The sequence below is a fragment of the Stegostoma tigrinum genome, chromosome 33 (assembly GCF_030684315.1).
Source record: "Stegostoma tigrinum isolate sSteTig4 chromosome 33, sSteTig4.hap1, whole genome shotgun sequence".
In the NCBI taxonomy this organism is placed as follows: domain Eukaryota; kingdom Metazoa; phylum Chordata; class Chondrichthyes; order Orectolobiformes; family Stegostomatidae; genus Stegostoma; species Stegostoma tigrinum.
This window is the reverse complement of record NC_081386.1, coordinates 20,118,180-20,262,358: the sequence shown is the minus strand read 5'-3', so window position 1 is coordinate 20,262,358 and position 144,179 is coordinate 20,118,180. Positions and strand designations below refer to the sequence as shown.

Sequence of the window (144,179 nt, the reverse complement as noted above, 5' to 3'; positions counted from 1 at the left end):
AATGGTGGAGCAGGCTTAAAGGGCCAAATGACTGAATCCTAATCTTATATTTCTATGTTTCTAAGTATTTTCCCAACAACTTGAATTATTTGGAAACGGGATGAATCATGGCAGCCTTTATACAAATTACAAGTTATCACAGGCAAAAACTAAGGTCAGGAAGATCCAAATTTTCTGCCAGTGGCAGGGGATAAACATTATCAATGCAGTGTGAAAGCAAAATTGAGCTTATTCTATACCAGGATTTCATTTTGTTCCCAGTAAGTAGCACTGTATTTGCAAGCAGTGGTGGTAGTCGTATGTCTTGGAGGACCAATAGCTCACCACCGTCTTCTCAAGGAGCATCTAGGGATAGGCAATACATGCTGGCCAACCAGACATGCACACATCCCAGTGTGAATAAAAAAAACGTAAAATATGATTTGATCTTTTAGGTTAAAATGGCTACCAGGTATTTTTAGATTTGTCATAACACAAGACAGCTCTGAGAGTTAACGCGATTTGAGTTCTTATATGATTTTCTTGTTGATATAAATGATTTTACATCTTTCTTAATTACAGTGATCAGGAGTTACGTTTCACATAATCTTCCATTAAATCCAAAATCTTTATGAGAATTTTAAACAGTACAGATTCAATCAAATTCTTTGAGTTGCTTTCATCCAGGCAGTTGGAGAACTTTCTACCACACTCACAACTTGTACCTTTTTGAGAATCTGACAGCCAGGTGCTTTATTATCTGAACAGGGATAACACCCTCAGATTCATATCAGTGCTCAGTGATTCATAGATGGCATGTGGCATGAATCACGCTCGAAGTTGATCAGCATGGTCTGGAACAGAACCAATTATGCAGCACCAGAACTTAATGACTGCACTACAGAAGAATACAGAAAGATTAAGGAGAAAAATACCAACCCGATTCTTCTTCCAAGCACTTTGATCCCATTGCATGAAAACAACTTGAAAGTTTTTGATCACCAGCAGTTGGGACTATTGACAAAAAGTGTAGTACCACAGCAACTCGTCAAAATCAAATTATTGTCAAATGCATAACGTTACAGAGCAGCTGGGGCTCAACAAAGACAATAAAGCATTTGGTGTGTAGCATTGTTGGGTATTTGATTTGTTTATTTCACAGAAAATGAAATAACATGAAAGGGGATGTATAAAGCCTGCACTAATCTGTACACGAGCTTTTGTCTCCATGAAGATAATTTTGAAAATTGAGATGATTTACTGGATCTACCTGGCCTGAACTGCTGTCATGATTTAGAGTTATAGAGGCATAGAGGTGTACAGCATAGAAACAGACCCTTCGGTCCAACTCCCTTACAGACCAGAGATCCTAAATTAATTCTAGTCCCACTTGTCAGCTTGTGGCCCATATGTCTCTGGACCCAAACTGTTCATATACCCATCCAGATGCCTTTTAAATGTTGTAATTGTACCAGGCTCCACCACTTCTTGCAGCAGCTCATTCCATACACGCACCACCCTCTACATGAAAAAGTTGCTCCTTATATCTTATATCTTTCCCTCTCACCTTATACCTATGCCCTCTCGTTTTGGTCTCACCTACCCTGAGAAAAAAGCCTTGGCTCTTCACCCTATCCATGCCCCTCATGATTTTGTAAACTTCTATAAGATCACCCCTCAGCCTCTAACGCTCCAGGGAAAATAGCCCCAACCTATTCATCATCTTCCTATAGCTCAAACCTTCCAACCTTGGCAACAATCTCTTAAATATTTTCTCAACCCGTTCAAGTTTAGCAATACCATTCCTATGGCGGAGAGACCAGAAATGGATGCAGTATCCCATAAGTGGCCTTGCCAATGCCCTATTTGATCTGCTCCTTTCTTATTATGAACTCGTTGCTTTGCTGTGACCGGGGTACTGCAAGATTATTTTTCCATTTGCAGTCTACAGCATATTTCAGTGACAGCAATGCAGCTGTGATTATAGCTACTTGCGCATTCTGAGATGAATAGTCCAGAGACAGTCCCTTCATGGTCATTTGAAAACTTGAATTCAATTATTTAAAAAATGCCTGTAAATAAAAAGCTTCTGTGAGTAAATGGGCGATCAGGATGCTGACAGATTGTTGTAAACACATTGGATTTGGTACTGGGTAATGAACCAGGGTGTTAGATTTTGAGATAGGTCAGCACTTTGGTGATAGTGACCACAATTTGGTTACATTTACTTTAGTGATGGAAAGGTATAGGTGTATCCCACAGGGCAAGAGTTATAGCTGGGGGAAAGGCAATTATGAGGCGATTAGGCAAGATTTAGGATGCACAGGTTGGGGAAGGAAACTGCAGGGGCTGGGCACAATTGAAATGTGGAGCTTGTTCAAGGAACAGCTATTGTGTGTCCTTGATAATTATGTACCTGTCAGGCAGGGAGGAAGTGGTCGAGTGTGGGGACCATGGTTTACTAGATAAGTTGAATCTCTTGTCAAGAGGAAGAAGGACGCTTATGTAATGATGAGGCATGAAGGCTCAGTTAGGGCGCTTGAGCGTTACAGGTTAGCCAGGAAGGATCTAAAGAGACAGCTAAGATGAGCCAGGAGGGGACATGAGAAGTCTTTGGCAGGTAGGATCAAGGAGAACCCTAAAGCTTTCTATAGGTGTGTCAGGAATAAAAGAATGACTAGAGTAAGTTTAGTGCCAGTCAAGGACAGTAGTGGGAAGTTGTGCACGGAGTCCGAAGAAATAGGAGAGGCACTAAATGAATACTTTTCTTCAGTATTCGCACAGGAAAAAGTCAATGTTGTCGAGGAGAATACTGAGACACAGGCTATTAGACTAGACAGGATTGAGGTTCATAAGGAGGAGGTGTTAGCAATTCTGGAAAGTGTGAAAATAGATAAGTCCCCTGGGCCGAATGGGATTTATCCTAGGATTGTCTGAGAAGCTAGGGAGGAGATTGCAGAGCCTTTAGCTTTGATCTCATTGTCTACAGAAATAGTGCCAGAAGACTGGAGGATAGCAAATGTTGTCCCCTTGTTCAAGAAGAGGAGTAGAGACAACCCTGGTAATTATAGACCAGTGAGCCTTACTTCAGTTGAGGGTAAAGTTTTGGAGAGGATTATAAGAGATAGGATTTATAATCACCTAGAAAGGAATAATTTGATTAGGGATAGTCAACACCGTTTTGTGAGCGGTAGTTTGTACCTCACAAACCTTATTGAGTTCTTGGAGAAGGTGATCAAACAGGTGGACGAGGGTAAGGCAGTTACTGTGGTGTATATGGATTTCAGTAAAGCATTTGATAAGATTCCTCATGGTAGGCTATTGCAGAAAATACGGAGGCATGGGATTGAGGGTGATTTAGCGGTTTGGATCAGAAATTGGCTAGCTGTAAGAAGACAGAGGGTGGTGGTTGATGGGAAGTGTTCATCCTGGAGTTCAGTTACTAGTGGTGTACCACAAGGGTCTGTTTTGGGACCACTGCTGTTTGTCATTTTTATAAATGACCTGGATGAGGGCGTGGAAGGATGGATTAGTAAATTTGTGGATGACACTAAAATCGGTGGAGTTGTGGATAGTGCGGAAGGATGTTGCAGGTTACAGAGGGACATAGATAAGCTGCAGAGCTGGGGTGAGAGGTGGCAAATGGAGTTTAATGCGGAAAAGTGTGAAGTGATTCACTTTGGAAGGAGTAACAGGAATACAGAGTACTGGGCTAATAGTAAGATTCTTGGTAGTGTCGATGAGCAGAGAGATCTCTGTGTCCACGTGCGTAGATCCCTGAAGGTTGCCACCCAGGTTGATAGGGTTGTTAAGAAGGCGTATGGTGTGTTAGGTATTACTGTTAGAGGGATTGAGGTTCGGAGCCATGAGGTCATGTTGCAGCTGTACAAAACTCTGGTGCAGCCGCACTTGGAGTATTACGTACAGTTCTGGTCGCCACATTTTAGGAAGGATGTGGAAGCATTGGAAAGGGTGCAGAGGAGATTTACCAGGATGTTGCCTGGTATGGGGGGAAGGTCTTATGAGGAAAGGCTGAGGGACTTGAGGCTGTTCTCGTTAGAGAGAAGAAAGTTAAGAGGTGATTTAATAGAGACATACAAGATGATCAGGGGATTATATAGGGTGGACACTGAGAACCTTTTTCCTCAGATGGCAATAGCTAAATTAAGGGGTGATAGCAATAGGACAGATGTCAGAGGTAGGTTCGTTATTCAGAGAGTGGTAAGAGCGTGGAATCCCATCTCTGCAACAGGAGTAGACTCACCAACTTTAAGGGCATTTAGATGGTCATTGGATAAACATATGGATGATAATGGAATAGTGTAGGTTAGATGGGCTTCAGATTGGTTTCACAGGTCGGCACAACATCGAGGGCCAAAGAGCCCTGTGCTGCGCTGTAATGTTCTATGTTCTGTGTTCTGATGTCCTTTACAAAAGAACAACTCACCTACTCTCTATAAGACTCCAATTCCCTACTTGTCTGTCTTCAGATGTCCCTGTGATGCAGGCAATAGCAAGACACTCAGATGTATCAAAATGCTTTCCACCAACAGCCTCTCAGGACAGATAGAGCTAAAAGGTCAATGCCAGACATGGCAGTGACACCTACATCCTCAGCATATGTTTATAAAGAACGGTGTAGGCGTGTGAAAGGGTGGATCTAATAATGACTCACACTGACTCTGCATGAACGGTGCATTAGTCACATTGTCAACCTGTGTCACTTCAACTCTTGGTCACATTGCACTGTTTGTACAATATTGTTGGAGTGACATGTTGCAAGCTAGAAGGGATCCATGATTTGGTGACAGCATCCTGTACAAAAATACATCAAGATCTATCAAATGTACAGCTTCCTGAAAAAAAAATCGTGACAGAGTTTCATTCTACAGTGAAGTTAAGTAGAGGCTTTGTAAGGAAATTTACACGTTGAATGAATAGAGACAATGTTGTACTCAACAATTTTCTCCTAAACAAGCCCTCTATTATCGCAGCTCTTGTAATGTGATTCAACCTACCTTCATAGAACTAATTATATCTTAGTCGTACATCAAACAATAAACCTTTGAACAATGTGATAAAGTTACCCAATGATTGAAATCCTTTGAAAATATCATAAAATTAGGAGGGAAAATGTACCATTTTGATATTCCCTGTGGCCTTTTGTCTGATACACAGTCAAAATAATAACAGGCACTGATGTTGCCTAGTTGTAAACAAGATTTAATGCTCGAGAGCTGTGCTTCACGTTAATGGATTTAAATGTACGCATGAAAATAAGAATTTGCCACCGTCTCTAATCTAAGATCCTTAGTATCTGCCAAATCCCCAACAGATGGTAACAGGAAAATCCAGGGACAAGGGATGGGATCACAGCCCAATCTCTGAACCTTACTTTACCCATTCCAGCAATGCAATTACAATTATGCACAATTGGCAAGGTTGTTTGGTAATGGCACACATTGGAAAATCCTGGCCCCTGATGAATTCATCAACGATGTAAAACTTAATACTCTAACATCTGGGCATCATAGCTAACAGAATTGGAAAGAAATTCAATTTATATACTTAAGAAGAAAGACTTTGATGGGGTGCTTTCTGAACAATCTGCCTGAGGCTGTGAGAAATAGTAGGCTTTAAAACTCTTATGGAATCAACAGACATAGAATTGTGAGCACCCAATAGGAATTTGATTCTCTTTCTATTCTGATAAAAAAAACCCAGCAGGCAGAGATACAGGTAACAGTGAAGAGAAGATGCTATTGGGGAAGCATTTCCAGATCAAGGTGACTGGTACAGGTGTCTTTCTGGACATTACTAAATTGATAGAACAGAATCTTAGGGCTAAATCTTACGTATTTTTGATTAAGTGTGAGTTGCCATGAGTTTTTTTGGGGGAGGAGGGGAACAGACCCAGCTTTTGTCAGGCAGAATAAGCAAGCAGCCTAATATCTTCATAAAAAAACACATTGCCTGCCCCCACCAGACTGATACCTGGACTACACCCCCACTGTCCGGTAAAGCTATCTTACCTAAAACGACTAAAATATTTTTGTCTGTCTATTTATGCACTGTATTTAACCTACTGCTTTTTATTAATTTTAAAATTACCTCAACCCACCATTTTGGGTAATCTGTGACTCCTGACCTTGCACCTCACATGGGCCACGCATACCCAGGTGGCGCTGGGGCAGTGCGGCTAGAGCATTTCCCAGTAACCAGCATGTTTATGAGACTGAGCTCCTTTGTTTCCACCCTTGGGCTTTGGGAATCGTGTTGATTCATTCACAGATGACTGCTCAGTTCAGCGTTGGGAAAGTGACAACCACACCTGGACTGAAGTCACCGTGATTATGCTGGGCGAGCGCGTACAAAAGGTGAGTCAACAGGAAGGAGTCTCGTTTCGATGTGACAGTGACAAAAATGCCAGCTGTACAGACTTGTCCTTCCAAATCTCCAAAGTGAGAAAAGCATCGGCAAGGGAACAGAAAGGTGGAAAGCAAACTAGATGGCAAGATCCTGAGGTTGAGGCTACTTGGTCCTCCTATCACTAATTAGTAATCCAGAGTCACTAATGTTCTGGAAATGCAGGTTTAAATTCCACATTGGCCTGTGGTGAAATTTGAATTCTGTAAAACATCTGCAAACAAAAGCTAGCTTTATTGACAAATATACTAATGTCGTCAATTGTCATTACAACCCATCGGTTCTTTACCATCCTTCACAGAAGGAAATCTACTGTCCTTACCCAGTCTGGCCTCCAAGTGACTCCAAGCCCAAGGCAATGTGGTTGACTGCCTTCAGAAATGGGCTAGCAAGCCTCTCAATTCAACGACAATTAGGGATGGGAAATAAATGCTGGCCCTGCCAGTGACCCCCCAAATACCATGGATGAATAATTAAAAATTGTGTAAAATAATGGATCCAATGGCTGTCTTTGCCACGTGATGCTCGTAATCCCAATGCTCTTTTCCCCAGGATTGTAAAACAATGGAAACTCTTCCCACAATTTTTAAGCTCTTGAAAGGAATTACTTTATCAAGGAAGGTAGGACAACTAGAGGGCAGAATAATCATTGCTCCAAGATTTCCTTGCCAAGTTTCACAGTATGGAAAATATAGCATAGGAAGACTTGAAAGCCTGGCAAGTCGATACATATCATCATTGCACAGGGTGGGAGAAACATTACAAAGGCTACAATGTAACAGAAAAACTGCCGAATGTACCCAATTCCAACATGACAAAAGAAGAATAACATCATCCAACAAACTCTTAATTAATAGATTTTTTTTCACTTCAACCACCCTGCCTGGCAGGTCAATCTGATGGGATCACTCAATAGAGGAAGAGGCTCTTCATTACATGCGTCTGAAATGTTTACTTTTTCTCATCATTTCCCTTGATGTCATATCTTGGCACATCTTGAAATAGGCTCCTGGATTAATCTTATCTGTGCCTCTTAATATTGTACACACCTCAATTAGATCTTCCCTCTGTCATTTTATCTCAAAACCAAAGCACTGCGCCTTCTTTCTTGCAATGCAATCCCTTTAATCTTGGGATAAAGTTCATGGTTCACTTCTTTGTGGTAGCTCCATTGCTTGAGGTTTTTTTGTCAAAACTGAACACAGCACTGCAGGTACTAGCCAAGGCACCATCCCATTTTAGCGCTCGCACCATCCTGATTTAGTAGTACACTTAGTTATTGCTTTTTATTGGTGTCCCTCTTGACTTTTACATGCTTCTCATGTTAATCCGTCCTCACATCCTGAGTTCAGACATTAGGTTTACCTGTCATACCAGGTTGTTTATATGCCCACTGCCAACTTGACCACTGATCAGGGCCTTGTGCCTCACATTTTATTACCTTGTGCCCAGTAATTGGTTTGGGACTGTCATTAGTTGCTGGCCTCAAGCCTTCTGTCTGTCTGCTGTCGAACAGTAGCAACCAGCCACAAATTTCCACAGGAAAGACTGCAAATGAGATGATTGTATTTCCCTATCTTTCCTTGCATTGCTGTCCTACACCCTCCAATCCAAACCAAATTAACAAAACATAAGAAAAGGGAGCATGTGTGGTTTATTCAGCCCTCTTGAGCCTGCTCTGTCATTTACAAAGGTCATGGCTGATCCGATTGTGGTCTCAATGTTACTTTCCTGCCGACGATTCCCCAACGCCCACCCATAACCCATGACTCCCTTGCAGATTAAAAATCCGCTCTTGGATATGTTCAAGGACCCAGCCTCCAGTGCTCTCAATGACAGAGCATTCCAAAGATTACCAACCCTCTGAGAGAGAAAAAAAAATCCCCTCTTCCAATTTTAAAAGGGAAACCGCTTATTTTTGAGAAGTGTGCCCTGGTTTACAATTCCTTCACAAGGGGAAAACCCCTCTCAGCATCTATCCTGTCGAGTTGGCGGATGTGTTACCGAAATGTGTCATTGATGGTAAAATTTGTGAGATTTATCCAGAGTCTAAATTGGGCTAAAGGAGGGATAATTCTATACACTTTAAGTGAAGAGAGGAGTTCGACCAGGTTGTGTGTTTGTGTACTTTTAAATACTCCAGAAATAAAAATATATTTTGCTATGGGTGATCTAATTCCTCAGAAGAATAAGTTCTACTCATCCCTCACATTTGGTATTATTCAACCTGTACACGAAAAAATATTCATCATATAGATTTTAAGCTTCAAAGCCAATAAAAAAAATTCTGCAAACATTTCTCAAATAAAACTTTCAGGAACAGCAATTGTTGTGATGTTGATAATCACTTGGTTACATGTCATCCTCGTGCTCCACAAGGAGCACGATCAGTTCATCCACTTCACTAACACCTTCCACCCCAACCTTAAGTTCACCCGGACCATCTCGAATACCTGTCTCTCCTTCCTGGACCTCTCTGTTTCCACCTCTGGCAATCACCTAGAAACTGATATCCATTTCAAACCTACCAACTCCCACAGCTATCTAGAATGCACCTCCTCTCACCCACGTTCCTGCAAAAATGCCATCCCCATTCGCAATTCCTTTGCCTCCACTGTATCTGCTCCCAAGAGGAGGCATTTCACTTCCAGACATCCCAGATGTCCTCATTTTTCAAGCACTGCAATTTGCCCTCCACAGTGGTTGAAAACGCCTTCGACTGTGTGTCTCGCATTTCCCGCAACTCTTCCCTCACACCCCCGTCCCGCAACAACAATCAAAACAGAATCCATCTCATCCTGACGTACCACCCTACCACCGTCCGGATCCAATGCACCATCCTCCAAATCTTCCGCCATCTGCAATCTGACCCCACCACCAAGGACATTTTTCCCTCCCCACCCTGATCTGCTTTCCGGACAGACCAACCACTCTCTCTGCGACTCCCTTGTCCGCTCCACACTCCCCACCAGCAATTTTCCCTGCAACCACAGGAAGTTCAACACTTGCCCCCACACCTCCTCCCTCACCCCCATCCCTGGCCCCAAGAAGACTTTCCACATCAAGCAGATGTTCATCTGCACATCTGCTAATGTAGTGTAATGTATCTGCTGTTCCTGATATGACCTTGTCTACATTGGGGAAACCAAGCGAAGGCTTGGAGACTGCTTTGTGGAACACCTACGCTCAGTTCGCGACAAATGACTGTACCTCGCAGTCGCAAACCATTTCAACTCCCCCTCCCACTTCTTAGACGACATGTCCATCTTGGGCCTCCTGCAGTGCCACAACAATGCCTCCTGAAGGTTGTAAGAACAGCACCTCACATTTCACTTGGTGACCCTGAAGCCCAACGGTGTCAATGTGGACTTCACAAGAATCAAAATCTCCCCTCCCCCTGACCTCATCCCAAAACCAGCCCAACTTGTCCCCGCCTCCCTAACCTGTCCTTCCTCCCACCTATCCCCTCCTCTCACTTCAAGCCCCACCCCCACCTCCTACCTACTAGCCTCATCCTGCCCCCTTGACCAGTCCATCCTCCCTGCACTGACCTATCCCCTCCCTAATTCCCCACCTACACTCACCTCTACTGGCTCCATCCCCGCCTCTTTCACCTGTCTGTCTCCTCTCCACCTATCTGCTCCTTTGTCAATCTTCCATCCGTCTCCCCCTCTCTCCCTATTTATTTCAGAATCCCCTTTCCCTCCCCCATTTCTGAAGAAGTGTCCAGACCTGAAATGTTAGCTTTCCTGCTCCTCTGATGCTGCTTGGCCTGCTGTGTTCATCCAGCTCTACACCTTGTTGTCATTGATATGGCAATGTATTCCATTGGGAGATGAATATTTTTCTACACAGTACCAATAAACAAAGGAGCCTCAAATTCTGTCAGTTTCCTCACTGGCTCAGAACTTATGAACTCAAGCTGAGATTCTGATCACTTACATCAACAGGAAGACTTAAACCTCGATCAATACTTGCATTGGTTGATCTTAATCAGAGGAGTATGAGGGATAATTTGAACAGCCTAAACATTCACAGCTTAGAGGAAAGTGAAAAATAATCAGCCAGCCACCTTTGCCGGGGTGCTATCTCATGTTTTCCTCTTGCAAAATGCAGGGTTTTCATTTAATTCATTCATGGGATATTGTGGCTATCAATGGTGAAATCAGCTTTTATAGCCCAACCTTAATTGCCCTAAATCATGATGGTGAGCTGTGTTCTTAAATCTTGGGGTCAAGGTGCACCCATTGGTGCTGTTATGTAGAAAGCAAGGAGGGTGTGGCTGTACAGTTCTTTGCCACCCACCTCGGTTGAACAGAAAGCTGATGATCCCTGCCTGTTTTGATACAACACAGGTGGAATCAACAATCCTCCATTCTATGGAGTTTGGCGCTAAGGGCAGGGCGTGTTTATCAGACAGGAGAGTAGCAACTGGGAACTGCTTCCCTGCCTATGCTCCATTGAAGTTGGGAGTGGGAAACCTGTGGTCAGCCTTCTTGCCTCACTGCCATTCTATGCCCTTAAGTAGCCCACTTCTCAAGACCTTACTCTCCATCATTGGCACTCCACCAATCACAGGCAGGGGCTGTCCTTACGCAGGGGGAATGGAAACTAACCCAGTCAGGGATGCTGATGAGCTCGTGGGGGCTGGTGGTCCCTTGTTTAAAGTGCCTGGAGTTGGCATCAGGCAGAGGGTGGGCTTCCTGAACCCTGTCTACCCTGTGCCCCACCTTCACTTTGGAATGGCTTGGATCCCTCACTGGTGCTGGGCTTCAATTTCCCCCAACGTATTAACCACTGCTTCCCTGAGAACTGAATGCAATGTGCATTTGTTGGCCTCTCACTGGCAGTAGTGGGATTCCTGTCCCGCTGTCTCTGATCATTTTGTTAGTTCCACCACTGCCCACCTCCAGCCAGTTTTCTCCAGAGGGGGTGACAAGGAGTTTCCCATCAGGTACCTAGCGGCATACAAAACCCTGTCACTGGAATCCAACCTCGAGAAGGTCCTTATGGTTGAGGGTGAGCAGTACCTGTGGAACTGAAACAACAGGAACATCCTGAAGAAGGGATCCAGAAGGTCAGAGATAAAGCACAATCTCCAATTGCAACTTTCTCTTGCACGTCTGTGAATAATTTCAATCACTCTTTGTCGTTTCGCTAACAGCCACCTTCACTTGACATCCCATCTTAAAACAATTCAAGCTTCAAGGGAACTGGTTGCAGCAATGGAAGTAAGAACAGAAAATGCTGGGAATATTCAGCAGCTTTGGCATTGTCTGTGAAAAGACAAGTCTTTGTGCCCCACCTCCACTATGTGTGTGTTTATGGTGAGTTGGAAGTGGGTGAGGGGGAGGCGCAATCAAGATCTGTTGTGTGGCTAGCCCACCCTGTTCTTGTACTCATCATGTTGTGAGATATGGAGAAAAGGGTTCACCAAGCCATTACTCGGAGAATAGTTACTGAGCATGTGCAGAAACAACTACTGTGCAACAGATCATATGGAACTGGAAGCTGAGTCTATAGTTTACAAAAGATACTCACTCTACATCCTGTGTCTATTGTTATGTTCAATATAGCCCCTTCATGTTCACTTATCTGAGAACAGACATGATCTTATTGCAGCGTGTTGGTAAGGCACCCAGCCTTAGGCCTATAGAGACACTGAAGTGGTCAATTATTGGCAGAGGAGAACCTCAGTTTAGCTCCATACTGCAAAAATGAGAAGACCTATCCTGGAACTGGTTAAAAGATGGGAAGAGTAGGTCTTCATCCTGTATGAATTGAAACATCTTCCCCACTTTTGTGCCTTCCTGTCTGGCCTCAGAAACCCACCAGCAGCTTCCTTAATCATCCTCCAAAGGCCCAGATACCTCCCGGCCCAAAAAGCCTGGGATATAGTCGAACCTGGACATCAATGAGGTTCCTCATGTGCCTCCTTGCAGCCTTAGCAGAGCCCTTTATTGAGTTCTGACTCTGCTGGTAAAGAGCCAAATTATTTGGGACTTTTTCTGACTGACCCTTTAATTTCATTCACAGTGTGCCAGGACTGTGAGGCAGAGTTGGGGTAAGATCAGTTGAGTCAGGTTTGGGACAGAATTTCCTTCTGGGTGTTGGCCAGGTAGCTAACAGCAAATCTGCGTCATAAAAATACAGCCCAGATTTAACGTTACATGTCAGACTCAATGACCTTTCAGCAAAACTGGGAAATGTTAGAAATGCAACAGGTTTTCCATGGAGTGGGGTGGAGGGGGGGTGGGGGGGAATGATGGCAAAAAGAACAATAAGTGGAAGACTTTGATAGGTTAGAACAGAGGACAGATTCAGTGAGGAAAGGAGTCATGGTGCAAGGCAAGAATGAGCGGTAAAGCTGCAAATAATGGGAGGAAAAGATAAAAGCCAAATACTGTGGATGCTGGAAATCTGAGATAAAAACAGAAAATGCTGCAGAAACTCAAGATGACTGGCAATCTCTGTGGAGAGACAGAGTTAATGTTTCAAGAAGGGTCTGGAGGAAGTCACTTTGCACTCTCCACTGATGCTGCCAGATCCACTGAGTTTCTGTTTGTGCAAGGGACAAAAAGAGGTGGCTAGAGGAGATATGAATGGTAGAATGACGTACACAAATCATGGCAGCAATTAAAAACAAATCCTAGAAAGAAAGGGGTTCAATATAGAGACAGATTATGGTCTGAAATTGTGGAATTCAGTGTTGAGGCCAGAAGCTGTAAAGTGCAAGTTGTCGGGCATATTAAGGACTTTATTTACATTTTCTTTGCTGAAACTGGGGGCCTATTGAGATGAGTTAATTTAGGAGACAGTTTGCTTTATCAAGTTGCCTACACTCAAGTGAGATTGTTAATTTTATTGGAACTTCATTTTGCATCACTGGAGGGATTCAATGGAACCCCACAGAATTCTTCATTCATCATCTCTGCAACTCGAGCTTATTCAGGGCAGAGAATGTAGCAAACAAAGTAAACAAAAATCCTGCTTCTCTAAATTAGATCCCAACAACATTGAGATAAATTGGGTTCTTTGTAGATATTGTGGAGAAATTGTTTATTTGCATGATTTATTTGTGCATTAGTATCTCATCTGATTTCTACATTTATATTTTGTGTTTATTCATGTGTTTATTTTGCTTATATGCATCAACAAAATGCAACTTTGATTAGTGTCTCTTCAGTTCCTTCAAGTTCTTTTTCATGTAATTCTATTCAACTCAAGCCCATGCATAGGCTTGATTCGTTCTGGGTCCACTCCATAGATTTGCGGCATGGTAGCTCAGTGTTCAGCACTGCTGCCCCACAGCGCCAGGAACGCGGGTTCGATTCAAGCCTCAAGCGACTGACAGTGTGGAGTTCGTACTTCTCTCTGTGTCTGTGTGGGTTTTCTCCCACAGTCCAAAAATGTGTAGGTTAGATGGATTGGCCATGCTAAATTGCCTGTGTGTAAATTAGGTGGATTATGCATAGGAAATGCAGGGTTACAGGTAAAGGGTAGGGATGGGTATCGGTGGGATGCTCTTTGGAGGGGCCGAATAACCTGTTTCCACACTGTAGAGATTCTATGATGACCCTTTCCATGAGGTGACTTTATTAATAACATGTAAATTTAACACTAACATGGTGGAAACAATGTAATTACCATCGTAAGGGTCTGAGCACAGTTCCACAATATAGCCTTTCACATGTACTCAATATGAGCAATGGTCAATTCCCAGCAACTGGTGGCAGCCATTTCCAAACAGTAAAGTCAACTGGGACCGCGACCTATGCCAGCTGCTCTGAGCTATGGAGGCGACAGCCATTCGTAACTGGAATTAACTATTCCTAATTAATATCACAGGCTGGTTGTCAACCATTTCAATAGATTGAGGAGTGCTGTCTTTAACCTCCTGGGGCAATTGGACGGTGAGGTGCTATGCCTGGAGTTTGTACTAAGCTTCATTGAAATGGGGGGACAGGGACAGAAAGGTCAGTCTGTGAGCAAAGCAGAGAACTAAAAAGACAGAAACTCAGGTTCATGTTTGCAACTGAAGGTTATTTCATGCTTCACTTTGTGCAGAAATGCTGGTTACTTCACTGTCACATGATAAATGTAATAACTACACTGGCGAATGTCTCCAAACACAAGTCGTGCAACATTAATCAGGATTGCAGAGTTGTACTTACAGAATTGCTGTGCAATGTGGAGTGCAGGCATTTTGCATTAAATCTGTTTCTTTCAATTCTGGATGTAGCTAAACTACAAATAACAAGGTTCGAATCACTAGGAAAATTCCACAGTGCTGTAATGACATAATGGCCCAAAAGGGAATAAGTGATGTAATCTCCACAACGCATCAGCGGCCGAAAGAGCAAATGGAACATATTTTAATACTGTACCATTTGCTGTGATAGTTTTCCACCCTGTGAGAGGGTGGAGGTGTATTGTTCATGTTCAACCTGCCTTGCAGACATAGCACAATAATCCCAGAGTGTGTGTGCACAGCCAACAGTGATGGAAACATATTATTAAGGAGCTCTTACGAATGGAACACAGTTTTTAACCCATGAGTTTCTGTGTCTGCTGGTGTATTTTCAATAACTGTGCAACAGGAACAAGGGCAGCTCTAGTAGATTAAGCAAGGAAGAGAGTCACCACAACGTGAATCCCTCAGTTTCACTCAAAATAGTCGAAGCCAGTTCCTTCAATTCACACATTCTTCAAAACTCAGATGACTTGGACTCTTAGAACTGAGACAATGGTTTCTGCACTGCCCAAATAATCATTGGCTAGGCCTGAAGAGGTCAGTTAGACTCTTAAAGGGTCAGTTTGTAGTGGAAGCAAATTAATATATAGGCACACTCTGGGGCCAGCGCTGATGGGCCAGGCTCTGCTGAAAGAATAACAGGATGCGAATTGTCACAGTAATTTGCAAATCGGCCAGCTACTTGTGGTGAGGCAAAGATGAATTCTGACTCGCAAATTGTCACAAATTGTCAGGCAATTTCAGCCACACTGCTGTTAGGCCCATGAAAATAACACGTCGACCTTGACCACCACCTACAAGTTCCCATCCAAGCCATTCATCATCCTAACTTGGAAACACATCGCAATTTCTTCAGTGTTGCTAGGTCAAAATCCCTAAATTCCCATCCTAATGGCATTGTGTGTCAACCTATGGCACATGGACTGCAGTGGATCGGCTTACCAGGAGTGAATAAAGAAAACCTCATGATTTTCAAAATGTTGTTGTATTTGCACATAATTCGCTTGAGCTCACCACAGAAAGTTAACTCTTTTACATAAATGTGCACATTCACTTGCATGAGACGATGATTGTTAATTATTGCTTGTGAATGTTTTTTCCAGAAAGTAATCAAATATGAGTGGCGAGTCTTACCCCTTCAAGTTATAACTGTTTTGTTGTTTTAGGAGATTTTCATTTGAAATATCTTGTTTCTCAACTTCCCTAACAGTCTCTTTTCTTTAATTTGCTCTTCTTCCTAATTTACTTTTTCTTTATCCTCATGCAAGAACAAAATGCTGCAGAGGTTGCAGAGTTGAAATAAAAGTAAACGGTGATGGGGAAACTCAGCAGGCCTGGCAGCACCAATAGAACAAGAAACAGAAGTTAATGATTCAGACACTGGTGTTTCAGCACAGCTACACATCTTCAAATCTGGCCATGTCAGGACAAAGGTTGTGCCAGATTTTAGACGCTTCAGGATTTCCAGTTGAGGGGCTCAGGTCCAGCTGGAAGTCAAGGGTCTCTTGGACTGTGGTGCACCCATGCAGTGCTTAACTAAAGTGCTGAGGTGCTTTTGAAAATAGGACTCAGTTAAAATTGTTGCAAACTTTGGCAGGTTTTTGGACCCATCTGATTTTCAGGTTGCTGGGATTGCTCTACTTTGCTTGTACTTCTGTACCTCTCCAGCCTGCTGCACTGAAAGGCTGGTTACTTGTTCAGCACTGGATGACTGAGCTGGGCATCCGCTGCTTTGATAAGTTGTTGTCACAGTCTCATCATTCATGGGGTAACCTGGCATGCTGGAACTTACAAATGAGAGGCGAAAGAATCAGTGGCACCCGTATGCTGTTTCACATTGTATCTTGACAGTCAGCTGTTCAGCAAGAATGGACGTAGGTGCAAAATCCATTTCACTCCCTCAAGTCCCTGGATACTACTTTTTATTTCATTCATCCACGGGATGTGACGTTTAACGGCTGGGCCAATGCCAACTGCGCCTAAGGTGATGATGAGCCACCTTCTTGAACCGTGACAGTGCTGTTAGGCAGGGAGTTCCAGGGCTCAGGGACAGTAAAGGAACAACAACAGCATTCCAAGTCAGGTTGCTGTGGGGCTGGGATGGTCCTGTTTATCTATTGTCCTTGTTCTTCCAGGTGGTGAAGGGTACATGTTTGGAGGTTGCCAAATGAGATGTAGCGATTCGTGGCAGTACATCATACAGGTGGTACTGCTGCTCCCCTGATTTGTTGGTGAAGGACGTGAATACTTAAAAAGGGGGTAGATGTGGTGTTGGTAACTAGAATCATAGAATCCTTACAGTACGTAAAGAGGCTGTTCAGCCCATCAATTCTGCACCAACCGTCCAAAGAACATCCCACCTAAACCCTGCTGCTGAGTTGTGAAGGATTGAGACATCATTTAAAAGAAAACATCCCACTTGTCTGTCACATTATTCATCATCTTAAATATGTATTCCCTTTACCACGAGCACACAGGGTGTAGCAACTACAAGATACACTGCAACAATTCACCAACACTACTTCGATAGCACCTCCCAAAATCTTCAATCTCTACAACACATGCAGGTGTGTAAAAACACTACCAGCTCGAAGTCTCTCACACTGCCTTAATTTTGAAATACATCGCTGTTTACTCAGTGTCTGGGTCAAAGCCATGGAATTCCCTCCCTAACATCAAGGTGGATGGATCCACATTACATGGAGTGCAGCCCTATGAGCACAATTGCTAATGAGGCATAATCACTCATACTCTCAAGGGTAGATTGGAAGATAAAGCAGCTATTTATCTCACTTGCACATGGGATCTCACCGTTTGTTACTGGCTGCTACATTTTTTTCTCGTAATCCTGCTGATCATTCGCCAAAGCCTGCACTAACTCTTATTGAGATATTACGGCCTGGGCTGTGCGAACATTTGACATGAATGAAATGCACTTATGTTGATTAGGTACCACCTTATACAAGGTTTTGGTGATGGCTTGAAGCCTTGGAAGAGATTTATTGTAATGTGAGGTTTTTTTGCCCTGATTTTGGAGTGTACCTGCAGACTGAGAACAAAACAAAGATATTCCCTCTTTAAAAAAATTTACAGAAAAGCAGTTGGGCTTGCCCTTTGATTGATTAAACAGAAAAATCCTTTGAAGCTCGGTCTCTTTTCATTGGAGAAACGGAGGAGGAGAGGGGACCTAATTGAGGTATACAAGATAATGAGAGGCATAGATAGAGTTGATAGCCAGAGACTTTTTCCCAGGACAGAAATGGCTAGCACGAGGGGTCATAGTTTTAAGCTGGTTGGGGGAAAGTATAGAGGGGATGTCAGAGGCAGGTTCTTTACGCAGAGAGTTGTGAGAGCATGGAATGCGTTGCCAGCAGCAGTTGTGGAAGCAAGGTCATTGGGGTCATTTAAGAGACTGCTGGACATGTATATGGTCACAGAAATTTGAGGGTGCATACATGAGGATCAATGGTCGGCACAACATTGTGGGCTGAAGGGCCTGTTCTGTGCTGTACTGTTCTATGTTCTATGTTCTATGTTCTATGAAGGCCAAGGGGGCTGTGTAGTTCATTCTTGTACTTGGAAGTCGAGTTTAATTTTTTTTGTATCATAAGAAAAGCTCTTCACAAGCAGAAAGTAAATTGTCCAACTCATTCAAAAGGCAATGTCATTGCCAACATCAATTTATAATTGAATACCAGTTCAACGAGCAAAGCACATTCCAGGTGGAGTCTGTCCCACTTGAAGAATTTGCCATGGAAATTCAGAACCTATTACAAGGAATGGTTGTTATGAGTCTGTCACAACTGGACAATGAAGTGAGTTCAGAATACAATTCCGATGGTGATGTACAAAGATGGCTCATACTTCAGATCATAGAGAGGAACTTGCATTTATATAGCACCTTCCATAACCGGAGACCATCTCAATGCCCTACACTCAATTAAGCACTTTTGAAGTGTAGCCACTGTTGTAATGTTGGAAACAGAGCTGCTAAACAGCAATGTGCCATAATCAGTGCTGTGCCACTGTCCAGAGACAGTAATTTGCTTCCTGGGGGTAACTCACCTATTCTTCAAAATAGCTCCATGAGATTGTTATTTGCACCTGAAAAGGAAGATGAACCCTCAGGTTAGTATCTAATCTTGACACCAGCATGAGCGTCAGTACAGCACGCCCTTAACATTGCAGTGCAACCAACTGACCCATGGCTGTCATAAGAAATGTAAAGAAACACTTTCTACACCAGTAACTAATCACAAAGCTAAATACAGGTTGAAGAAACCAGAAAAATTTTGAACTGCTCAGAAATTCCTGAATGATACCAATGTTTATGTTTCAAATTTTTTTGTAAAATTTGTAAAAGCACATCACAAAACATTTTGGCTTAAAATTATACAACTTAATTAAACTTGGCTTCGATGTGCAAGTTCCATTCTTGGGTGTTTCAGTAAGCTTCTTAATATTCACAAGATACATTCCTTGTCAGATGCACCGCCAAATGGAAAACTTCTCAGATTGAAAGTGAGAGAAAATGCAACAGAAATAAAACTTTTCTGGCTGCACTACGTTCCGCTTGGATACAAAGTCTGATTCCAGTGTTTCAGCCTCCACTCTCCTAATCAAAAGACCATTCCAGGCATTCGTCATTCCAACTTGGTGTGGCCCTTGACATTAGTTTTTAAGTTGGTTTGACATTAGTTGTTAGGAATACCTTGCTTTGTTCTGTAGTTATAATGCTGTATATTAGATTTTAATACTACTATTTGAGAGTGGAGTTACTGCTTTGCATGCAATTGGCCACCTGGACGCAAATTGCACCCAAAAATTGCTCCCGTTTTCAGAACTTTTTTTATCCCTCTGTTTCCCTCAAACTAATATCCATTTCACAAAGTGGAAAATTTGCCATGAATCCTTGCAATGAGGCTATACTTAAAAATAAACTAAAAATTGGTTTATAAAGTATTGTTTGATGTATTTAATTGTAATACCGTGAAGTTTGATTCATAGTGGTGAAAGTGATTGTATCATCACAATGAAAATGACTTTAAAATATACAATACCACATAGGACAGCACCATAGTCACTTTCCTGGTATATTTGAAACATAATTGCATTCAAATCAGAATCACACTCTTCAAAAGGTTAAATGTGAATGAATAAAAGCATGGTTTCGTTATTTAAAATGATTAAAAAAAAACTTGGACTACTAGCTGGCAAAGAAAAAGCAGAAGGGCAAAAGCCCTCTTAATAACAAAATATGGGAGGGTGTTTTTCTGAAATTGATAGCCCTGGAAGATTTTGTATTTCAAAACCACATGATCCTACAATGTCATCACTGAATCATTAATGACAAAGAATTTTCACAAGGCGTTTCTTTGTTAACAAAGACTTGCAGTCTCACACTGACATTTTGCTGGTAGAAGAATGTAATACAGTAATCCTGTATTTTTACCCCAGTTGACTGGTAGAAGGACATTCTCCATAATCAGTTATATCTTGTAAATTGACAAAGCCTTAGAAGCAGTCTCTGTATATTTAGGACCTACACTCATTCTAGCATACACCATTTAAACTTATGCCCACCCATTTGGGAATTAGTATCTCTCCGAGCCTTACCTGTGAGGGGTTGAGTGTAGCAGGATGTTTTCTAATGTATTATGATGGTGACATTCAAATTTCGATAGTATCATCAGTGACTACATTTACATTTTGTTTCCGTTCAGCTAGTAACCTCCAAACATCCTTCTGTTCAGTTTTGCATAGACAATGTTTAACCAGTCAAATTTGCGAAGAATTCTGACAATGCAGTACATGTTTATGTATATGTCTTTGCAAGGTGTACATTGAAGTTCATTGCATTGCAAAGCGGCCTTTCAGGGGCTGTCACACCTTGTAAAAGAACATACAGGAAGTCACAAAATGAAACACAAACAGCAACACATTACATTATAATCCCATGAACATTATTTCACAAACAAGTGACGAGTCACACAGCCAGTAACCCATTTTCGTTGGACTTTGAAATTTCTAGATGTAGAATTGACAATAATCAAAGACCTTTTGTAAAGGATTGGCTATGTGTGGGATAATAATGTTTTAATGATTGCACATATGCACCATTGAAGTTTATTTCTTCCTCTTTAGCTTGATCTCCTCGCAACAGCATTGACCCTTTGCCGATGCACCTTTCCACCACGATGAGTCACCCTTTTGGTTCATTGTTTATTTGTGATCCTTGGCAGCAGGAAATAACAAGTTTTCATACTACAGAGGGCAGGAATGCCAAAGCTGAACCTCACTGGACTTGCAAAACACTGGAAAGTGAATGACTTTCTCCTCCCTATGCAAGGCAAGCTCAGGATTTGGGTTGGTCAAGTAGCATTTTAAAAACTAGGCACGGGGAGCAAAGAGAGAAGGAAGATCAAAAAAAAGGAAATGTTCTCAGTTAGAGAGTGGATTTTCATTTTTTTAAAAAAATTCACTTGTGGGATGTGCGTGTCGCTGGCTGGCCAGTATTTTATTCCCTGTTCCTAGCTGACCTTGAGTAGGTGGTGGTGAGCTGACTCTTGAACTGCTACAGTCCACGCACTGTAGGTTAACACAATGACCTTTGTTCCTGGATTTTGAAAGTGATACCGAAAGAACGATGATAATATCTCTAATTCAGGATGGTGAGTGACTTGGAAGGGAACTTGGTGTTCCCATTCATTTGTTACCCATGTCCTTCGTGGGTTTGGAAGGTGCTGACTAAGGATCTTTGGTGAATTTCTGCAGTGTATCTAGTAGATAGTATACACTGCAGCTACTGAGCAGAGGTGGGGGAAGGAATGCATGCTTATGGATGTGGTGCCAATCAAACAGGCTGTTGTGTCCTGGATAGCATCAAGCTTTGACTGTTGTCTCTATCTTACTTTTGTAGCCAGTGTTTATGTGCTGAGTCTTGTTGAGTTTCTGGTCAAAAGTAACATCAAGGATGTTGATATTAAGGGATTCAGAAATGGTAAGATTGTATCTTATTGGAGATTGTCATTGATTGGAATTTGTGTGGTGCAAATGTTACTTGCCACTTTGTCAGCCCAAGCCTAGATATTGTCCAGCTCGTTGCCTTGAACATAGCTTCAGTGTCCAAGGAGTCACGAATGGTGCTGAATATTCTGCAATCAGCAAACATCCCCTCTTCTGACCTTATGTTGGAGGGAAGGTCATCGATGAAGCAGCTGAAGATGGTTGGGCTGAGGACTCTACCATGAGGAACTCCTGCAGCAATGTCCTGGTGCTGAGGTGACTGACCAACAGCCATGACCATCTTCCTATGTGTCAGGTATGACTCCAACCAGCGGAGTCCCCAATACACCTTGATTCCAGTTTGCCAGGTCTCCTTGACGCCACACTTAGACCTTGATGTCAAGGATGGTCACTCTCACTTCAATTTTAAAATTCAGCTCTTTTGCCCATGTTTGCACCAGGGCAGTAATGAGATCAGGAGGTGAATGACCCTGGGAGGAACCCAAACTGTGTGTCACCGAGCAGGCTATAGCTGAGCAGGTGCTGCTTGATAGCACTGTTGACGACACCTACTGATGATCAAGAGTAGACTGTTGGGTTGGATTTGTGTGTACAGGACACACTTGGGCAATTTTCTAAATTGCTGGGTAAATGCCAGTGTTGTAGCAGTACTGGAACAGCTTAGTTAAAGGAGTAGCAAGTTCTGGAGCACAAGCCTTTAGTACTATTGCTGGAATGTGGTCAGGGCCAGTAGCCTTTCTAGTATCTAGTACCTCCAACTGTTTATTGATGTCACGTGGAGTGAATGGAATTGGCTGAAGATGGGTACCTGTAATGCTGGGGACCACTGCAGGAGGCTGAGATGGATCATCCACTTAGTACTTCTGGCTGAAGTTTGCTGAAAATGTATCAGCCTTATCTTTTGCACTCTAACTTGGCAAAAAGACAGACAAGAGCACAAGAGGGAAAAAGTAAAACTTTGCTCCATTTTGAGTTTGGATTTTCCATGCTAACTTTGTGATCTTGTGGCTGATCACCGAAAACACTAATATTAGCTTCTTTTTAAACATTAGCGTCTTGTATGAGTATTTAGTGTCAGAATGTACAAATTGAAAATATAGAACTGACAAATTCAGACACATGACAGACTCCAGCAGCAGCAAAATAGTTAAATTAGGAATATTTGAAAGAAAAAGTCTGCATTTTTGCACTCGTGTGTTCCAATCATTTAACTGTTCAGACGCAAGACAATTCACAAGAATCAGCAGTACAACATTGAGCAATTGCTCTACTCAAACATTATCACAATAAAATGTGACCAGTCAGTAAAATTGCCTTTCTGAATCTCTTCAAAGGTTACCTTTGATCATGGGTGCCTGAGTAAATCGGTGAACTTTTCAAGCATAAGGCTGTGATTTCTTTGTATTAAGGGCTTATAATTTCACCTCTGGTAATCTGCCAAGAACTGGATATAGCTCTGTCCCTGCTCTGATTAAATTTTCTCTTCTTCAAATAGAAGATGAAGATTATTCAGTATCTGTCACTTTTTGGTGTGAAATCATTACAGCTATATAATAAACTGTTTGGACAAAGCAAACGGCACAACAACAGCTTGCATTTAAAGATCACTTAACATAGGACCAGGTGTAAACCAGGATGTACAGGAAGCAGCTTTTGATGTATTCAAGTTTGCAGGGAATAGAAAACAGGAGGCTAGTAAGGAGTGTACTGGAATAATCAATGTTGGAGACAAAACTTCAAATTTAAATTAACCGTGTTTCCTGAATCTAAGGAATTCACAGTTACCCCAATTTGCTATTTCCTTGTCTCACGCCAACCATCCACGTGATCTCGGAGGGAGACTGCCAAACAGCACTTCAATTTTCACTGTGCTGCTCATATTTCAGTCCATAACAGATTAAGTCATCATGGAACATATTAGTTCCAGTGCTGCTGGGAATCACAGAAAGACCATGAGTAAATGTCAGTATTTAATAACGGAAGTGGAGCTATGCTAACGTATAGAGTTCAGTTTATATTATATCAAGCTCATACAATTCTTACTATCATTTTTTTATGGAACTGCTCCAGATGTATGCTGTTGACAGGGTTACTGCCTTATCCTGGATAAATCATTAGCTGCGATTTTATGAAGAACATATTAGAGACCCCAATGTGGCGTTAGCTACCCTGTTTTTCGGTGAGGGGTTTAAGGTGTGGAGTGCCTTTCTCAAATGGCCTCAAATGTGCCTACTAAACATTTTAGAGGGAAACAATGGTGCCAGTATTGGCAACATAATCAACCTTGGTCACCAGGTCCCTGAAGAACTCTAAAGATCGACTTCACCAAGTACTCGCTGTCCAGAACCATGACTTTTAAAATCTTTAAATAGATGCATTTGTGAAAGACTGTATGCAGAATACATGAGCACATTCATCCTCGAGACACAACGTGCGACTCTTTTAGCAATTTGATTGGTTAATTCTAAACAGATGTTGTATGTGACAAGTGACTTTATGCCAGTGATGACAAGTATATGATTGGTTGGCAATTTGCCAACCTGGAAGAACTGTTTACGGTTTATAGAAAAAGCTATGAGGTTTCAACAATTTAACTAGTAAAATGCCCAACCTACAAAGAAAACCTACATAAATTCAATACTAAACATTAGTTTACATCCCAACATATTTTGGTCAAAGATGTACTGTTAGAGTGAAAACACCTGCTGTTTGAAAATAGATGTCTCCAACTTCAAAATAATAGGGCAAACAATGTTTGGGTTAATTAGGTCCAATATCATCTCTACTAACAATGATGCTTTGCAAATATAAAAGTTCTACATAATTTGTCCAGTACAGTAGAATGATAGCTTCCAAGTTATCATGCTCAGTAGCACACATGCCTTTAAGAAAAAGAACCAAATAATTGGAAACACAGCACAAGTGGCATAGAACCTTTTACATCATCAGACCTAACTATCTAAGCTGACTTTCTGGAACAATACAGAGCGGGTGCTGCACTGTCAGAGGTGCTGTCTTTCAGATGTGTTACAGAGGCCCATCTGCTCTCTTGGGTCAAGGTAAATGAATCTACGACACTAAGTTGTTCACATATTATCCCAACGTCTGCATGGGTTTCCTCCAGGTGCTCTGGTTTCCTCGTCCAGTCCAAAGATGTGGAAGTTAGGTGGATTGGCCATGCTAAATTACCCCAGAAAAAGTGTCCAGGGATGTATAAATTAGGTGTGTTAGCTATGGGAAATGCAGGGTTACTGGGATAGGGTATGGAGATGGGCCTGGGTGGGATGCTCTGAGGGTCAGGGTGGACTTGTTAGGCTGAAAGGCCTGTTTCCACACTGTAGGGATTCTACAGACTCTATGGAAGAGCAGACAAGTCATCCCTGGGTCTCCAAGGCAATATTAAAAATTGATTAGCCACAGCTTACCTTGTCATTATCCCAGTGCAGATTTTGGGAACTTGTTGTGTTTCCCAAATTACAACATTGGAAATAGTTCATTGGCTTTAAAGCAGATGGAAATGTCCCAAAATTGTTAAAGATAGCTATGTAAACGAATGCCTTTTTTAAAACTAATCACCTGTCCGAACAGAAGTGCAGTTGTACTTTGACACAGCTTTAACTTTGATATATCTAAAAGATTTGCAAGATTTAGTTAAGCTTGTATTGTAGAACACTACACCTGGAGACATGGAACTCAGGGATCAAATGCAAAGTTAAAAAAAATTGTAAACATTATCTGATGTTGGATGCGCATGAATTCAAATAATGCACAGATTTGCAGCTCCACCATCTATGTGCAACTTGGCAAGAGTCATGGCAAGTTGCATTACAGCCAGAAAGCACACTGTAGTGCTCTTTGAAGTCAACAAGTATTAACAAGCCTATGGCAGTTAATCTGTTATCACCATCCTTTCGGGTCTACTGGGTCAATTAGGTAAGTTACTGTGGCAACTTCAAAATTTATTTTCTACTACTGTATGATTATAGTTGGTGATATTCATTGTTCCTGTCATAACAGCTTTGTTTTTGTGTTTATAAATGGGTTTACTTTGCTGCAGTGCAGGGTTCTAGTCACAGGGCCACACGTCCTGATCTGAAGTCCATTTCTTCTCTAAGTCTAAACCATATAGTGACCTGCAAAGTCACTGCTTTGAGAAGCCACTGTAGTAACAAGGTCTCCAACTGCTGCAGTGAAGTCTCTGTGGATTGTGCTTCCCCGACAGACTCTTGCCTGCTCACTACCCCTTCAGGGGTTTCTTATAATGGCATATGAATATATAATATTCACCCACATGTTCTCTGCTGGATATCTCAACTCTAGAAATTGGCATTTTTTGCTGTGGCCTCAGTTTGAAATTCATCATTCCACACTGAACTGATTTATTTAGTTTCTACTTATTCCAATCCTGCTGCTGATTGGGAAATGGCCATTTCCCAGACATCAGACTCCCGTTGGCCATTCTTAAAGCCCAACCATCATCTGCCCAGTTTCCACTGAAAAATGTCTAACAGTGTGTTGATTGATATATTGTTCCTATATATTCCACTTTGAATTCCTACATGTGAAATTGGGCACCACAATCATGTGAGCTTCAAATTGATTCCATGCTGTCTGCAATGGAATCTCCTGCAGAACTTAATAGTCTCCTGTTGCCCTATTCTAATCTGTAAAAACACATCAATCCTAATCTTTGCAATGCTTATGCAAGATGTTTTTTCCTTCTCATTTGTATACACATCTGGCTGTTGCTACTGACCTGAACCTACTACATGTAATCACCCCTTCTTGGATTGGTTTTAACAAACTCTCTCTCCTTAACTTCATTTTCAGCATTGAGGTGTCATTTTAGACTGGAATTTTTCGGACACCTCCCTCCCCTTTCTGGCCCTCTGTCTCCATCTCTGGAAATGGGCTCACCACCAACATCCATTTCAAATTCACTGATTCCCACAACTAGCTCAACTCTATACCCTCTCAACCACCCTCCTGCAAAAGTGCTACCCCATACTCCTAATTCCTCTGCCTTTGTTTCATCTACCCTCCTATTTTAGTGACTGTAATTTCCCCTCTGTAATTAAGGATGCCCTCAACTGCATCTTCTCCATTTCCTGCACTTCTGCCCTCGAAACCCCTCCCCCTTCCTCAACATTCAGGATGGAGTCTCCTTAGTCCTCACATACCACCCCACCAACCTCCAGATCCAACACATCATCCGCTGACATTTCCGACACCTACAATCAGACCCCACAACGAAGAGGTGTTTCCCTCCCCACACCTGCCCACTTTCCACAGGGACCATTCATTCAGTGACTCCCTCATCAGCTCTACACTCCCCACCAACCCCTCCGCCATACCCAGTACCTTTCCTGCAACCACAAGATGAGCAACACTTGCCCCCACGCTTTGCTTCTCACTTCCATCCAAGGACCAAAACAATCCTTCCAGGTCTGACAGAGATTCACCTGCACTTTATCCAAACTGATCTATTGTATCCATTGCTCCCAATGTGGTCACCTCTGAATTGGGGAGTCCAAGCACAGACATGGGGACTGGTTGACAGAGCATCTGTGCTCTGCACACAACCACAACCTAACCTTCTGGTTGCCATGCATTTTAATTGCCCATCCCACTCTCCAAGTGACATGTCCATCCTTGACCTTCCCCACTGTCAGAGTGAGGCCAAATGTAAGATGGAGGACACCTGATATTTCACCTTGGAAGCTTACAGCCCAATGGTCTTCACATTGACTCCACCAGCTTCAAAATCCCTCTAACCCCAGCCTTATCCTATGTCCAACCCTCCTCACCACACACCTGACCTGACCTAACCTGTCCATCTTCCCATTCACTTATCTGCTCCATCCTTTCCATGGCCTGATCACAATAAACCCCTACCTACATTCACTTATCACCAGAGCTCCCACCCTTCCCACATCCCTCCCTCTGTTTCCCGGCTCCCATTCCCTTCCCCAGTCCTGAAGGAGGGTTTCAGCCCAAAATGTGGATTTATCTACTCCTCAGATGCTGCGTGACCTGCTGTGATTTTCCAGCCTCACACCTATAGACTTTGACTTTCAGCATCTGCAGTCCTTATTATCTCCAAGTTTGGGAGATGACAGAGCTTGGGAGGACAAGAGTACTGCAAGGGTTAGGCTTAGAGCTACAATCACTACCACCCTGCCTCAAATAGAAATGACTAGTTTATTATCTTATTTGACTTAACTAAGCTGTAAATGCAAGGTTTAGGGGTAAAAAGTAGGAAGGCAAGAGCTAAAATGAGAAAAAGGAGTGGGTGGGAGTAGGGGGAGGCTCAAACCTGACAGGGCTCAGAGTGCAATGCAGAAAGGAACATGGGAATGGGGACTCTATTGCTTCAATTGTATAGAAGCTTGGTTAGACTGCACCTGAAGTACTGTGTAGTTTTGGTCACCTTACCTCGGGAATGACATTTTTGCCATAGAGGGAATTCAATGAAGGCTTAGCACTTCTGCCTCACACCCCACCACACCCACAACCGCCCCCCCCCCACGCCCACCCCCAAGGTTGGCAGAACTGTTCGATGTGGAGGGGTTGGGTAAATCAAGGCTGTAATCCAGAGTTTCAACAATGATGATGTGATCTCAATGAAATCTATTAATTACATAAAAAAGGATAGACATTAGGTGGAGGGAAGAGGTTTCACCCAGTGAAGAAGCAGTGGCACAACTTAAAAATAAAAAAAGGGGGAAAATGGTACGTCGGGTCAAGATGAGATTTTTTTTTCCCTCAAACTCAGTGTTGTGAACCTTTGGAGACAGTAAGGACTGTAGTTGCTGGAAGGTTGAGTCAAAAAACATGGAGCTGGAAAAACAGGGGAAGTCAAGTCAGTATCCAAAGCAGCAGTCCTGATGAAGGGTTTTAGCCTGAAAATTGACTGGTCTGCTCCTCAGGTGCTGTGAATTTTTGGAGTTCTCCACCTGATAGTGTTGCTGAAACTCTATCATTGAGCATGGTTAAAGCAAGGATTTTGATAGATTTCCGATCAATGACAAAAAGTTATGGGATAGGGTGGTTAAAAGGCAGTTATAATATCCTACTTACGTGACGTTAATAGATTTTATTCAGATGTTAGCTGCACTATGTTAATGATCTATGTAGAGTCATCCCATTGGCCATCTTGTCACAATGTATGGAGGACTATGGTTAATTGTGGTCTACACACTGACTACTGATTGACAATATTGCTGAGCAGTTGTTTTGTTTGTGATACTTCCCAGATGCAACTGGAAGTCCCGGACCAGCAGCACATGTTGACTGGCCTGCAAACAAACAGTTTAGAGCAAAAAGCTCCATTCAGGGTGAAAGAGAGTGCCACATGTAGCCTTTTGATGCAATGTTCTCTAGGTGGGCGAGGTGCAGTGTCACCACAAGTAGGGATGTGCCATAATAAAACTTATCAACAGGATCATTTCAAGTGCAGACTACTGACAGCATCATATCATAATGGCAGTTGGGCTCATTAACAGGAAAGTATCCCTTTGGTCAATGTCTAATTTATTTGTCATCATCACAACACATCTTAGAACTCTGCACCAAGTCCTCTGGAAGTTTCTGCGATTCGCAGATCTTTGAAACCTGTCCAGATTCCTGCTACATTAAAAAAAACTCCAGCTGCCTTAAAGGACGACTGAGATAACAAAGTGTATAGAGGTGGATGAACACAGCAGGCCATGCAGTATCAGATGAGCAGGAAAGCTAGCCCCTTCTTCAGAAATGGGGGAGGGGAAAGGGGTTCTGAAATAAATAGGGAGAGAGGGGGAGGCGGACAGAAGATGGATAAAAAGGAGATGGGTGGAGAGGAGACTGACAGACCAAAGGGGTGGGGGTGGAGCCAATAAAGGTGAGTGTAGGTGGGGAGTTAGGGATGGGATATGTCAGCCCAGGGAGGACAGACAGGTCATGGGGGCGGGATGAGGCTAGTAGGTAGTAGATGGGGATGGGGCATGAGGTGAGGGGGGGGGGGATATGTGGGAGGAAGGACAGGTTAGGGAGGCAGAGACGAGCAGGGCTGGTTTTGGGATGTGGTTGTGGGAGGGAGATTTAAGCTTGAAGTTCACATTGATACCATTGGGCTGCAGGGTTCCCAAGTGAAATATGAGATGCTGTTCCTGCACCCTTTGGGTGGCATCATTATGGCACAGCAGGAGGCCCAGGATGGACATGTCATCTAAGGAGTGGGAGGGGGGAGTTGAAATGGTTTGCAACTGGGGAGGTGCAGTTGCTTTTGCTGGGTTACAAAGGTGACCCCTTTCAACCATGACCAATTATTCAGTCACACAAACGGCAGCAGAGACTGAGACAGTGTACATAAAATGTAATCTTACTCCAATGAAACAAGAGGTAGGCATGTGATAAACTTCAAGAGGAAGCTCCTGTGTTTGAACAGGTAAGGGCTCACCTTTGAAGGATATGCTCTGATGAACAATGAGGAGCTATGAAAGAGGAGGAAGATTGAGGACATGAGATGATAGGAACTGCAGATGCTGGAGAATCTGAGATAACAAAGCGTAGAGCTAGATGAACACAGCAGGTCAAGCAGCATCTTAGGAGCACAAAAGCTGATGTTTTGGGCCTAGACCCTTCATCTGATGAAGGGTCTTGGCCCAAAACGTCAGCTTTTGTGCTCAGAAGATGAGGTCATTACCTTCACCGTGTAGTATGAGGCAGCAACAAGCACAACTGGATTTATTTGACACCCATTTCTAATGTCATACATTGCTTGCAAAAAATAGTACTGTTTATTCCCAAATGCAGTTCATTGTTTTTATATTGCACAACAGGAAAAACAAATTAAAGTTATTAAAAACTACTGAAAGGCCTCGCAATAATCAAACATGACAATCTTTTATCTAAGAGTAGGGCAGTTGGGCACTAGGGCTGGAGTAGCCCTCTTTCAGACCGCTTTTAAATCTGTGGTATAAAGGAAGAGTAGCCTCTCTAGTTAGATTCTTGTAGCTAGAATTTTAGCTGCAGTCAGAAACATCTGATAACACGGAAAATTGCCTAAATATGTACTGTACGCAAAGTAGGACAAATCCAACCTGGCCAATTACCACTGCTTTAGTCTGGTCTCAATCACAGCACAGGACAGGATTGGAAGGTACCATCAACAGCTCAATCAATCAACACTTGTTTTGCAATAATCTGCTCACTGATGCTTGGTTGGTGTTTCTCCAAGGGCACTCAGTTCCTAACCACATTACAGCTTTGGTTCAAGCATGAGCAACAAAAAAAAACCTCAACTGTTGAAGCAAGGTCACAGTGACTGCCATGGGCATCAAAGCCACATTTGACTGGATTCCTTGCAAAATAAAAGAGACAAACTCCTACCTGGCGCAAAAAGATTGTTAGTGTTGCAGGTCAGTCTTCAGGCTACTTTGTTTTAATTAAAAATTCAACCTGCTCAGAAATGTCAGGCCTCTCCTCTGGAGCAGTTGGGACTTGAAATCAAGCCTTGCTGCCCAGAGGTAGGGACATTACCACAATACAAGAGCTCAGTTCCTCAGGGTAGTGTCCTGGACCCAACCATCTTCAGCTGCTTCAATAATCTTCCCACCATTATAAAAATCAAAGTTGGGAACATGTACTAATGACTGCGCAATGTTAAGGACTTTTTAAGTATCTGAGTGATTGCAAATCGTTAATGTCAATCATATCCAAGTTTGGGCTGCCAAGTGACAAACAATACATATCCAGATAATTACCATATACTACAAAAGTGAGAATTAAACAATTGCCTCTTGATGTGCAATGGCATTTCCAATGAATCCCAAGCTACCAACATCACAGGAGTTAACACTGACCTGCTCTTGTAGCAATAATATTTACATAGTTAGTCCAGTTCAGCTTCCAGTTGGAGTCTGGGAATCTTGCTGCAAGTATCACATTCCTGATTCTAAAGCCTGTCCTCCATCTACAAGGTAGAAGTCAGGAGTGCAATGGAATACTTTTCATTTACTTGATGGGTGTAGCTCTAATACTGCAAGTAGCTTGACACCATCCAGGACAATGCGGCCAACATGACTGGCACCATGCCCACTGCTTCCATCACCGATGTTTGGCAGCAGCTGTGCACACTACCTACTAACATCACTACCGACATTTGCTGAAACTCCTTAGATAGCAACTTTCTAGGCCCAAAGCCACTTCCATCTAGAAGGACAGGCAGCAGATACATGGGAACACTACCACCTGAAAAATCTCCTTCAAGCCACTCACCATCCTGACTTGGAGATATCTCCAATTCTGTGCCACTGGGTTAAAATCCTGGCATTCCCACCCTAATGGCCCCATGGGTCTAGTACGAGCACACGGACTGCAATAAGCTGCCTTTTTGAGCCACCATCACTTTAAGAACAAATAGGGATAAGCCAGCAATGCCCATATCTAATGAGCGAATAAAAAAAAAAATCAATTTACCTTGTGAATTAGTTGATTAATGTGGCTTGTAAGTACTGCCAGTACGTACTGAATATGGTGGGCACAATCTACACACTTAAATCATACTGTTTGTGGGATATTGTGTGCAAATTCTTACACTCATATGTATCCACTGTTGCAATACTTTCTTGGCTCTGAAAGGCCTTGAGAGGTAGGAGGTCATGGAAGGAGTGTTAGTTTTCCACCAACAGTCTGCAGGTACTTCTTATGCTGAGTGAAACAATTCAAAAAAAAATATAAACATATCGGTTCCAGTTGTCAGAGTGACTTCCTCGGAAGAAGGCTGCAACATTCAAATCATGTTCTTTTGCAGAAATCCTCGTACTAAAAAATAAAATGCCCTTGTACTTTGTAGCAAGGATATATCAAGGAACTTGCCCATTAGTTTTTTTTTATTTTAATTGCCTTGAAAACCTAGGCCCAATTTTAAAGAAGTAAAATGGTGGTGCTGTCATTACACACTTCAATGGTGGTGCAACATGCATAAAAACAACAAAGAAGTATTCTATGAGAGAATTTAGAAGGAATGGAGCTGTGTGCAAACATTTTCCACTGTACAGGTGAGATCACACTTCATAACTCAACTGGAATGATTTAATGTTAAGAAACAAGGTTGGTACCTGTGGTTAGGATATATCCATCTATGTTTAGTCACGCAACAGCAAAAGGGTTTGTCCAGCCTGTGTTGCAATTTTTTAAGTTAATAACATGCTCTGAACTCATGCTGTGAACTTGTATGTTTGAAAAGCTTTCTTCAATCACAGACAATAGGGCCTCTGTGCCTTACTGACCAAAACTTCATTCACCTGGTCAGAATCCAACATCAAAACTGCTTTGATACGGTACAAGCAAAATACAAAAGAAACATTATTCACTTTCCAAAAATAAATTAAGGGAAAAGTAGATAAATTTGCATTTCATCAGTCTTACGATCATGCTGGTGATGTATGAGCCAGCTGAGGCTTTTTAAAAGAGAAGTCCATTGTAGGCAGCACAGGTGTTAGGACTTTGAAGTCCAGCCTGATCAGCCAGCTGGTTTCAATAATAGATATTTTCATTTTAAAAATGAATGATACAATTTGAATACACTAAAAAAAATGCTTTAGGGGGCCATTTTAGTGTTTAAGACAGAGATAGAAAGGAATCTCTTCTCCTTGGAGGGTTATTCTGTACCCCAGGCAGCAGGGGAAGCTGGTGAATGAATATATTTGAGGCCAAGTAAGAAAGAGTTTTGATCTGCAAATTAGACAAAAAAAAGTAGTGGTGAACATATAAGAAAGTGGCGTTAAAAGGTCATTACCAAATTAGCCATGACCTTATTGAATCATGTAACAGGCTCGAGGAACTAAATGGCATACTCCTACAAACATTTAACTTCTTACATTTCTAGTGTGGAAAATTATAATGGGGGCCAGTGGGATGACACTATTTGGGGCGAGGAATGGTGGTTTGTTGCAAGGAATAGATATACAGTAGATTCCTAATTGGATTTTAGTAAATTATTTTCACATGTGGATCATGAATTGGGTCTACATTTATTAAAGTTGATTTCTGCAGTGCAAAACTGATTGCATTACTGGTTCTGGACTTTATTTAGTCAGCTCAAGAAATTTGGACTGGCAATGGAGGAGGAAATCTTGGTTCTCTGAACTTTGGTTGTTATTAACTCTTGCAAATGTTATGAATTAAGCAATTTTGTACAGCTGTCGGCTGATACAAGGGATGTCATCTGAGGCCTTGTGATAACAAGTCACTGTTGCAACAGATCATGCCTCGAGACTAGAGATGAAGATAAATTGTTGAAGTACGGTGTTCTCAAAATCATTTAATACATAGTTTCTTTTAAAATCAATTAACCAATGTAGATATTTTGCTTAGGAAGATTGAAGGTTGTGGGAATCAGTGGAGGTGTTGGTGGTTATAAACACTGGTCGCCTTTAGCTACACCTTGGCACCAATCGGGTGGAACATGTGCACATACACACCATGGCCAACTGATTCACATTTGCTTGTGTGGCTGGATTGGGATGATTCTTTCACTCAAAAAAACGTAATCCCACACAGGCACGACTACAGAAAAGGAAGGTCAATAGTCAGAGCCGATAGTGTAGAAATAGTCAGAGTGAGTAACATGAGTTCAATATTAAACCTGATGAACTTTAATCAAGTTTCACTTAACATTAACTCAGATTCTTCCTTCATGTACAGTCTAACCGCCACCTATTTCCACCATTGTGTTTTGCTTTAGGATTTCAAGCATTTGCACTGTTCTACTTCTCTGAGTCAACAGCTGCTGGTAAATAGGCCATGGTGAGATTTCTAGATGTCTGAGAAAATACAGAAGACTTCTTTCCACATGATTTCTGTGCCTGGGAACTAAACATTTCAGTCTCCTTGCAGAAGGAACTCTGCCTTAATTCCAACATTGTTGAGATCAGATTAAAATGTTGTGAAAAACACTTTAATTATGATGGAACTCTGAATGGTTCTTTACATGGTCACCATTATATTACATAGACACAGGCGTCATTCAAAGTTAATGGAAACTGCATTCAACCAACTAAAGGTGTTCAAAATATCGTCTATGATGATTGAAATTGGGCTTTACCACTCAGATTTAAAATCAAGTAACTTTTGAACTGCAAAAGACTGCTCTCATTTCAACCAATCATGACAAATAGGCTCAAAAAGACAAAAAACTAAATAACATCCAGTAAGTTGGTTTAAGTCAAAATTACATCAAAGCAACTCAACTCAGATCTAACCCAGATGGAAGGAAAATGAGATAACAAGGTGTAGAGGTGGACGAACACAGCAGGCCAAGCAGCAGAGGAGCAGAAAGGCTGACGTTTCGTGCCAAGACCCGTCTTCAGAAAATGTTGGGTTTTTTGTGGAGATGGTCAGTAATAGTGTTGACTGAAGTCTGCGCTAAATTAATCAGATTCCATATCATACGGAAGGAAATTTGACATCAGTAAAACACTCCCAGAAGCATTCATAAAATGCATTTGAATAATTTAAGATTATTAAATACAATGGGAAGACTTCCTTGAAGATTTCAGAACGCCTTGGTTTCAATCAAATAGGGTGATAACGAAGTGAACAATGATGGAGCTGCAATTTTCCCTGAAATAGTCAAATTATGGTCAGAGGGTGGGCACATTGTTCAATTCAGGGTGGCAAGTGAGCTCTCAAAGCTGATGAGATAACCAGTGTACCTCCAACATTATCTTTCCCCCCCCCCCCAAAGAGAGATACACAAGATGAGGCACCCTCTCCCCAGAAACCCAAAGCTGAAGCCCTAAAGGCAGGGAGAGCCTTTAAACTTGTCCAGAGAGCTGAGCCCCGAATCTTCTTCGAGGAACTACACTGCTACCTGGCACCTCTCAGGACCCAGAGGCGGGCTGGAAAATTGTGGTCAACAATAGGTCTCAATAGATCATTAAGTTGCTGAATTAGCTACACATCGCTTACATGCAATACCCCTGCTGTCCCCTCTAACTCACCCTTGCAAAAACAGAAAGAAAAAGCCTAGAGACACACACAGGGCATCAGCATGTTGGCTGAATCTATGCCCTGCTCACTTTTGTTTAGAACCCAATGGAGCGGCCACATTCAGCCCACGTCTCCAAAAATTGCTGGTCCAAAGCAACACACACCATTTGTTAGACTATTCCAGACCCGTTTCCAGATGGGCTGTACAAGCACAAACATGCTGCAAGTTGCTGGGAACAGGAGCTGGTAAGGAAATCTGGGAGTCAGTGCAACCAGTCTATTTTACGAACCATAGAAGTTTGTTGATTGAGAAACAAAAACAGCCGGGAGAGATTGGGTGCATGAATTAAGAAAACTAAAATCCAAAACTTAAAAAAAAACTGTTTACTCTCTACAGGAGCAGCACTCAAGTTTCCATTCAAAGCCAGAATGGTCAGGTGGCATTGCAGGAATAAGCTAGAAAGGAACTTTTATGATTCTGCAATGAAATTTGCATTGAATGCACCAACGCAGCAATTTAACTCACAGGAAGGTTAAGGGTGAAGGCCGTTTCCACCAGGAGGGTAAACGGTGGAGCAGTGTATATCATCCAGTAAATTGTGGCAAGTTGCAATTCAAGGTCTCCTTCTGCCTCACTAGAAATTGCTGGCTGATTTGCACATCAACTGTGAGTGCTATTAAACCATTAATATGAAGAGAGTGTGGCCAGTTAACATTTAATGAACTGACTGAGTTAAACAAGTGACAAGTTGAATAAATATTTTACAATTGAAACTATGCTTCAACTAGGTCACTAATGTTTAAGAGGCCGGTTTAATGGTTTACTGGACCTGTCAAAAAAAATTGGCATAACAAAAGCTTACATTAGTGTTGCAAGATTGTACCTGCCTGGAAATTACACACTGGAGGATAATTTATTACATCAGCATTGTGCAAATGCAACGCAAGCTATTGTTTCACACAGTCATGTGTATCTGATTATCTAATTGGGAAAGCAAAGGCAAAGCCAGTATAATTATTTGCAGACAACTCAATCAGAACATCTGTTAAGAGGAGAATGGGGTGGGGGGTGTGCGCACGCACAGCCTTTGGGGGTAGTAGGGAGGAACTTTACATCCTTGGTTTAGTCCAATGAGCACTTTTGCTGATGATGCCATTCATTATTTGAACAAGTCTTAAACTTTTCAAATTCCTGCTTGTGGCAGATAGAATTTCCTCATGACCAACACAAGTTCATTCTCTAGAAAACAAACCTTGTTCCATATAAACTAAAAGAGGACTTTATTCATGTAGGCTAAAAGGATGTATTTAAAAAAATGAAAAAACAGTTTCCACATTGTTGATCATGGCTCACAGGATGAACAATCAAGTGATGTGCTCCCTTTAATGAGGCAGAAGTGGTGGCTGGGCAAGACAAATTCTGGCTGTGAAGTCCGAGACCTATTGGATTGGTATCCAAAAAGCAAGAGGGGCAGATGACAAGTTTAAACTACACTTTAACCTTGAGAAGCTCTCCTAGCAGAGAATGCTGACAGACCTTAACAGGGCTGTTTGCTGGTTCTGACGGAGGATTACTGGACCCAAAGCATTAACTCTGTTTTCTCTCCACAGATGCTGCTAGACCTGCTGAGTGTCTCCTGAAATTTATTTGCTAATCACCCAGTCTGGAGATGTCATTTGCATACCTCTGGAGCAGGTGAGATTTGAACCCAATCCTCCTGGCTCAGGGAAAGGGACACCATCACGAGAGCCCTGTCAGAATAGCAAATTCACATTCCCTAAATGGGGAACTGAACCCAAGTCACGGCAATGAAGGTGCCAAATGCTAACTAGCAGGGAAGCATCGAACACTGAACTAACCAGCCAGCTGGATTTTCTTTTTAAAACATATATATGCCCAGAAGTGCTATCACATACAACCGAGTGACCAGCAAGATCACTGACTAGTGTTTGGAAAGAAAAACAACCACCAGTAAGAGATCCACATCGCTAATTCCTGGTTTGTTTTGTGTCTGTTTGCTGATGTGGTGCTGGTGGAGGCCAGGAAACAGAAAACAGCGATTGATGAAGTGCAGGAAAACCTGGCAACTCATGCTATCGAGCCAGATAGACAAGCAGCAGCTCCTGAGACGTTACTATGTCTCTTCTCTGCCTCCACTAATCTTGGACTGGCAACCACTGGACTTCTCACGCTCCAAACCCCTTGCTCTGTTGTTTGGACTGTCTCTAAACTGGTCACATGTATATACTTCCCAGTCTGATGAAGGGTCATTACCAATGAAGCATTTACAGTTTCTCAGCATGGATGCTGCCTCTGCTGACTACTAGCATTTTTTTCCTGTTTTTATTCAAGGCTTCAGATCGATGATCTTTGACCTTGGCCAAAGTATAAACAGACTGTTTAATTTGACATACTGAAAATGCTTGAAATGCTACAGGATGTTCAGTTTGTACAGAACAAGGGTTTAAGAGAAATGAATTTTATATGCTGGTCATGAAGAAACTCTCTGTAACAAGCTGGAAGTGCAATGGTTAGTTAAGACTCATTGTTCAAACAATGAATGGCATCATCAGGTGCATGGGAATGCTAGAATCTGAAAATTCCCCAAGCCACACCATCCTGACATGGAAATATAATCATCCTTTACCTAGAAGTATTAAAATCCTGGAGTTCCCACTATCAGCAGGGTGGGTGCACCTACCTCTATAGACTGTAGCAGATCAAGGAGGTCTCAACAACCTTCAAGGTTCCAGGTTAGGCAATAAAATGTTGACATCCCAGTTACAAGTAAGAGAGGAATAGTTAGACAATTCAACTAGTGCTTCCACATAACCAAGACTGGGGCGGATTTATTCAACATTAACCTGGTATATACAGAGTTACCAGAGCCAAATAACTCCTTCAAAACAGCCTCTGAAAATCTATTTAACTGTAAAGTGTGTGTTAACGCATCAATTCAGCAATTCCTTACATTTCAAACCACTGTGCGCCGAGTGGTCGGAGTACCTACCAGATTGTAGACTTGTTTGTTAAGCCAGTGCATTTGATTGCAGATGTTTTATTACCCTTTGAGGTAGCAGTCGGCATGGCTCCAGCAAAGCGTTGATGTTCTGTCCCTCGTTATTTATATGCCTCGGTTTGCCAGGGTGGTTGGTATTACTTCTGGTTGTGTTTTTCAATGGTTTGTATATTGGATCCAGTTCAATCTGTTTGCTGATGGAGTTCCAGTTGGAATGGCAGGCCTCCAGGAATGCCCTGGCATGTCTGGCTGGGTCGTGCTATTCCAAATGTGTTGTCCCACTCAAATTCATGTCCTTTTTTGTGTGTGTATTGAGACCAATGAGAATCTGTTGTGTCACATGGTTGCTAGTTAGTAGTAGTGTATCTTTAGTATCAGTTTTCTTCCAGTTTGGTCTATAATGTTTTTCACGGTCCTTACATGGTCTTTTGTAAATTACGTTAGTTTTATTGGTGATAAGTATGGGATCCTTTATCACAAGGTGTGTTGGTTTGTGGGGTCCCCTGATAACTAGGGGGTCTGAATGGTCCTCTGACATATTTCTGATGTACAGTAGGGTGACTGGTGTCTCTGGCCATGTTGTGCCTTTTTGTTGTGGTCTATCAGAGGTAAGGGTAGATTGTGCTTTTTGGGCATCTATTCCTTTTAAAAACTCCATGTTAAAAAGTATCTATGTTCTGTTTTGCACAATTCCAGGCTGTGCAGCGTGTAGGGGCTCGTTTGAATAATGTCCTCATGCAGCTCCATTTATGGGTGTTAGGGTGGCTGCTGGTGTAACTAAGTACCTACCAATTTGTTAGAAGATCTGGAACTTCTGCTCATGATGAAAAAGATGTTAATTTGTGCCCAAAAAGACATCTAATCTGATGAATGAAACCAAAAGCTACAGCAGGATGGAAAAAGGCCCTTCCCAAACAATAATTTTCTTGTTTTGACAAATTTCAGGTTGTTTGTAAAGCAGTCAATCCACTCCTTTTGTGTTACTTTAAAAATTCACACTTCAGAGTATATTTTACAGACTTCATTAAGTGATTCATGGTATTGTGCAGCTGAAATATAAACTCAGGTAATGTGAATGTCTTGCTTCCAAACAACTCCACTTCTGCAACAATTGAGTCCCTCATTGCATGCTGACCTTTAGTCCACAAATTAACTGGTTTCAAATGTCAATGTAAAAGGAGTGCTCACATGATATTTTTGGTTGTGAAGCTTTTTTTTGTACTTAAAATTTACAAGAGAGTGAGGAGGGTTAAGTAGGCCAGAACTACTCAAATGGATAGAAACATCTTAAACCGTAGAAATCCCTACTGGCCCAAGTGTAGACGAAGTAGCTGTCGACTGAGCCATTTGTCGGGAGACAACAAGGTGTAGAGCTGGATGAACACAGCAGGCCAAGCAGCATCAGAGGAGCAGGAAGACAGACGTTTTGGACCTAGACCCTTCTTCAGAAATTCCTGGCTTGTGCTTTTAAAATTGTCTTTTGATGATCACTGAAGATCTGATTGGATGTTTGAAAAGAGTTCATTTGATATTTGCTTCAAACCCTTTCTATAACTCTTGGATAGTACCAAACAATAAGATATTTCACCGACCGATACACCACATTCAATTATAAGCCATTTGTTGAGCGAGCCTTGATTACCTCCTACAAAAAAAAAGGAGGACTCTGTTTATTTGTATATTCAGTAATTCTGGACCAGAAAGGGATATCAATGACATCATTTGGCATCAACTGCAACTGATTTTTTTAAAAATTACAATACAGAGTTTTCGGAACCCACAATTGCCCCGTCCCAGAATGCCACTATCAAGATACTGACCAGATCTAATCTGCCTCAGCTAAAATCACACCCAGCATAAAGAAACAAACAAAACAAAAGATGATCTGAATCAAGCAGTATCTCAAAAGGAATAATGTATAGCTGCTGTAGTTGATCAACATATACAAAGCACACCAAGTTTGTGCAATCTCAATGCTGTTTAGTCTCTGGTTTATTTGACCAGTCAAAATAATGCCATTTTGCAACAGGCAATGATTTCATCAGTCCCCAGATAAAGGATTAACTGGAGATAGTAGGAACTTCAGATGCTGGAGAATCTGAGATAACAAGGTGTGGAGGTGGATGAACACAGCAGGCCAAGCAGCAGAGGAGCAGGAAGGCAGACATTTCGGGCCTAGCAACATCTTCAGAAATGGGGGAGGGGAAGGGGGTTCTGAAATAAATAGGGAGGGGGGGGGGGGGGGGAGAAGAGGGGGATAGAAGATGGACAGAGGAGAAGATAAGAGAGGACACAGACAGGTCAAAAGAGGCAGGGATGGAGCCAGTAGAGGTGAGAGAGAGTGTGTTGGTGGGGTTTGGGGAGGGGGAAGGGTCAGTCCAGGGACGACGGACAGGTCAAGGGGGTGGGATGAGGCTAGTAGGTAGGAGATTTGGTTGGGGAGGGGCGGTGCGCTCGGTGTTGAGATGCTGAGGAGGGGATGCATGGAAGGAAGGACAGGTTAGGGAGGAGAGGACAAGCTGAGCTGGTTTTGGGATACGGTTGGTGGGGGTTGGGATTTTGAAGCTTGTGAAGTCCACATTGATTCCACTTGGGAACCCTGCAGTCCAATGGTATGATATGCAATCTTCAGGTGACATCGTTGTGGTACTACAGGAGGCCCAGGATGAACATGTCGTCTGAGGAATTGGGGAGGGGGGGAAAAAAAAAAGTTGAAATGGTTTGTAACTGGGAGGCAGTTGTTCAGTGCAAACCGAGCATAGGTGCTCCACAAAGCAGTCTTGAAGCCTCTGCTAACGGGAACAGCATATACAGTATACCACATTAGCAGGTAAACATCTTCTTGAGACCTGGGATGGGGGTGAGGTGTAGAGGCTAGGACTTCACAAGCTTCAAAATCTTCCCTCCCTCTACTACATCCCAAAAATCAGCCAAGCTTGTCCCTTCCTCCCACCTCAAGCCCCCCACCCCCCCCATCTCCTACCTACTAGCCTCATCCCACCCCCTTGACCTGTCTGTACTCCCTGGATTGACCTATCCCCTCCCTGACTCCCGACTACACTCCCCTCTACTGGCTCCATCCCTGCCTCTTTGACTTGTCTGTCTTCTCTCCACCTATCTTCTATCTGCCTCACCCTCTCTTCTTATTTCAGAACCCCCTTTCCCTCCTCCATTTCCGAAGGAGGGTCTAGGTCCAACATGTCAGCCTTCTGGTTGGCCTACTGTGTTCATCCAGCTCTACACCTTGCTATCAAAGGATTAACTGGAACATCTATCATAAAAAGGACAGACACACACACTCATAATACATAGCAACAGCATCTGAGATTGTTGTTCATGAGCCAGAGTACATGAAAAAGACTACCAACGGATGGAAAGAACAGTGGCACTATCCCACTACCAAGTTAGAAAGTTTGAGTTTAATTTCCACTTGCCTCAGACAGGTCAAATCTAAGCAGGTTGATTGAGACATTTGGAGCAAAGGCCTGGCGAAAAAAAGTAGTGGCTGATTGGCCATGATTTCAATTCAGGAGGGGAATAAACATGAAGGGTCAGGGTAATTGTCTGCTCTCATTCGTGTTACCAGCCTCTTAGGAATTTGAACTGAAGCTTTGCCACCATTAAAAAAAGTTGAACAATCAACAAGCATTATTGCTGAATAAACAAGCAAGCTGTCGAAAACTTGCCTGGCAATTACACAAACAACCAATTTAAGATCAACAGTTGTGCTCGCAGTATGGCTTAGTTAATAATGCTAGAAGTTACATATTGACAGAGCTCTGTCCTTTGCAAATAATATGTCCATGTACAGAGGACAAGGTTTGTCATTGGAAGACTGATCACTCACACTGTCATACCCTCAGGTCCCTGATGTAAACTGATCAAAGGGGTGTGACTACCTTCTAAAGCACAATAGCTAGGTGTATCTCCCCCTCCGATTTCTTGCAGTGTCTATAGCTCAGACTCCACCTTGAACACTGAACTAAGTTTCAGGCTGCCACTTGTCGCAGATGCAGTAATCACAGATCGCATTGGTATCCACCGACTCCATTAATACAGCTGCAGCACCTTTGTCTAGCAAAAAGTGTTTTAACACAAATTAACTATACTCTTCATCTACAATAAGCTCAATTTAAACCACTAGGCCAATGGGGGTGTGGAAGATTCTGTTTTTGTGCCCCTCCACTTTGGTTCTGACAGATGAAAAACAGATCTCTACCACCAGCTTTAACCTCCTGCCACCACTGCCTTTTTGCAGATTTGCACATCTGTTTATGAAACCACTGTCCACACTCATTGAAGAAGTTGCTGACCCAACTCTCGCTGTTTATAAATGCAACTTCTTGAATCCTACTGCTGTTATGTTAACAAGGGATTGATGATGGGTAATATTTTAAAATCTATTACCATAAACAGAGCACTCAAAATACAGTGAAGTAGTTGAAGACAAGATCAGTTTAAAATGGCATGATGGTTGGCACAGACCTGGTGGGCCAGAGGGTCTTTTCTGTGCTGAAAAGTTGGTGTTCTAAACAGAGAAAATAAATCCCTTCCCAAATCCCTGTCCCCATTTGACCTTTTTGCATCAGCAATAGTCCATAATAATGCATAACAGCATTCATGGAATTAGCTGCAGTAATGAGTAGGTGTCACTGAGATTACATATAGGAGTCATGTTCATAGTTAACACATGACTCAAGTGTCACAAACAATTCCAAGGCAATATAGTTAATGTTGACATTTATGCTGTTCAGAAGAAAATGAACAGTAACCATCTGATTTACTAAAATACAATTGTGTCTGGTCAAGTGGGGCAAGGACCCTGCTCAGAAACTGATGAAACTTTTAATCAGGGCAGCATCATGGCTCAGTGGTTAGCACTGCAGCCTCACAGCCCCAGGTTCGATTCCAACCTCAGGCGACTGCTTCTGTGGAGTTTGCACATTCTCCCCATGTCTGTGTGGGTTTCCTCTGGGTGCTCCAGTTTCCTCCCACAGTCCAAAGATGTGCAGGCTAGGTGGATCAGCCATGCTAAATTGCCTGTAGTGTGCAGGGGTGTGTAGGTTAGAGGCGGATAGGTCTAGGTGGGATGCTTCAAGGGGCGGTGTGGACTTGTTGGGGCGAAGGGCCTCTTTTCACACTGTAGGGAATCTACTCTAATCTCTGGAGGAGATTGGTACTCAACATGATTGTATGTTTATTTGGCAACACTGAATTTGATCCAATTTACCACAAGATGTGGGGCTAAAGTAAGCCAAGTGTGCTCTGCCATTCAATGAGATCATTGTTGATCTGATAATCTTCACTGTCTTTTCCTGCCTCCCCCACCTCCCATTATCCTAAATTCCCTTACTGACTAAAAATCTGTATATTTCAACGTTAAATATGCTTAGAAACCCATTCTGACAGTCTCTGCAGTGAATGAATGACACACAAAGAAATTCCTCATCATCCATCTTAAATGGCTGACACCTTGAATTATGCCCTCTGGTTCTACACTCTCCAAAAAAAAAAGAAAAAGCCTCTCTGTATCTGAGTCAAGTCCTTTAAGAATCTCGTTTCAATAAGATCACCTTTTGTTGTAAATTCTGAGTGGGAGGCCCAACCTACTCAACCTCGCCTCATGACAACAGGCCTCCATACCCAGGATCAGTGAAAATTAGAGATAACAAGAGAAGAATCGGAGATAACAAGGTGTAGAGCTGAATAAACAGCAGGCCAAACAGCATCATAGGAGCAGGAAGGCTGACATTTCACAATCTTTCCTGAGGAAGGGTCTAGGCCCGAAACATCAGCCTTCCTTCTCCTCTGATGCTACTTGGCCTGCTGTGTTCATCCAGCTCTACACCTCATTATCTCATTCTCCAGCATCTGCAGTTCCTACTATCTCAGTGAAAGTTACCTGGTTTTCCTCCAATGCCACCATATCTTTCCCTAGCTCAGGGGACAAACTACTCAGAATTCCAGTTGTGGTCTGATGACTGCCTTGTATAGTTTCAGCAAGGCCTCTTAAACCTATGCTCCAAATCTAATTGAAATTAAGGCCAGCATTCCACTTGCTTTCCAAAAAATTGCCAGACAGCAGAAAGCTGCAGTCTTTCTCCAATTAAATTTTCAACTCCTCTATTCTTCCTGCCAAAGTGCATACATCACCTCCCACATTTGTGCCTTTTTCAACTTGTCTATAACCTTCTATATGCAAGTCATCCTTACCACTTGCCTTCTCACTAAATTTGCATCATCCACAAACTTGCCTTAATACATCCACTTCCCCCAATTAACATGTTGTAATGAGATATGCCCCCAGCACTGATCCTTGTTGTAGTCTAGTTAGTTTGCCATCCTGAAACTATCACCATTACCCCAACTCTATTAGTTAGCCTGTCCTCTATCCTGCTAATATAGTACCTCCAATACTCAGTAGTAGCATCTTAAGTAGCCTAAAATATGGTACCTTAAACATATTTGGTTTTCTGTAGAGGTTATGTCCACTGCTCTCCCTTTATCAATCCTGCTTGATATCTCACAAAGATCTAACAAGTTGGTCAGACACAGCTCAGTGGTTAGCACTGCAGCCTCACAGCGCCAGGGATCCGAGTTCGATTCCAGCCTCGGGTAACTGTGTGTGGAGTTTGCACAGTCTCCCAGTGTCTGTGTAGGTTTTCTCCAGTTTCCTCCCACAATCCAAAGATGCACAGGCTAGGTGGATTGGCCACGCTAAAATTGCCCATCGTGTTCAGGGGTGAGAGGGTTTCCAGGGGGATGGGTCTCGGTGGGATGTTCTAAGGGGTGGTGTGGACTTGAGCTGAAGGGCCTGTTTCCACACTGTAGGGAATCCAATCTAGTCTAAAAATCAACTCTTTGAAGCCATGCTGAACTTGCATGATCATATTTCATGTTTCTGAACATATGCTATTATTATATCCTTTATAATAGACTAAAATGTTCAAAAAAATACCAGCCAGTTATAATCAGAATCACTGTGGAACATGGGCCCCTCATGCCACCATGGCTATACTGACCAACAAATACCAAACCACACCAAACCCAATTACTGGCAATTGGTTCACAGCTTATGCCCTGCCATTTTAAGTACTCATCCAGATGCTTCTTAAAAAGCATCAGCACATTCCAAATTTCTACCACGCTCTGGATGGAACAAGATGCCTCCTTATCTCTTCCAAAGTACTTTCTTCTCACCTTAAGCCTGTCTAAAACTAAAGGGCACGTGTCTGCCACAGAAGATTCTCAAGATCTACCTTATCTATGCCTCAAATTTTGTTTACCTCAAAATACAGTAACGGTGGTGGGGGGGTGGGATTTATGTTTCCTTCACTTTTTGAAGGAAGTGTTGTGTTGACAGTTTTCCAATCTTCTGGGACTTGTCCCACAATCTAGGATTCTTGGAACAACTACCAGCACATCCACTATCTCTGTGGCTCTACTGCATTCAAATAGGTCCAGGGCCTTTTCAGTTTTTAGTGAAAGCTAAAGGATAGTCTTGTCTATATTTCTCCTCCTTTTGGTTATTGATGTTGAGAATTTTGGAATACTATTAGTATATTTCACTATGAAGACAGATGCAAAGCATTTGTTCAACTCCTCTACCACTTCCTGGGTTCCCTATTATTTCCCCACCCTCATTCATTAAGTAGGTCATGTTAACTTTGAATATTTATAAGAACAACAGGGAAAGAGGTCAAAGCAAACGTTTGGCTGCCCATGTTGATATTACTCAGGTTTGCCTTCAGTTTCTTCACCCACTATCACTGTATTGTTTGGTCTTTGTCAGCTTTTCAAAACTTTCCCAATTCTTGAATAAAAGCAAAAAGAACTGAGGATGCTGTAAATCAGGAACAAAAACAGAAGTTGCTGGAAAAGCTCAGCAGGTCTGGCAGATTCTATGAAAAATAAGAGTCAGTTAACATTTCAGGTCTGGTTCTGAGGAATGGTCACTGGACCTGAAATGCTAGCTGAATTTTCTCTTCAGATGCTGGCAGACCTGCTGAGTTTTTCCAGCAACATTTTCATATTGATGCTAACTTCTAATTTACTTGGTTAACCATAACAGGCTTATTCCTTTTGTAGAATCCTTTTACCTGCAGAGAAGGAGTCTTTCCTATGAGCCTGTAACTATGTTCTTTTGTTCAACTATCTTTATTGCTAGATGCTTTCCTAGTTCACTCTAACCAGCTCTGTTCTTATTTGTGATTACTCTCGTTTAAGCTTATTTGTTTCCAAACCAAAGTTCCTCCTTCTCAAACTGAAAACTAAATGCTATCATGTTATGATCAGTTTCTTTTATTGTCATTGTTTGACAAAACTGCCTCATTACACATCACCAGATCCAGAACAGCCTTATCCCTGGTTGGATCCACAGCATATTTTCTGAAAAGACTGACTCAAATGCACATGAAGTCTTTTCCAAGCATACTTCTGCCAACCTGACTATGCCTTTTTAAATCTTGGAGATTGGGGCTCATTAAAAAGGTACTGCCTCTTTCAAAAGATGCTCATTATCTCAATTTATTCTTTGTCCCACCATATAGTTGCTTGGGCACAACTTCCACTAGTGCACCCTTCCCATTTTATTTGTCATCTCCACTTGTAGATCCTACATCTCTCCAGGCAAGAAAATTCCTTGCTTATCACTAACAGTCAGGATGTAACCCTTGTGGTTTATTGTTTTGCCCCTGAAGAAAAAGGGCATAACCCCCAACTATTTAGTTCCCAGCGTGTTCTGGTAAATCATGGCTCTGTATTAGGTAGAGGGTCACACCCATTAACCTGTATTTGTGCTGTTAATTCAGGTTTCCTTCCTAATAACACATGCATTCAAGGTGAAAGAGAGCTGTTAGTTTGACTTTGCCACTTTCCCCCTTTTGATCTTACTTTGTTCTTTTCCTATGTTGACAGGACCTCTTGTCTCATTCAGAACATTATCCATAAGTGCCATAGCTATAATGCTGCTTTGTAGACTCCCCTTCTTCTCTCCCAAATCATACCTCTGATTAGTTTAAACCGTCTCTACAGAGGCTCATGGCACCAGGACTTTTAAACCATGCTGGGACCAAGAAAGCATGTGCCATTTCAAAAAGAAAATTTCTGTGTAATGCAAGGAGTCTAAGAAAGATGTTCCATTCTTATTCTGGTTCTTTCAAAGATAGCAGAAAATGTCGATGTAGATAGAATACCATACAATCTTGCTAACACAGTGGTGTGTGCATGTACACATGAATGGGGAATTGGGACATTTGTAGAAGGTTAGAAATATCAAACCACAGGGAAACTAGTAATCAGTATTGTTTCAGTGGAGTCAAGTGGATTGTCAACAGTGGACTGGATCGCTGTCACCCAAGTTAATAGTTGAGAAATCATAGGCCCTCTGAAAGCAGTGTAGCTATTTCATTTAACTCTTTCACAAAAAGCTGGACAAGTTCACTTTTCTGATAAAAAAGAATCCCCATAATCACAGTTTACAACAGGTTAGCTAGTTTTTAAACCTGTTCGACAACTGCTGTCACATCTGACAATACAACAATGCCCCTATGCTTAGAGAAAAAGCATTTTAGGATATACCAAAACCATGGACATTCCTGTATAATTGCAAACTTCTGTCATCTTGTCATTTCTCTCCATTACAGACATTGTATACGTATACATCAAGGGTAACCACAAGCGTGAAGGTAAGGTAAGGAAGCAGGCCTCCATGAGCATCACAGACAAGATAGGGATTGAGCCCATGCTTTTGGCTTTCTGCACTCATTAGTTAGCTAGATAATCTTAACCATCCCTTTATTCCTACATTAAATTAGTATTTTCACATTATGTTAGTGCCCATGGTCTAGAGGAAACAGTGGAGTCTGCTCTGGAATAAATACGTGAAGGCTGATTTTATCTTTGTGATGATCATGAAGCAGGGGCCAAGTGGGGGAGAAAGAGGAAGACCACTGATCCAAATATAAATCCCAGCATTAAAGAAAGGATTCTGAATTGAAACTGAGGGAACTTTCTGAAGATTCATTGCAGTGGACTTTAAATTTAAAGACAAGAGACCAGAATTAACATTAAAAAGAAAATACCAGAGAAAGAACTGGATTCAAAAAGAAAATGCTGCTAATTTAGCATTAGAATCTGATTTCCCCATTACTGAAAAAGGGAATTGAATTGTGGCATACACCTGAAGGAGAATTTTGGGTTGCTAAGTGGTAAAAACAAAAGTGGTCAAAATATTTTTAATTGATTCAGAGCAAACTCAGATGATTCAAAAAAAGGTTGTCACGATGATTCCATCTGGTTGCTAGCCAAGTCTTCTTAGTATTATACTACTGAAAACAAAATGTCACTTTAAATGACTTGGCCATGGGCACTAGAGATGAAAGCATATTTATCCAGTTACACCTCAACATGTCCACACAAATCCTGTAAGGTTTAATCACCTTCAAAATGAAAACCAAATCATTGGAGGACAACCAGTGAGTTTTGTATAACTTAACTTTTACTGCTCAAAGCCTGCCAACATTCCATAAACCAGAACCAAGCACTTTGAAATCCAACATTCTGATTAATCACAATGATTAGCATAATTGAAGAGGAATTTACAGCCAGGGTGGGGAGCATGCAGAAGAATTTTAAATTAAACAGTCAACTTCAATATAGGGTTATTCAAACTCCTGCTTTGCTCAGGCTGTAAAAATCAGAACAATTGCACATGTTGCTCTACTCTTGTATATTTAAGAAGGAGAGAAAGCTGTAACAGGTATGGAATCTAGTTCTTTCTGCCAATATCAAAAGGCTGCTTTTCCATTAATAGCTTCAAAAACAAAGCAGCAAACCAGAGGAGTAGACTTCCACAATTAGTTCAATGTTTAATTACATGCTAGTTGGCATGTTGAACTGGACAGTCTTTGCAAAATGAAAAGCAACAGCAAGGTGTAGAGCTGGATGAACACAGCAGGCCAAGCTGCATCAGAGGAGCAGGAAGGCTGACGTTTCGGGCCTGAAGGAGGGTCTAGGCCCGAAACATCAGCTTTCCTGCTCCTCTGATGCTGCTTGGCCTGCTGTGTTCATCCAGCTCTACACCTCGTTAGTCTCAGATTCTCCAGTTCCTCCTGTCTCTTTGCAGAATGAAGTTATTTTCTTTGCACGGCAGTAAAGCATTCTTCTGGCTGTGTGATCAATACTGAGTGCTTGTGCAGTGTATTCCTTTTAACTAGTTTTGTTTGTAGCACCTCCTGAACCAAGATTTTTTTAAAAAAGATCAACTTTGCAGCATTAAGTTAGTAAGCAATGTAATTTTTAGTACAGTAAAAACTTGAATGAACCAAATACCTATAGAACATCCAGTGCAGAAACAAGCCACGATTCAGCCTGTATGTGCTCTTTATTCTATTCAGTGCGCATGGGCACTGGATTGGGTGGGTGGGGAAGAAAAGAAAGAATCCCAAAGCTCAGTGCAGGCACCATGTCGACGCAACTGTGTCCTTGTCATTACAGTATGAAAATCTTTGAATCTGCAAATAGAAGTCCTGAAGTACAAAAAGATCCTTCAGTGAGATAAGCCAGAACATATTTAGCTACCTGTTGTTCTGAAATTTAACTTTTAGTAGGGCAAACCTCAGGTATAAATTTTAAAAGGGAACATAGATTAAGAATGAAAAGCATAAAAATGACATCCATTTGTGTTTTGCTTGACATGTCACTGTGCATTTCTAAATGCCCTGGGAATGATAAAGGTGAAAGAGAAATTCAAAAGATATTAGGGGAAAAACATCAATCCTTTCTGCTGCTGCCAGAAAGAAGTCTAGGAATAGCAATAAGTGTAAAATTAGGCAACCTCTAGTGTGATATTGCTCCAAATTTCTATATTCTACAGCAGTCTACAAGATGTTAAATCAGATAGATTTTACAAACCACAGGAAGGGATGCCCCCTTCATGGTGCCCTCATGACATATGATCTCAATGAATGGTGGAATGAATGGTCTCCTCCTGCTATTTTCTTCATGTCAAGATTACCACACTGGTCCAAATATAAAAACTGAATTTAGTAATTTAAGTCATCTGTACCTGGAACAAGAGGAAAAAGTAATGGCCATTAAACAGATCTTGTACATATACTCACGTTTTAAGTTTGATTTATTTGCACATGTCCACACCTATAACACACAATGTGCATAGGTATAAACATGTATGCACATGCACAAGTTCAGATTACTGAGTGTTAGTTACAGCCAAATTTGGTCACAAAGTCTTGTTCCACAAGCTTTAATGCACATTCACCACAAGATGAATTGGCCTAAATTAAAAGAGAGTGTCTAAATACAATGAAGAACATTAAAAGTTTTAGCCTCAAATCATCTCCTTGGTGTCACTAGCTGACAAAGCTTGCGACTGCACGTACATACTTTCAGAAAGGCACGAGAGGACTCAACACATTTCAAAATTAGTGGTGCTTGCAAACTTAGAAACAATATGCAAGTTTCACATCTATGCAAGGGACGGTCATGCCCAATGTTTTACGATATGCAAAAGTTGCGCTTACCAGCAGTCATACAGGATGTTACTCAGCTGTTTCTGGCTAAAAGTGTTAATTCTAAGAAAATCAGCTGTAGTGGGGAAGCCGTGGAATTAACAGGTCTGAACAAGTTCACCGCAGCCTCAAACTACAACGTTCACAAGTAGATACTGAGCAACTATTCCAAGACTCCAGCATATTTGAACAAATTTGCACAACTCCACAGCATAACCAATGCAAATATTAAAGGCTTCTTGATTTCAATAGTGGGCAATTTCAAACTTTATATGCAAGTTACTTCAGATCTTCAAACTGGAAGAAAGCAAGATGCAAATCTTGATAATTAAAATTTCACCACTACTTTATAGAAATGGAATTGGGATTTTAGTGCAGAAGATTGTACATCTTTTGACTACTGATTCAACAATTCTTTCAAATGAAAAAAGACAGACTGAATTGTACACAAACATTAAACTGGCCCAAGTACAACATTTTGAACTGTTTTGCTTTCCATATTGCTAGTAAAAACTTAGTTTGAATAAGTAAAGAATTTATAGAATGCAAGGAGGACCTCAGCCAATCCTTTCCCTGGAACCTCACGAAATTCCAAAACTGGTCACTACAGCTTTCCTATTAACCCAAATTCCACTTCATTGCTGCAGTCAATTTTAGGAACAATTTTCACTAAATTTTGATAATGTAGTTAATGTATTAAATCATGAGGTGTATCACATTGGAATTACCAAAAAGACCTTAAAATGCAAGGTTACGCATGAGGGGTGACCAAATGGCTCGAGTGAAGAGGTTTGCGTGTCTTTGTGGAACTGAGCTGAGTGAGAGAATTCAAGGCCATAATCTGTGACTTATCACCAATAGTCATACCTTCAGAGTTAATGGAAGGAAGAGCCAGCAGAGTGTTGGGACAGAAGTGGAACATAGGGCTAGGAAATGTTAGAGAGGGAAGAACAAGACCATAGAAGTATAAGAACGTTAGGAAATGAACAGCTAAGGTCAAAGATGATTTTTCTCTTCATCTCAAAAAAGGCGCAAGACTTGGTGCAGAATAGGAGATGGGAATGGATTTGAACAGTAGCAAAACATTTCAATGACGAATGGAGGAAGGTTAGAAAAATGGGCTTATAGCTTGTAAGGACAGAGGGATAAGGAAGGGATATTGGAGACTGATGACAGATTTTGAAAGGGTGACAATACCAAGAGGGGAACCATTTTCAACCGCTATCTATTACATTATTTTTTTTTCAGGTGCCAAATTTTGTCCGAATGCTGTTGCAAACTGCCTCAAGACATTCTTTCCCTTACAACCCAAAAGTCATTGTCACATGTACTTCCCCTCAAAAAGAAAGTTTTTATACACAAAATGAAGAACTGAAATGCCACAGGTCTTTCCTCCAAAACAAAGGAGGCAACATTCCAATTATCAGGAGTGAAGAAGCCAGCAGATCCCAAGTACAAGATAATCACCAAAACTTCCAATAGGAAACAGGAGAAATTTCTATACCCAGAACAGAAATTTAAAAAAGGGAAGCTACCCAAGTTGAAAAGAAAATATATTTGGCTGCAGGTGGGATGGGAATTGACAAGCAATTGAAGATTACCATCAGATGCAACGCTAATTTAAAGTGTGCAATCTGCATTGAATTAGAAATACAATTTTATTTTTTTGACAATAAAAGTTTGACTCTGCATTTATTTCTTACTTCTACAGCTCACAAGTACTTCATCCAAAGCCTGCCACAGGCTATATCAGAAAGCTAATTAATAGCCACTTATGGACTTCAACTCTACCGCCATAATACGTGCTACCTCCTGTCTTCTCTAGCCACAACAGCTTTAGCAGTCCAACTTTAAAGAGAAGTCATCCTTCTGGAGGAGTCACCTGTGCCCATTAAAAATGGGCAAGTTTTATCAAAGCTCAACCCCATGCCAATAGATTCTCCTTGTCATGTGAGCAAAGGGTCACAGATCATCTTATCACCAGTCCAAAGTTTGTGATGGCAGACAGTATCTTTAATTGAGAAAAGAAATTTAAGATGGAGTTTGAATCACTGGATTATATACCACTGGAGGCTGCTACTTGGGTCATCACATCAGCTCTTTCAATCAATTTGTCCCATTCCCCATTCCTTTCCCCTCACCTCTGCATGCTTTCTTCTCATGTCTAGCTCTTAATAGAAAATCTTTACACTACTTTAAAAACTGTTGTACTTGTTACTGCCACCCTTTTAGACAGCTCATTCCAGACCCAAGCAGCTCATTCCCACAACATTGCTTAGGTAAACAGGTGCTGGAGAACATCATTGGACAGAAACAAAACCATTCACAACCACTTCCCGTCCATTGGCCATTTTTAAACCAGTGTAACTAATACACATTGAAGTCCAATGGCTTCATTTTACTTCAATTTGATTAGATTGAGTGTAATTTTTTCCAGTTAACCATAGGTCTCTTGCCCTCAATGTACATTCCACTGGAGGAGAGTCCATGCCAAATAATTTCATTGGCAGGCAGACTCAGAAGCCAATTCCAAATTCAGCTGACAACTCTATTTTACTTCAAGCCATTTCAAATTTGTAAGTGGCCCAGATCAATAGTGATTTTTGTGCATCAGCAGAAACAAGTGCATTCTACTTGCATAATCATTTCAAAGTACACTAGGGATTTCCCCAATTAGCCACAACTAATTTGTGGGTCATGTCTCATCTGTTCTGCATTTGTCGGTTAAACATTTAGATTGGAGCTTGGGAGTTTCCCCTCACCCCCAGTTTATGCCATAAATAAGCTCAAGATTAGCACCTTTGAGCCCCAAGATTCTGGTGACGCCTGTTGACAAAAGTTGAAGATACTTTTGTTAAGTGAGTGTAGACTATGTTCTCATCTAAAGATGTAGTTACATAAAACAAGCAATTAACTACTTATGAAATGTTGCCAACATTAAAAGAAAGCATTTCTTTCCTACCATTTCACCAGAAAGCACTAACATACATTACAGTATGGATTCTGACCTGCCAGACGGCATCTCGTACTTTAAGATCTTTTCTACATGCATGCGTTAAAACCATGGATCTGAAAAAAATTCAGCACATTAAGTTTCAAAACTGATACTACTCAAATCTGCAATTTCATGAAAACAGAAGTAAAGGGAATAACGTGTTGGTTTTTACTGAAAAAGGGTCAATTGGACTACAACTTGCACAATACAACTTGTATATTAGGGTCATCTGCATGCCAAACTACAGCAGAGAAAGCTGCACACTTTCACAAATAGAAGCCCTGCATATACCCATTGTTATTCAAAAGACACTCAGAAGATTGCAAGCCCAAGAGAAAGCATACCTTGGTTAAGAGTACCAGGAGGCTTCTGTAGCGTAAAGTTTTGACAAAGACCTGTTCAGCAGAATGGCAAGGGATGAGTTTGAATTGCCTCAGATGTCAGAATCACATGGTACCCAAGAATATGCATGTCATCAGGATATCTAGCTGCCCTCTAGAAGGTTGCAGTGTGAAGTGATCACCTCCACATGACTTGTCCTATGAAAAGGATGGCAGGTGCTCAAAGGAAGAGACCAAGAAGACCTGCTGCACAGACTCACTGAATTTTAAAATAAAATGAGAAAAACGAGGATGGCTCAGTACAAAGGAGATCTCCCATTTCTATAAAATTGGAAGATGGTAGATTGTCAACACAAGGGAAAGGTTTGTCCTGTTTTGGGGGTGTGGGGTCTCAACATTTGAGCCAGACACAGCCAAAATAAAGTGTTGCTCAATGGCCACCTCCACGTAGATGCCAGCTCCTCAGATAGTGCAAAGGGCCCTGACATGGGACATGCACACAGGAAATTTCAGCCAAGCTTTTGACAGCATCCCAGCTGTGGTGCTGACAACCTAACCTGAGCACAGAACCTACACAGTAGGATATCAAAGTGGATTTAAAATAATTCAACTGAAGTTATCAGCAATAATATCAAGCCACTCACTCATTAATAAATTGACATCAGCTCATGCTCTACCAGAATCAGATGGCTCCACACTATCAAAGCCACGATTGAGGCACAACTAACTGCAGAAGATACTTACGCACGTTTAATATTAAGCAGCATTTGACAAGGTACACTATTAATGAGCTTGGCAAACAATTAGAATGAATGGCTGGAGTCTTGGCTGACAAGTGAAATGGTGTATGAGTCTAACTGTTTAATTTTTCAGTGAACCATTCTAAAGTACCTTCTACAAAGTTATTTATCTTCTCAACAAATGCATTCTCTCCAGATCCTGTTACCTTTTCCTCCTTTCCAATTCTCTAAGTCATGATCATTATTCAGACCATTCATTCCAGCCTCGAGAAATATTGTTGAGCACATTAGCTGTAGTGAGGTTTTATTGCAGGTGACAATTCCACTTTTCAGCTTCATTCATACCCGTTCGATGGAAATCAATTCAAAGTTCTTTGCATTCTGATGCTGGGCGTTACAAAAATAACAGTGCGGCTATCGGCTGAAGCAGCACAATATTTAGCATCTCTAGTTAGATGCTATGGGCTAAGCATAGGAAAATGGGACTCGGGCAGGCAATGTATTTTTGGCAGTGCAAACATGTTGGGCCAATAAAGGGTCTCTTCTGTATGATTCTGTGCTATTTAAAACTAATCACCAGTATTTATTTCACCATTGAAAAGTTTGTTTACGTTAATGTGCTATCAACTGCATCCAAATGTTATTAACTAGTTACCAACCAGAAAGAATCAACTATCACTACCAGACTTTCAATGGTACACCAATTACCAGAGTTAGGATCAACATTGCCAATAGAGATAGAAAGAACGAACTGCCGATGCTGGAGTCTGGAGGTAAGAGTGGAGCTGGAGTAACAGCATGCTAGGCAGCAGGGGAGCTGATGTTTTGGGTCAGCACCCTTCAGAAAGTTTTCCCCGAAGGGCCCTGACTCAATATATCAGCTTTCCTGCTCCTGATGCAAAGCAGACCAGGCAGTTCCTCCAGCTCCACACTCTACTGCCAATAATACTCTGCTTCTGCCATATTGCTGATTACATGGCAATGATTGATCTACATATTGACCCCTCAGTCTCTCCATTGTCTATGTCACTCAAGCTAGTATGACAAGTATGCAGCATAAGGGAACACAAACATCCTGAACTTTTGCCAGTGACCCCAGTATCCAGTTCCCAAATCAATGTACAGTAATTGCAGACAGCCAACCACCCATAATAGCAAGTTGCAGTAACTACTCCTACAGCAGGAAAAATAAAGCAGGAGCAGCAACACTGACCTTCAGCTTCCCAATCACTTCATTTTAGTGATAATCACAAAATGGGCCAGAATTTTAACTCCTACTCAAACCAGACATGAGACCACACTACAACAGTGCCAGGTGACAGCTCAAAAATTCCTGGGGCAACCACAGATTTCAGTTAACACTCTTGCCTTCAAAGTCAGTGATTCAGGTCCCACTCCAGAAATAAGCGCACTAACCCAAGGCGACACTCCAAAGCAGTTTAAGTACTTTTTTAAAAAAAGACAACAGATAGAATGAGTTTATCCCATGGTACAATTTTAGTGTCCCTCAACATTCAGGCCATTATCACATTACAGATCTTCAAACAGCTTCAACAAAATGCAAGAGATGTTGTATAAACGAAAGGCTTTTATGGAAATATGACCTTTTCCACATTATTCACATCTGCTGCAACAGTTTTCTTTCATCACATCACGTACTCGATAAGATAGAGTACTTATTCTGCAGTTAGGACTGAATATATATCCCACTCAACATATCTTTCAAGAAAATGGCTCAGGTACACACCCATTGGCTGCTTTCATTGTCCTTGGAACAGGATTCAATAGATCAAATTGAGCTAGGCATAATTAAGAAAAAACCATGATCACTGATCTGCAATGGTTAAGTTAAAAAAATTTAAGTTTCACCAAAACTCACCATTTACAGAAGAATTTTAAAAACTGCCAACATTAATTCCACAAACAATGGACATCTAACCCAAAGTGTAAAATGTTGTTGCAATAATTCCCATCATTACTAGATCTCTGGATTTATTGGAAGTTTGAAATCTGAAAACATCATGGCACAAACAGGATACATGCAATAGATTTTTAGGTCAATTTCAAACATCATCATATGACAAAGAAATGCATGAGCTACAAATGCTAGTTTCCTTTTCATAAATTCCCTCTTGACTTCAGGCTCCCCATCATAGATTCTGTGAGGGAGAGGAAGAAGAAGAAGAAGAAAAGTAGGAACTAGCATATGGGAAACTTCATGCTTTTTCCATTCTTTTACAAAAAAGACCTGGAAATGCACAACTAAGAGCAAATTCTCCAGAGTACAGCTTTGAGACTTACCTTTCAGTCAGTGTTTTTTGAGCAGTGATCAAGATTTGAATGCAAGTGAGCTGAACTACCACACTGCCTTAAATCGAATGAATCCCTCAAAATAATACAATCCACCTGCCAGTGAGAATTGGTTCTCAAACTGGCTTTTCTTCAGGAAAAATATATAGTTTTATTTCCTGTCAAACCAGCTTTGCTAATTATGCAGATTTTAGGCATTTGCACGTTGAGGCTATCACAACATGCTGTTGCAAGATCAAGGACTGCATCAATGTTGCAAGGTATTGGATTGGAGGTGGGCCCTAAGAATATAAAACTCCAGAATGAGGTTTATTAGTGATTAGCCTGGCTGGTGTTCATTTTTTAAAAAAAAATCTATGACAAATTCCTGAGTGAGAAATTTTCTCAAAACAATGAGATTTCAAAGTGATTTATAAATGCAAAAAAAAAAGGAGTCTCAGCAAACTGACAGTAGAACAAGTGACTGCTTTGTCCTGGAGTGGAGTGTTTTGGTGTGGAATTCAGCAATTGCAATAATCAAAAATTCATCATCTAAGCTTCATCATTGACATATCCTCACTTCTAATATCATGAGCAGCAAATTTTATTTTATCTTCCTTTGTGCTAGGTAATAGGTCAGCTGTTTATTGGAACATCTGAATAAAGTCAACTGGCCAACAGGACTGTAAAAGTACAAGTGAAAATAAAGTAGATTACTCAGCAATCAAGCATTACTCAACTCTTCCCTAAATTGACAAAATGATATCATTAACCTGGCAGATGTAAGAATGCATATCATTGTCAGTTTAGGGAAGAGTTGAGTAATGCTTGCTTGCTGATTAATCTACTTTATTTTCACTTGTACTTTGTTTTGAACTGTTATAATTAACCTGGCAGATGTAAGAATGCATAACAGTTCAAAACTATTGAGAGCTGGGGACAAGGCTGTTGTCATTGCACATGTGCATATTATGAGAGTCTGATCAGTGATGTCACTGGAGACACAAGTATTTGATGCAATTTATAAGTCACCTAGATCCAGCTCTAGTATGATCCAAAATCTTTGCCCATTTAAGTTCAGCTACTCCATGGAGTGGCTTGTTTGCATACTCTCCCTCCAGACACTTGGAAGTCAAAGCTCTGCTGCCTGACAGTGCACAGCAAGTTCCATTTTACTTTTGCTCCTGTACTAACTTGCCTACACCAGCACCTAGAGAAGCAACCTTGCTTTCAAGGCACTCATGTCTTCACTCCTCCCTCATCTCCATCTGGACCTCTTCTTCAGCAAATTTAAATGGTTCCACTTAGTGTTTTACTCCTTCAATTGCCAACACTGTTCTGGTTCATACTTGTCTCTCCCTCTTTTTCCTCCTTTAGTTTATGGTCTCTGACCAATCAGGAGATTTGAGTCACTGACTACAATACAAGGCTCCTGAAGTGTCTTGGCATGATTTATCTAGTTTAAAAAAGGTACTGTAAAATTGCAACAAGCTTGAAGGCAGTGCCTACTGTGTTTGAGGTTAGAATATATACGTGTATTCATAAAGGTTCACACAGTCATGTGAACAAAACAACAAGTTAATCAAGTGCTACCACCCAGCATCAGAATTTGCAAGTTTCATTGGTTTTGCCATTTTAGCATTACAGACCAATCACAACCAACTTCAGCCAAAAGCATACCACCACATTTGGGGAAAGTTTTAAAAACAAAAAAACTTAGGCACATTTACATTTTAAAAACGTAAAGTGTTTGAAAGTGTAGAATTGCTTACTTATTCAAACATTGTACCCAAAAGGCATACATATAGCTGGAGCTGCAAAACGAAAGACAGTAATGTAATACATGTACAGGAAACCCTGAAAAAAAGCAGTGCTTCCTCCCCTACCACTATTTTCAAATAATTAGGTCACAGCAAGGAATTTTTGTTCAAACAAAAAAACTTGACATCCCGTGTCTGAGAATATCCAAAAGAATAGGGGAAATACAGATATTAGTAGTTCCATGCACCAAGGATAAATGCTCAGGTAAAGCAAGCTTATCAAAAGCTGATTAAAATCACAGCATGATTTTATTTTAATAAAATAAATATTATGCAATTTAATATTTGATGGGATGTTTAAATTGCAATCTTGCCACTCAAGTTCCACAACCAAATTGCTCAAAATTCTAACTTGCATGAACAATGTAATACAACTTTGATACAGTACAGAATTATTAACACTTTGCTAGTGGAAAAATTTTAACATTACTTTGCTTGCAATGATTTGCTGGCTAATGTTTACACTGTGCATAAATATAGAAATACCATATTTCACTAAAGTCATGGCTATTGTTTAAAATTGAAACGAAAGATTAAGCTTTACTATAAAATTATAATAATGGTCTTTCACAGACCAAACTAATAACAGAAACATTGAACAGGAGGAGAAACTAATAGTACTGGACATATACATAGGAACCTTTCAATCTGTAATGGTTTTCTTTTAACTTTTGGGAAAAGATGTCAGTTGCCTTAACTGATTGTGTTGCAATAAAGACCGTACAGACAAGTCTTTTGTGAAGTCAACTGTATTTGGCTATGCTTGGTCATATCTGGATTACTAAACAGATTAGTGCAATTCTTTGAGATTCTCAGAACAGAACTAGGCTGTAGAAAAAGGCTAATTTCCATAGATTGGCTAAAACTGTAATTTTTTTCAAGCCCTATTCTTAAAGGATTTTTTAAAACATTGACATACTTTGTTGTGTTTAGGCAGTATATTAAAATGAAATTTAAGTGTACAAACATAACACTAGCAAAACTGCAGACAAGTTTTGAAAATCTTCAGACTTCTTGCTGTAATGTCGCACACAATGGCAACCTCCAAAAATACCTTAGAAACGGAGATATAAATGGAAAACATTGTGCTGAGAAATTTATATCTTCTAGATGTTAGCAACTGTTCCAATTGGTTAGAAGCACCAGTCTATCGGACAGCAAGAAGGCAAGCTAATCCAGCTATGCCAAACCCAGCAACTGTTATCAGCATGTTGCGTACTGTTGACTCTTGCCAATGGTCATCACTGCCAAAGAATCTGAGAAATCCCTCCTGTTAAGGCAAAGAGAACAGGTTTGCATTAATCAAAACAGCTTCACCCCTTTACTTCCATTTGAGTCTAATAGTGCTATTAATATTTGGAACACTAACAAAGCGATGCAGAACATGAAAGACAACCAACTTTACAAATGAAACTGCTAATTCTGAAGGTTAAATTGTCATGTCTTAACCCCCCTTTGAAAGGTGCATTGAAAATCAACTAGATTACACACTAAAATATCTTCAAACATCAGCATTGACCTTCCCTATTCTGATGCATAAAGTCTCTTGTAAAAAGAAAATATTACAACTGTATATAATTAAGGGGAATCATCAGTGGGGCTGTATATTTAAGAATTTGAACCCCATTAAAGAAACACAGGTAAGATACCAGATTTATGTATTCTCAGATTTCAAATGCCAAGTACAGCACTGTTCAACATAGAAAATCAACTCCATTCAGAAAACAGGGAAGACAAGCAGCTGTGTTTGCTTCAAGATCCACATTCAATATCATGCATTGTGTATGCATAAGCCCAGCTGGCGTATTTGCGTATCGCCTGCCAGATGTCTATGTAAATTTCCTTAGCCCATATTTCTTAAGGCACTTTTATTGCTAGAGAATCAGGTACAAGAATCTACATATAAAACAAGTGACTTACAGCTTGAATGCTCAGATTAGAAATTAAAACTCTTAAGAACAGGTCAAAACTATTGTATAATTTAGAATATTTGTCACCCTTTAATTCCAGGCAGTATTAATTTAATGTATTTTCAACAAATTTCAAAACCCCTAAACCTAGATCTCCCACCGCACCCCCCCACCCACCACCATTTAAGAAAACCTAATATGCTGTATCATTAAAACTGTTGTAATTCTAAGAAGCTTGCCAGAGAACACATTACATTAACACTATTTCACAAACATGTGACATTTTAAACCAAGACACTTTCTTCAAGGAGTCGCATATTCTATCACATGAAACCTCCATGACTTTAAAATAAAGACTCCAGTCATTTTGGTTGTGTTGTTGGAATGATAACTTGAGCTAAACACACAAGGATTCTTCAAAAGAGATCCTGCCCGAATGCTTCAAGCATTGAAATTAGTTGGCGCAGCATGACCTTGTGTTATTAGCACAAAGATTAAATGGAAAGGATAAAGGAGATACAGTTTATCCAGTCTTTTGTCTGGTTGGCCTGTTGTGAAGAGTGTAAACCCTCCGAGGTCATCACCATTTCCCCCCTGATAACCTCAAGGGATTTGGGGAGCACATGACCAGCCTTTAACATTTGCTTTCAAAGGTGTGACACCTCAGCATTGTTTAATGTTTGCTCCCACCCTTAACCCACAACAGCCTAAACAACCATATCCCATTCACAAACCCCTTCTTTCTCCAATTCCTAACATGAAACCACGTTTGAAGGCTGGGGGTGTCAAATAGGATCACACTTTTGCAACGTTAGACCGGATACAATCATCACTCAGCTCTGGGTTGCATGAGTTACAGGGAGAATTAATACAGGGAAGAACCAACTAGTGGGGCGGCGGCGGGGGATGGAAGGAGGAGATGAAGACAGGAAAGAACCAGTATAAAGGACGGGGAGTGAGTACAGGAAAGAAGTATTCCATAAAAGAGCAAGGAATGTGTAGCCAAGGTCAGACTACGGAGGTGCCTCCCGCGTCCCCGACCTACCCAGCCTCCGTTCTGTTCAATCCACTCTCGCCGCTCCTTGCCCAGATAATTGGCCACACTCTCCGCCAGCGAATCCACAGGGCTGGGCCCGGCCTCCGGGTTCATGACGATGTCCGAGTCCCTCAGGTGCCGGCACAATACCCCGGCGAAGGCGAAGATGCTCACCACCCGGCCCCAGTTCATCTTCTCGTCGGCCGACATTTCCTCCACTACCCGGCGAAGGAAATCGGCCGCGGCCACCGCCGCCGCCGCCGTGGGGGTGTCGGTCTCCTCCAGGCCCGACGCGGGAGTCGTCGTCGCCGCCGCCGCTTCTCCTTCGGGCCCGGCCGCCGCCGCCTTCCGCGGCCTAGCCGCCATTTGCAGGCCGTTGTCGAAACGGCTCTTCATGTTGCTGAAAACGGCCTGGTGCTGCTCCACCATCTGGTCCGCCACTTTGCGAAGGGTGAAGGCCGTCTTGTTGGGCGGCCTCAGCTCCCGGGCCGGGTTCAGGCAATGCTGCAGGTAATAGCGGGCCAGCACCCGTGCTTCCTCCTTCACATCCTGCCGCATCCTCCTCGCCTCAGTCGAGTGCAGGCCTCGCTCCTCGGGCTGCTCGCTGCCGGCTCCAAGGGCTCCGCTGTTGCCAAGGGTAACAGTTGCTGGGCCTCCTTGTTCCTCCTGACCCGCCCTCAAAGCCAGGTTGCCCCGGTGACGCTCGCGGCTTCTCTCCGTTAATCTTCTCCGCCCTCCCCTCTTGGACCGCAGTGACGCTCGTGGCCCCTTTTCTTCCCTGACGTTACCCGGTAACGCGACCCAATTCCTCTCGCGCTGACAGAGACTACACTGACAGCCGTGGCAGGCCTGCCCTTTAAATGCACGTCACGTCCATTGTGACGGCGCGCGGACGTCAAGCAATTGAAGGGTTGCCGCCCCCCCACAAAGATTCTAGCTGCCACGGCCCCATCAATACCTCCATGCCCAACTCCCACCCCCATTCCAACGTAGTCCCAACATCCACCCCCTCCCCAACATACTCCCCACTCCAACCCCAATTCCAACATACTCCCCACTCCCACCCCAATTCCAACATCCACCCCCTTTCCGACATACTCCCCCACTCCCACCCCCATTCCAACATACTCCCCACTCCAACCCCAATTCCAACATTCACCCCATCTCCAACATACTCCCCACTCCCACCCCAATTCCAACATCCACCCCCTTTCCAACATACTCCCACCCCCATTCCAACATACTCCTCACTCCCACCCCAATTCCAACATCCACCCCCACTCCCACCCCCTCCATTCCCATCCCCATTCCATCATACTCCCCACTCCCACCCCATTCCAACATCCACCCCCAGTCCAACATTTACCCCCACTCCCACCCCATTCCAACATCCACCCCCATTTCAACATGCTTCTCACTCCCACCCGTATGCCCACCACATTTGAACGCCCCCACTCTTAACCCATTCCAACCACCTCCACCTCACCCCTGTGTTCTTCCACTGAGCAACAATGAGTCAAAGCCATGCTGAATGCACGATGCCTGGCCAGTGGACAGCCATAGTGGCTCAGTGGTGAGCACTGCTGTCTCGCAGTGCCAAGGGCCCAGCTTTTATTCCACCCTGAGGTGACTGCGTTAAGTTTGCACGTTCTCCTGGTGTCTGCAAGGTCTCCCTCCTGGTGCTCCAGTATCCTCCCACAGTCCAAGGATATTTGGGTTAGGTGGATTAGCCATGGTAAATGCAGAGTTACACGGATAGGGTGGGGGGTGTGGGATGCTCTTCAGTTGGTCACTGTTAACTTGGGCCTATTTCCACACTATATATGGATTTTATGATCCTAAGTTCTTGCTAACACCAAGACAGGGCACTTGTGTTTATGTGAACAGGGAATCATGGATGCGGCCCACTGCAATCCCTCAAAACCTGTGCCATTACCCAGTGAACCCTTTGCTGATTGGCCAAGTTTCATCACAAAGAGGCCACTCGGCCCCCTCCTGATTGCACTGCTACGGTTTTCTTATTCATTCATGGGTGTGGCCAAACAATCAATTAATCATTCTCCCAGCTGTCCAGCCCCATATAATTGTCCCTGAGCAGGTGGAGGTGTGATACCCACAACTGCAGAGAGTTTTTTGAAAGGCACTGAGAAGTCTATCACGTTCCTGTGGGGTCTGGAGTTACATTTAAGTCAGACGAGGTTAAAGATTGCAGACTTCCTTCCCTAAAGGACACTAATGAGCTAAACATGTTATTTAGATGGTAGTTATGCAGTCATTATTAACCAGGCTAACTTTCACCTTACAATTAGTACTTGATCGAGCTCAAATTCCCTATCTACCATGTAGGATTTGAAACAATGTCTCTAGATCTCAGGATTACTTGTCCAACAATACTACAAAGCTAACTGACATCCTTAAATCATATCTCCACTCTATTTTCCTGTTGTATATCCCCACATTCCTGGTTGACTGATGACCCACAGTTCTGTGTAAAAGTCTACAACGAAAACTGCACAACCCTTTGAGTGAAGACTTTCCTCCTCTCCAAGTAGTCTAATCCTTACCCTGAGGTCGTGACTCTATTTTAGACAGAATTCTAGTTCTGGACTCTCAACTAAGGGAAATAAAGTTCTCAGCATTTACCCTGTCAAACTTTTTAATATTTCTATACAGTATTTGTAATAAAAAAAACAGAAAATGTTCAAAATACTCAGCAGCTAAGGCTGCACCTTTGGAAAGGCAAGCAGTTAACAGTTCAGATTAGCAACTTTTCATCTTAGTAGCATTTATATACATTCCCTGTTTTATGATTTATTTCTCTAAAAGAGGCCACTGTAGTCCTTTTTTTTGTTTGATGGGACGGCAGCAATCTAGTGCCGCCTGATGGCTTATTGAGAAAAGTCAAAAATGCTCACAGGCCAATTTAGGGATAGTCTCTCTCAGGCTGCATGCCTCTATTCTGCAGCTTTGTCCATGTCCAGACATGATGTGGAGGTGCCGGTGCTGGACTGGGGTGGATAAGGTCAGAAATCACACGACACCAGGTTATAGTCTAACAGGTTTATTTGAAAACACAAGCTTTCGGAGTTTTACTCCTTCTTCAGGTGTTAGAAACTCTCCTACACACACCCACTTTCTCTCTCTCCACACATTCACGTGCACATACTGTCTCTCACACACATATACTATCTCTCCGTCCCCACCCACCCACACACGCATGAGCACATAAATCTATGGGGTGAATTTGTATTCCATTTTTGTTTAAAAAGCACACAATTTGTAGACAATGTGGCATTTTATAAATTCCTACTTTAGAAATAATACCAGTCTGACTTCAAATGAAAACACAAACAGATTTTAAACAAGGCCTCACACCTAATATGTACTGTCTGACCTAAAATGTCATCTCTTTACACTGATAAAACCTTTAGTTCTCTCAGGACAGTGACTTCAAAGGAATTCGGGGGCTTACATATACATATTAATCAACTAAAACCTTCTAACTGTTAAAGGTTTAACAGTACCTTACATTTGTCTAGTACGTCTTCATCAGTGGCATGACCCTTTGATCTTTTACATATAAATTCTGAGTCTGATACTGCCTCTCTCACTAACACCTGAAGGAGTAAGACTCCAAAAGCTTGTGGTTTCAAATAAACCTATTGGACTATAACCTGGTGTTGTGGGATTTCTGACCGTGTCCAGGCAACATTGAAAAGGAACATGCAGTGTCTGTTGGTGTACTAGTTTAGATAGTGGCTACATAAGCTGAGAAGGTAGAAGAGAATACAATGATACATTGATGAAGAAGAATTTGGGGAGATTCACATGGAACGTGAAACACTGGCATGGACCATTTGGGCTGAATGGCCTATTTCTAGGATGTAAATTATTTATACTTCTCTGTAAAAATTCTTCAAATACTGTGCCAGGTATGAGTCAGCGCCAACATTCTTGTCTGTTCATTCAGAAATACATGTATTCGAGCCCCATTCTAAAGTCTTTATTACATCAGATGGGCTTTTATGTGGTACTTAGGGTGTGCTGCACAGTCAAGTGATGAGATATACTGCAGTAATTTCTACACCTTCAAGGGGACTTTAAAGATTCCCTACTTGGCAAACATCAATTCTTCAAACCAGTGCCCAAAATGGAATGATCTGGTTAGTTCATTGCTGTTTAATGAATCTTGCTGTGCAGAAATTGACTAAGTTTCCGAGGATATCACAGTTTTTACACTACAAAAGTGTTTAAATAGCCAGAAAGCACTTTGGGATGTCCTATGGTCAGGGATGGTTCTATATAAAAACTGATCATTTGCTTCGATGCTACACATGGGAGCTACAATGCGTTGGTAGCCAATGTGCTCATTTACTCTTACAGAGCTAAGACTATGGTACACCACAATATTGTAACACTGTCATGCCCATAAGCAGACAGGCTAGCTGCCAGATTATGACTCCCGCCCCTATATATGTACATAAAGTGGTTGACACAACATTATAAAACACACCTGATGATGGATATGCACATGCTTTATTTCTTGAGAAAACAAAATGAAAAGCTATATATCAGAGTGCAGCACACCAACAGGGCAAAGAAAATAAAAGTCAAAGTTGATCAGGAAGAATGAATAGCTGGTGCAAAATTTAGCTTTAGAACTATTAATGGAGCTAAGGCGTTCTACAGTGTGACGCCTGGGAAAGAACAGTTTTCAGCAGGAGATTGAATAATGATTTCAATGTGTGCAGACAACTGAGGGACAGGACGTAGAGGCATATTTAAAGATCATAAGAGTCAAGAAAGCAAAGTTCAAATTTACACAGATTTAAAGGTAGCACTAACATTATAAATATTTATTAAAGAGCAAACTGCAATAAATATTAGAATGGAAGAGTTGAGACTCATAAGAGAGAAAGGGATCACTTTATCAAACATGTCTGTTTCACGACATTTTAGCTGAAGGATCTGGTTTGCCTTTATGTATAAATCTCAGGAGATATTAGGCCTCTACAGTATCATTAAACAAAATATAACAAAAACACCTGTTTTTTTGAGGGGCACATCAATACAAAAATGACACCAGAAGGAAACATTGAACTAATTAATATTATTCCGTTGACTCCTATAATCTTCCAGTCCCTTTGGTGCCCACTAGTCAGAAAGTGTCAAACCCATTTACAGACATTACATGCTTGAAATGTACGTCTTTTCAAGCATAATAGATTACTAAGTTAAGAAAACTTATGAAATAAAGTTTCTTCCCCCCATTTTGTTTCACAGTTTATTCTTTGTTGCAGAATAATATTTCCTTCAAATATTTTTCACTGGCTGGCCTATTTATTCAGCATAATTCATATCACAGTGTCTTTCAGAAGCAGGGACCCACCAGAGTTAATGATAACCTTTGCTGTTGAATACAACTCCTCTTTTTGTCTCAGATCAACCCTCCTTCTGAAATGAAATTCCTGGCTGTTTAAAAAATTATCACCCCATTCGTTTTAAATAGTTTAAAAATCGAGTTATATGGAATCACACTCTCTTTCCTATTTAAAATAATCATTTGGCATCTGAAGTGTAAAAGTCAAAACATTTGACATTATTTAAAATATTATACGTGCCATTTATTAACTTTTGGTACATTTCAAAAGATTTACACAAATTTTCACCAAAAGAACTGTTTAAATATACACAAAACAAGTACAGTAAACAAAACCAAAACTGTGCACTGGTCCTACAGAAAAGAAATGCTTTAACAAGGACTCTACAAAGAGTCAGAAAGCCTTACTTTTTTGCCTAGATCCCAGTATTATTGTAATATAGTATTGCACTTCTCACCAAGTGAATTGAAATCTTTAAAAGTTCACAGTGCATTTGAATCTACTGCATTGGATTACATTAATTGCATTTTACAGGTTACGACTTCAAACATCTTATGCTTAGATTACTCCTGCTGCAATATGTAAAGTTTTCAAATAGTCATTGTCTATAGATCTACTCCAGAATTGACATCTGCTATTAAATATTATTTTACAATTCTGTAAAAAAAAAGCTCATAAATTATGTGGGCAAAATAGGCATGCTGAACTTTAAACAAAAGGAAACTTTGCCACCCATAAGTAGTGTACCTATTCAGCACAATTCAAATTGCAGTGTATATATTACATACATATTAATTAGGTTAAATAGATTCTCTACACTGTTCATTATCTAGTTCATATATCATCACACCATAGATTTTCACATATAGTTCTTTTTAAACATAGAACATAAACAATGCTTTGCAACGACTCTTTAGACAGCCTCTCCCCCCACTGCAATCATCAATTTGACCAAAGAAAACCACAAAACAAAAATACAATTAATCAATCATTCTGATTTGGAGGTTTTGTTGAAACGTAACTTTCGTCAAACAGAATAAGAAGCAAATAGATGTACATCATGGAAACAAACCTTCGGTCCAACTTGTCCATGTTGACCAAGTTTCCCAAACTAACCTGCTTGCCTACATTTGGCCCATATTCCTCTAAACCTTTCCTATTCATGTACCCATCCAAATGTCTTTTAAATGTTGTAACTGTATTTGCATCTACCATTTCTTCTGATAGTTCATTTTACATATAAACCACCCTCTGAGTGAAAAGGTTGCCCCTCAGGTCCCTTTTAATTCTTCTTGTCTCATTTTAAAAATATGCCCCTTAGTTTTGAACTCCCCCAACCTGCATGGAAGCATGAAAATTTTGTAATGTGCAAATTACAGAAAAGTTTACAAACAGAAACATTATTAGAAAGTGGGGAACTTATTACTGAATGGCATTTGGAAACGGCAGCAACTATTTCTAAACATTTTGTTTGCTGTAAATTGAATTGAATGGTGATACTAAAATTATAATGCTCTAATCTCCCACTAGCATTCTTAAATAATTAGATTGTCCTTACACATTTGGTTATATGTCACAAACCAAAATATTTTCACATTTCCTAAAACAGACAAGATCTAGGAGTCAAGCCATCAAATTAATAACACCAAGAAATCCTAGAGTGGGATCTTCATTGAAAATTGGGTGATCAAGTTCAAGAAACTTTAAGCCCAAATCTGCAAAACAGAATAAGAAAGGCAAATTCATTTTAATGATTTACACTCAATACTGTTAGGAGAGGACATTTTGGATTTTGGATCATTCCTGCACTTTGAAATATTTGGCTTTCACAGGAGAGATTTTCTTCTCAGAAGGCATACAGTGTTTTAGCTTTTATTAATAGAGGGATCGAGCTCTGGTGCGGCCGCGCTTGGAGTATTGCGTCCAGTTCTGGTCATCGCATTATAAGAAGGATGTGGAAACTATGGAAAGGGTGCAGAGGAGGTTTACTAGGATGTTGCCTGGTATGGAGGGAAGGTCTTACGAGGAAAGGCTAAGGGACTTGAGGCTGTTTTCATTAGAGAGAAGAAGGTTGAGAGGTGACTTAATTGAAACATATAAAATAATCAGACGGTTAGATAGGGTGGATAGGGAGAGCCTTTTTCCTTGGATGGTGACATCGAGCACGAGGGGGCATAGCTTTAAATTGAGGAGTGAAAGATATAGGACAGATGTCAGAGATGGTTTCTTTACTCAGAGACTAGTAAGGGAATGGAACAGTTTGCCTGCAATGGTTGTAGAATCACCAACTTTAGGTACATTCGAGTCGTCATTGGATGAGCATATGGACGTACATGGAATAGTGTAGGTTAGATGGGCTTGAGATCGGTATGACAGGTCGGCACAACATCGAGGGCTGAAGGGCTTGTACTGTGCTGTAAAGTTCTATGTTCTATGTTCTATGTTCTCATGCTCATTCTAACAAAATCATGAACCTGTTTATACAGAATGGATTTATAATTTCACTTGTCCAGCACAGAGAGGAAATCTTCCAACAAGAGACACACAGTGAATTTCTTCTCTCCGACAGATGTGAATGTCGAATTCTTTAAGACAGACAGCAGTAGAGACAGGGTCATTAAATATATTCAAGGCTATGAGAGATAGATCTTTAATCAGTAAAGGAATCAAGGGCTATAGGGAAAAAGCAGCAAAGTAGAATTGAAGATCAACTCCATGATCTCACAAAATAAAAGCCGAAAGAACTGTGGATTCTGCAAATCAAAAACTAAAACAAAATTGCTGGAAAGCAAGTCAGGCAGTATCTGGAAAGAGAAATCAGAGTTAAGGTTTCAAGTCCAGTGACCCTTCCTCAGAACTGATGGTAGCTAGAAAAATATGGGTTTTTATGAGAAGATAGGGGGTAAGGAGTAAATGATAGGTGGGCATAGAGTCCAAAGAGACAGAAAAACAGTTGGACTGACAAAGGTGGGTTGGTGGGGGGGAGGGGGGGGTGCGGTGCTAAGGACCTGGCTAGGTGGGTGAATAGCTTTTAAGGAAGACTGTTAATGGTTAACAATGGGTTGTGTGTAATAGCAGAAAATAACTTGATTGCAAGGCATCTGCTCCTGAGATGAGGCATTCCACTCCCGAACATCCCAGATGCCCTTGTTTGTCCTGCAACTTCCCCTCAACAGTGGTCGAAAACGCCCTCGACCGTGTCTCACACTTCCTGCACTCATCCCTCACACTCCCTTCCCACAACAACAACCAAAACAGAATCGCCCTCATCCTCAAGTACCATCCCACCAACCTCCCGATCCAGCGCATCATCTTCCGACACTTCCGCCATCTGCAATCCCACCCCACCACCAAAGACATTTTTCCCCTCCCCACCCTTATCTGCTTTCTGGAAGCATCACTCTCTCCTGCACTCTGTTCACCTGCACATCTGCTAATGTGGTATACTGCATCCGCTGTTCCCGTTGTGGCCTCCTCTACATCAGGGAAACCAAGCGGAGGCTTGGGGATCGCTTTGTGGAACACCTACACTCAGTTCGCGACAAACGACTGTACCTCCCAGTCACAAATGATTTCAACTTCCCCTCCCCTCCTCGGGTGACATGTCCATCCTGGGCCTTCTGTAGTGCCACAACAATGCCACCCAAAGGTTGCAGGAACAGCACCTCATATTCCGCTTGTGATCCCTGCAGCCCAATGGTATCAATGTGGACTTCACAAGCTTCAAAACCTCCCCTCCCCTGCATCCCAAAACCAGGCCAGCTCTTCCCCACCTCCCTAACCTATCCTTTCTCCCACCTATCCACTCCTCCCATCTTAAGACCCACCTCCATCTCCTACCTACCAGCCTCATCCCACCTCCTTGACCAGTCCATCCTCCCGGGACTGACCTATCCCCTCCCTAACTCACCACCTACACTCACGTCTATTGGCTCCATCCACACCTCTTTGACCTGTCTGTCTCTCTCCACCTATCCTTTATCCATCTTCTATCCACCTCCCCCTCTCTCCCTATTTATTTCAGAATCCCCTTCCCCTCTCCCATTTCTGAAGAAGGTTCCAGACTCAAAATGTCAGCTTTCCTGCTCCTCTGATGCTGCTTGGCCTACTGCGTTCATCCAACTCTACACTGTGTTATCTCAGATTCTCCAGCATCGGCAGTTCCCACTATCTCTGATTACAAGGCCTGGTGTGTGGGACTGGGGGCTAAGATATAGTAGAGTTCAGACTTTGAAGTTATTGAAATTGATTTTAGGTCCAGAACACTACAGGGTCCTCAAGTGAAAAATGAGGTGTCATTGTTCCAACTTATGCTGAACTTGACTGCAGCACTGAGGCAAGCCTGAGACAGAGATATTGGCCAACAAACACAGTGGTATGATGAAGTGGCAGGCAACTGAAAGCTCAGGGTTATTTCTGTGGGCAGAACATAGGTGTTCTGCGAAGCAGTTGCCGAGTCCACACTTTGGTTTCCTCAACTAGGTAGTGTGAACTGCTTCCTGTAAAAGACTTAATTCGATTCTCCCAGTTCCTCCGTCTCCATTGCATATGCACCAACAATGTCAACTTTGACAAAAGAGGCTCTGAAATGTCCACCTTCTTCCTCACTGAAGATTCCCCAGCACTATTGTTGATAGGGCCCTTAACCAGGTCTGATCTATTTCCTGCACTTTGGCCCTCACCCCCTCGCTCCATCCCACAACAGAGATAGGGCTCCCTTTGTCCTTACCTATCATCCTACCAGTATCAACATCTGGAAAATTGTCAGCCACCATTTCTGCCACCTCCAGCGCAATGCCACTACCAGACACATATTCCCTTCCCTTCCCTTGTCCGCCTTCCGTAGGGGCCATTCCCTCAGGGATGCCCTGGTCTACTCTTCCTTCACACCCAACACGCACCCACAGCCCCACAGCATCTTCCCATGTATTCCCCAAAGGTGTAACACCTGCCCATTTACCTCCTTCTTCCTCAGTATCCAAGGGCCCAAACATATCTTCCAGGTGAAACAGCCCATTACCTGCACTTCACACAATCTAGTCTACTGCTTTCGCTGCTCACAATGTGGTCTCCTCTACACTGGAGACTGGGTGACTGCTTTGCAGAACACCTACGTTCTGCTGAAAAAATGACCTGAGCTTCCAGTTGCCTGCCACTTTAACACACCACCCTGTTCCCTGGCCAATATCTCTGTCTCAGGCTTATTGCAGTGTTCCAGCGAAGCTCAGCGCAAGCTGAAAGACCTCATTTTCTGCTTGGGGCCCTGTAGCGTTCTGGACTTAACACTGATTTTAGTAACTTTAGGATCTGAACTCGCCTACGGCCTAGTCCCCACCCCAACACACCAGGTTATCACATAGTCTGCTATTACACACAACCAATTGTTAGCCACTAACAGTCTCCATTAAAAGCTATTCACCCACCTAGCCAGATCGTTATTCCCTCCTTTGTCTGTTCAACTGCTTTTCTGTCTCTTGGACTCTATCCCCACCTATCATTTACTCCTTAACCCCTATCTTCTGCATAAAACTTCACATTTTTCTAGCTACCATCAGTTCTGAGGAAGGGTCACCGGACCCAAGACATTAACCTGATTCCTCTTTCCAGATGCTGCCAGACCTGCTGAGTTTTCCCAGCAATTTCTGTTTTTGTGCACAATCTCACTGAATGGCAGTGCAGACTCAATGGGGTGAATGGTCTAATTCTGGTCCAATATCTTTTGGTCTTCCAGATTCTGTGTTATACAATCAGAGCTGCCAACATGGGGTAATTACCAATGTAGCAAGCAGTTAACCAGGTGATTGGTGTTAATTGAGTAGATCTAAAGGGGAGAAAGTGAGGGGGAAAAATGAAACATAATGGGGAGAAGGTGGTACTGGTACATGAAAGGAACTCTGAGAACTTTAAGACCAAATTGTTAAACTCTATCAACAAAAAAAATGTCCTGCTTTTCTGTCTCTTGACTGGCTTAGATCCAAATTGACACAGGTAATATAAGCTTGAAAATGATTACAAGTTGGTAGTCTAATCAAACTGCTGAGGGGTCTTTCCTAACCATGGGTGGTTGAGATTACAACCTGCCACAGCTGGCAACATTGGAACATGTGTGCGAGCAAAAATCATATACCTTCAAAGTCATGAACCCAAGCTTGTAGCACATGCATGTGTGGCCTGTACTGCTATATTTATCTCAAAATTGATCAGTTTGATCACAGGAGCTTCTGTCAGGGTTCGGCAAAGAGCTGTACAAATTTGCAGTGTGCAGTTTGCAACTATGGTTGATATTAAGCACTCAGATATTCAATTTGCAGAATCTAATAGCTGGGTTGATGAGAAATAGTGGTTATCAGCAGTGACTTCTACTTGTTGTCAGGGGTATTAGGAGTACCACCTCCTGATGGTAATCAGTGCTTTGGGAAGCATTGGGCACTTCCTCATTATATAGTGTGGGTTGTCCTCGGAGGGGCTGTTTTAATATAAATGAGAAACGTGAGACAGGAGGAGTAGACTTTGGATCTCTTGCTCAAGTGCAAAGTTGCAAAATGTACTTACATAATATCATTAGTCCTGAAGTTTAGTGAAAAAAATACAGTGATTATTAAAAACACACAGCCAAGACTGGGCCACTCAGCTCGTCAAACCTGTTCTACCATTTAAAAGATATTGTATAGAATAAGTTGACATTATATCATAAATATACTTTTAGTATTTTTTTTTAAAAAACAAACACCAACCCTAAGTGTATGATCCCACGATCCTGAGCAGAAAGCAGTGCCATCAGGGGAAACCCGCAAAGTGCTGACCCGGTTCTCATGTCCAAACAGGATTGACACTCGTGTTCCTTTCAATACATCCCACACATTGATGGTATAATCGTTGTAACCTGCGAACAAGAGGCGACCTGGAAAATAGTGCAAGCATATGGCTTCAGTCATCATTTTTATCTTTACAACCTCGGTCCCTCACGATTCTGAACCCTGGATCTCATTCCATACCGATAGAACAGAATGGCAAGAGGTGTCTCAGCATTCTGTCACGAGACTCTCTATCAACCTGAGGGAAGGTGAAACATTGCAAATAGCTGGCTCAGGGATAGATTATTTTTTCACTGCGCCTGGCAAACCACCACTCCCCACATTCAGCGAGGAGGAACAATGGTTGCAAAGTCTGTCCTGAGCCATTGCACTGCTCCTGGATTTTCTGGGCCTCTCCAGGAAGGCTCTCTAGGTTCCTCATTCAAGAAGGAGAAAATGAACCATTTTTAACAATGTAGCAAACGGGGGAGGAATAACTCTCGTGACCTCTGGCCCTCCCAAGTTATGTCATCCTGTGCCCCACTGGGGCCCGAAACGTCAGCTTTTGTGCTCGTGAGATGCTGCTTGGCCTGCTGTGTTCATCCAGCTTCACACTTTGTTATCTTGGATTCTCCAGCATCTGCAGTTCTCATTAGCTCTGGGGCAATGTCCTGACAGGTTTGGTACAAGGGCTCATGCTGCAAATTCTACAGATGGGGCAAGTCCAAAAATGATTAGTGTTGGTGTTTATTTTTAATTTTGAAGACCTCCTCCCCAAACATTGATCTAAAAGCTTGGAGCTTTATCATTACCACAACACTTAAGTTTCTCAGCTCTCGTTCTGCAATCCTTCCCACCTTTACAGTTTTTGCTACAAAGCAAAGGGGAGTTCATCAGGAGGGCACTGGTGCCATGCAAATAGCATGGTGCCAGGGGCATCATGTGTCCCCAATGCTAAACACGTACAGAACCTCTTGAGGTGCAACTATTCAATGTTCAGCGACCACTGTTTTAGAAAGAACCATTTATGTATATTATTCAAGTCTGTCACTTCTGGACAAAAATGGATTGGTTAAACATCCCTCTTGCATTTTCTCTCCAACTTTATTGAACAATTCAGTCAGAGCCTCATCTCTTTGAATAAATTACATTTCCTTTTCACTGCTGTCATCAACATGTTTTTGTTCTGAGCCACAGTTATACTGAACAAAAAATATTTTGCTTGGAAACTCCCCATAACATTAAAATTCCTGAGAGTGACCAACAATATTTTGAATCGGATTAGTTTTCAAACATATTTTATGAGGCCCTTCAATAGTTATATTTGATAGCTTTATTACTGCTTTATTATGTTATTATTGGGAGTGGAGGGATGGACATTTGTTTTACAGTTTTAAAATTTTTCCATGTAGTCTGTGTTCTGTATGTTGTATGAGTTGAATGCAATAGATGTTCTTACACTGTAAGTTAATTAATTAAACTATAATCATGAATCCCCTGCTGGTTATTTTCTGTGAACAGTTTGATCTTTTAGTTCCTCAAAGTAAGTTATGCTACTATTGCATCTTTACACAATCTTGTGCAATCAAGTGGTCTGCAAGTTTCTACCTCTCACTCAGGCAGTCACTAGTACTAAACCTGAGAGAAATAAAATAGCGGGCCTAGTGGGAGCTACCATGTATCTTTGAAAAAGGCAGCTGAGCAGCATACCATAGAACAAGCAAGTACGAGAGGATCAGTACATGATTCTTTCACTGCATGTGACGGCAACAGTCTTATTAAAATTGTACAGATTAATGAGCATCAATGTATACTCAGATGGCACCATGACAGGGCATAATCTTGAAGAACATAAAAATATATCGATGCCAACCTCCAGCTCCTACTCAAAGAGATTTAATGCAAGAGGCAGATGCTGTTGGATGTGGGTTCTATTAAGGTTGGCATAAATATCAAATGCATAAACTGGAGGGAGATGGCACTACCTCTGTGTGCCATCTCTGTCAACCCTGGGACTGTAGGCCACCACTGCAAGACAGCATCAACAATTTCATCAGAGTGGGCAATGTAACTGGGAGGCCGGCTTCTCATTTCCTTCCCTGCATTTCAATCATGAGCACAAATCTCATGCCAACACCAATTATTCCTTTCTCATTATATACGACCCAGTTGAGGATGGCTTGTTCTCTAGTTGGTTCCTCAACGTATTAATCTAGAAAACATTCCCATACACACTCCAGGTATTCCTCCTCTATGGTACTGTTACTAATATGATTTGCCCAATCTATATGCAGATTAAAATCATCCATAACAGCATCTCTAACTTACTGCTTAATGACATTCCCAATATCAGCCCCACAGTTTGAGGGTCTATATATAAAACCCACCGTACGTAAACAGACATTGCCGGAGCTAATATCCTTCCTAACTGTTACATTAATTTTCTCTTTAACCATCAATGCAATTGTTTGCACATCTCCATTTGTGTATTCAATGAGACAATGTTCTGACATATCACTTTGTCATTGGGAGGTTGTAGTACTCACTGTTGTACTGGCATAGATTAAAGGCAGGGAGCACATTGTGTCCATCAATGCTCTCAATGCCTTTAGAGAGAGACGGTCACCACAGGGAATACAGTGCTTCATTTCCCCGTCCAATTCTATCTTGATATAGTCACATCCCACTTTCTGCACCCTCGCCTCACCTTTGGTGGGTTGTTCTGCTTGTAATAGGCTTTGTTTGCAAAAATTCAGTTGGTTACATGGGTGTTCTACTGGTGGTGATTACTAGTTTAGAAAAAAAAGCAAAGAAGAACAGTGATTTTGGAGTGGGAAGGCCGCTCAGCTGTGCGTAATTTTTTTAAAAAATGGACAACACAAAGGAGTGAAATACAAGTTTAGATTCACAATGTTTTTTTCTGCCTTTGAACGTTGTTCTGAATTTTTAGATTGGCCACTTAAGCCATTAAAATTATACGCACCACTGAGTGAAAAGTCCACACTGGAGGCCCCAAAGATGATACTGTCCTTTGAATAGACAGCTACTTCTCTGTCAGCACGGAGATCATACAGACGACACTGTAAAACAGGCAAGAGTCTTATGGAAACCTCAAATTATTGTAATTTCAGATCCACCTTTCAAAACTGTAGAGATGCTGATGGTTTAAAGTTGGTCAAGGCAGAATGGGGCACTTTAAAAGATATTCCAGTTTGAGTTCAAAACAATCCAACTCTCAAAAGACAGATCCTTTAGTTTAGTTTTGAAGGTTGCATATGTTTATAAAGGGTAGATGCTTGGTGATGGTTTTAAAGGGGTGGTTAAAGTACTGGGTATGACTATGTATATTATTTCTATGGCCCTTCAGCAGGCAACTGGTAAATTCTCATATCTAACTGGGTGGAAATATGAAGATTGGCTAAGCGGAAGGTGACAAGATGGTACAGATAATACGCAAATACTCTAATTGGCAGGATGTGACTGGTGATATCCCACAAGCTTGTGTGATGGGGCCTCAACAAGTCACTGTATTCATTAACTTGGACGATGAGTTTGAAAGTCACATGTCCAATTTTGTAATGACACAAGTATATGCGGTACAGTAAGCTCTATGCATTGGACTGGATAATCACCACTAGAGATATTGAGACCTTAAATGGATTGTCAAAATTGTGGCAATGCGTCATCATACACTTTAGCCCTGGAAAGATCTCTGCTCCTCAGCCACTATGGCTGCCATGGAGGAGGGGATGCTCACAACCCCAATTAAAATATATGATACTGGAAGCAGACCATTCAGCCCATCGAGCCTCCACCAACCTTCTGAAGAACATCCCAACCAGACCCTCTCTCTATCCTACCCCTGTAATCCTGCATGGCTTAACCCACCTAGCTTGCACATCCCTGGACACTATGGGCAATTTAGCACGGCCAATCCACCTAACCGGCACATCTTGGGACTGTGGGAAGAAAACGGAGCACCCAAAGGAAACCCACGCAGGCATGGGGAAAACGTGCAAACTCCACACAGACAGTTGTCCGAGGGTGGAATCTGTGACCCTGTGACCTCACTGGGGGGTCGTGACCCACAGATTGGAGACCCTTAATTAAATAAACTGGAATTGTATTTCCTGGAATTTAGAAATTCAAGAGGCATCTTGTTGTGTTGTTTGGGGATATTTCAAGGAGATTGGGAGAACCCACTTTCACCAGTTGGTGAGTTTAGCACTAAGGACATAGTTAACAAAAAGGTATTTTGGGACTGAAATCAAGAAGCTGTGGGTCCACGTATAGCACATAGACTGCAGCAGTTGAAGAAGGCAGCTCACCATTGCCATCAGCATCTCAAGGGCACGTCCACATCCCATGAACGAATAAAAATAACACTTCAATACAAACGAGTTAGTTGGAGTTTGGAACGCTCTTCTTCAAATAGTAAGAGATGCAACATCAATTCTGAATTTTAAAATTGTGATTGATGGATTTTGGTTAGTCAAAGGTGTCAAAGGATATGAGCCAAAAGTGAATGTATGGATTTAGGCCACAAATGAGCCATGATCATGTGGAGTGGCAGTTTCACCTTGATGGGTGAAACAGAGTAATCCAGTTCTGATCTCCTTATATCCCTCTCTTCTCTGCTCTGCCCACCCATGTCCACTTCAACTGGTTATAGAGTGCTTTCAATTGCCCGTATTTCTCTATGCTGTCCCGAACACACTAAAATTGAGAACCGCGACCTCAACTTTAAACCATAAGCCGCCTCACCCCATTTTAACTATACATCCACCATCAGGCTTAGTTTACCTCCAGTGGCCACCCAACCTTAGACTCTAATCCTTTGTGGAATCCCCATCTCTTTGTTCCCTCATTTGTAGCAGAAACCTCAGCTTCCATTGCCGCACACTCTGCTGGTTCCTCCCTACAGCATTTCTCCTCCTTCCCATTTCTCTCTTCCTCTTCAAAAGCTCTCTCATAAACAAAACAAACAAAACATTTTCTCAACTGCATATTCAACTACCTCTAAAGCTCTCCCAGCATGGCCTTGCACCTGTTCCTTACTCGTCTCATCTTTTTCTCTCTCCCCACCTCCCCCACACTCCCCGCCCTATCTAAAACCCCTTGGAACACCACACTAAATGCTTCACATGACTGTATGCTGCTGTCGTTGGCAAAGATTCACAGACACGGAGTGACTTCCGGCCCACCCACCATTCATAGAGGGGATATCTTTGTTTATATCAATCACTGATGGAACAAATAATCCTCAAAGCTCCTGAGTGTTTGATTACATCTGAACCAAAAATAAGTTGGCTAATTTTCCACATATGTTTCCAAGATCGAGAGCTGATAGCTTCCAGCTTGAGAGAGAAAGGTAAATCTTGTTGATTAAAAAACTCTGAAGGTTTACAGCACACTGACTCCACATCAAAAAGTGCTTCCTTGGCCCTAAAACAGTTTGACATGTTTGCTGCAAAGTGCTAGATAAATGTAAGTCTTTCTTTTCTCATGTAAATTCATTGCAATCACACATAGGTAGTGTTCCTGTATTCTCAAATGTCAGGATGTGACGTTGGGTATATTGGTATTTCTAAAATTTAGTTTTGTTCCTCCTCTGCTCCAATTTCCTTGTTTGTATTTGGACATATCTCTATCCCGTACATATCCAGTCAGAGTTATCAAAATTAAAATGGAAGCAAAATAAGAAAAGATATCATTGCTTTCCTTCAACAAATTAAAGGCTTCAATCAATTCTCTGGCTTCTGATGTCCATAATGGGGACTAATCCATGAAATGATAGGGAATTTCTGAACTGACATTAAATGTTAAAATAACCCCACGTAGTTCTGTAAACTTTCAGCTCAAAGTTGAAGAGCAATGCACAATAGTCCAGATCCGATGAATCACTCTTTTAGCATGAGTAGAGGGTATTTTCCATTAGCAGGGTGCTGCCGTCAGTTCAAAGGGACATCTTACCCACAGAAGAACTTAGCTACTGTGTGTTGGTGTTTCAGTTTTGATGTGACGGTGTGTTAGGTCATACATCCCAGCAATTGGTTGAACAAATTGGAAGCAATAGTGGCTGAGTGGATGGCACTGCTGTTTCACAGTGCCAGGGACGCAGGTTCAATTCCACTGTCTGTGTGCAGCTTGCACATGCTCCTTGTGCTAAATTGCCCTGTAGTGTTGAGGGATGTGCAGATTAGCCAGGTTAAAAACCTCATGCAGCGTTATGGGAATGGGGTGGGGGCTGGTTCTAGTTGGGATGCTCTTTGGAGGGTCAGTGAAGACTCGATGGGCCTCTTTCTGTGCTGTAGGGATTCTATGATTCTAACAAATCAAATACCCCCAGGGGGAATCATACAGGGCCCTGAGTGACATGAATTACAACAAGATATGGGACAGAGTCAGATGACAAGTACAACAAGGCTCATCTCAACGTTGAGTCCAGCTCACTCCACCTTTTCACAAGCAGGTGTGGGTGTCAGGCAGCAGTCAGATGCCAACTGACAGGGTTAACCCTTATTAAACACCTTGCTAATTCCACACTTGTTTTATTCCTAACTAGCCTCCTGTCTTTTCAAGCAAACTGGATGTTCGAAAGACTTAACAAGGAAACTAGAGCGGGTAGCTAATGGATTCAGGTCACCGCCTGCTCCAACTGAGCTCCACATTGGACACTGGGCAACAACATCTCCGGGCATGATCCACAAGGCCCAGCTTCACCAAGCCTTCATCTATGACATTGGCGTCTTACATCTGCCAACACGGTCATGATGGCATCTGTCCGATTCACTGGACGGCTGCGCACGTGGCAAGGCTTGCATTGTGGGGTGCACTGCTAATGTGCCACCAATGACTGCTCTGAGACCTAACAACCCCTTTTACTGCTCATGTCCTCAACATTAAACCCTTTCCACTGGGAGTGCTGGACCTTGCTGCTGCTGGGGAAATAGCATTGAGAGACTGCAGTAGAGACACTACACCCAGGGACAAGTTCTTAGCTCACAGAATAGGTCTGGTTACATCTCAGGGCTCTTCACTCACTCTCGAGGTGTGCACTCATTTTACGCTCAGCTGCAAGCTCACACCATCCATGCCCTGCCTTGTCATGCAGTGCCATACGTGTAAAGACACTGGCATATCTGCCCGAGTTCACTCCTGCCGTTTTATGCATAGACAGGCTGCTTGTTATGTTCACCAATGTTGATCTGACAAAAGGTTTTGGTGACTGGCCCATGCTGAGAACGTTATGTGACATCTGTACCACTTGCCAGTCGCCAGTGCGGCAAGCACAAGGCACATTCATTTAACCAAACAGACATGTTGGAAACTGGGTGGGCAACAGTCCTCCATCGAGTTAAAAGGGAAGGTGGGCACTGTTTCTGGCCAGGGGAGGATGGATGCCGTTTCATTCAATCAGGAGCACAAACACACATGCTCCAGGGACTTTGTCATGATCTATCCTCCACTTGGAATACTCACATTTGGGGATCTGCCCCATTACATTCCAGCGATTGTTCAGCGGACAGTCCTGTAGAGCCGGTACATGCAGCCAGCAGAATGGCAGTTGAACAGCTGTGAACGCAGTGGGCTGAACTCTGCCCAGTCCTGTCTAGGAGCTGCTGCTCCACAGCAGTCAAAAGCCTACGCTGAACCCAAACTTACAGCAGGTTTCACGATGGGAGCCTGTTGGGGGGCAGCAGGGGCATCAATGATATGGGGAAGTTGGAGGAGTCAAGGCTTGGGGGGGTGCAGTGGTGGAGAAGCAGGAGCATTTGTGGAGGGGAGGGTAAGAGCAATGAGAGAGGCAAATTCAAAGTGAAGGTGGTGGTGGGGGAGATGTGGTTCAGCATTGAATACATGGTTGGACACAGTAGTGGGGGGATTCATTGGCAGTGACCACCACAGAGGCCCCACAGGGGCAGAGGAGAGGAGCAGGGTGGGTGCCATTCAGGTTAATGTCCAGGGTTCAGTAATGGACAAAGTTCAATGTGCTCGGCCTCCACGTGGTGGGAATGACTGGAAATATGATGGGATATTGCAAGGCAAAGAGGGCATGCAGGCTGTGGTAGAGGGATACTTGGTGATCAAGTACAGCCTGGTGCTGATGGCGTTCACCATGATCTGTGTCCCACCATGACTTTCCCTCGTCTACAGACAGAACTGGAAATTGGCTGGTCAATACCTTGGGGACTGAGAGGGCGGGGGCAACGGGCTGGGAGTTGTAGGGAGGGACGGAGTATCAGTTTAATGGACACTGTTTGCATCAAAAACACAAAGCAAACATTTACAAAACCCAGCGACATTTCAATTGCTCAATTGCTATGCATGCAGATTGAGGCGGTTTAAGGGATCAGCTGTTGTTCAAAAGCAGTTTGATACACACCTTTGGTGCTTGCACATTGAATCTGAGCATCTCGATAACATTGAAGTGAGCAGCCATGATGGTTCAAAAAGCCAGTGATAACACAGTGTGAAGCTGGAGGAACACTGCAGGCCAGGCAACATCAGAGGAGCAGGAAAATTGACATTTCGTGTCGGGACCATTTTTTCAGAAAAAAAGCCAGTGCTGTCTGAAGGGAAACCACAATTTGTTCAACTTCCATGGGTCCTGCGTGAGCCACTCAAGTGAGAGTCCTCTGTCATGTAGGTGGGTCAGGTTTCTGTACTGAATGCTGGTTCAGGGTTTGATGTGGGAGTAGGGGGTGGAAGAGTGTTACTGTTCTCACTGCCATGTGGTCACCACTCAGCCAGTACATGTGGAGGCAGAATCCTGATGTCAGTGCAAACAGGTTCCCGCATTTTCCACACCCAGCATGCTTCACTGCATGGTCAACTCTCACCTGCACCATTTGCCAGCAATGACTGCTCTGAGACCTTGAGAACCTCTTTCACTCCTTATGTTCTCAATGTTAAGTCCTTCCCACTGGGAATGCTGGGCCCTGCCACTGCTGCTGGGATGCTGGTTGCTCTGGAGGCTGCCTTCTCCGGATATGAGGGACCAGGGCCAATGGGAAGCCCAGGAGCAGCAGCAGGGGCTTCCCGCACCCCACCCGGCTCAGAGGGGGGGTCACAGCCGCGGGTCCCTTCAGGATCATGGGGATACTGCACAGGGGATGGCCCAGAGCTTTCCAGTTCCCACTCCATATCCTGGGGATGAGCAAGACAGCAGTGTCAATGCAGGCTCCATATATCCTGGATCACGGGGACTGACCTGTGCTGGAGGCTGGAACGGGAGCTGAGGGCTGTAGGAGTGGGAGGTCACCCTCTCCTGGGGGCTGGGAAAGTGACCGCTGCCTTGAGCCCCTTTATAACTGGCACCTTCCAGGGAGTGCCCGGTGCGGGATCTCTCAGTCGTACTCCCACAAGTACATCGAAACAGTGACCAATGCCATCTGGGCAACACTACACCAGGTCATTTTGTGCTCCCATGATGTGGTCAGTGCTGCTGCCTGGGCTGGAGGATTTAGGGCCAGAGCTGGTGCAAGGTGCCATCGACTGTACACGCTTGGCACTGACAGGGCTGTATCACTACAGCATTCATCAGCAGGTTCCATTCCATTAGTGTCCAGGTGACCTGTGCTCACTGTTACCCTTCCTGGAGCTGTGAGCCTACGAGCCTGGAAGCTGCCATGACTCTCACATCCTGGAGCTCTCTCATTTATCTGGTGTTTGTGAGGGTCTTAAAAGGCCACTTTCTGAGGGACGAGGAATAGCCATCATGAACACAGCTCACAATGCTGAGCTTAGCTTTTAATGCTGCACTGGTGTCAAACAGGTATTGATGGAGCAGAGTATGGAGCTCTTCCAGATGTGGTTCTGCTGCTTGGGCAGGTTGTGAGGGGCCCTCCACTATAGCCCAGACAGAGCGGGCTGTCTCATCCTGGTATGGTGCACTCCGCACAACTAAAGTAAGAAACAAGGTGATGAGCTGGATGATGAGGAACTAGAGAGCAACACCATTGTTCCAAGGAGGAGGTCAGGACATTGGAGTGAAGAAACCTGGCACTGTCCTTTATACAGATCAGCCGCGTTAGGTGCTATATGTCAATCAGAACCACACTGAAGAGAACTGAATGCAGCATAGAATCGTTGGCTGTTAAATATTTCAGTCATGATGCCCAAACCTTAAGCATTGTGAGGGCAACGCCCCCGTTGCTTCATTCCTTTTCCCCTTGCCATTCTGTAAATAAAAGCTCACATCTGTGTTTGAGTTTGTGCGATTATTGCCTGTATTAGAGGCAAGGTGCCACTGATGTGGAAGGTGTTCAGACAGGGTGTAGGTTGGGATTGGCGAAGGAGTGGCCTGGTGGTTAAACGGCGATTAGGGTGAGAGAAGGGGATTGTGTGGATGTGTGCGGGAGTGCCGCCCATGCCCAGGGCAGCATGGCCTTCTGACTGCTGCGCCATGATGTTGCAGGTGAGGGGCAATGTCCAGAAGCACAGCAGCATTTCAAAGGTGTCACGGCCGTAAAGGATGCCAGTCAAATAGTCCAGCTTCTTGAAAAGTTGCAGCTGCACTCATCCAGGCAAGTATTCTTGAAGCCCAGTTACTGTTGAAAATGTGGCAGCTATCCTGTGCACAGCAAGCTCCTACAGACAATGTTAGTGATGTTGACTGAGGAGCAGATATTGGCCAGTTTAATTCTCCCTTTCTTAGAAATTGCGGATCCACCTGAGATGACAGATTAGTTGAACATCTTATCTGAAAGGCAGCCCCTTCAACAATGCAGCACTCCCTGAGTACTGCAGTGGAAAACATCAGTTGTCGAGTGTCTCGAGTGGGACAGCTTCCTTACTCAGAAGAGAGAGTGTTACCACAAAGCAACACAGAACACCATGCTTGGGAATAACTGTTTCTCCCAGGAAACCACAAAACTCGAGTTGACTTTCTTTTTTATAACCAACAGCTGTCTCAAAAAAGATTGACTTAAATTCACTGAAATGGAAGATTGCTCAAGAACAGAAAGTTTGAAGTATTTTTTTTGCTGTCATCCAATGGTGACAAAAAAGTGCTACATTAGCATTATCATTCTAAAAGTTATTCATTTATCAGGATGAAATAACTGAGCAAGTTTAATGATTGTATCATGTTTGTCAGGGCTCCTTTTTGACAAAATAAAACTCATCTATATAAAATATGGAGGAAACAATAAGGCAACTTATGATTAAAGTTGACTTACCGTGGCATCATCTGAACCAGAAGCAAAAGCATCACCACTGGGGAAGTATCTGTTATGAGAAAATGGGCTTTAGTATCATGTTTGCAACAAACCAGTGTATTATTGTAATCCAGAAAGTTACACATTCTAGCTGTGTGACCACAGTTTCAATGTTAGATGGATTACCATAAGCCGTGCACAAACAATACTGCCTTACACATTGATTCTCAAGTCTGACTGTGGTGTACTTGTGGCAATCACAAGTCATTCAGTTTGTTAAACAAAATGAGGAAGTTAGTTCATAAATGTCTCATGCAGCTTCAAGAATTTTATGGAATAAATACACTAACCTAACACTGTTTATATCAGACTCGTGCGTCTCAAAGGACTGGATACACTGACCAGAGCGCATGTCCCAAATCATTGCTTTCTTATCACAGCCCTGCAAGTAAATAAGAGCATAAATAGACAAGAGATTGCATTTAACTGAAAAGTATTTAGTTGACTTTAATGACCATTAACTACGTCAAATTCAGGCAGAAATTAAAGCAGAATTTCAGAACAGAAACATGCGAATGTTCACGTACAATCTACTCCTGCTGACTCAAAGTCACTCATTGGAATTGTACTTAAAATCATCTATTAGATACTCAAAAATGATTAAATTGTGTTGTTTGAATTATTTGACCATGAAATTTCTTTGTGTTAGAATGGGTGAAATAATCAGAAAGGAATGTTATATGCAATGTTACAAACGGAGAGTTGTTTGAATATCCGGTAACTCCCAGGTATTCCCCATTTTAATGGTAATAGTTCATTTCTCGCCTACCTGTTGAAATCACCAGTTTGTACTGGGAAGCTTTTTATGCTGGGGAGAAATGATCATGACCATCGCCATCTTTGTGCATGCACCTCATTATGTAGGATTCTACGTGACTAACCAGGCCACTGAGCTCATAGATGGGGGCACAAGTAAAAATAAGGTGCTCTTAATACCTTTTCTCATTGACCGCTCATGTTAATGCGTGAAAATGCTGTGTGCAGTATTTTATCCAATTACAAAGTCAAAATTGGGCCTACTGTACCCAACCAGACTGTGATTTTAACCACCTTTAGGCTTCAATCTTGACCCTTCGACGAAACAGCTGAAATAAGTTGAATGCCATGTTGAATGTGCTGTTAGGCCTTCTCTGGAAGCGTGGTTAAAAAAAAACTCAATACTTGAATGCTGGAACATCTTTTACTTCCAGGCAAGAGTGCTCAAATCCATAGTATTGGATTTTCTGCATTAATTCAGAGGATTATGAGCTTGTTCAGCAGTTAGATTTCCACTGTGCTGCCATTATGAGGTTAGGCACAAACGACAACAGGGCGGAGAGGGGGTCCTGAGACCCCCAATCTGGGGACAAGGTATCCTTTGCAAGGGACTGTTTTTGATACGTGTTCTCCACACATGCAGAAGTGGCAGAAAGAGGACACGTTCTTAGACAAAAAGAATGCGCAATGAGAAGGAGTAGCCTCTTCTTTATAATGCTACAGTGCATCTTCAGCCGCATGTCCACCTTAAAATCTTTCATTGTTACAGGAGATGATCATTTAACCACACTGGCCTATGGGAACATTCACAGCTAGACACTCAAATCATATTTCCCTCTCAATATATTCCTCTTCTGGCCAGAAGTCACATTTGATTTTAAATGAGCTGACTGAAGTGGATTCAGTAGCCAAGAGCAGCAATATAATCCACTTTCCAGAGAATGTTTTGCACACAACAAATCATTCCAACCCTCACATTGCACTTCCAGCACCAATCCTAAATCTCTGTCCCTGACTTTCCTTTTCTTGAATGAACAATCATCCTCAAGCTCAAAACAGAATTGGAAGGGAAGGAAATGGTCCACTTTTCACTTTAATTCCCTTCCTGCAGAAATTCTTGTCCAAGGTTGAGATCACTCCAATAATAAACCAGTGCATAGCCTTGAACCAACACATATATACTGATCAGTAATTTTCCAGATACACCAGTAATAAAGAAATGGAAAGTACCTGAATTAAATTGATTGGGGGTGGGGAAAATCTGATCATTTTAAAGAGAACAACAATTAAGAAGAGCTGGAATTTTAAATATTGAAAACTTTGATAGAAGAAGGGAAATTTGCCTGAGAATTCTTAGGGCTTTTAGATAAGACAATTTCAAGAAGACAGTTAACGTGTGCAGATTATAGTTGTTGATGTTGAAAGGTTTTTTATGCTACAAATTCTCACAAATAGAGACAGATTTGTCATTTGGGAAATTCAGATAGTCTCCCTGTAGCCTCTCCTATGGATGGTTGCATTATTTTTGGTGGCCCCTTTTCCTGGGAGGGTCCCAAAGAATCCTGAGAATTTTTGTGGTAGCTAGTTGGCTCCTGATTGCAAGACAGTTCTTTCTGTAGAAGCAATGATAGCTATGACAAGGCATCAACTGGCCAATAAATTAAAGAACAACAACAGGTTTTCACAAAGTGATCTGTTTGTGCAGATTCTCGGTGAGAAGAAAGGGAAGGATGATCAAATTTTTTAAAATGAGATTTCAATGCATGATCTGCATTTCATAGTGATCACTGCGCCACACCACGCCAGACATGCTCAGTCTCGCAGACTCAGGTCTGTAAATGGAACCAATTATCTCCCTAAAATCTAATTTAAAGTTAATTACAGATGGAAGGTCAGGGTGGAAAATCTTTCACTGAGGTTCCTATTACGGACAAACTAAATTGAGAGAAACTGAAAATAGATGTAGAACAGATGAAGTGAAACAGCGATGTCATTTTGCCCACAGCATCATGTAAACTCATTCAAGTGGGATAGCTGGAATCACTGGAGTGGATTTTATGGGCCCCCTTCTGGTGTATTTGTCTGGTGGGAGGAGCAGAGCTGGGCTGTGAAAGTCATAAAATTAACCACACGGCCTTCCCACTCACCCATGACATTTCTCCCACATTAAGGGAACTGGGATGATGTCAGGCAACCTGCATGACCTTGGGTCTAGCGAGGATTTAAAGTGGCCATTTAATGATCTCTCATTGTTCTTTACATGGAAGCAATGTGTAGCTGTCTTGGATCAGTACTTAAGTGGCTACCGTGAAAGGATTCAGGATTCTATCGTATTGTCCCAGGAAAAGGGGCCTCAAATAATAATTCAACCATCCTTGGGAGGGACTACTTGAAAAATATCTGCTTTTCCCAAAGAGCTTGTGAGACTCTTTAGCATGCAGTAGCTTTTAACATGAATAAATATGAACATTAGATGTCCAACTGATAATATATTATGAAGGAGTTCTAAAGAATTCCAAGGAAAATTTCTTGTGTTCTATTAAAGTTGACAAAATTTCAATCACTTTTTTTTTACTATTCTCTTAAAAGCATTCATATTTTCCCAACTTAAGGTGATTAAGGGCATTCTTTTGCCCCGGACAGGGAAAGGCAGAATCTGGCAGGATTTCACTAATACAGCTGTTGGGCATGGAGTATAGGTCTTCTTTCTTGCGGCACACCACTCAGCACCTTACCCTCCTCTTTAACCATCTTACCCCTATGGCCTCTCAAAGCTAATAGCCCAACTTTGGGTACAGCGGTCAAGCCTAACCAAAACCCCAAGACTTTGCTGGAAGTCCAGATTCCAACATGATTTCATCAGGATCGTCCACAGTTCCAGCAGTGGCCACTGTTCTACTTTGGCACTTTGGAGACTATAGGAACTGCTGGCCAATCAGATTCGTGCAGAAGTCTCACCTTGGAGCAATTAATTCTACTCCCAGAGTAGGATGGCTACATTGGAAAGAGGGGAAGGCTCACATACATGGACGGTGATTCCTTGTAAATTCCAGTACACAGCATCAAATGAGACCATTTGGCCCATTATACCTTGGTGAAAGATTAACCAGTGAATCTAGGCTGCCCCAACCCCAAGTTTCCTCTAGCAGTTCTGACCATGTTCCTTTTTCATGTGTCTATTCAATTTCCTTTCATTTCTCACGAGTTCAAAAGGCAATGTCACAGTTACTTGGTCTTTTTACTATCCTTCCATCTCAGTTGCCCAACCTGTAATTTTCCACACATCAAATGAATGGTTGGAAAATCCCAAGCTGCGAGCCCACAATTTCCTGCACCGTGTTTCCTGTAAAACAGCATCTCCAATTGGCTGGGCAGAGCTGTCATTACACTTACATGAGGAGGGTGCAGTGACACTGACAGCCACAAGAGCAGAAAGCAACTTAGCTCAACCACATTGGAATCTGAAAATTGCATTAAAAGGAACATCTGGTGCATTATTTGCTGAAATTGCGCTGATCAAAATGGGAACAAGCAAAGTTCTGTCATTAAAACAACACTCCTGCCTCACAGTCAGGAAGAATTGCTTCATTGGCTATGTGTGCTAAATGAGTCACAGAGATGTTCATGTTTTTGCAAGAAATACCAAGCAAACAAATGCAGATGAATGCAGTTGCAGTGCACATAGCAACCAGAGCAAATGCTCTCCTATTTGACACTGGAATTTCCTGTGTATTTGTGCCCCCGATATACATGCTGCAATTAGCGATGTGGCTCAATAGGCAGTGAAACCTCAGACAATTAGAGCCCAAAGCTTTTCCATGTTTTCCAACTGATTCCTGCAACAAGTACATCTCTGTCCACCAGAATGAACCAATCCCCAATATGACAACCACTTAAATCCTCTCTTCATATTCAGACTCGATTTTCAGTTGCAGAAAGAAAGAAATTCATTCTTCTGACGTTTCACAAAAAAAATTCCTCCAAGGATGTCTCATTGTGTGCATCTAACGGCATTGGTGTAAATCTCAAAAATTTATTTTTAATTTCTCTAATCACAATTATTAAGTAAGTTAATATGCAAGAATGATCAATAAATAAGTCACAACTTCAGTTGTCTAAATTATGGAAGGAACCTATAGTGACAATCCTTCACTTTCCTTGGGCCCAACTGTCTATGCTCCTTAACTCCTCAGTTTAAATTCAACTGTATTCTAATAAGATTTACAGGAAGTTTGAAACCAACTGAAATGAGAAGATGGTTGAATTTTTGGGTCAAACTGCACCCTTTGGTGAAATTCCAGGGTTTGAGGGGCAAAACTGGAATCCGGTGCTTGTTGTTTAGTTGTCAAGGGTATCATCTAGTGTTGAAAAAAATGGCAACACCACCTTGTGCTGGATACCACACTGGGTGAGGACATAAATGGACATGCAATGAATGACTTCCAGAGGTATGAATCAGCCAGATCATGACCTCTAATGGTGTGCTGTTCTCTCACCAGCAATGCTATTTTACTGCTTAACACTCCAGTGAATGCTCTATTTGAGCCTCATACAGCTGAGCAGGTATGAGCAGGAGGAAGGATTCCATCACCTTCCTTAACCAGTGCGATTTAAAATGATCATCAACGACTCACGAAGTAAAAACTGAAAGAACTGTGGATGCTGTAAATCAGGAACGAAAACAAAGTTGCTGGAAAAGCTCAGCAGGTCTGGCAGCACCTGTGAAGGAAAAAAACAATTAACATTCCTGGTCCTGGACCAAGAACGTTAACTCTGTTTCTTCCTTCACAGATGCTGCCAGGCCTGCTGAGCTTTTCCAGCAACTTTATTTTCGTATCAACTACTCACAGGTTGTTGGCTAGTTAATTTCTACTCTCTGATGCTTTGATTCTGCTTGAGGATGGTGTTTCCTATTGTATTTTTGTTTAAGTGCCTAAGGTTAACAGCAAGTGAAGTGGCAAATGCTGAAGGACATATTGTTAACTTTAAAGTTTCACTAAAAATCTGTTGCTGTCAGATATTTTTCCTTGGAATAAAGTAAAACTTGGACAATTGACGGGCTTACACACAGTGCAGGACAAGTTGCTGGAAGAGAAAGGCATAAAGCCATATCCGCACAAAAGAGAGAGTTAATATTTCTGAAGAATCCTCGCACCAGGCTTGAAATGTTAACTCTGTTTGTCTCTCTACAGATGCTACCAGACTTGCTGAGTTTCTCCAGCATTCTCAGTGTGTTTGTTTCAGATTTCCACCATCTGCAGTACTTTGCTTTTATAGCCTGGATCATTAGCCCAGATGTTGGGATTACTGGTCCATTGACATTACCACGACACCACTGCAGACTGACAGCTATGCTGCAGTGGAAGCTGAGACACTGACTATCAGATATTACACGCAGAGCCTGGAAATGATGGTTCCAATCTCTGCAGAAAGTCCTGCGCTAAATTGCTGTGGGATTCGTTCTCGTCCTTTGACATAGCACACGTCTTGGCCAGGGTTCCCCAGTTCATGACGCCCGACCATCAACTGTTAGGCTACTGTTTAGACACTCTGAACCAAATCGTCTCCAGTGTAATTTATGTAGATTTCCTGCCCGGCCATGGCTACAGGTGTTTGGAAGATGTTAGTCTTGTCTCTATGTTGTCTTTAGTAAGTTTAGAGATGACACCAAAATTAGGGGTTTAGTGGACAGCGAAGAAGGTTACCTCACAGTACAATGGGACATTGATCAGATGGGCAAATGGGTGGAGGAGTGGCAGATGCAGTTTATTTTGGTTAAATGTGAGGTGCTACGTTTTGGTAAGGCAAATCAGGGCAGGACCTATATAACTAATGGTAAGGGGTGTGGCCGAACAGAGAGACGTTGAAAATGGAGTCACGGGTAGACAGGGTGGCGAAAAAGGTATTTGGCACACTTACCTTTATTGGTCAGTGCATTGAGTATAGAAGTTGGGAGGTCATGTTGTAGCTGTACAGACCATTGGTTAGACTGCTTTTGGAATACTGTGTAATGGAACTAGATTAATTTAGGATATCTGGCTGGCATGGATGAGTTGGACTGAAGGTTCTGTTTCAGTGCTGTATATCTCTACAACTCAATACAGATCAGTATCAGAGCAGGAGGCTAAGAGGTTGAAATTGAGTGAAGGACTTTTTCATCAACACTGCCTTCATGCTATCCCTTCGCAGCCTATGCAGATAGCACTTCTTGAGTTCTGAAATGCACAGGGATAAAGGAATGCTGCGCAATGGGATAGTGAATGGTTGTTTACAATAGCTGCAGTTATACATTAGAAGAGAAAATGAGGTGAGGAGTAGGGGAATATGAGAAACAGAATTATCAATGAGGACACCATCACCTTTGATGGCTTGAGCCCCTCCATTGGTCATAGCCTCAACAATGAATGGCTACAAATGGTCAACACCATTTCCTTTATGGGGTAACTGGCACACCTGCCCCCTCTAGTCATTCCTGCTACCTCTGGCTATCACCTACCTTGCCCCTTCATGAGGGAGGGGAAGTGCATCTGGAGTCTCAGAATCAGGATGATGTGAGTCTTGTGGTCAAACAGCTGACACTACATGGGTGTGAGGGTAGCAGGAGTACTAAATGTCTGAGGGTGTGTATCAGTGACATAGAAAATCATACAGATTGTTGGTGCATGGGTGATTGGGGAGTGGTGAATTGAACAGCATGTGTGTGACAGCTGGTGTAGCTGGTATGAAATGGCATCTGAAGACACAATCATTGTCCTCAATCCATGGTGTCAGGTCTTTGAATTTTGTGCAGCACTGTATCCAAAACCTTGGGTTTGAATCCAGCCATTGATTGGTGTCCACTGCTTTCTGACTGTGAGTCCAAAGGATCTCCGAGCCCCCTTTGAATGCAGGGCATTCCTCCTTCTTCCTACCTCTTCCAGCAGGATCTCCACAGCAGCATGCAAAACAATGAAGTTTGCACTCTCCCATTTCATTTCATCATTCAATGTTACCCAGAGTATAATCACTTCCTGCACGAGTGCCAGCCCTACACCTGCCACAATGCAACCCCCCCTAAATAACTGCACGTTAGCTTTAAGTGTTGCTAGCCATACATGACATTAGCTCTCTGCACAAACCCTGTGAACAGTGCAGTCTGTACTTGCAGTGCAGCAGGTAGCCTGAAGTTAGCAGACTGCAGGAAGTGCAACCAACAAATACATGGCAATCGCACATCACCTACTCCTTGCCCGTTTTTGGGGGCTACCAAATGTAATCCTTTTTAAAGACAGAAAATGATTGCATACAGAAGGGAGTTGCTAACTTGTCTATGGTAATGTCCAGATGGCTGCTAAAGGAAGGACAGAAACACTTTGAACCGGTAAAAATATACAATCACTCCTCATAATTCTTCAAAGTAATTCCACTGACACAACTCATCAGGTCAACATTCGACACCGTGTTTTGGATACTGCACAGTAACATCTTCAAAGGGTCTTAATGATGTCCTTGTCCCTGAGTAAACACTCACCCCTGACACAAATGTATGGCCGGTCTCAGATGGGGCCAAGTCAAGGCAAAGGACATCCGCACCATGCCCATGAAAGCTCTGAAGCAACTGCCCACTCTCAACGTCCCAAAGTGCACAGGTTCCATCACCACTCGATGTCAGAATCTATGGAGATACAGGAAAAGAAGACAAAAAAGGTCATCAAGGAGGCAACCACATTTGCTTTTCAAACTGGCAACAAGGTCAAAACTGAGGTGGTCTTGTGGTACAATGGGTAAGTATCTCAATCTCTGGGCCAGAAGCTCCAGATTTAACTCCCACCTCAGGACTTGATGGCTGTGGAAGGTGTGCTATAATGTGGCCAATTGATTGATAATCAGTAAATGTTTCTGATGCACAAGACAGTAAGAATGGGAGAGTTTACCATGTGGTGGCTGCAGCATATCAGCCCCCCCCCCATGTTGAAAGTCTCCACTCTCAGGTTCTTGCGATGGACAAGCTTTCCGAGGGCCAAGTCACATGTCACCAACAAGCCCCTGCCCCAGGCCAGGTATAACACGGGCAGGCATTGAGTAAAGCTCTCTTCAATTCTACCCCAATAACCTCCATCAGTCTCAAAATAACACCTGTTACTATAGGAGCATAACCTTTTATCATTTCCGAGAACAGCATCTTCCGGTCTTTCTTAGTAAGATTCCAATGAGTGCCAAAGTAAAAATAAAAACTTGCATTTACATATCAGGATGTCTGAACTTTCTTCACAGCCAATGCAGTGCTTTTGAAGTGTAGTCATGGTTGTAATGCAGGAAATGTGTCAGCCAATTTGTGTGCAGCAATCTCCCACAAACATCAGTGTAGTAGATACCAGATAAAGGCCAGAAAAGAAGAAACAAGGACAGTATTGCTGGAAAAGCTCAGCAGGCCTGGCAACACCTGTAGCGAGAAATCAGAGTCATTGGTTCAGGTCAAGTAACCCTCGTTCACGCAACCAAAAAGTTAACTCTGCTTCCTCTCTACAGACATGTCACATTTAGGCCGGATCAGGTGACAGCAACAAATTTTCTTCCCAAAAGGTCGTTAGTGACCCTGATGGTTTAACCAAGAATCAACATTTGTTAAAGGGCTACCATTAGACCAGCCCTCTTTTCTAGATTTTATTAAATTCAAATGTCACCATCTGGCAAGGTGGTACCTGAACCCCTGCCTCCAGGTCACAGGCCTGGGTGAGGGAATGCTTGCCCTGTGACATTACCACTCCACCAAAACCTCGCCGCAAACACAAGCCCCTGTGAAGCTCCTTCGAAACATGATGTCCCAGTTTGCTTTGCAGTGCTGTGATGCTCCAACTGTAATTTTGACGTAATTTTCAGAAAATTAGCTTTTTAAACCTTTCTGGGTTCTGCCTTACAGTGACCATGGCAATTTTGGGCATATTAGACAATGTCAACAAGGATTCATCGGTCTATGGGGAAAGAGCATGAAAGGTGAGTTAATTGGAAAGCTCTCTTAAAGCACTAGCACTAGTACAATGGGCCAAAGGGCCAAATGAGTTCCTTTTGTGCAATATGATTCTGTGGCATCAGCAGTGTATTAGGGGAGCGTGAGCAAGTTCACCTGAGCAGCAGCTTGTCTCAAAGTTGCCGTCACTGGACGAGTGAAACTGCTGTCAGGGTTTATGGCTGGGAGGACTGAATCTATTGCAAACAGCTCCCCTCCTCTCAACCTCTCTTGAAACTGACTGTTTGCTGAGGAAGTATCCTTAACACACCAAGAGATTACCGTACACACATTAGCCTTGGTAAGGTGTGAGCCGGTTGTTTAATGTGGGAGTCGTCACATGGCAAACCCTGACCTTGTCAGACAGCACAAAACCTGGCTGAGAGCAGCTTTCTCAGCCCAATCCAGGAAATGGGCTTGGGACCTTCCAAGAGCATCAAGATCAGCTCAGGACTGTGGGAACTTGCTGAATCATCAGGAGTATCAGGCAGGCATTTGCAAAATATTTTATTCTCTCAACTAGCTTCGAGTTTTTAAAAAAATGCCTGTGTGATTGTTTGACAGAGGCAACAAAGAATGATAAAATGCAAAGCCAATTTGTGAAAACTGGAAAATTTATCTCCAAGACACTGAAGACAATCATTTAAACTCCAGGAGAGTGGGTTCATTCATCCACGATTGAATGGCATGTAATAATTTTTTTCTTCATGCAGACACTTTAGTGAGAAAGGACAGTGGCTCTTATTCAATCAAACCCCGGGATCTTCATGAGAGGAGAACTAAAACGGAAACATTTCAAAATCTAAAGGTACTACTTACTAACACAACTGGGTGACAAAAAGATACCTGCACCCTTCACTACTGATGAATCTCATACAGTTTTGCTCTCTGAAACTTCAACAATTCTTTCTTACACTCACACATTGCTATTACTAAAGTATCCATGCATTGTCAACACCGTACTGACAGTAGTGCAAGGATGGGAGTTACTTTTGTACAGACAAGATAATTTAATACAGATGAATCATAGCTAACAATCTTGACTGCACTTCAAAAAAAATGTGATGCATTTAGGATCACCTCCCCACAATGTGATTAGGTGCCATATAAATGCAAGCCCTTTCTCCCAATGCTTCATATCGCAGTATGATGCTCAGCTGCCATTTCCTGTACACATGTGCCATCTAGTGAGACAAATTCAATCATCCGTTCTTGCCTTTCATAGCAGGATATCAGCTGGATCAAACAGTCCATCTGTGCTTTCGAACCTGAAGACGTCATGTTATTTTCCTGCCAAGATGCTGAATTGGTGGTCAAAATTTATCTGAAATTGGGCCCGTAACAAGAAGGACAGACAGGAAACCCTTCAGGCTGGAATTCAATAAGTAGAAATGCAGTGTGTTAATTTAGCAAGTGGGGCAGGTGGTGATTGGGTTTAAGAGATAACAAAGTGTGGAGCTGAATGAACACAGCAGGCCAAGCAGCATCTTAGGAGCACAAAAGCTGACGTTTCGGGCCTAGACCCTTCATCAGACAGTAAGGACTGCAGATGCTGGAAGCTAGAATCAATAAATGTGGTGCTGGACAGACACGGTAGGCCAGACAGCATCTTAGCAACAGGAAAGTCAGCATTTCAGGCTGAAACTCTTCATCAGGCAGAAACCCTGCTGGAGGGTTTTGGCCTGAAATGCTGACTTTCCTGCTCCTGTGATGCTGCCTGACCTGCTGTGTTTGTTCAGCTCCACGCTTACTGACACTGACGATCGAGCTTAATTGAGTGAGGAATTGACTGTGTAGATAGAAGGAGTGAACAGATTTTTGGATATACAAAAAAATTAAGAACACACTGAACAGTGGGACTGGTCTGAGGAAGGAGCTATGACTGAGTGGTCAATAAACAAAGATAGATATGTGATCTTGGTTTCTGTCTCACCAAGTGGCTAAGATCCAGGCTATTACAGAATGCACAACCTGTTTGTTTCCACTGACAATGATTACTTTTATTTTACCTAGGTCAGCCACCTCCTTCTCTATAAATCATGAACCTAGCGTGGAGAACCGCTAGATGGTCCCGCAAAGCTCAATATTCCTCTGTATCAAACTGGAAGCCAAATACAAAACTGCCCAAAGGAGTGACAAGTGAGCTGTGCCAAATCCTAGGAAAGGATTCTAACGCAACATGCACTAGAAGGCTGGTGAATCAGAAACACTCCATAACGACAAATAGCACCACAAAGTGGAAATCATATGATCCAATCAACTATGTCAAGCAGATTATCTCTATGCCTATTGGTGTTAGGGCAATCCGTTTCCTTTTTCTGATACATTTCTTCAGTTTATTCAAGTATATAAAACAATGGAGATAAGGTTTAAACCTAACTCTGCAATAATAATGTTTACTAAAATTTATATGAAAAGGGGAGGTGAATATCTGGGGAAGTTTCTCCCCTAATCCCTTGAACTCTTCAGTCGTTAAACATTCCGATTGCATTGAATGTTTCATTCTATCTGCGTTTCTTCAGTCCTCTACATGGTCTCAGCTGGTACTATGGCTCAGTGGTTGGCACTGCTACCTCACAGTGCCAGGGTCACAGGTTCAATTACACCCTCAGGCAACTGTGTGCGGAACTTGCATATTCTCCCCGTGTCTGCATGGGTGGTCTGGCTTCCTCCAACAGTGGGCAGGCTTCTTCAAGGTCTGCAACTATCACCAACCACCTGCAATTTGTTCTGCAATCATTTGCATGTGCAGGCTGACTGAATAATAGGTGCCTCTTGCCAGAGGAACAACCTAAGCTAAGGACTCAACAGGGTTGCGAGGACTGTCAAGAACAGTATCACAGTTGCAGAAAGGATGTTTAGGGACTCGTCAACTGAGGTAGCATGGGCTGAGGTTTGAAACAGGAAAGGAGAGGTCACCCTGTTGGGAGTTTTCTATAGGCCTCCGAATAGTTCCAGATATGTAGAGGAAAGGATAGTAAAAATGATTTTCGATAGGAGTGAGAGAGACAGGGTAGTTGTCATGGGGGACTTCAACTTTCCAAATATTGACTGGGAACACTATAGTTCGAGTACTATAGATGGGTCAGTTTTTGTCCAGTGTGTGCAGGAGGGCTTCCTGACACAGTATGTAGATAGGTCAACAAGGGGTGAAGCCACATTAGATTTGAACTGGGTAATGAGCCCGGCCAGGTGTTAGATTTGGAAGTAGGTGAGCTCTTTGGTGATAGCGATCACAATTCTGTTATGTTTACTTTAGTGATGGAAAGGGATAGGTGTATACCACTGGGCAAGAGTTATAGCTGGGGGAAAGGCAATTACGATGAGATTAGGCAACATTTAGGGAGCACAGGATAGGGAAGGAAACTGCAGGGGATGGGCACATTAGAAATGTGGAGTCTATTCGAGGAAAAGCTCCTGTGTGTCCCAGATAAGTATGTACCTGTCAAGCAGGGAGGAAGCTGTAGAGCGCGGGAGCCGTGGTTTACAAAGGAAGTGGAATCTCTGGTCAAGAGGAAGAAGAAGGCTTATGTTAGGATGAGATGTGAAGGCTCAGTTAGGGCGCTTGAGGGCTACGAGGTAGCCAGGAAAGACCTAAAGAGAGAGCTCAGAAGAGCCAGGAGGAGACATGAGAAGTTGTTGGCGGATAGGATCAGGGTAAACCCTAAGGCTTTTTATAGGTATTTAAGGAATAAAAGAATGACAAAAGTAAGATTAGGGCCAATCAAAGTTGTGGGCAATTGTGTGTGGAGTCAGAGGAGATAGGGGAAGCACTAAATGAATATTTTTCAACAGTATTCACTCTAGAAAACGACAATGTTGTTGAGGAGAATACTGAGATACAGGCTACTAGACTAGGTGGGATTGAGGTTCACAAGGAAGAGGTATTAGAAATCCTACAGAGTGTGAAGATAGATAAGTCCCCTGGGCCGGATGGGATTTATCCTAGGATCCTCTGGGAAGCCAGGGAAGAGATTGCCAAGCCTTTGGCATTGATCTTTAATTCGTCATTGTCTACAGGAATAGTGCCAGATGACTGGAGGATAGCAAATGTGGTTCCCCTGTTCAAGAAGGGGAGTAGAGACAACCCTGGTAATTATAGACCAGTGAGCCTTACCTCAGTTGTTTGTAAAGTGTTGGAAAAGGTTATAAGGGATAGGATTTACAATCATCTAGAAAAGAATAAATTGATTAGGGATAGTCAGCACGGTTTTGTGAAGGGTAGGTCGTGCCTCACAAACCTTATTGAGTTCTTTGAGAAGGTGACCAAACAGGTAGATGAGAGTAAACCGGTTGATGTGGTGTATATGGATTTCAGCAAGGCGTTCGATAAGGTTCCCCACAATAGGCTATTGTACAAAATGCGGAGGAATGGGATTGTGGGAGATATAGCAGTTTGGATCGGAAATTGGCTTGCTGAAAGAAGACAGAGGGTGGTAGTTGATGGGAAATGTTCATCCTGGAGACCAGTTACTAGTGGTGTACTGCAAGGGTCGGTGTTGGGTCCACTGCTGTTTGTCATTTTTATAAATGACCTGGATGAGGGCGTAGAAGGATGGGTTAGTAAATTTGCAGACGACACTAAGGTCGGTGGAGTTGTGGATAGTGACGAAGGATGCTGTAGGTTGCAGAGAGACATAGATAAGCTGCAGAGCTGGGCTGAGAGGTGGCAAATGGAGTTTAATGCAGACAAGTGTGAGGTGATGCACTTTGGTAGGAGTAAACGGAAGGCAAAGTACTGGGCTAATGGTAAGATTCTTGGTAGTGTAGATGAGCAGAGAGATCTCGGTGTCCATGTACACAGATCCTTGAAAGTTGCCACCCAGGTTGACAGGGCTGTTAAGAAGGCATACAGTGTTTTAGCTTTTATTAATAGAGGGATCGAGTTCCGGAACCAAGAGGTTATGGTGAAGCTGTACAAAACTCTGGTGCGGCTGCACTTGGAGTATTACGTACAGTTCTGGTCACCGCATTATAAGAAGGATGTGGAAGCTTTGGAAAGGGTGCAGAGGAGATTTACTAGGATGTTGCCTGGTATGGAGGGAAGGTCTTATGAGGAAAGGCTGAGGGACTTGAGGCTGTTTTCGTCAGAGAGAAGAAGGTTGAGAGGTGACTTAATTGAGACATATAAAATAATCAGAGGGTTAGATAGGGTGGATAGGGAGAGCCTTTTTCCTAGGATGGTGACAGCGAGCACGAGGGGGCATAGCTTTAAATTGAGGGGTGAAAGATATAGGACAGATGTCAGAGGTAGTTTCTTTACTCCGAGAGTAGTAAGGGAATGGAACACTTTGCCTGCAACGGTAGTAGATTCGCCAACTTTAAGTACATTTAAGTCGTCACTGGATAAGCATATGGATGTACATGGAATAGTGTAGGTTAGATGGGCTTCAGATCGGTATGACAGGTCGGCACAACATCGAGGGCCGAAGGGCCTGTACTGTGCTGTAATGTTCTATGTTCTATGTTCTATGACTGCTCTTTCACTTCAACCATGTCTACCATGCCCCACATATCATGGTTATTATTACTCAAGAGCTTATTTGGGAGTCACTACAACACACAGACTGCAATTGTTCAAGAAAATGGACCCAAAGGCAACAAATGCTGTCCTGGCACTCACATTCAACGAATGAACAGGAAAAAAAACTCACAGCCAACATCAAAAAGATGAATGTTCCTTCCCAGACTTCAGAAATATTGCAATGACTTCCACATATCACAGAGTGACTGTTCCAAGAGACTGCTGGACATGCATATGGTCACAGAAATTTGAGGGTGCATACATGAGGATCAATGGTTGGCACAACATCGTGGGCTGAAGGGCCTGTTCTGTGCTGTACTGTTCTGTGTTCTGTGTTCTAACCGTGCGGCCAATTCCTGACTGGTATTACAACACAAGAATAGCAAAGACAAATCAATTGAGTCTCCCTATCACTGGGCTCACAACACAACAGAAGTAAAGCATCTAATGATCCTCAAAATTACTCAGTTGTTCCCATCTATAGTTTAGAAATAAGAGATCTTGGACACAAAGTTTATAACTTAAACAAAAATGAACAATTTCTTATTTATAATGTAACTTTAGCAGAACACAGATAAACCTCAAAGTCATCTACTTTATACCTATTATCTAAGCCCAGTCTTCTCTGAACATAATTCACTCCCTCTCACATACTGTTCAATCAGTAGAGGAAAATGGAATGGGTTTAACCATGTAGATTTCTGCCAGACATCAATTTAAAAGAAAATAAAATAATTGTCAACTGCCAGTTTCATAACCATTTCAATGACGAATACCAGACTTTCATGAAATCCCTTAATACAGGCACATAAAACTGCATGTGTTGCTTGAATTTCAAAGTGACTGGTCAATGCAAACAGCTTCTGCAGATCTCTAGAGACTTCTACTAGTTTTTAACTGACTGAGGAAGTCATAGAACTTTCAACATGTTGATAACTGGAGAATAACTGTACAGAACAAAACCAAAACAGCTTCCCATTCGGCAGCTTCTAAAGCAAAACAGCCTCCTGCCCAACACCCTAGTCAGCACCTGTTCATTCTTGTTTTCGCTTTTTTCAACATTCTCTATGGTTGGGTGGTCAGCACCAGTACTCCCTTGACTTATCAATTCAGCATCCAACCAGCTGCTAGCCCCTGAGTGTAGCAACATCTGCTACATCTACTGAATCATCTACTATATCCTCAAAGCAATAATTAATCTGCATTATCTTTCCAGGCCAGTTGCCAAAAGCAAATATCAGTCTTTTTTCCTTTTTTCTCCTATAGCTGTGCAACGATGGTTTTCTAATTTAAGCTCTCTATCAATGTAATCACGTCCACGACAGAAAATCACTAACTTTTGGCTTTGTTCTTCTCTACAATTTTTCAAGAATCAAGGTATTCACAAGTAGGAGGGATATGATAGCACTGGAGAGGGTTTTTGAGTAGATCTGCCCAGACCGGAGAGTTTCAGTTATGAAGAGAGATTGGAGAGACTGGGTTGTTTTCCATGGAGCAGAAGAGATTGAGGAGCTCATGATTAAGGAGTATGAAATTATGAGGGGCATAGACAGGGTCAACAGGAAGAAAGTTTTCCCCTTGATGGAAGGATCAATGACTTGGCATGTAGGTTTAAGATAAGGGGCACGAGGTTTAGAGGGGATGTGAGGACAAACATTTTCATCTTAGAGTGGTGGGAATCTGGGATTCACTGCCTAAAAGGGTGAGAGAGCCAGAAGCCCTCATAACATTTAAGAAGTATTTCAATCTGCACTTACAATGCCAAGGCCAAGGCATGGAAAATGGGACTTTAACAGCAAGGTGAATGTTTTTGACTGGCAGAACATAATGGGCCAAAGGGCCTTTCTCTGTGCTGTAGATCTCTATGACTCTAGGATACATGGAGTTAAGGTCTCTAACAAACATGAATATTTTTACGGCACACTCTTAGGTTTATTCCAGTTACTTTCTTTAGATTTTGGCATGTTTTTAGATGAAATTCATTCATTTTGGAATGTTTTCCAACAGTCAATAATTTAACAGCTCACCAAGATTGATTTTCTAAATCCTTTGGGGTTGATTAAATCAAACTCCTACTGTTTGTGACTCCATCAATCCCAGTAGAGGCCTCTGGGTTCATTCTATACTTTTAGCTGCTGCCATGGTAACTGGTTTCAGAGCCACTGACATCTAACCATAACCACAAGACAAGAAATGTTCCTAAAGAAAGGTTGGACTGTCAAAGGATGAGTTAACTTGAGTTAGTAATTTTGCAGAAGGAAAGACTACATCCTGCATTCATGGCTTACAAATATAAATACTTTATAATGCTTTTGGTTAATGTGTCAAGCTGAGGGATGTATAGAATATTCAGCAGGAAGGTAATAATACAGGGATACAAGACAATGATTCATGAGTGATTGAGTCGCAATGATGATTAAAAGCTCTGTTTCTATGATTAGAATCGTTCACCGTACAGTTCCCCATTGACTAATCGGCTAACATTAGACACATCTTGTCTTGAATATATTTTCTCTTCATCATCAATATTCAGGCTTAGTAAACATACTGCACTGCACTATTCCAAGAACAAAATGATGATGGAAAATTCTTGCTCCTAACTGGGAATGAAACAATGTATAATCAAAGACATTTACACAGGAGGTTATTTGATCCATTACATTAGTACCGGGGCAAACTTTCTAACCATAAAACCAGATGGAGTCCATTTGGCCCATCAAGTCTGTTCAATGAGATCATGGCTAATCTGATAATCCTTAACTCCACTTCTGATTTTCGTTTAATTGTCACATGTATTTTACAGTATGAATACAATAAAATACAGTGAAAAGCTTTTATTTGTTGCCATGAAATGGCGCCATTTTGAACAATTTGAGAACGAGGAAAACAAGGAAAGATATAGCTTGAACAGAATCCAACAGTCTTGAGCCAGTTCATCGCCGCCAATGACACCATCACCATCACTTCGCCACCATCTACACTGGACCCAACCAGCATCGAAGTCGCCAATCCTTAGGCACCATCTTTACCAGTGGGCCAATACTCCTCTAACAGCGCCTCATCACTGCCTGTGTCAGACTAACCAATATCAGAGGTGCACTCCTTGGCACTGGGCCCACCTCATTGATGTTGCCCTTCCACCAACACTTCACTGCCACCAGCGCTAGGCCCAACCAACAACAAGGGCGCTGGCTCTCAGGCACTACCTTCTGCTGCTGAGCCTACCCTGCCAACGCCGCCTCTGCCAGTGCAGCGGCCACCAATTCCAAGTGCTGTCTTTGCTCCAGAAAAGTAACTAGGGGCTCACTCTCCTCTGCACTGGGCCCACTCGAGGGCTATAGTAAGTCCGCCCGAGGACTGTTCCTTTGGCCTGGCTTCAGGCCACTCGAGGCCCGTGCCCTGGGTCTGCTCAGGGTCTGTGCACAGCTCTCTCGCTGCTGCCAATATCATTCAAGCTCCAGACAAGGTCAGTAAGTGAAAGAAAAGAGACAAAAAAAAAGTGGTTGGAGCAGACCAGTTCCAGGATAGGAGCCCTGCTCCTCCACCAACCTTCCTGCCTTATCTCCATTATTCTTGATTAGAAATCTGTCCATCCGAGCCTTGAGCATTCTTAACAATGACGATCCTTTCTGGTAAAGAATTGAACAGGGGCACCACCCTTTGTGAGAAGAAATTTCTCCTCATCCCTGTCTTAAACCCCTTACTCTGTGATTTTGATCCTCAAAACCTGTCTATTCAAATTAAAACTTTTTTGGTGTACTCTTCAGGGTATTTTCTTCTTTAAGTATTTATATAATTGCCCGTAAGTTCTGCGACCCACTCAGCTTTGTGGTTACATATTTCAAAGAGCATTCCAAATATTCAAGCCCCACTGTCGACAGACAATATTTGTTTGCCTTTAGTGCTCAACTCTGATGAGCAGTCACAATCCTGAAACTTCCCCTCTCAAAGATGCTTCCAGACTTGTGGAGCATTCCCAGTTTTTTCTCCCTTCGTACCAGACTTCCAGCATACTTGGAGGGGTTCAATTTTTGGAAGCATTTGTTTCTATTTCTCTTATTCTCTTCCTTCACCTGGTTTCCCACCGCCCTCCTTCATTTTGTGCATTCGATCTCTCTCTTTTTATTTCATTCTCCATCAATTTTCTCCACTTTTCTTTTCAGGTGTCACGTACTTTGGGCTCACTTTCATCTCACTCTCAATCTTTCTGTTCTCCTTTCTGCCAATTTTAAACAAGTAGACATCAAAGAAATGGGAGCACAATGGTCCGTGTTCAAAAATCAGTGGTGCCACTACATTTCTTGTAGGCCCTTTCTCCAAACAAGGTAATTACCAGCAAACCTGCCTGTGATTAAGGAGGCCAGCGGTTCAAATCCTACTCGAGGACTTCCTGGCTGCAGAAGGAATGCTCTTCCGTTTGATGGAGGCAATTAATCAGCCTGAAAAATTCTCCGTGTGTCCCATACCTTTCTCCAGGGGTGACCAGAGTCTGAAGGTACACACACACACACACACACACACACACGCACGGACACACACACACACACACACACACACACACACACACACACACACACACACACACACACACACACATATCTGAAATAGTTCCATGGGGATATTACAAAACAGACTTGAACTGAATAAAGACATAGTAAAACGAATGATTAAATGCTTCAAATAAGTTGACACATTAGGATGTTTAAGAAGAGCTTATGTCCTACAAGGGGAAATCCACAGCACCATAAAGAAGGGCTCAATAGCCTGCAGTTGACCTCGGCTGTTATACCCTGAAAAGTTTCCCCCTTCATGTTGGTGGGAAGTGGGCCAGCCCTCTTAATTGACATTTACTCGGTCACTGTTCAAAATGAAAATGCTGTACCTGACTGACCTTACCTGCATGTCTGAATTAGTGAAGCTACAGGCAGACAAGTAGTTTGTGTGCATCGCAACAGATTTCTTCTTAGCCGCCATACTCTCATTTTTATCAAAAGTCAGAGGGTATACGGAGCACTTGTTGTCCAAGCCACTGGGGAATAAAAAAGTGAACAGGTTGTCCAGATGTCTGAACACAGCACTGCAAAGACTCATGACTGGTCCTGAATGATAAAGCTCATTAGACCCCTTCAAACCTAGCTCTTCAACTAGAACTTGTTCCTTGCACACCATTCTCCTGCCCTCATCCCATATCATCTCAGATGGAGTGAAAAAACAATATCCGTTGACTTGTAATTTATTTCTAGGGCATACCAGTTTCTTCATTACAGCAGACCTGTGGAAATCTAGAATTGGTCAACAGCAGGAAAATTACTTCTGGTTTATTTCATTCAGATGACTTCCTTGGGCCTTGAGCGATGTAGGGGGCTAAATACTGACTCTTCGATGTTGGACTACAATTCCTGACATGTTAACTGGATGAAACTCTTCTCTCTCTTTCTGTCTCTCTCTCTCTCTCTCCCTCTCTCTCTCTCTCTCTCAGTCGTTGTCAGAAATCCAGATGAAAAGATCACTCAAGAACAAAAGCAATCTGGTTCCATGGCACAACAATCTCATATGCCAGTCACTGGTGTCATTAATATGGAGTTTAGTGAGTGCCCTCTACACGTGGCATTCAACAGCTTAATCAACCAGATTAATCAATGGCACATAACAATGCCACTAAAGGCTGCTCACAAAATGACTCAAGAAGTTCTCAGTGCTCCTATCCACTCACAAAAACATATTCTATTCTGCTTCAAGCCTTTCCAATACACCCTCAACCTAACCTGCCACTGACTCATTCTGAGTGCTGGCCCATTTCCTGACTGCCCACTAAGGACACCCAGTGTGACGCACCCTTGGCAGCCTTCAGTAGCAGCCTGCACCAGCAATCGGTTCAGGGCATCATGGCAATTGGAGAGGGGACAAATGAAACCCTCCACACATCCCAGTCTCTGAGCTGTGCCATGGTTGGGTAGCATTGAGGTAACCAAAGGCAGGACCTCAAACCAAGGGCTGATCCTCACCTGCCATTTGGGCAATGGGTGAGCATACCCTGCATCTTTTTCACTTGGGGAAGACTTGTTCAATCAAATGTCTCTCAGTTGGTTCAGACACCCTTTCTAGTTGGGGGCGGGCGGTTCTGAGCATCAGAGAGCCTCTAGATGGCTTGCTTCAGGCTATGTTGCTGGGTCAGTGATGGTAGCTGCTGGGAATGGACCCACCAGAGGCGCAGTATTGACAAGAGACCCACCAGGCCACATGTCAGTGAGGGCAGGATGGGCATTATGGGAAGGCTGGGGCAAAGTGGGTCAGCACGAGGGGTGCAGGAAAGGCCCTTCCTGGTCCCCCACCACCCAGTGATGGGTCCCTCGATCAGGCGCTAAACATCTTCGAAGGACAAATTCCCTCACGAGTCCACAAGCAACCTCAATATGCTTTGTTTTGTGGGCACCTCGTAGGTGACCCATCGCTGGTTGGGTACCCAGGATTAACTGCTGACTGATAACTGGGCCAGCCATCTTTGACTAACCGACTCCTGATTCAGTTGGAGCACTCCCCCTTCCAATTAAATAGCCTCCATCCATCCCTGAAACAGCCTGGGGTGGGGGCTGGACATTAAATTCCACCCAAAGTATGGAAATCCGGAATATCACCATACCTTCTAGCAAACCACTTAACAATAGCAGTGAGAGTCACAGCAGAGTGTGCTCAAACTCTTGCCTTTTGTTGGTGGGTAATCACAGAGGTCCAAGATATTTTTCCGAGCAGGTGAATGAGCACTGGGAGATTAGAGTATTGTCGTAATCCTTTCCTGATTGCTTCTGCCAGTGATCTTTTGGTTGGTCATTTATTTTAAGTCACTATTCCCACACACTGGGCACCACACGTTCATTAAGGTCCATGGATTACACAAAAGTATTTCATTAACGCAAATGGTGTAAGATGAAATAAGGCACGCTAGAATAATCAGCAAACACACCAGCCGTAATAAAGCCCCTGACAGAATACCATACAGCATCTTCAGGACTTGGCACAGCTGCTGTGGAATGATTTCCCCAGAAAATATATGACCGAAAATAATGATTATTTCACCTCACACCCTCTCACCCTTTTCAGGGTCTTTTATGAATAAACAAGGGGGACACGTTAGCTCAGTTGGCTAGACTGCCAGCTGGGGGTTCAGATTAATGCACAGAAGCAAGAGTGGGACTCTTCTGGTTGAGGTAGATACAGGAGCTGCCTCATTGCTCTGCCACAGACCACGGTAAAGTCCACTGTCACAGAGCAGAGAGAAAATGGTTCATGGTGAAGCATCCACAGAGAACTCACATTTGTGCAGTGCACAATGAATGCACACTGTCTGGTGAACTCAATGATGCCCCACCCAAACCTTCGGGGCCACTGACCAGGAAACTGGGGATGAAATACATCCTCGGGGCAGGAGGAGGGAGGAAGCACAAAATGAGTGACTGTAAATTGGTCATCAGGTGGCTGGGAAAATCAGGCAGAGTGCAATTCTAGTTGCTCATTCACTGCCATTCTTTAGACCTGATCCCCAACCTCAACAAGACTAATTGGACCCCCATGCTATGACCTTGCTTCCAGTGTGTGCTCCCTGACTCTAGGTTCTCTCTGAGTACACCTCAACATAACCCTGTTCTCACCAGCTGGAGTATTACAATCTTGCTGCAATTTCCACTGAGTTTCACCAGTCACTTTGCCAAGAGGTAAGAGGCATCAAAAAAGAAAGGAATCTGCGCGCAATAATCACTAAAGGCAGAAGCTTGATCATTATTGTGTGACAGTGGAGGACAAAGGATGCCAGTATGAGTGGCCTGTAGCACTGACCACTCTTGCTTCTCTCCAGGGCCATTGACAAATTTAAAAATTGATTTACCCTGCATCCTGGAGGGGTCTCGAGTATATACTATCTGCCAGAAAATATTTATTTTCAACAATATTGTCCATTTTGCATTAGAAAGCACCTGCACTGGAGTGGCATTTACTGAAGTGGTCCTTTTGCTGGATGTACCAGATACTGCAATGGGAACTGAGCACAGAGTCTTGCTTGTAGGGATGTCAACAAATCAAACACAGGACTTTTGGTTGCAGTCCTACAGAGTGATAGCAAAGCTCTTTCTTAGCTAACTGATCTTCTCTGGGACTTCATGGAGATGACTGAACAAAACATAAGGGAAACAAAAGCAGATTGACATTCAAGATAGGAGCAGAAGTCGGCCATTCAGCCCCTTGAGCCTTCTCCATCATGCAATAAAATTACAGCTGATCAGCCTGAATGTTTTGAACCCCACTCTCCCATCGACCCCAAATAACCCTTGATTCTGCTGCCTTACAAGAACCTATCTTCTTCTGATTTGAAAATGCTCAATGACCCTACCTCCACAGCTTTCTGAGGCACAGAGTTCCAAAGTTGTACAACCACCAGAGAACAAAAAGAAACCTTCACGTCTGACCTGAAAGGGACTCATGCTGATCCTAAATTAGTGCCCCCCCCCAGGCCTGGATTGATTCTTCATCCATTCCTCATCCGTCTTGTCAAGGCCATTCAAGATCTTATACCCTTCAAAACAAGTCCCCCTCCCCGATCACCTCACTCTTGTAAGCACCGTGGAAACAAGTCTGGCCTGTTCAACCTTTCCTGTCCTAAAGTAAGGGCCAGAGAAGCACTGGAAGCTGATGTTAATAAACACCTGGCTGACTTTACAATTGGAAATGCTGCCATAGAATTCAGAGTGTACTGGCTGCTGATGGAATGGGAAAATTGTTAATGGGTAATGTGAAAGTTCATGTTAAAAGAGACTGTACTCACCCACATGCAACAGCACAGCCTGATGGAGCATAGGCACAAGCCATCACCCAGGTACAGGGCATGGTCACTGCGTGTTCCTGCAAAATGCACCATTACTGATCAGGCAAACAGCCAACATAAACCGGGCTCAGAGAAAACAAACAGCAGACAAGTGGAAGAAAGAAATCTTGATCTGAGCTGCAGCTTCAAGATTTCTGATCCTCTTTAAGGCTCAGCCTACACCAAGAACTGGAAGCAGAAGCATTGCAAGAGACACAGGAGAGACATTTATCATCACGGGCAATACATCTACAACAACAGCAAGAACCAATCCCCTGGCTACTACAGCCCAGTCACTAGTCTGACCAGAGTAACTCTGTGAAACAGATGGGCAGTGAAAGCCGGAGCAGGGCCCAGATAGATTTCAAACTAAATAATGTTCGAACTGCTCAGCAGTCCAATTGTACATTTTTCAAAACGTTCAGCTAAAAGGATTACAGTGTGTGTGAGTGTGAGATGAGTTTGTGGAGGCATTGTGCGTCAATGAAATTCATGTGTATGAATGGGAAGGGGAAGGCAGATAGCGGTTAAACATGTACACAGGCAGAGCCTATGTAAGGGCTGTGTGCGTATATGTGCATGAAGGTAATATGTGTATGTATGAAGGCACATCCTATCTGCAGGCTGTGTGTATATATAGATAATGAGCACTGTTTGTGATGTGGGTGTCAGTGTGTTCATGGGGGGGATGGTTGTGGGAGGGGCATGTGTGTGTGTGTGTGTGTGTGTGTGTGGTTGTATATGTAGATGTGTGGGTGTGTGTGTGTGAGTGTATGTGGGTATGTCTGTGAGAGTGTGTAGGCATGTGTTTGGTTTGTTTGTGTGGGTATGTGTGAGTATGTGGGTGTGAGTGTATGGGTGAGAGAGAGAGCACGGTTGTGAGCATGTGTGTGTGTAAGAGAAAGAGTGTGGTTGTGAGAGTGTATCTGTGGGTGTGAGTGTGCGGGTGTGTGTGTGGGTGCGAGTGTGTGCGTGTGTGAGGGTGTGTGGGAGTGTGGGTGTGAGTGCAAGTGTGAATGCCAGTGTGTGTGTGTGAGTGTGAACGAGTGTGTGGTGTGAGTGTGTGGGTGTGAGTGCAAGTGTGTGTGTGAGTGTGTGGATGTGAGTGAGTGTGTGAGTGTGAGTGAGTTAGTGGGTGTGAGTGAGTATGAGTGTGTGGGTGTGAGTGTGTGGGTGTGAGTGCGAGTGTGTGCGTGAATGTGTGGGTGTGAGTGCAAGTGTGTGTGTGAGTGTGTAGGTGTGAGTGAGTGTGTGAGTGTGAGTGAGTGAGTGGGTGTGAGTGAGTATGAGTGTGTGGGTGTGAGTGTGGGTGTGTGGGTGTGTGACACTCTGGATGTGTTTTGGTCGTTGTCTGTCCATCCCCTTCCTCTCGATGTTGAGGCTAATTGCAACACCACTGCCTCCCTTATAATGGAAATGAGCCACTGAAACTGGAGATCTGCTCAAAGTCACAAAGGAGTTAGGATCAGGATATTTTGGGAGCTTGCTAACTTGTTAAAATCACAGCTTGCAACACCATATAATTAGAAAAATGTGGAGTCAATCTGTTCATGCAATTTGGAACTTACCTTGTTGGTTGTGAAAGCATCCCACACAATAACCTTTCCATCCTGCAAACAGAACAAAACTTAATCAGGACATATGTACTCTCATACCATTTATTCGCACACTGTTTATAAACGTGAATGTAAGCCTAATGACTAAGTGAAGGTAGCGCTGCGTAAACGCACGACCTTCTAGTCTCTACAGGTGCCACCAGGGGTTGCTTAGGGTTATCTCTCTGGAACATTTCTGACAGACAGGCTTGCCACATCTATAACATTCACACAGGCAAAAACCCAGAGAAATATGTTCAACCAATCCACACTTAACAGCATCTCTCACAAAGTGGCCGATACAGGGCAAAACACAATTTTCTGCAAAACGTTGAGAAGATAAGAATGAAAAGCTGAACTGGATTCTTTATTTCCATTAAGTTAATTTCCATTAAGAACATCAGAATGTTCTTCCAACACAGGAGGAAGAGAAAGAAGGCTTGTGCACCCCATTCTGGGCAGCGGCGCTTGGTGGAAGGGGTGATCCTAGAGGTTGCTTCCCTCACTGGCATGTTATTAGAACCTGTACAGACTTCAGTAACCCTATGGTTTCTATGTTGGAGTGGAGGCATTGTGGTCAACAGTTTATCTGTCAGGATAAATCCATCGGCGATCTCATCCAGAGTTCTGCAAGCACCGCACCGTAACCCGGTGCTGGTGATGGATCCCCCAGAACAAAGGCAAGTGTCAACCTATTCCCCTGGATTTGTTGAAAATTCCTTTAATAGCATATTTCACAAAAGAAGTAATAGCCCTTAAGGTACACCACACGATAGTGGCATTCCGAGTGTGATAACCAGAAAGAGCTGGCTCTCCTAATGGGTAAACCAGTGAGGACAACCCGTCAGTTGGTGGCTGAGGGAGGAGGGGATGCCACAGACTAATTTTTACACAATCGTGGAACTGGATATGGGGTAGAGAATAGCCATTAAGGGCCATCTCCCTGACCTTACTCCTCCAGCTCCATGATCGCCCCGATTGGAGAAAGATATTGCAGACCTTATTCTGATTAGTCAACTTTCCAGAAATTGAGCAAGACAGCAGACAAGAATGGAAGATTCTGCTTGTGTAGTAACTTCCACTTGCCGGTATTCTACAGGTGGCTGAATGGGCTTAGAGTCTCATTGCTAAGAATCTACAGTGTGCATTACGTCAGTTTCCATTGGTAAGATGGGAAAATTTACAGCCGGCCACTTTGCAGCTGAGAGAATGAGAGCAGATGAAATATTAGGGCTGGCCTGAAGGAGCAAGGTTGCTTAAAATTTGCAATTCATTGCTATGCAGTGGTTGAATTCCATATTCCAGGTGCAAAGTGCTCTGGACAGGAAGGCTCAGAAATTACACTTTGTTTTGCTAATCCTTTATTAGGAGGAGCTGCTGGAGGGACAGAGGAGGAAAGGAAAGCTCTACAAGAATAATGCAGGGCCTTTGACGTCTTAAGCTCCTCTCTCCTCACACCTCTAGTTATGGTCCCTGTCCCACCAGCAGACCGACATTCCCAATGGCTCAATCAGTCTCAGGGCTACCAGGTGCAAAAAATCTAAAATAGGGCAACACTGAGGCCTAAACCTGATGCTAGTTTAGGCCCCAGGCCTGAGGCCCATAGAAATGGATAAGGTGCTCTCCCGCCTCATGAAATGGAATTATTATTCGTTCAACTTGAATACATGGTCCGGGCTTTAATGAGATATGCAATGGGCTACAACAACAGCAATGGCTCTGGACAAATGTGTGATTCATGGTCAATATTAGATGACCAATCCCACACAATCTTTGGATTGTACTTATTTAATTTCAAAATGCATCCTGTTTACAAAGTGGTTTTCACACGTATCTAATGATTCCTGAAATAGCCTATCGCATTCACCTCAGTGTAATGCCAATGTTTGTGATCCACAAATACAAAAGAAATCAAAAAGCTCGTATTTGGTTACAATTTTGCTTGCCAATGGTTAGAATGGAGGACCTAGGAACTTATTCATCAGAAATAAGGAGCACTGTTGCTACAATTAATTAATTGAAGCACATTTCAACTTCCCCCCCCTTTACCTTAAACCTATGTTCCTTACTAAATGACATTTCTACCCTGGGAAAAAGGCTGACTATCCATTCTATCCAAGCCTCTTATAATTTTGGAAACTTCTATCAGGTCACTCCATATCCTTCAACATACAAGTGAAAACAAACATTGTTTATCCAATTTCTCCTCAATGCTAATTCTCTGCAAAACAGGCAACATTCTGGTAAACCATTTCTGCACTGTCTCCAAACCCTCCACATCCTTCTCATAGTGTGGACACCAGAACTGCATGCAATATTCCAAATGTGGCCTAACTAAAGTTTTTATACAGTTGCAATATGACGAGCTAATTTTCACACTCTATGCCCTGATTCATAATGTTAACCTTGCCATACACTTTCTTGACAATCTTATCCACTGTGCTGCCACATTCAGGGAACTGTGGACCTGCAGGCCTAGAAATCGCTGTATGGTAATGCTTCTAAGGGTTCTGCCATTTATTGTATTCCTCCCTCTTGCATTCGACCTTCCAAAATGTATCACCTTGCATTTGTCCGGATTAAGTTCCATCTTATGTTACAGGGAGGGGGCACTGAGAGTTGCGCTCCTCTCCCTCTCTTGTTCCCCCACCATACACCCTACCTCCACCCCTGGGACTTCTATACCATCCTCACTCACACCTCACATGTAGCCAAGGGCCCTCAGAGATGCTGGGCCTCAGCAACCGCTCCTCCAGCGGGCATTCCCCAGCAACACAGGGCTGCTGGCCTCTGGTTGCCTAGCACCTCCAGGGCACGAGGGGATTCTGCTGCCCAGTTCAATGGCACTTCATTCATTGGAGCTTCTACAATGGGAACAACATGACCCAGCTCTCAAGATGGCAAGTAGGACCCCTGTTAGCTCAGATAAATATTGACATTCCCACAATAGAACCACACTTCTGTAAAATTAACACAGGACTACCCATTGTTGTTCAACAACTAACATTCCTCTTTCCTAGTTTCACTCTTCCTAAAATTAACACAGCTTACCATTTATACCACACCCATTGTTTTTTAACAATGTTTAAAACAATATAACTGCCTTACTCATAGCTGTTTAATAAGTAATCCAAAATGTTTTTCCCTCTTTTACAGTCTTTCCCTTCCTTTCCCAAAGGCAGTGAAATCCCTGCAGGCTCTGGGCATTTCACAAGTGGGTGTCCTTGTGGGTTGGTGCAGCCAGGATCAGAAAATTGGTCAACCTTGGCTTTGCCCCCACTGCTGCCATTCACTGTGGTGAGCTCCAATTCCCCTTCTCCCCCATCCCTACCCCATTAAAAGCATCTAACAGTTAGCAACAGAAAAGCTTTTTTATTAAAACTGATTTCTTTCTCATAATCTCCGACTCTGAATGTCAGCACTGGAAACTGTGCAGTCCATAGTGCCGTACTCAGTCAAGCACAGCCTTGAGTTGCAAATGATGCTAAACACTTTGTAACTGTAAGCAAACCTGCTCATTTCTGATGTTATGATGCTGGGAAGATCATTGATGAAGCCGCTGAAGATGGTTGCACACAGGACGCTACGTTAGAGCACTCCCGCAGAGATGTCCTGGAGCTGAGACGACCGGCTTCCAAAAATCACAACCACCTTCTTTAGAACCAGGGTACGACTCCAACCAGCAGACAATTTTCCCTGGAACCCAATGCCCCTACCCTTGTATGTCTTTAACCTGATACCTTGAGACATCATGGGGTCCACAGTCGGCATTGAGGACTTCCAAGGCAACTGCCTCCTGACTGTGCCGCAACAGGAATGGGTCAAACCCAGAGATGGTGATGGTTATGTCTGTGCTATTGCACGCACAAACAAGCTTCAGAATGAGAGGTGATCACTCAGGGAAAGCAACTAAGGTTGACTGGCACCTTACTGGAGGAGCTGGGTCATTAAACGCCCCACTTTAATTGACTGTACTTTGAGTCTAAACAGACTTAGAAGAATATAACCAGATGTACACAAACAATAATGGGACTTTGGTCTTTCTCTCTCTGCAGTGGCAACTTCATAACATGTAATATCTCAATAATACAAATGAGCTTCCGCCTGTTCCGTAAGCAGAGGCATTGTACTTGGTCCTCCTGGTAGATGTCACATTTCCATGGGGATCGAAGACCAGCTGCTAAAACAGTGAATGGAATCTCTTGACTCTAGCAGCAGTGCCGGAACCCCAGTCATTTCCCACCGGGCTACTGTCACTATTAACTACAATCAATGTGCTTCACTTGAATCAATGAGTCAGCATTTTAATCTACCTTTTACCAATTTGAACAAAATACAAATATTCCTCTCTGAGCCTAGTCAGGCTTTGTCTCGTCTGGAAAAGATGCAATTTTTTAATCCGAATCTTGCAGCAAGGAAATGAAATTAAATGCGAATGAATTGTTTTCTCGGGGGTGGGGGTGGGAGAAAAGGAGCACTGAGTGAGACAATAGATTGCTTTGAGAACTACACTGCAATTAAATAAGAACTGGAGCACCATCTGGGCTTCAGACAGGCAAGATGGATCATTGAGCTGTAACAGACAGGCCAACAGAGCCCTGTAACACTGTGCAGGCTGGATGTTGAAAGGATATGACTGCACATGGGAACTATACTCAAAATGCACTGAAGTATTATCAGGCATTTTTATACATAACATTCATTCTATCAGCACAAAATGGTTGCTGGAAGTACAAAGCTACCTAAAAAGGCTCAAGAGATTTGGTATAACAGGGTGTAGAGCTGGATGGACGCAGCAGGCCAAGCAGCATCAGAGGAGCAGGAACGCTGATGTTTCAGGCCTAGACCCTTCTTCAGAGGCTCTTTTTCTGAAGAATGGTCTAGGCCCAAAATGTCAGCCTTCCTGCTCCTCTGATGCTGCTTGGCCTGCTGTGTCCATCCAGCTCTACACTTTGTTATTCTCAGATTCTGCAGCATCTGCAGTTCCCAATATCTCGAGAGATTTGATATCCACTTGGAAGCTCATTTGAAGCATCAGACATGACTCAGTCAGTAATGCATTCACCTCCGAGTCAGAATGTTGTGGGTTCAGATCGCACTCTAGAGAGCTGTGCACACAGTCCAGCCTGGTACCAAGTAAATACTGCACATTCAGAGGAGCCACCTTTCAGACAAGATGTTCTCAAGTGTAAGATAAAAGAGCCCAATGGACTATGATGAAGGCAGGCAGAGTAGTGATTGTAATGAGGTCAGCCAGCTGGACCACATAGAATAAGAGTTTCTCAATTAGGGCTGTTAATCCAGACCAATCGGGGAGCCTCGGCTGACGGATGTAAACAGGAGTGTTAGAGGTAATGTTCACTCCAAGAGCTGGCTCTGAGGAAGCTGGTCCAGTGTCAAGTGCTGCACACATGTAAATAAAGGGTGACTTGGTGACAGAATACTGGCCTCTATAGAATTGTTTAGGGCATGTGAGTTATTTCTCAAGTTCAGCTAAATTTTTGTTCCACAGCCAATATAATTAAGTCTGCTTTCCTAGACACTATCGAGTGCTCAATGCAAACTAGCTGCTGCATTTCCCTCATTGGAATAGGATAGCACTTCAGGAAATCATCCTAAACTTGTGAATGATGCTTTATAAATTCACATCTTTTCTTTGTTCTTTTAGTGTGTGACTCTGCAGTACAACATTCCCTAACTGATAATCTATCATTTGGAAGATGCAACTCAGTAATTTGAATGCTATTTTGGCTTTGTTCTGTTTTGAATCTATAAAACTCTATATCTCTTTAAATTTTACACTCAACAATTTCATCAGCATTGTACGTGTGTTCCCCATTTTCCTTCCCACACACACCACTTATTTCTGTTAAATTCTATCGCAATTGTTTTTGCTTAACTACCAAATTTATTACATGTTGCACAAGCAGCACCCGCCTTTTAGAATCAAGTACCAACTCCCATCATCTGCAATTTTTACCAACTGGTATTAACTCGAAGCTATTGAGACATACTGAAAACTGCAGTGGTCCCCACACAGATTCCTGAACCATTTCACTCCTGAAATTCACTTTATCACATATCTCTAAAAAGTACTAGCTATTCTCTAGACTGAGACTGATTTCCCTATTCTCCCATTTTAAATCCCTACAGTGAGGAAGCAGGCCTTTCAGCCCATTGACTCCACACCAACCATCCAAAGAGTATCTCACACAGACCCAGCTCCTGCTCTATCTCGCATTTCCCATGGCTAATGCACCTAGCCTGCACATCCCTGTACAATCTTGGTCAACCCATCTAACGTGCACATCTATGGACTGAAGGAAGAAACCAGAGCACCCAGCAGAAACCCACACCGACACGGGAAGAATGTGCAAACTCCACTCAGTCGTCCAAAGGTGGCTCTGAACACAGGTCCCTAGCAGCGTGAGGCAGCAGTGCTAACCACTGAGCCACCATGCTGACCCATTCATGCATTTTGGAAGTCTAAATGTAGGTTTCAGAACATTCCAAACTGAATCTGGTGGATATGTTCCTGTTCTTGACTACAATCATTACTCCCCCTCGCCCTCATTGTTGATAGGTTTCTCAAACCCATTCTCCTGCCTTCTGCCCCTAATGCTTGATCCCCTTACTAATCAAGAGCTATCTGTCTTAAATATACTCAATGATTTGGCCTCCACAGCCTTCTGTGATGGTGAGTTCCACAGATTCATCATCCTCTGGCTGAAGAATTTCCTCCTCATCTCCATTTCAAAGGCAGTGCCGTCTCATTCTCAAGCAGTGCCCTTGGGTCCTGATTGCTCCTGTTTGTAGAAATATCTTCTCCACATCTACTCTATTCAGGTGTCTCAGTATTCTGTGAGATTCACTCAGATCCCCTCCTCATCCTTCTAAATTCCAACGAGTACAGACCCAGAGTCCACAAGCACTTCTCATATGACAAGCCATTCATTTACAGAATCATTCTTGTGAACCTCCTCTGGACCGCCTCCAGCGCCAGATATGGAGCCCAGAACTGCTCGCAATATTCCAAATGCAGTCTGACTAGAGCCTTATAAAGCCTCAGCACTACATCCCTGCTCCAGTATTCTAGCCCTCTCAAACGGAATGCATTTGCCTTCGTAACAGCCAACTGAACCCGCATGTTAGCCATAAGCTTTGGAATATGTTGTTATTCAAAAACAAGACGGTGTCTTCAACTAGACATCTAGGTGTAAAATGGCCGAAGGACAGTGCATCTCCTTAATCATTCAACTTGAAGAGTGTTGAAAGAAATGCATTGTGTTTATACCCAGAAGTACAAATTCATATATTTAATTCACGTGCATAGAAAACAAGAGAAAGAAAAACTAGCCTAAGGAAGAGAAAAGGGACAGAAAGAAAAATTTTTTTTCACATTTTGTAAAATCTCCAATGATTAAAACTTGAAAGAATGAGTTTGCACACTTTTAAATGCAAATTCAGTGATGTATTATAGTTTTTAGCAGTAATTTAAATTTATTGTAATGTTAACAAAAAGTTCACTTAAATTGACAAACCCTAATTTTTTGATATCTTTAGAGAGTATTTGGGAGGCAAATAATGCAACTCTATTCCATCTGAGTATTTGAAAAGAAAGTACTTTTAAGCAATCTGTTTTGAGTTGCCATCACAGACCTCTGGAGCAGATGGGGCTTGAATGTGGGTTTCCACGGCTGAATCATTTAGTGAGTTATTCAGCTTCTAGAGAAATAGGGCCACTTGTGTTTAGATCATAGAATTCCTACTGTGAAGAAACAGGCCATTTGGCCCAACAAGTCCACACCACTGCTCTGAAGAGAATCCCACCCAGATCCATTTCCCTACTTGTGCTTTTCCCATGTCCGATCCACCAAACCTGCATATCTTTGGACCGTGGGAGGAAACCGGAGCACCCGGAGGAAACCTATGCAGACACAGAGTGAATGTGCAAACTTCATATAGACAAACACCCAAAGGCTGGAATCAAACCCAGGTCCCTGGTGCTGTGAAGCAGCAGTGCTGACCACCTAGCCACCGTGCGACCACTTCGATGGAAACTGCATGCAATTCATTCCTTAATAACGGTGAACAGTGACAGCCCCTCCAGCATTACTCTAAAGTTCAGGCCAATGTTAGAACTTGAGACTAAATTGAATAATTTTAGGTTCCACAGAGACAGCAATGAAAGGGTTTTTCTTTCACTAAGTTCTTTACTGAACAAACCCAAAACATGATACCCATCAAAATCTCATCACTAATAGTTCCCTTTTCCTGATAATTGCTTTTCTTTGTTTTTGGTAGCTTTATTGCATTCATTGTTGCAAAATGCTGCACGGCTGAGGCATTTTATTTCGACAGAAAAACAAAAATGAAAGGTGGCTGCAAAAACATGACCTTAGTTAATGACATCTGGAGCACAGCTTGTTCAAGAATAGCTAATGGGATGACTTGTACACTACTTATCTGCAATTGTGCAAACTATTAATGATCTTATCCTTCACTTTTGAAAAACCTCCAGCAGTGTTTTCTACTCCATTACATTTCTCAGAGAAGATTAGTGAAACTAATGTAAGGAAAACAGAAATAAATAACTCCTCAAAGTTAGTACATTCCAATAATTGTTAGACTACTGCTTCCGAGTATACACTAATTGGAACTCAGCCTCTGGAATACTGTCCAGCCAGAAACCCAGGATCAGAATAGGGAATCATATCTCATCAGGATTCAAACACACAACAAAATCAGGCAGAACTGTTGTGCTACAGTGGTAGTGCCTGTATCTCAGAACCAGGGAGCCAAGGTTCAAGTCTCACCTGCTCCAACAAATGTATGACCTGAACACGTTGATTAGAAAGTTTAAAGGAGAAAACAAAAGTAGGTGGCTGATCCACATGTGATAACAACATTTTACTTTTGGTGAATTGACAAATTTCTCTTCCATGTTTTTCAAACCTATTAGGCACTCAGTCCATCAACACATTTCTCCAAATAGAAGTGTTGCACTCTTGCCATACAACTCAAACTGTTGAAAAATCATCATCACATCTCTAAATATGTGATATCATCATAATAAACAAAAATGAGGCAGTTTTCCATTAAGTCAGATATAGGGGGAGAATTTGGCCATTTGGCCCATCAAGTCTGCTCTGCCATTTAGTTACGTTTCTCATTCCCACTCTCCCGCCTTCTCCCAGTAACGTTTACATTACTGGGATGTACTAACTTTGAGGAGTTATTTATTTCTGTTTTCCTTGCATTAGTTTGACTAACCTTCTCTGTGAAACCCTTACCGATCAAAAACTTATCTATCTGTGTCTTAAGCATATTCAATGACTTGGCCTCCACAGCCCTCTGTGGCAGTGAGGTCTCAGCCTTTAGGATAAAAGTCCATCAGCAATCAAAATACAACTGACGAGGTCACAACAGCATAATTTGCGATCTAGATGTGATTTAAAAATACACAGTCCAATATGGCAAACAGTGCAAAGATCACTACACTACCGTGTCTTTCATTGGCCCAATGAACATCAGAAGTGGTCAATGTCATACCTTGTGCATTCCAAGATCTGGAGAAATGCCAGGGGATGCCTCCTTTTTAACGATATAAAGCCGATATGTCCTTGTAGTGAAACACAATAACGCCCCAAAGTCATGAATGACTTAGCTGAGAAAGTGGCTCTTTCCAACTGGACCAGAAGTTGATGGACATGTGATTCTCATGTCTCTTCTGGTTCACAAGTCGAAAATTGCACGACTTCAAACCCCAATTCCTCAAGGCTACCACTAATATCCATACCAACAGTTTCATTTCTACTTCAGCCAGATGGCTCCATGTGTTGCAAAGCAATTCAATCATTTTAATGGAAGGTACTGACACCACTAGGGTCAAAGCAAGTTCCACTAATTGTCCCACGAGCATGCATTCGCCTCTTGTTATATTATTACAGACAATTTATCCAACACAGTGAAGACATATTAACTTCACAGATTTAAACAACATCACTGTCTCTTTAAAGAGAAAAATATCCTCCCTCCCATCTGACAATTTACAGCACATTCTTGTTTATGACACTTCATGTGAGATTACCACCTTATCTGTCAACCAAGACATATGATAGAACTTTAAAAGTTATTTTTAAATGAGCTTTAAGGGAAAGTGCCATAATGATCACCCCTGGAAAACTTGGAAATAAAGCACTGGAGATTGATATATTATTGCACAAACAATTCAAAGACTTACATGTCTTGCAAATGAAGGCTTTCTCAAAGTATCTAGGTAACACATAAAAGATCATAAGACCACAAAGGTAGGAGGAGAAGTAGGCTGTTCAAACCATCAAATCTGCTCTTTCATTCAATGTGATCATGGCTGATCTGATAATCCTCAATTTCAATTTCCCATAACCCTCGAATCCCTCACTGATTAAAAATATGTCTATCTCAGCTTTGAATATATTTAATAGCTCAGATTCCATTGTGTGCTGTGGTAAAGAATTCCACAGTTTCACTGCTCAAGAAGAGAATAAAAACTCTCCCCATCTCTCCCTTAAATTGGTGATTCCTTACACTTAAATATGTCTTCTGGTCTTAGACCGTTCCACAAGGGAAAATAATCTTAAATGTTCATAGTGACAACAGTATGTACCATCTACAAGAGGCTTTGCAGCATCTTACCCATGTTTTTTGGGCAGCAAAACTACAAACTTGACCACCTAGAAGGACAAAGGCCACAACTGTATGGAATCATCTACCTGCTACCCTCCAAGTTGTACACAATGCTAAATCAAAAATATATCGCTATTTCTTCATCACTGCTGCATCAAAATCATGGGACGCCCTCCCTAAGATCACTCTGGGAGGGTCTGCATCATACAAGTGACGATGGTGGCTGATGGTGGTGAGTTAGTTTGCGTCTGTGTTTTACAGGAGGTTTTAATGATGGGTCAGTGATACCATACAGTCAGTGGCTGGTGGAGACAGAGAACAGTAGTTCACAGGGAAACCTGTCAATCTCAGTGAAGGGAGACTGCAAAGAAGTAGAGAAAAATTGTGAAGGGATTTATAAACACAATTGAGGAAATGTGACATGAATACAAGGTTGGGAAGCCAGCAGAGGATAGGGCTATAGCTCATTAAAACTTAAAACAGGATACGGTGAAAGTGACAGCTCTGCAGGAATTTATTTGCTCTGCAGCTCACGCAAATAAGTGATTGGAAGCAACTAAAACATGATAAATTCCAACCTAACCAGCCTTTCTTTATAACTCAAACGTTCCATATCAGGAGGTTTCCAGATATGGAAGGTGTGAGTTGTAGAGAAAGGCTAGATAGGTTGGGATTTTTTCACTGGAATGTAGGAAGTTGAGAGATGACCTTATAAAGGTTTGTAAAATGATAGTGGGTACAAATAGGGTTAATGTCAGGTGTCTTTTCCCTGGGATGGGGGATTTCAAGTCTATGGGGCATGTTTTTAAGGTGCGAGGAAAGAGATTTAAATAAACATGAGGGGCAAGTTTTTTTACACAGATGGTCGGTCGCTTGTGGAATGAACTTTCTGAGGACGTAGTGGAGGCAGACACAGTTACAATGTTTGAACAACATTTGGATAAGTACACAAATAGGAAAAGTTTTGTTGGATATGGGCCAGGAGAGGAAAGTGGGGCTAGTTCAGTTTGGGATTATGTTCAGCATGGGCTGGTTGGACCAAAGGGTCTAGAGACAGTAAGAACTGCAGATGCTGGAAGCCAGAGTTTATAGATGGAAAGCTGGAAAAGCTCAGCAGGTCAGACAGCATCAGAGGGACAGGAAGTCAGCATTTTGGGAAGAAACCCTGTGTCAGGACCAAACAGATCAAAGGATCTGTTCCACGCTGTATGACTCTATGATAATGAAAATAAAATACAAGTAACCTGAGGCATTGTTCCAGCAATGCAGAAACAAATCCATAATTCTTCTTGGGTTTTAGCTTCAATTTATTTTTAATAAAGTATGTGAAAAGTACCAGAACAATTTGCAAAATTATGACATAGAAAATATTTCCTAACATCATACAAGCAAGAGTTGCTACAATATTTATTACGTTAATAAAGCTGAAGTCTACCAATTAAAATGAACGCACTCACGTGCACTTTAAGCTTCTTATTTCCAGACAGTAAACATGATTAAGCTTGGTAAAACAAAGTTCTCTTCCTATTCCAGATTAAGAATTCCCTGAAATTATTGTACCACATTTATAGTGAAATAAAGAAGTTTCCTTTATGCAAACATCTGAGTGTCCTATATTCTAGTTTCAGTCTGAAACTTGAGTTCAACTGAATGGAATATTCCAGTTGGATTCTTTTCTTCAATAGCAAATGTAGAAAATCAAACGTCTGAAGGTGGGAAAATTTTAACTTAAGCTGAGAAAGAGGCAAGTGCCTATTTTCTAGAATAATTTTCAAAATTCGGACCAAGATCATTGCCTTCCCAAACGGGCTTTGTGTTTTCTTTTACTACAAGTATGTACAATAACACAACAGCAATACACTGGTGGATGGTTGCAGATGAATCTGACCTGGGAGGAACTGACAATTCTTCTCTTGTCCCGGCACCAGTCCATGCACAGCACTTTATTTCCATGGCCTTTTAAGGTCCGTCTTGTCTTCATCACGAACTGTCCCAGTGCCTCTGTTCGCTCAGCCACCTGGTGAACTGGCAAGGACAGCAGAAATGGAAACATCTGATCATCTTCAAAAAAAGACAATGACTGAGAGATCATAAAATGATATATATGTGAAGTGATAATGGGAACTGCAGATGCTGTAGAATCCAAGATAACAAAGTGTGGAGCTGGATGAACACAGCAGGCCAAGCAGCATCTCAGGTGCTCCTGAGATGCTGCTTGGCCTGCTGTGTTCATCCAGCTCCACACTTTGTTATATGTGAAGTGGATGTTTCATATGGTGAGGAACATTACCCCATCTTGATAATCCACAGCTTCACTTTGGCAAATACAGACAGCAGATTTTTTGACATGGGCTGCCCGCACGGACTCTGGACGTTGTCTGATATCAGTTTAAACTTCCTTCACTTTACACAGTTTAACCCCTAGACAAAAATGCATATTGTGCGTTCTCGCACAGAATCATTTGGGAAGACTTCAATGTAAATACAACCCAGTAGTGAATTATTCAGACAGCCTCAGGTAGCAGATAAAGACAGAGAGGTCCTGCCTCTGTCAGCAGTCTTTAGACAATAACTGAAAGACTATGGTCAGATTCAGACAGGAAAATGGAACCTGTGCACGTGAATCTATCAATGTAGAATAGACATTCTTCATCCCAGAAATGATTCTGAATATTGATAAATACTGAATATTCTGTCGCCCCCTTCAGTTTATTTAAAAAACATGATTCCATTTGATGGTTTCCACCAGAAAAGGCAAGAACATAAAGATTAATTATCGGCAGATCCACAAAGCTTAGGACAATGCAACTTCAAATTAACAGATGAAGTTGAATACAACTAACTGAGGATAAGAATTACATGAGGTTACCGCAAGTTCATGCTGAACTATTCCCCCTCCACTGAGGAAATCACTACTCCACCTGAAGGTTCATGCACTATTCCATTCTAGTACTCAGATGTACCATGCCATTTAAAACAGATGGTTCCTATAATGAAATGTATCCCCATCATATTAATACTCACTAAGATTGTGCCAAATGCAAATAGCTTATTTAACATTGACAGTAGACACAATAAGCACTGTAGATTAATTTAATATTCCTTCAAATGTACATTGTAATTCCTAATGAGAAGCAAAAGGGTTACATTCTCAGAATATAAGAGCGAGGGAAAAGATCAAATAAAAGAAATGAGAAAACAACATTGGCATCAGAACAAGTGGTCATGAAGCAACAGGATCGTCGCGAAAATCCAACTGGTTCCACTTATGGCCTTTAGAGAAGTAGACCTGCTCTCCTTATCCATTCTAGGTCTATATATGACCAAAAGGTCAACTGTCATCTTCTCAGGCTAGCTAGGGATAGACAGTGAATACCAGGCTTGTCAGTCATGCCCATATCTTGAAAATGAGTGATTGAAATCTTCTTGTGCTTCCTATAAATTGAACTAAGAAAATTTTTAAGTTTTACATCATTCTTGAATGCAGTTCAAAGAAAGCCAAACACATTTATTGAAGGTGCACAAGTCTTCTCAGAACTCAGAACTGTGTTAGTTATTCTACTATTCATTAGCTGTCTCTCCTGAAAGTGTTGGTACTGAGGTTGTAGATTTGCTCACCGCGCCAGCGTGTTTGATTGCAGATGTTTTGTCGGCGCTCTTCGGGCGAAGCATTGGTGTTCTGTCCCTCCTGTTATTTATATGCCTCAGTTTGCTGGGGTGGTTGGGATTACTTCCGGTTCTGTTTTTCAGTGGTTTGTGCATGGGGTCTAGTTCATTGTGTTTGTTGACGGAATTCCGCTTGGAATGCCAGGCCTCCAGGAATTCCCTGGCATGTCTCTGTTTGGCTTCTGCTACTATGGATGTGTTGTCCCAGTCGAGTTTGTGTCTTTCTTTGCTTAAGCACCAACTAGCCACCAAGAGACAAGACAATTCTCACTGGTCTCAATACACGCAGACAAAGAAGGGCATGAATTCGACTGGACAACACACCCATAGTAGCATGAGCCAAACAGAGACTTACCAGGGGATTCCTGGAGGCCTGGCATTCCAAACGGAATTCCATAAACAAACACATTGAACTGGACCTCATATACAAACCACTGAAAAACAGAACCTGAAGTAATGCCAACCACCCCCAGAAAACAGAGGCATATAAATAACAAGAGGGAGAGAAGACCAATGCTTCACCCAAGGTGCGCTCTTGATGTTACCTAGAAGAGTGACAAAATGTCCGCAATCAAACACTGGCTCGGTGAGCAAGTCTACAACCTCAATATCAAGCCGAGCTACAAGTCTTCTCAAAAATTTTAAGCGTTGGGATTGAGGTTGTAGACTTGGTCACCGAGCCAGGGTTTGATTGCAGACATTTTGTCACTCTTCTAGGTAACATCAAAAATGCACCTTGGGTGAAGCATTGGTCTTCTGTCCCGCTTGTTATTTATATGCCTCGGCTTGCTGGGGGCGGTTGGGATTACTTCTGTTCTGTTTTTCAGTGGTTTGTATATGTATCTGCTCAGTGACCTCTGTTCAATCCAGTGAGGTCTACTTTGTCAGCTGAAGTAACTACAGCTTCTGGGTTCCCATTCAAGTAAACCAGAATGAAAACATTTCAGAGATAGTAGGAACTGCAGATGCTGGAGAATCTGAGATAACAAGGTGTAGAGCTGGATGAACACTGCAGGCCAAGCAGCATCACAGCAGCAGGAAAGCTGATGTTTCGGGCCTAGACTTCTTCATACAGTTCGGTAATAAATAGGGAGAGAGGGAGAGGTGGATAGAAGACAGATAAAGAAGAAGATAGGAGTAGTGGAGACAGGCAAGTCAAAGAGGTGGGGTTGGAGCCAGGAAAGGTGAGTGTAGGTGGGGAGTTAGGGAGGGGATAGGTCGGTCCAGGAAGGACGGACAGGTCAAGGAGGCGGTGTGAGGTTAGTGGGTAGGAGATGGGGGTGGATCTTGAGGTGGGAGGAGGGGATAGGTGGGAGGAATGGTTAGGGAGGCTGAGACGAGCTAGATGGGTTTTGGGATGCGATCGGGGAAGGGGAGATTTTGAAGCTTGTGAAGTCCAAATTGATACCATTGGGCTGCAGGGTTCCCAAGAGGAATATGAGTTGCTGTTCATGCAGCTCTCGGGTAGCATCATTGTGGCACTGCAGGAGGCCCAGGATGGACATGTCGTCCAAGGAGTGGGAGGGGGAGTGAAATGGTTCGTGACTGGGAGGTGTAGTTGTTTGTTGTGAACCAAGCGTAGGTACTCCGCAAAGCGGTCCCCAAGCCTCTGCTTAGTTTTCCCGATGTAGAAGAGGCCGCAACAGGAACAGCAGATGCAGTATACCACATTGGCAGATGTGCAGGTGAACATCTGCTTGATGTGGAAAGTCTTCTTAGGGCCTGGGATGGGGATGAGGGGGGAGGTGTAGGGGCAGATGTAGCACTTCCTGTAGTTGCAGGGAAAAGTGTCAGGGCTGGTTGGGTGGAGGGGAGTGTGGAGCAGACACGGGAGTCACAGAGAGAGTGGTTTCTCCGGAAAGGGGAGGGAAAATGTCTTTGGTAGTCAGGTCAGATTGCATATGGTGAAAGTGTCAGAGGATGATGTGTTTGATCCGGAGGTTGGTGGGGTGGTACGTGAAGATGAGGGGATTCTCTTTTGGCTGTTACTGCGGGGAAGGGGTGTAAAGGATGAATTGTGGGAAATGCCAGAGACACATTCGAGGGATTTTTGACCACTGTGGAGGGGAAGTTGCAGTCCTTGAAGAACGAGGACATCTAGGATGTCCAGGAGTGGAATGCCTCATCTCGAGAATAGATGCAGTGGAGGCGAAGGAATTGGGAATAGGGGATGGCCTTTTTGCAGGAAGGTGGGTGGGAGGAGGTGTATTCTAGGTAGCTGTGGGAGTCAGTAGACTTGAAACGGATATCGGTTTCCAGGTGGATGCCAGAGATGAAGGCAGAGAGGTCCAGGAAGGGGAGAGAGGTATCAGAGATGGTTCAGGTGAACGTAAGGTTGGGGTGGAAGGTGTTAGTGAAGTGGATGAACTGTTTGAGCTCCTCGTAGGAACACAATGCGGCGCCGATACAGTCATCAATATAACAGAGAAAGAGGTGGGGGAATCGGGCCAGCATAGCTTTGGTGGAGGATTGTTCCACGTAACCTACGAAGATACAGGCATAGTTTGGGCCCATGTGGGTACCCATGCCGAACCCCTTTGTCTGTAGGAAGTGGGAGGAATTGAAAGAAGTTGTTGAGGGTGAGGATGAGTTCAGCCAGGCAGATGAGGGTGTGGGTGGAGAGGGACTGGTCCGGCCTGAGGGACAGGAAGAAGCAGAGGGCGTTTAGGTCATCTGCATGGGAATGCAAATGTAGAGGGACTGGACGTCCATGGTAAAGATGAGGCGTTGGGAACCAGGGAATTGGAAGTTTTGGAGCAGGTGGAGGGTGTGGGTGGTGTCATGGATGTAGGTAGGGAGTTCCTGGACCAAGGGGGAGAAAATGGAGTCAAGATAAGTTTGGTGGGGCAGGAGCAGGCGGAGACAATGGGTCGGCCAGGGTAATCAGCTTTGTGGATTTTGGGAAGGAGATAGAAGCAGGCTGTATGGGGTGGGGGATAATGATCTTGGAGGCTGTGGGTGGGAGGTCACCTGAAATGATGAGGCTGTGGATGGTTTGGGAGATGATGGTTTGGTGGTCAGGGGTGGGAGATTGATCAAGGGGGCAGCAGGAGGAGGTGTCAGAGAGCTGGAGTCTGGCCTCAGCGATGTAGAGATCAGTGCGCCATACTACAACTGCGCCTCCCTTGTCCACGGGTTTGATGGTGAGGTTGGGATTGGAACGGAGGGAGCGGAGGGCTGCACGTTCTGTAGGGGAGAGGTTGGCGTGGGTGAGGGGGTGGAGAGGTTGAGGCGATCGTTGGGGCAGTTGGAGATGAAGAGGTCGAGGGAGGGTAGGAGGCCTTGGGATGGTGTGCAGGAGGAGGGGGTGTGTTGGAGGCGGGAGAAGGGGTCAGTAAAGGGAGTGTTAGGTTCACGGTTAAAGAAGTAGGCGGGGAGGCGGAGGCGGCAGAAAAACTGTTCAATGTCCAAACATGAGCGATATTCGATATTTGGATGGTGGGGGACAAAAGTGAGCCCTTTACTGAGGACTGTCCATTTGTCTGGGGGGATGGTGAAGACTCGGCAGGGCTGGGTGCTATTGTCTCCTCTGGAGCTGCTGGCTGTGGAGGTGGTGGGCGGAGCGACATTGGCAGTCAGCAGAGTGACATAGGCCGGTAAATCTTGGATGTTGGTGGCAGCGGCGTCCTCGATGTCTGTGTTGTCAGCCTCGGAAACAGAGGCGGCAGCTTCAGCAGCGGTGTTGATGGCGTGGGCTGTACCGGAAGTGGCATACCGGGCGCCGGCGGATGTGACGTCATCCATGGAAACCATTGGTGCTCCGAAGGCGGCCACATGGACAATGGCGGCAGGCACATGGTGGGGAAGGTCCTGGGTAGGGTGGCAGGCACCAGTAAGTTTAAAGTACTTTCGGTTTTTAGTGTCCAATAAAGCCAAGTAGAATTGTGAGTTCAGGTTGTGGATCTCACGAAGAATAAAAAGCAGGAGAGGTCCTTTGCAGGTCTGGGAGACGGAGGCTCTGAGCTGGGCTAGGCTTAATTGTATTATCTGGAGATGCCGGTGCATTGCAGCGAGTGTGTGTATTTCAGGAGTCATAGCAAGAAACGCTTCTGTAGGATATCAATGTTCTGACTGTAGCGTTCTTCGCAGTTAGGGCCAAATTCAGAAGGCTTAAATGTAGACTGTAATCCATTGGGGATGATCTGGTTCTGTAGGCCGTTACTCAGAAAGGTAATGTTGCTTTAGGACATGGTTGAGCAGTTTCAGGGCCAAACAGATTACAACAGGGTTGCAGTGGGAGAGGGATACACTGAGGTTTTTCCAGAGGGAGGAGTTAACTTCTTTAAGGTAGGCATCCTTAGAAGAGGCTTCGCAGTGGGGTTAAAATTGTTACAGAGATAGTTTGAACTGCCGATGCTGGAGAATCTGAGATAACATGGTGTGAAGCTGGATGAACACAGCAGGCCAAGCAGCATCAGAGGAGCAGGAAGGCTGACGTTTCGGACTCTTCTTCAGAAATGGGGGAGGGGACGGGATTTCTGAAATAAATCGGCAGAGAGAGAGAGGCAGATAGAACATGGATAGAGGAGAAGACAGGTCAAAGGGTTGGGGTTGGAGCCAGTAAAGGTTAGTGTAGGTGGGAAGTCAGGGAGGGATAAGTCAGTCCAGGGAGGATGGGCAGGTCAAGGGGGAGGGATGAGGTTAGTAGGTAAGAGATGGGGGTGAGGCTTGAGGCAGGAGGAGGGGATGGGGGGAGGAAGGACAGATTAGCGAGGTGGGGACAAGCTGGGCTCAACACGAAACATCAGCTTTCCTGCTCCTCTGATGCTGCTTGGCCTGCTGCATTCATCCAGCTCTACGTCTTGTTGTCTCAGATTCTCCAGCATCAACAGGTCCTACTATCCCTGATACAGTTCAGTACATGCTTTTAAGTTTTTTCCATTTTACAGTTCAGACTTTCTTCCTTGTCAAAAACAAACCATTTCCCTTTCATCATCACTGCAAGGCAGGCAGCCCAGAGGCAACTGGGTCCACAACTTGCCTTCTTCATCTTACATTTCTTGAGAAAGTAATTTGTTCTTTTGTTGTTAGGCCTTGCAAACATACCATTAACAATACAAGAGCACAAGGCTAAAGTGCTACAGCCTTCACTATCAAGTTAATCCATGGTCTATTATCCATCATATAATTGGATATTAGGATGGAATCAATGAAGAGACCTTGACAAGAGCCAAGATGTTCACAACTCCAAAAGGGTAAAGATTTGTTTTAAATGGGCCAGTACAGCCCCAAGGAAAACAGACCTGAATCAAAACAAAAACTCAAATGTGTTACTTCAGGTTAATTTGTATTTCTTGAATTTTCTCTTTTCTTAATATAAATATGCGCATTCAGATGCAAAGCCTACAGCGTACCCTTCTGCTGATTTTTCTCATCTCGCTAGTTTTGTCACTTTAGCAATATCAGACACTGTAAATGGGACAGAAGCTGGTTTATCTGATCTATTAGACCTGGTTGTTCGAGGTCTCATAGGAGATGCTGCTCTCTGGTACATTAATAAGCAATAGATCATTTGTTGACTGTTCTTGGATACAGTTGAGCAGATTCTAGCATGAGTAAGGGATGGTGACTCAGTGGTTAGCATGGGTCCAGGGACCTGGCTTTAATTCCATCCTTAGGTGACAGTCTGTGTGGAGGTTGCATGTTCTCCCTGTGTTTGTGTGGGTTTCCTCTGGGCGCTCCCATTTCCTTCCAAAGTCCAAAGACATACAGATTAGGTGGATTGGTCATGCTTAAAAATTACCCTGTGGTGTCCAATAATGTGCAGGTTAGGTGCGTGCACCATGGTAAAAAAAAACCCACAAGAGGTGGGGGGGGGGGGTGCTGTGTCTGGGTGTGATGCTCTTCAGACAGTCAGTGCAGGCTTGATGGGTTGAATGGCCTCTTTCGGCACTGTAGGGATTCCATGATTCTAAAGGCGGTGGCCATATCTGGTTGAGTGGAATACAATGTACATTGGATATACTCAAGCGCCTTCAGGGTCTCAGAAAACAAATTCTGAGCTGGTAATTCAGATCAAATATTCTAGTGAGTGAATACTCAACAGCCAGTTCATGAAGAAATGGAGAAATCTGAAGGGGGCCATAAAAGCCAATTTTGTTGATCTCAGTATATTAAGGATTTGAGACAACACCGCAATTGTGCTGAACAGAAATTGCTCAAGAATTGATTACAGTGAAAGACCTGTGTATCGACTTGGTGGGATAAATTTGACATAGTGCAAGTGTTCTCAACCTTGTTGCTCCCAAGGCCCCTCGAGTTATGGAAATTTCACTGGGCTCCTGCAGAGTAACCATTTCTTCTCTGTATAAAACCAGTGATACTCAGAAGAAACATATATAAACCCTGTTTTCTGCACATAAACCAATGTTTTCCCAGCTACCTTCAATTCTGAGGAAGGGTCACTGGGCTCGAAACGTTCACTCTGATTTTTTCTTCAAAGATGCTGCCAGACCTGCTGAGTTTTTGCAGGAACTTCTGTTTTTGTTCAAGATTTAAAGTTATCTTTGTTTTGCTTACAACTTGGTTGCTAATATTCAATCTTTCCCTTTCCTTGTTTGATGTTGACTCTTTTCTCCAAAATCCAACTGACCAGGGAGACCTCACATCATTAGCCTTCAAACACGCAGATTCCTTTACTTTCAGCAAGCAATTTTAAAAATTCTATTTGCCTATATATGCAACTGGACACAATTTGAATTCCCGAAGGCAGAGCAGATTGTAAATCAGCTTGAGAGGGTCTCAGTGGAACCACATGCAGGGGATGGAATGAACGAGCAAAGGAAGCATGGGCTTGGAGGATCGTTTACCAAAACAAAACTGCTGCAAGTAATCATGTCACTGGGGAACCATTAGCTGATGCTTCAAGTCAGGGCAATGATTCTCAGTGCTGTATGCCTGACAACTCAATATCGTATCTTCATATCCTAGCCCAGTTTTCCATCATTGCTCTGTGTCCACTCTATGTGTGAACCTGTTCTGTTTTCTTTACACACTTCATCCAGGATTCTGTGTGATTACTGACAGATTCTTCCTTGAATAAAGTCTCATTGAATGGAATCTCTTGATTGACAGAGCACCTTATGGAGGCTCCAAATATGAATGGCCTAATTTCGTATCAGTTTGTTTGTCGTACACATAATCTGGTTGTTATTGGCAGACTCATTAAACCCTTGCATTGATCACCCACTGGTTCACAGCCCCTGGTATAGTGGACAGACACCAGTTTATATAGAGTACCATGTTTATTAATTGGAAACCTCTGTGTCTCTTTTGTAGCAGGACATTCTCCTATTGCTTTGGTATTCATTTCACTTTTTAAACTAAAGTTGCATTTAAAAGCAGGTAACATTTCTGCACTGGAGGAAGGAAGGAAAATATCTGTGAGCTTGGCACCTTGTGAAAGATTCATTCACACCATTGGGACCAATGCTCCTAAAATGGTTTGGCTCATTCCTTTCAAGAGTAAGAACTTTACTCACAATACATTCTTGATGGGGTCTGATATAAATATGCCAAACACTGTTCAATTGTGAGACCAATTCCTGAACATCTTTCACATGGATGACACAGGGCATGTCTTGGTAAAAGCAGACATGATCTGTTTACCCTATGCAACCAGCTATACAATTACAGATTATTTTAAAATCCACACACACACACAGGCAAACACATTTAGCAATCACCTATACAATTACTGATTATTTTAAATCCACACACACACTTCAGCAACCAACTATACTTTTACTGATTATTTTAAAATCCACACACACACACACACACTTAGCAACCATCTATACATTCTCGGATTATTTAAAAATCCTTATACACAGACAGACACACACTTAGCAACAACCGATACAATGACTATTTTAAAATACACTCGCACACACAATTAGCAATCACTTACACGACTTCAGATTATTTTAATAATCCACAGACACATCTCTCCATGGTAAATGCTGCAGTTTTTGGATTGTGCACTGGCTCAAGCTGGTGCCAGGGCTGGAGCCATGATAGAAAGAGCAGCTCGGAGGCACCGTCCATTATCAATGTGAGAAGGAGAGTGCCTGGGCCGGGGACTGCTGTACTTACGCTCCACATCATGAAGCTTCGCCCTCTCCTCCTCCAGTTTCCCCTTCAGCGTCTCTGCCTCGTCCCTCAGCGACGACACGGTTTCGTTCTCCTGTAGCCCCTCGGTTGCCATCTTTTTGACACCGAGAAGAAAACAAAAATAAGATTTTTCTGAAAAAAAAGGCAAGGTTTCTGTGTGTGTGTGTTCAGATGCTGTTTGTTGCCGGAATGATACCCAATGCTCAGCTCAAACAGTTAGATGGAGGCTAGCTGACGTCAGTGGGAGGATACATCATCCTCCAAATAGGAAAATTTCCCTTCTGAAATGCCAAGGATTAGGAAGAGCATTTACAGCCGGACAGTTTAACCTCCTGTATCTATGTGTGTGTGTGTGACCTGCTTGTCAGGGAGCGGCAGTTAGTTACAGAGACGTGGGGAGCGAGTCACTTCTAAAATGTAGCACTGCCCAGGCCAACACTGAAAGAATCCAAATGCTAGTTTACAGATTTTACACTGTATCCCTCCAGCAAAACTGTCCAGGTGAAGGATGTAGACAATTTGCCCCGAGCATCTCTCTCCATAACTCCTCCGTACGCCGCCACACCCAACACACACCCAAAACTCCTTAAATTGTTCAGAAGAACGTGAACGGCGCCAACACGTTTTGAAGTTAACAGTGTCATTCGTTCCCATATTGTATGAAAATACTAAACGGGCGGAATGGGTTGATTTTTATTATTTTGTCTCTGTCGAGGGAGGCTTACACTGTGTCTCATTTTCCAAACAGTTGGAAAAATGTGCAATCCATTAATGTGAATGCACAACAAATGTTGTCTTCGTTTTTGAGAAGTGTTAATTCAAACTGGTTTGATCTGGATGGTTTCCAAATGTGGGTTAACCCCCACCCCTTAACCGCGCAGAACAGTAAATACACAAAACGCTGGAAATAGTTAGCTGGTCACACTACATATGTGGAGACACAAACCAACTCCCTGAAAGTTTGGGACTCAATGTTCCACAATTCCCCTTCATAATCACTCTCCTATTTCCTTCAAAACTGTTACATCTCAAACTTTACTCAGTCCTAAACAAAATGTCACAGATCTGAAATGTTAACTTGGCTTCTCACTCCATAGATGCTGTCAAACTGAGAAGAATTTCCAGCATTTACTATTTATGATTTCAGATTTCTACCAAATGCCTGCCCTCTGTATGCTATTATCAACATCACCTTCCGGTTTCTAACCATTTTAACCTCCCTTCCCACTCCAGGGGTGACACGTCCATCCTGGGCCTCCTTCACAATGACACTACATACAAACTGGATGAACAACACCTCATATTCCATCCCGGGAGTCTATAGCCCAATGTCTTGAAAATGGAAATCACCAGTTTTAAAATCTCCCGACCCCCTCTCATCTCCACCTCCTTGATCCGATACCGCCCGCCAATCTTCTTCCCCACCTATCTGTCCCACCCTTCCCACTACCCCTACCTGCATCCACCTATTGCCATCCCACCTACCTTCCCCCAGCCCCACCTCTCCTCCCTCTATTCCCCAGCTCCCTCCCTCCTCCCAGACCTGATGAAGGGTCCAGGCCTGAAACATCCCCTCTCCTGCTCCTCTGATGCTGCTGTTGTGTTCCTCTAGCGCCACATTGTGTTGCCTCTGACTCTGGCATTTGCAGTTCGCACTATCTCCCAATGTTTTCCTTCATTTGTTCCAGCAATCTGGACATCTGAGGCTGGACCACTATCTGTTGCCTATTCCTTATTGTCTTGGAGAATGTGATGGTGAGTTACAATGGGGGTGAACCACTGCATTCTATGTAGTGTGGCTACTGTATATCCACGTGACAGTTGGAGGAGTGCTTCTGTGAATTTGACCCTGTGACAGTCAAAGATGGTGTATTGTTGAAAGGGAGTGAGCAGTTTAAGTTAGAAGGGAACTTACAGTAGAGGTCATGCTTTGGAATGTGCTGTCCAAGGAGACTTGGAGACTTGTACTGTACACCTGTTTACATCCTTATCACTGTGGCAGATGATGCTTAAGATGGGTTGGTTGGGGTATCAGTCAAGCTGGGTTGCTTTGTTCCTAATACTGTGAAGATTCTTGAATGTTTTTGGAGCTGCACCCATCCCAGCAAATTAAGAATATTCCATCATGCTCCTGAGTTGTTCCCAAAGATTGAAAATATGAAATACCCCCTTCATGCCTCATAATCTGCGTATTGCTGGAGCTGCACCCATTCAGGACAAATGGAGAGTATTCCATCAGACTCCTGAATTGTGCCTTGTAACTTGTGGACAGGCTTTGGGGAGACAGGAGGTGAGTTATTTACCATTGAATGCCCAGCCTTCGATCTGCACTTTTAGTTACAGTATTTATTCGGTCCATTTATAACCTTCAGGATGCTGACGATATCGGGATTCAGGGATGGTAGAGACTCATAGAACACAGAACAGTACAGCACAGAAACAGGCCCTTTGGCCCACCATTCTGTGCTGACCATAACGCCATTCCAAAGGAACCCCATCTGCTTGTACATGGTCCATATTTCTCTATTCTCTACCTGTTCACATGTCTGTCCAAATGCCTCTTAAACATTGCTTTTGTGTCAGCTTCTACCACCATCCCTCACATCATGTTCCAAGCACCTGCCAGCTTCTGTGTAAGAAACTTGCCTTGCGCATGCCCTTTAAAAACTTTTCACCTCTCATCTCAAACCTTTGCCACCTTCTTTTAACATTTCCAGTCCGAGAAAAAGACTGCAACTATTCGATTTGCTGCATTGGTGAAGGTAATTGACTAGCACTTGTGTGGCGTGAATGCTATTTGCTATTTATCAGCCCAAGCCTAACTGTTATTCAAGCCTTGCTGTATGTGGACATCATTATTTGGAGTACAAATGAGACTGGAAATTATATAACAATCTATGGAAATCCCTAAGTCTAACTATGTGATGAAAGAAAGTAATTGATGAAGAAGCTGAAGATGATAGGACGTTCAACTTTTCAGGAATGACTTACATACTTACATTGCCCATGGTTTTAATATTACAGGAGAACCGTTTGATTTATGGACATTAAACTCAGAAGAGGTAGTTATCCAATTTTATCCTCACTGCCAAGCTATTAAATCCAATTGAATTTTCCTAATCATTCCACATGGCCTCCAATATTACCTTTCTTCAAGTGATTATCTAGCTCCCTCTTAAGACACAATTACAATGTGAAAGAATTCTCACTTCGTATCAATTAAACTTGTAAATCTGGCATCATCATCTGACTTGACTAGGAATGAAAGGTCACACCATCAGTTTGGGTTTGGAATGTAAATTGCATGTGGTTTCACAGATTGAATGATTATGGATTTGTTATACTCCATGGCACTTTATAGGCTAATCTGACATAGATTTCAGCACCTTAAAAGCACTCCCTGAATCTGCAACTAAAAAGATAGCTAAAGTTCCAGTTGGGCAGCTGAGAGCAAAGTTCTGTCCGTCTCGAGCGAGAACCGGTTAGTTGTTCAGTCTGAACCAGTGATTCACTCAACTTTAGTAGACATCCATGGCAATTTGTTCCAAATCTCAATCATTCCATGTGAATAGAGTCTTCTAGGAGCACATTATACTGAACTGTAACTTCTCTGTCTAGTGCTTTTGCTCTGTACTGACACGGCACAAGTCATAGAGAGTGGACTGTAATACCTGAAATATGGTGGACACAGGGCCAACAGCAACTTTCATAAGGCAATGAGCTAAAGGCTTGAAATACAAATGATTGCGGGGAATGAGGAAAGAGCATTGGGAAGGGAATCATTGAGTAGCTCTGTCAAAGAGTTGGCACAGGCACCTATTCTGACCTGGACGATTCTATGAAAATAAAAGTAGTTTAAATCCTGGATCAGGACCTGTCCAAACACATAGGAGCACAGTAAATGAAGGATTCCTCAGTGGACATTCTTTTAGAGGCATTAATAATTCAATTTTAGTGACCATATGAAGGTGCTTAGGTTTGTGGCCTGTAACATGTTTGAGAGGGAGTAATGCTGGCTAAATTCACAGTCTCTGCCTTAACTTGTTAAGACATGTTTGACGTTCGAATCATTGGCCGTACCATTTCGACACACAGTGAGCAATAGTTGATCTGCTCTGTGTTGATGTAAAGGTTCCGCAATGGCCCAACTTCCTGGCATTTTTCACACGGCCCAAAGGTCGCAGCAGCAAAAGTCTGGTCACACATTTCTCAGGAAGCCTGGCCTGAAACTGCAGACAGAAAAAGGAAAATCAGGGAGGAAATAATAAATATTCAACAGCACATTCGGTCAGTGAACGATAAATCTGTGCAGCCTAATCCAATCAGGCAGAAATACACACACAGACACACACACACACACACACAAGTGTGTTTCAACATCAGTGACAGTCGAGTATTCCAATCAGGGACCCAATCACAGTTTTGTGATTTTATGTTGCTCAAACCACGTATCACCAAAGTAAACATGATGATATCTTTATTGCAAGAAATACAAGCACAGATCAGACAATCTCTGCACACATTTAACATCTTAATTTTGAAGGGCAATTACACAAAAGCAGAATCAGAAATTCAAACAGGACCTGCCAGAAACACACAGCAAGGCTGACAGCAATGGCAAAAATAGCAGTAGAGATAACAGGTGGTATCTGCCCCTTGAGGTGCCAGGCTTGGATGCGGGAAAGTAGAATGTTGGCAGAACCACATTCTGGTGGCTTTCCACCTCAATCAGAATTAAGCTCTGGTTAGGAGAACGTTTGGTTAACCTGCTTACTGCAATGACAATTGAGGGCCATTAAATGACTAATTATAGGCCTTGGCTCATCATTACTGAGGGTAACTGAGCTTCAGATGACCCTGTCACCATGTGATAGTCCTGATAACTACCGCCTGACAGTGGCAGTGGAGGGTGTGGCATTGTAGAAATGTCACTGGACTTGTAATTCAGACCCCTAGGCTAATGCTCTGAGGATAAAGGGTTTGAATCTCACCATGGCAGGTGGTGACATCTGAATTCAATAAAAATCTGGCCCAGTGGAGACCATGAAACCATGTTTGATTTGTTGTAAAACCGATGTGGTCACTGATGTCCTTCAGGGAAGGAATCCTTACCCAGACTGGCCTACATGTGATTGCAGAATCTCAGCAGTTAGGTTGGCTCTAACAGTCCTTTGGGCAATTAGGGATGGGCAATAAATGCTGACCTATCCTGCAATGCTTACAGCCCATGACTAGATTAAAAATATAAGCTCGTCACCTTGTGAGATAAGGTTCCAATGACCAAAGTCAACCAGTGTCTGACTGAGGGACTAGGTGTTCAGTGGGGGTACTGTTGCCAGCTAGAATTAACCACAACCTGGCTTCTATTCCTTTTTTCCGCTTTTCCTGTAAGCCCCAACCTGAGAAAACCACCCACCCATACCCACTCATCACTTACCATTGTCCCATGTTCCCATTATCTTGAGGTTCCTCCAGCAACAGGCCTAGCCTGCTCTATGGTGCATCTCTCACTGCCAAGGTCACGATTCCAGAATACAGCCCGCTGGTGGCTTCACCATTGGCTGAGTGGCATGTGATTTGCAGGGGCCTTGCTGGAAGTATTTGGAGAAATGCAACTGTACTTAGTGTATTGACTGGCTTGCTGTTGTCATGTGACCTCTACCTTTGCTGTCGCTGCTTCGGTGAGTAGGCCGTAGCCACCATTAGACACACATTACATCAAACAAGTTCAGGAGTGGTATATCAGCAGATGTGTGGATTTAAAGAGCTGTAAGAAAGCCAGCTCCTGAAACAAAGAGTATGGAAGACCTTTTTTTCAAAAACCATTCTGAAACTTTGAATGGCTGGGTGAGACACACCTTGCGTGCTGTGGAAGTGAAAGGAGATATGAGACAGAATTGGAGACAGTAGGAACTGCCGATGCTGGAGTCCGAGATAACACAGTGTGGAACTGTAGGAGCACAGCAGGCCAGGCAGCATCAGAGGATGCTGTGTTATACATGACACAGAATTGGAACCTTTTTGCACTCTCTGTGACAGAACTATGAAGTAGCTGTAGGAGTAATGTCAAATCTGAGTAAGTAAGCAGAATAACCCTGCTATCACTGCTGAGGAAAGAAAACAACAAGTTGCATTATAGCCTAGTTCTCACTGAGGAGCAGAAAAGCCAGATAGGAGAGATTATGCAGGCTTTCAAAACATACTTTGAACCCCATATTAATACTACTTATGTTTGGTATTTGTTGAATTTCAGAGCTTTGAGGGAGATGGAGACAATTGGTCAGTATGTGACCATACTGTTACACATAGCTGGATCCATTGAGATTGGACAACTAAAAGTTAATCTTATCACAGATAGGACTAGCCAGGCATTAAAGATCCTGCAGTGAAAGCACATGTCCTGAGAGAGGGGAAACATCTCACAAAAAAGTGATCGGCATGGCAGCAGTTTTGAGATTGTGAACCATTAGCTACAGCGTATAAATGGGAGAACAGATGATGGGTTGAATTAAGCTGATTGACGTCCAAGGCCAAACGAGAAAAGTATTTCGGGAATAAAGGATAAATAGTTGCAGAAAAGCCAGTGGAAAAGTAACAGACAGATGTCAGAACGTGCATACATGGGCAGCACGGTGGCGCAGTGGTTAGCACTGGTGCCTCACAGCGCCGGGGACCTGGTTCAATTCCACCCTCAGGTAACCACCTGCGTGGAGTTTGCACATTCTCCTCATGCTCCTGCTTCCTCCCACAGTCCAAAGACATGCAGGTTAGATGGATTGGCTGTGCTAAATTACCCATCGTGTCCAGGGATGTGCAGGCTGGGTGGGTTAGCCATGGGAAATGCAGAGTTGCGGAAAGGGTAGGCGGGTGGGACGCTCTTTAGAGGGACAGTGTGGATTCAATGAGCTGAATGGCCTACTTGCACACTGTAGGGATTCTATGATTTTATATTACTCACACAAAAGATAGGGAGGAATGTTCAATGTGGGGGAATTAGTACCCTAACTGCAAGAAACTGGAATCACTTTTCACACAAGTGTTGAGCTAGAAAAAAAGCAAAGCAAGCTTATACAGATGTCAGCCAGTGATACACAAGCGATCCTTATGATGTGCGACATCCCAGACAGACCAGGGATGAAGCTGGCTGAATTACTTATGTTGTCACTGTTGACTATTATTCTGATTATTGGAAAAAAGACTAACCAAGTCAACAGCAAACAGTGAGATTGTCAAATACAATTCAATTGTTATGGCATTCCAGACATTGTGATGAGTGATGACGGCCCTCATTTCATGCTTGAAACATTCATTCGCTTCCTACAGGATTGTGAAATTCACCATCATACATTGGCTGTACACTATCCGCAGTCAAATAGAAAGGCCGAGACAAAGGGATCAGAAAGAAATCAAGTAAATCTGGCGCAGTCTTGTACAAGGCAATCCTTGAGCAGAGTCTAAAGGCTAATGTCACAACACACACAAATTATCCTTCCAATAGTGGAAATAAAACTATCAATGCCGGAAGCAGTAATATGTATAATATAAACATGAAATGACAGGAAGCAAAAATTCATTTTAATAAAACTGCCAAGTAGTTGCCAGAACTGAGCATTGGAGAGCCAGTCAGAGTCCAAACATTCAACATTCTCAACAATGGTTAGTTCATATAGCCAATTGGGACTTGTGGACAGCTACATTTAACTTGATCACACACAATGAATATCAACAACGAGATTTGTCAAAATAGCCGCAGATACATGCATACAACTGGAGACCAAACACCTTTACTACAGGCAGCAAACCAGGAAGAAGTGATCTCATCACCTCCACAGAGTACAGGACAACGTTCAGCCCTGGAGTTTCATTGTTCCCCAGCAATAGAAATGGATTAGTAACAACAGTTACCACACACTACCATATGGGATCAACACTCACTGGTGAAGGAACATCACCTTAAGAATGAGCAGGCAAAAGAACAGCCATCGGCAATGCCCAAACAAACAATTATGAGATCTGAAATAAATAGGGAGAGAGGGGGAGGCAGACCAAAAGATGGATAGAAGAGAAGATAGGTGGAGAGGACAGTATAGGTGGGGAGGTAGGGAGGGGATAGGTCAGTCCGGGGAGTACGGACAGGTCAAGGGGGCGGGATGAGGTTAGTAGGTGGGAAATGGAGGTGCGGCTTGAGGTAGGAGGAGGGGATAGGTGAGAGGAAGAACAGGTTAGGGAAGCAGGGATCTACTCAATGTACCGATTACTTATATATGTAGAAACTAATGGCAGTTGAACTGACTAGAGTTAACGCATCCTGGTCCCTTCGTGAATGATAACGTTCATTGTTAAACATATATACCGGATAACTTGGATAACTTATAACTGCAAATGATAGTGTTCATGTTTCTTTTTTTTAACCAAAAGGGGAGTGTTTGCAGAAATACCCTTGTATTTAGTGCACCAACTGGTCATATGACCAGTTCTTCTGGGAACTCCTGTTGGCATCTGTTAAAAACACGTCACTTAAAAGAGGAAGGAACAGCAAGGGTCTCTTACTGGCCCTCTATTCAGCTGACAAGCGATTCACTGCGTCAACAAGATTCCACCCTATGTTTCAGGTCAATGACCTCTCATCAGAACCTTTCTATTAATTTCTCTCTCTACAGATGTCCAACTTCTGAGAATTTTCAGTAATTCCTGATAGTTTATAAACACAATTTCATCATATGCAAAGAACTACTAAAATCTGAAATAAAAGAAAAATAACCTAGATACTGGAAATCCAAAATACAAGCAGAAAAAGTGATGGAAATATTCTGCAGGTGCGACAGCATCTGTGAAATGCAAACAGAGTCAATATTTTAAACTGAATATAATCTGAAAGAAGACTTGTATTCAAAGCAAAATGCTAACTGTTTGTCTCTCTCCAAATAAATCCAGATTATTGACTATTTTAAGCACTTTCTGTTTTGTTCAGCACCAAAATCCATACTCGATTTACTCAGATAAAAGAAGATGTATAATATTTGCAAAGTTTAACAATTTGAACTGTCACACAGATGACATCACGAATTCCTCATTACAGGTTGTTATTTAGCCTTTTAATTCTGAAAATCAATTAATTCCAAACATATGCTGGAATGGGAACATCTGAAACATTTATCTGCATGTAAAATGCCAACATTTGAACATTGAGTTTAAATTCAGACATACCTGAATGCTCCAGGAAGAATGCAGATGGGAGGCTGAAGTCAGGCTCTGAGAGACTGAGGATTTGAGAAACTAATCCAGCTTCAGTGGCTAAGTGATAATCTATTTAAAGGGTTACAGGTCATTTTGAATATTTTTACTGACACCTTTCGACAGAGCCTTTTTATAGTCACTGTAACTTTGCACTTTATTACAAGAAACGTAAGGAATCTAACAACTAAATACATTGGATATTTTGTGTGTCTCAGGAATGTTTGGAATGATTAGCTGTTCAAGAGATTCATGACTCAGTTGACGTCTTAAATAGATCAGCCAGTTGATCACATGGTTTAGTTTTCCAAATACGCAACACAGCATCTGAAAACTGTCAATCGTCCTTAAAATTCCTTTACAATTTCAAATCCACAAAATAAATTTTAAAAAAGGTGTATATTTTAATTGAATGTACAAGTTTGAATATATCAGTGACCAGGGATGGTCTGAACAACTTTGTTGACTTAGACATTGGGTGGAGTATTTACATTTTTAAAAATATAATTCATGGGATGTGGTCATCTCTGACTCAACTAGCATTTATTGCCCATCCCTAATTGCCCAGAAGACATTTAAAAGTCAACCACATTAGTCACATGTAAGCCAGACCAGGCAAAGATAGTAGATTTCCTTCAATAAAAGGTGAATTGGATGGGTTTTCACAACAATTGTTGGTGGTTACATGTTACCATTAGGCTTGCTGTTAATTCCAGATATTAATTTCATGATTTATCATGGTGGGCATTGGAACCCAAGCCCCAGGAACATTAATCAGCTCTTCTGGATTATCAGACCAGTGACATCACACAATGCCACTGTCTCCCCTGATAATAGGTGATTGTGTAGAAATTATGCTAATTAAAGTTTTATCAGACTACCAAATATTTTAAAATTACAGCACAAGAGGAAAATATTACAAATCCTGAAATTCTGATTAAAACAAGTGATGCAAATAGGAAGTTGTTGGCATCTGAAGAGATTGGAAATGGGTTCCTGTTTGCATCGGGAATCCCTTAGTATAAACGAGAGGGTGGAGTGAAAAGACAA

At 42.7% G+C, this 144,179-nt stretch overlaps 1 protein-coding gene and 1 long non-coding RNA gene across 4 annotated transcripts in view; one reads left to right on the top strand and one right to left on the bottom strand.

Moving 5' to 3' along the window:
- The window catches only part of LOC125467185 (uncharacterized), a 12,301-nt gene extending 11,231 nt beyond the window's left edge, over positions 1–1,070 (top strand). The window contains exon 3 of the long non-coding RNA XR_007250587.2: positions 562–1,070. This is a non-coding gene — a long non-coding RNA (uncharacterized LOC125467185). The remainder of the gene's footprint in view (positions 1–561) is intronic.
- A 58,540-nt stretch (positions 1,071–59,610) lies between these two features.
- LOC125467184 (guanine nucleotide-binding protein subunit beta-5) lies at positions 59,611–143,203 on the bottom strand. Of its 3 annotated transcripts, none has more exons than XM_048562667.2 (13): positions 143,103–143,203; positions 137,976–138,124; positions 133,878–133,989; positions 124,006–124,142; positions 111,423–111,464; positions 109,816–109,892; positions 105,900–106,032; positions 94,004–94,147; positions 86,028–86,119; positions 85,699–85,747; positions 77,499–77,595; positions 74,456–74,622; positions 59,611–60,664 (listed from the first exon to the last, which is right to left on the bottom strand). In XM_048562667.2, the coding sequence occupies exons 2-13, from the start codon at positions 138,099–138,101 to the stop codon at positions 60,542–60,544; spliced, it is 1,299 nt and encodes a 432-aa protein (XP_048418624.1). In that variant the 5' UTR covers positions 138,102–138,124; positions 143,103–143,203; the 3' UTR covers positions 59,611–60,541. The 3 variants fall into 3 exon arrangements, with proteins under 3 accessions (XP_048418624.1, XP_059495316.1, XP_048418625.1); XM_059639333.1 differs by lacking the exon at positions 143,103–143,203 and adding an exon at positions 142,657–142,674; XM_048562668.2 differs by lacking the exons at positions 59,611–60,664; positions 143,103–143,203 and adding an exon at positions 67,940–69,436.
- Positions 143,204–144,179: the final 976 nt, after the last annotated feature.

Coding starts and splice junctions, on each gene's coding strand:
- LOC125467184 (XM_048562667.2), bottom strand. CDS start 138,101: ATGTGTGACCAGACTTTTGCTGCTGCGACCTTTGGGCCGTGTGAAAAA. Junction 109,893..111,422: donor ATGCTTTCACAACCAACAAG/GTAAGTTCCAAA, acceptor TGCATTTTGCAG/GAACACGCAGTGACCATGCC. Junction 60,665..74,455: donor CGTGGGATCATACACTTAGG/GTTGGTGTTTGT, acceptor TTGCCTTAACAG/GAGGGATTTCTCAGATTCTT.